Source organism: Heteronotia binoei, chromosome 6 (genome assembly GCF_032191835.1).
Source record: "Heteronotia binoei isolate CCM8104 ecotype False Entrance Well chromosome 6, APGP_CSIRO_Hbin_v1, whole genome shotgun sequence".
Taxonomy (NCBI): Eukaryota; Metazoa; Chordata; class Lepidosauria; order Squamata; family Gekkonidae; genus Heteronotia; species Heteronotia binoei.
This window is the reverse complement of record NC_083228.1, coordinates 88,269,323-88,413,501: the sequence shown is the minus strand read 5'-3', so window position 1 is coordinate 88,413,501 and position 144,179 is coordinate 88,269,323. Positions and strand designations below refer to the sequence as shown.

The window sequence follows — 144,179 nt, the reverse complement described above, 5'->3', positions numbered from 1 at the left end:
TATCCATCCATTGTCTTTTGCATTAGTTTCGTTATTTTCATTTTTACATGCATTCATATTCATACTCTAATCAGCATATAACTAATGCAGCTTTTCACAAGGGCTGTTTCCACATGGATGTTTTGACTTCCTCACTGCAGCACTGATTTGGGAAGCATCCACATGATGTCATCCTGCATTTTCCCTGGCTTTTCTAAATCTTTCCCAAACCTCTCAGTACTATCTGTCAAAAAAGATTGCAGTCACAGCACTTTTGGATGCCATGTGGATGGGAAGATGAGCAGGTCCCCCACACTGGCACAGTTACCCTTACCTCAGTCCCTGTGGTTACCATTTCTATCCCTTTAAAGGGCTTTTCTAGACTTTTAACAATTAACACTTTTGGCTGCCTGGTTATAAGGGGAAAACTGCACATTGCAAATTCCCTTTATACCTCTGCCATGAAAATGTGAATGGTACATTGTTGCAATAGATCATTATGACATTGTAATGCTATAATGATTTAGCTATTTCTTTTTAAGTCTGGAAAAAGTCTGTGGTGGTGATGATCACAGAAAGCTGAGCCAAGGAAGAAGCAGGGAAACTACTGTATGGATGCCCTCTTGATGCTCCAAAGACCTCTGCATTCCCCAATAGAAAGAGTTATGCAGATAACTGACTGAGGCTGCAATCACATACATGTACTTTCAATGCACTTAACTGGATTATACTGTGTGAACGGGCAAAATCCCATTGGAAAGTGCATTATTTAGTATATGTGATTACAGTCCAAGTGTGGAAATAACCTTAATTTTCATTCATTTGAAATGAACACACATCCAGATACAGTTTTGTTGCTCCATTAGGAAGTGCTCTTACATTGATTACTGGTTCCAGTAAAGACTGGGGTGGGTTGAGGAGGGAGGCAGCTGTTTTTCCTAGCTCTCCTTCATGTTGCTTTTATGGCTGAAAAGTTTGGAAGGGACTCCTCTGTTCTCAGTTTACTACTCTTTTGTATTTTCAGAACTCTGAAGCAGATGCTATCACCCTAGATGGTGGCCTTGTTTATGAAGCAGGCTTGGCTCCCTATAATTTGATTCCAGTTGCAGCGGAGGTATATGGAACAGGTAAACTTTGAAGAAGGACGTCTCTGAGAATTTGTAAAACACAGCAATTGTCTTGTATTGCACACTAGTAGCTGCTCTCTTTACCAGATCTTTTTGGCTGAGAACTGAAGTTGGGATCTTGTTGAGCCTGACACATGGAATAAGTTGTGATCTGAATCTTGGACCTATGGGATGCAAGGAGAGCTGGCTCTACCATGTGGTCAATTGTAGTGGTTTCCTTAGATGGCAGGTTTTGGTGGGAATGGCTGTATGGTGTCAACTCTGGGTTGGGAAGTTCCTGCAGATTTGGCGACGGAGCCCAGGGAAGGCAGGACTTGGGAGGGGAGGAACCTCAATGAAGAAGAGTGCCTCAAAGCCTACCCATCAAAGCAGCAGTTTTCTTCAAAGGAACTGATCTCTGTAGTCTGAAGATCAGTTGCAATTCTGAGAGGTCTCTAGGTCCCAGCTTGAGAATGGTAAACCTGCAAAGCTGCTCTTCTCCCCCTCCCCCAATTGCAGACCAGCAAAAATTTCTTGCATCTTCTCCCAAGCCCCCTAAACAGTACAGCAAACCACACATAACTTATAGGACAGGGCTTCCCAAATCCTCACAAGATTCCCTTGTCTTAAAAGATTTCACCCATCATTTTATTTGCTCTACAAGACCTATTTGACTTGCTGACTTTGTCAAGCATGCGGTTTTCAATGACGAGTCAAGTTTGATACAAAACTACGTTTATTGATAGGCCAATACTTTCTCCTAGAACAGGTTCTTGAGAGTGATGCTAAAGATACATTGATACAATACTTTTAAGGCATACTTCAAAGGATTCCAAAAGGTGGGGGCGAGGGATGCACGCTAAAACATAAACTATCATAAATGTCTACATTCGCACAATGTTTTCAGTACTCCGTCCTTGCTTTCCTCAGATGTTTCACACTTCGAGACAGGAATGTATGGGAAGGTGCTGATTACTCTTTCTCAAGTTAGTTTTGTTTCTCTCTACTCTGTTCCACAAGCAGTAAAGCAAGGAGGGGGAGGGGGGAAGAATAACAGAGTTAACAGGTTTTGATCCTCCATGATATTTCACAGACCAGCTAATGGAGGACCCTAAAACAATTAATTACCAGTGGAATGCTTGACAGACTTGATTTTAAAGAGTGCTGGAAGAGAGAGGGTATGGATGCTGCTCTGGTTTCAAGACTGCAGCACAGAATAGCAGTGGAGGCACTTTGAGTGGCTTGAGGGGTAAGGCATGTTTTGCTGGCATCGGGTGCAAATTGATAGGAATTACTGTAACTAAAACACTGCAGTACAATTAGTAGGAAACACTGAACAACAGCTGAAATTCAATTTTACATTATGAGGAATGAAAACTGATCTGCAACTGGAGGACCATATGGGTGCAATGCCCCCTTTGGAATATGCCATGCCCCTCCAAGAATTCCCAGACTTAGTTGGGAAGATATAAGGGGAAATGAGCAAGAACTTTTTGTCCAAATATTCCTTATACAGGATAGAAGTGGGGAATCTGGAGCTGAGTTGGTCAACCTTTTAGTGACCACATTAAAATCTGTCATTTGATGCAGTTTAGGAGAGCTCTTTGCTGCTAATCATTTGTAAATTTCTGTCCTTCAGAATGTGCTACCAGTTACTATGCTGTGGCTGTCGTGAAGGCAGGATCAGGTTTTTCTTCACTTTGTGATCTCAAAGGGAAGAGATCTTGCCACACTGGCCTTGGCAGATCAGCTGGATGGAACATACCAGTAGGAAGACTGCTCGAACAAAACTGTACAACATGGGCTGGAGCAGAAACAGAGCCCATAGAGCAAGGTAAGAAGCATAGTGAATATAGCAGTGGAGAGTGCAAGCGGTTGTCTGGGTCACATTCATAAGGCCTTCACAAAAATTCCAGAAGAGTAGCTAGAGACAAAATGTGATATAACACCCTAAGACTACAGGGCTATTTGCGTATATGCATAATATGCATGTTTTATATATCAGTTGCAAAAGTGGAATGAGAAAATGATGGGTACAGATAGGTTGATGGCACTCCCTTTAGTGGAGGGTACAGATGGCAGGCATTCACCCTGAAACAGAGCAGTGCCACCTGGTATAGTATAGTGTAGCAGCTAAGAGAATGGTAGCTAAGAGAATAGTGATGGGAGGCCTCTGGCTCCAATGTGGCCTCTACAATAACCTCCCTAACTGGCTTTATGCAAAGCACCCCTTTTTTGTCTCAGTTGCCCATCTGCAATTTGGAGATTTTGCATTAAAAAAAAAGAGATTAAAATTGTAGTAGAATGAACAGCCCAGGAAGACACCTTTATAATGGAATATTCCACAGCAATGACTATTGTAGATATAACCTGCTTTTACTGCATTGTCTTCAACATGATCCAGTTTCTGTATTATTATTTCTGTATTATATAAATCAGTGTACCTGATTTAGGTAGCTTGTTGTTCACAAGGTTCCCTAAGTCTGCAATCGTAGTCCTTTTGTACTGTTCACTTATTTTGTATTGTTTGATTGCACAGTTGACGTTCTGTAATCCACCTTGAATCTCAGTGCAAATGACAGACTATAAATGAAGGACTGTTGAAAGGACTGCAACAAAACAATTTGTGTTAACTTCTTTGCACACTGAAAGCATTACATAAAAGCTCAATATTGTTCCACATTGTTCAAATAAAAACTGAGGATAACCCAAGTGGCTACAAAGCATGATCTGAGAAGTGCGTCTGGATTACTTGCAACTTCACAAAGGCTGCTTAACTTGCATGAAGCTGCCTTCAATGGAGCTGCATGTGATCTGATACTTGTACCATGGCATGTTCTTTGACCTAGAGAATCCTGGGGAGAACCCCTTTTTTACAGTATCTGCTTTCTGCTGAAGTGCCAGCTCTAAAAATGGGAGATTTGGGGGCTGAGCCATTCCTAACAATTAATATGAGAGTGCAGTTTAAAAGGGGTCCTGTCAGTGACTCACCTGTATGTGTTTCCTTTACAGTGATGGCTAGATTTTTCTCTGCCAGCTGTGTCCCTGAGGTTCAAACAGAACAAGCAATTCTGTGCCGTGCGTGTAAAAGGCCAGAGGAATGTCTCTCCTCTGATCCCCATGCTGGCTATGCTGGAGCTCTTAAGTGAGTATCAGATGCTTTTGTACAGTTTTTTTTTTTAACTAAAGCTTTAATAATGTTGGGTATTTTGTAAGTAAAATGAAGAAGTATAAAAAAGGCTGTGGACTTAATACTGATGCCACGGCAAGGTTTCTGTGGTCTTGGAGCCCAATTTGCTTATTCCCATTTTAAAAAAAAGAAAAAAAAGGTAAAGGTAGTCCCCTGTGCAAGCATCAGTCATTTCTGACTCTGGAGTGACATCGCATCAGGATGTTTTCACAGCAGACTTTTTATGAGTCTGCGGTTTGTCATTGCCTTCCCCAGTCATCTACACTTTCCCCCCAGCAAGCTGGGTACTCATTGTACCAACCTTGGAAGGATGGAACACTGAATTAACCTTGAGTCAGCTACCTGAACCCAGCTTCTGCAGGGATTGAACTCAGGTCGTGAGCAGAGAGTTTGGACTGCAGTACTGCAGCTTTACCACTCTGCGCCAAGGGGTTGCTTATTCCCACTACTGTCATTAAAAAAATGTCATGCTTTCAATGGTTTGGGGGACTGTGTCTTGATAGGGCATGCTGCAGCCACTTTAAAACCATGCTGCTATTTGCCTCTTTTTAAAAAGTCTGGATAGATGTACATGTTAGCACAGAAGAGAAGGAGCCCATGCATTCTCCTAAGAGTAAACAAAACAAAACATTTCCAACATGTTTGGTCATTGTTGTGGAATAGCAATAACCTTATAGCACAATCCTAAGCAGTTATATCAAGATATCTGAAGAAGTGAGCAGTAACTCATGAAAGTTCATACTTTGCCACATATTTGGTTCATCTTTAAGGTGCTTCTAGGCTCTTGATTTTTCTACTAAGCAGCTATATCCTTCTAAACCCATTGATTTCAGTAGACTTTAAAAGGCATAATGCTGTTTGGAATTTTGTTCTGGGGAGAGGATACTTTTGTATGTCACTGATTTCCCACTCACCTTATGCCACTCTCATGTTCCTTTTCTCAGCGGGGCTTCCTTCTGATTTCACACTATCTGCCTGGGGCTGCAGCTAGCGTCGGCTTTTTTGTGCTTCAAACAGAAACTGGTTTTTAGAGGTTTCTGTTTGTGGCATGAAAAAGCCAATGCTAGCTGCAGCCCTGGGGCAGATAGTATGAAATCGGAAGGAAGCCCCGCTGAGAAGAGGAACGTGAGAGCAGCATAAGGTGAGTGGGAAATCGGTCAGAGTGTGTCTGTACCTGGAAGTCATAGTGACCTCTGGTGACTGATCCCTGGAGGATATTAGAGATGTGGCTGAATAAAGGCTGCCATTGTTCTCTTGACTGCTGGTATTGTTCTCTTGACTGCTGGAGAGCCAGTTTGGTGTAGTGGTTAAGTGTGCGGACTCTTATCTGGGAGAACCGGGTTTGATTCCCCACTTCTCCACTTGCACCTGCTGGAATGGCCTTGGGTCAGCCATAGCTCTGGCAGAGGTTGTCCTTGAAAGGGCAGCTGCTATGAGAGCCCTCTCCAGCCCCACCCACCTCACAGGGTGTCTGTTGTGGGGGAGGAAGATAAAGGAGATTGTGAGCCGCTCTGAGACTCTTCGGAGTGGAGGGCAGGATATAAATCCAATATCTTCTTCTTCATCTATTTCAAGGAGATCTCCCATCTAAGTACATGCCAGAGTTGGCCCTGCTCATCTTCTGAGATCTGATTAGATCATGCTGTTTGGAATTTTGGATTTATTTTATTTACTTATCTAACAGAATTCTTCTCCACATTTCTCCTCAAACAAGGTCTCTATTGGCCTATAAAAATTAGCAGAGTGACTGCAAATTTTTAAAAATAATACATCAATCAAATAAACAATAAAATATATTAAAAGAATATTCAATTTTTTTGAAAATACACAGCAGGAATTAAACCAGCCTCAATATATTTCAATGATCCTTAAAAGCCCTTCTGAGTAGTTTGGTATTGCAACTTGTTTTTGAAGTCAGTAAGGCTGGTGCCTTCTTAACTACTTCCAGCAGGCAGTTCCAAAGTGCAGGGACAGCTATAGTGAGCATAGAATGGGCAGAGGCAGAACCAACAAGTTTATGGGAAGGAAAAAGTAAAAGCCCTTGTTGGGAAGAGTGGAACATGTTATTGCAGGTAAAGATGGTCCTTCAGATCTGAGGATCCTGGAGCCTTTAAGGAAGGAAATAGCACCTTGATTTGGACCTAGAAATCAACATACATCAAACAGAAGGTTTCAGAATAGGTATAGTATATACAAAATGGCTAGTTCTTTTTTATAAATGTGCTACATTTCAAACTAATGGTAGCTTCCAAGTGATTTTCAGTAGCAGCCCTGTAAAGAGCACATCACAACAATCTGGTCTTGAAATTACTGTAGCGTGATCAGTCTGCCCTGGTTAGCTGAATCCAAAAGGAAAGATTACATATGTACTAGATGAAATTGAAAAGGGGGGGGGGGGACTATTTTTAGCCATGTGGTTAACTTGTTTTTATATTGGATGGTTGGATCCACTATAACTGCCAAGAGTTTAACTGAATTTGTCAAAGAAAGACTTACTCCATCCAAAACAGACAGCACAGTTCTCAGTTCATAACAGCCAAGCCAACAAGCATCACCTCTATGTTGTTCAGATTCAGCCTGTTATTCCATTTGGCTCTGGCTTCTAGGCAGTGGCCTAGCACAGAGACAGCAGCTTCTGGAGGCTTATTCAAAGAGCAGTATAGATGGGTGTCAGCAGCATATTGATGACCATCCACTCCAAAGGTTACGTTATTTCAAAAGCCTTGCATAACTATTCCACAGCACAAGCAATAATAAGGAACCCTGCAGGATAAATCCCATGCAATACATTCTTAGTCTGCAATGACAACCTTTACCATCTGAATGCAATTCCTCTAATCCCTGTTATGTTTTCCACACACTGTAATAGCTAATACTGGTCATATATGCTGAAGGCAGTCGAAAGGAAAGCATCCTTTTAATCCATCTCTAAGTGATGACTATCTACAAGAACAACCAAAGTACTCCCCATCCTGTAGCCAGGACTGAAGCCACACTGAAAAGAGATGATGGCAAATGTATCACCCAGGAATTCCTGGAGTTACTTTGCCACCAGTTATTCAGTCAGTTTTCCTAGAAAGAAAGATCAGAAACCAGCCTATAGTTGGTCAAGAGCCTAGTGCAGGTCTGGGTGGCAATGCTGCTGGTCATACACAATATTCAGCAGGAAATTACTTAATTAAGAGAGCCAGTTTGGTGTACTGGTTAAGTGTGGCAGATTCTAATCTGAAAAAACAGGTTCTGTTCCCCATTTCTCCACTTGTAGCCAGCTTTGTGACCTTGGGGTCAGTCACAGTTCTCTCAGACCCCCCCCCCCCCCCCCATAAACCTAGCTTGCCACAAAAAGAGTGAGCGTTTCAGGCTGCCAGACAATCTTTGGATTTCCTGGCTATAGGACACCCACTGCCATACAATAATTAATTACTGGCATCCAAGTTGCAGCCTCTATGTATTCTTGTTGAGTTCCCTTCCCTTTGGGAGAGCTCCTCATCTAGCTCAGTATTATTGTCTCCTTTTGACTGACAGAAGCTCTTCAGGGTCTCAGGCAGTCAGGATCAGCCCAAGGGTTTTTGGCACCCTGGATGGAGGTATGACTTAGGCCTCTTCTCATTCAACATACATACCTGAAACAGCAGCTGGCATATTCCAAGGACTGTAATCCTAGACATTAGGGCTGCCAATCCCTAGGTGGGGGCAGGGGATCCCCTGGTTTGGAGGCCCTCCTCCTGCTTCAGGGTCATCAGAAAGAGGGGGGAGGGAAAGAAATGTCTGCCAGGCACTCCATTATTCCCTGTGGAGATCAATTCCCATAGGGTATAATGGTGAATTGATCTGTGGGTCTCTGGGGCTCAGTGGGGGGCTGTTTTTTTGAGGTAGAGGCACCAAATTTGCAGCATTGTATTCAGTGCCTCTCCTCAAAACACCTTCCAAGTTTCAAAAAGATTGGACCAGGGGGTCCAGTTCTATGAGCCCCCCAAAAAGGTGCCCCATCCTTCATTATTTCCAGTGGAGGGAAGGCATTTAAAAGGTGTGTGCGCCCTTTCAATGTGATGGCCAGAACTCCCTTCAGAGTTCAGTCATGCTTGTCACAACCTTGCTCCTGGCTGGCTCCACTCCCAAAGTCTCCTGGCTGCATCCCAAACTCCCCAGATATTTCTTGAATTGGACTTGGCAACCCTACTAGACATGCTTACCTGGGAGTAAATCCCATTGAACACAGTAGGAATTATTTCTGAGTAGACATGCATAGGAGGAATGCTGGTTTGGCTCCCCCTCTGTCTTGTGTCCTGGACCCTGGGGGCTGCCTGTGGCTCTGTAACTCTTTTCCCACTCCCTGCAGCTTTGGGGCCCTAAGCAATCAACCAGGTTTGCCTAGTGGATGGGCTGGCCCTGCAGGCAATGAAAAATCTTTCCTAACATGTGCTACTTGACTGAACCTGGGGTTTTGTTAGGGTTGCCAGCCTCCAGGTGGGGCCTGGAGATCTCCTGCTTTTACAACTGATTTCCTGCTGTCAGAAATCAGCTCCCCTGGAGAAATGGTTGCTTTGAAGGGTGGACTCTATGGCATTGTGCCATGCAGAGGCCCCTCCCTTCCACAAACCCCACCCTCTCCCAGATGCACCCCCAAAGTCTCCAGGTATTTTCCAACTCAAACCTGGCAATCCTATGCATATGCAATGCCTTGTGCTCTTATACTGATTTATAGCCCTTTCCTGAGCAATGGCCATGTGTGAGTATGTGGTTATGTATGTACCCATGCACAATGGAGAGGGTGTATTCTAATACCCCACAGAAGAAATGCAAACTTATCAGTTGTGCAAAACATAGATTAACATTTAGTGCACAAAAAGGGGATGTTGTATGTAAGGCCCTTGATACTCCATGTGGGATTAGGCTGTTATTACATGCAGTACTTTGTATGACTTCAATTTTGTACACTTTTACTAACATTCCATTCCAAGGGGAAAATTACTGCACTCTGACTAATATGAGTTGAAAGAAACTGGTCAGCCATTGACATATGTCGGAGTAAAGTTCTACCAATGGGCTGCTGCAAAATTATCTTTCACATAAGTGTTACTTTTGATGTTTATGTTGAAATGTTGAAACATCTTGTGTCTCTGCTTCCCCTTAGATAGCTCACTGAACCCACCTCCCCTTCTAGGGTTGCCAAGTCCAATTCAATAAATATCTGGGGACTTTGGGGGTGGAGCCAGGAGACATTGGGGGCAGAGCCAGGAACAAGGGTGTGACAAGCATAATTGAACTACAAGGGAGTTCTGGCCATCACATTTAAAGGGACAGCACACCTTTTTAAATGTCTTTCTTCCATAGGAAATAATGAAGGATAGGGGCACCTTCTTTTGGGGCTCATAGAATTGGACCCCCTGGTCCAATCGTTTTGAAACTTGGTGGGTACTTTGAGGAGAGGCACTAGATACTATACTGAAAATTGGGTGCCTCTACCTCAAAAAACAGCTCCCCCAGAGTCCCCGAAACCTCCAGATCAATTCCCCATTATACCCTATGAGAATCGATCTCTACATAAGGAATAATGAAGTGCTCAGCAGACGGTTCCCTCCCCCCCCCTTTCTGGTGACTCTGAAGTGAGGGATTGATCTCTCTACTCATGAGTTGCTGCCAACTTCTTCAAAGTAACACAGACACACCATCCCAAGAGGAAGCCTTTCAATTGGAGACTGAAGCCTCCGGAGGTGGAAAGGCACATGGTCCTCTGGGGGCGGGGCTTCCCCCTGGGAAAGCAGAAGAACCCCCCGCTGTGACCTGAGGATTGGCAAGCCTACCCCCTTCAGATATGCCTTTCCTGGATATCCTAGCCTCACTCGTTCCTCAGAATCTCCACTACTAATTTGCTAGCCTGTCATCACTTTTGAGTTCATCCATGTCTTGCATGTGTTAATAGAATATGTAAATCCTCTGGGAAGAGCTGAGCCAATATAACTTCTTTAATCTATACAGTATTGGCACTGAGCAACATTAAACAGACAGCATGTATTAGGCATGGTTGGTAGAGAGCAGGAAAAAATGTAATTTTTTTCACTTTTCCCTATTCTAGATGTCTGAAAGATGACTATGGAGATGTGGCCTTTGTGAAAGAGAAAACTGTACTGGGTATATCTAATTTCATTGTCCCCCCTCCTCATTATTTCTTTTTTTCCTTCCTTGAAAGCCTCCATAGCCTCTCTCCCTTTCCTGCCTTCTTCTCTCCTTATATAAAAACCAGTTCCCTGCATTCTAGAATTCTCTAACACTATCAACAAACAGAATCCTCTGTGTGTGTGTGTGCGCATGCACAAAGTGCTGTCAATTTGCAGCTTTCAAGGCAAGTGGGAAACAGAGGTAGTCTGCCATTGTTTTCTTCTGCGAAGTCTTCCTTGGTGGTCTTCCATCCAAGTACTGACCCTGCTTAGCTTCTGAGATCTGGCTATACTATACTATTCCACATCCCTACAGAATCCACTATAGCAGCCTAAATAGCTCAAGCTAGCCAATCTCTTCAGAGCTCAGAAGCTAAGAATGTTGGCCATGGTTAGTACTTGGATGGAAGACCACCAAGGAAGACTGAGGTTACTATGCAGAGGAAGGCAATGACACCTCTGTTCATCTCTTGCCTTGAAAGCCCAGGGTAGGAATGCCTTAAATCAGTTGCAACTGATGGCATACTTTACCTTTATTATAATATATACATAAAGTGAAATCGAATATTCTAATCTACTATGTGACAGATACCACTCATGCAAGCCACCATTTTTTAAGTGTGCAAGGTAAGGCATTTGTTAGGAAAAGCTGAAGGCAGCAGGAAAAGAGGAAGATCCAACACGAGATGGATACACTCCATTGAGGAGCCCATGGCCTTCAGTTACGAGGACTCAGAAAGACTGTTGTGGATAGGACATTTTGGAGATAATTAATTCATAGGGTTACTGTAATTTGAAAGTGACTTGACAGCACATAACACACACAAGGCATTTGAGTATATAATTATATGAGGCAATTATATTATTTTGTGACATATTAATTTTTTTTTCAAGACAAGTTCTTCAGAGCAGCAATGGATTTATTTCCTGATCCAACCACATCCCTCCTGTACACTCTTGGAGGAAGCATGTTTTTAGTATCTGTGTGCCACATTTTTTCAAAAAGTTAAACAAGAATGATAAACTTCTCTTTCTAGCTCCATGGTTGCCTTCTTTTAAAAAGGCAATGTGGTAATTGAGTGCAGTACTGTGTGCAAGTATCTCATTGCTCAACTGAAGGACATCACAATGTTTGCCATCAGGGATGGATTGTCTTTACAGCCTTGTTTAGCTTGCTTTAAGTCATGACTGCGAATGTTTTAGCTCTGTCTTCAGATGCTCCCAGTGGAGCAAATCTTAGTTTCCAGTTCTCCATGGAGCAGATGCATGGAGCAGGTGTCACTGGGTGTGTGTCTGGGGGAGGTATTTGTGAGTTTCCTGCATTGTGCAGGGAGTTGTCTAGATGTCCCTGGAAGTCTCTTCCAACTCTATGATTCTATGATTCCATCTCACTTAGTCCTTCTTCCCTGTAGACCTTCCTGAAGAAGAAAGGAAGAAATATGAGCTGCTTTGTGATGATGGCACTAGAAAGCCAGTGGATCAGTATGTCTCATGTAACCTTGCTAGAGTTCCTGCTCATGCTGTGGTGGCACGAAGTGTTGATGGTCAGATTGACGAGATCTGGAAACTGCTCTCTAGATTACAGGTATTCCCCCCCCCCCCACACACATCCAGTTTTGTTAACTAGAGATAAAGGACTCAACTTCAAAATTGATGGATTAAAAAATGGGAAAATTCATTCAGGAAAAATATATATTTAAAAATATATACTGCATGAATCATTCATTATTGATTCAAGTAGTGTTAGGAAAAAACAGCTGTAAAAAGAAGCAATTGCCTTTTCTCTTTTTCCCTAGTCCAATTTGGTAAATTAGTTTCTCTACAACCAGGCAGGGTCCAGTTGAAGTGACTTTATTTCCAACATAATATGTTGTTGATCATTTCCAACATCATACGTAATTGGTCATTAGTAATCAGAACAGAAGCTGACCTCTGGCATTATTCCAACAAAACTGTCAAGGAATAAAGGTTAAATACTTACATGTATAAATTACAGAGCAAAGCAGTAGACAAGTTGTACCTTTAAGACCAACTAAGTTTTATTCAGAATGTAAGCTTTCGTATGCTTAGAGCATACAAAAGCTTACATTCTGAAAAAAACTTAGTTGGTCTTAAAGGTACAACTTGTCTACTGCTTTGCTCTATTGCTTCAGACCAATATGGCTGCCCACTTGGATCTATGTATAAATTATGTGCAAGCGTGTAAAATGGTGATATATAAATCTAATTCTAGCCCATACTTGCAGTCCACAAGCTTATAAACTTATTTAAAACAATATACCATCATGTAAGCAGTACAGCTATAGAAAGCATTTTAATTTAAAAATTAATATCAAGACAATTAAAATTAAACAATTAAAATATTTTAATATAATTTTAATCTGCTGACGTTTTCAAATAAAAATTTATACTGCTGCTGTTGGTTTAAGCATGCTGCTAATTTTTTGATGTAACAGCAGCAATAAAACATAACACAGAGGCAATAGCAGCAATTAAATAGCATTCAAATAACAGCACGCTTAAACCGATCAGTAAGAGCAGAGCTCAGAAGAATAAACAGCAGCAGTCTAAATTTTTATTTGAAAGTGTCAACAGATTAAAATTATATTAAAAAGATAAGACAACAAACACCACAAAAGCTAGTTTTGAGTTAATTGGTCTCAAGCTGGTGAAGATAGCTTAATAAATTTGATGCCTGCTATAGGGGAAAAGTTCTATTCCTCGAGGAGGGGGGAACCATGGGGAAACGTCTGTGTCTCATGACTATTCAGCTTCTGTTGGACAATGGCTGCACAAGAAGATGATCTCTGCAATTGAGCAAGCTTTTAAACAAACAGGCTATCCTTTGGAAGTTTTTAAACAGAAGCTAGATGGCCATCTGACAGCAATGCTGATTCTGTGAACTTAGGCAGATCATGAGAAGGAGGGCAGAAAGAGTTGCATCAGTGCTTCGTTCTCAGGGCCTCTTCTTATACACCCAGGGAAATGCTGTTTGTCACTTTGGGGGTCAGGCAGCAGTTTTTCCCAGGCCAGTTTTGCCAGTGATCCTGGAGCTTTCTCTCCTCACCACATTTTCTGGGCTTGGAGCAGAAGTCACTAGGTGTGTGTGTGTTGGACTAGATGACCCTGGAGATCCCTTCCAACTCAATTATTCAGATAATTTAGACCATGTTGGGTATTAAAATAATGCCCTGTGATACCCAGAAGCATATTGGCAACCAGAGCAGATCTTGCAACAATGGCACAAAAGAACATCTGTGCTTCTACAGGATTTGTTACCTTTCCATAGGGCCTGCAAGGCAGAGATGTTCCCCCAGGCATTTGGTTGAGGACAGCAATGATCTGACACTCTCATATCTCACCTTCTCACCCTTTCCCTATATTCAATCTACCCAGGGGGGCTTGGAGACGTAATATTTTCTGATAAAGTGTTTTTACTTTTAATTGTATGTATTATGGTGATGTAAGCCACCCTGAGCTCTATTTGCAGGGAAGAGCAGCCTAGCAGGGAAGTAATAAATAAATAAATAAAATGTGTACCCTATAGTTTGAGCTGGTTAGCAATCTTGCTGGTTCATTATGGAGCAGATGAATGATTTGAACACCTTTCAAAGGCAGCCATATTTAGAGTATTGCCATAGGCTAAGCTTGATTTAATCAGAGCAGATCCTGTCACAAATCAACTAAAGCTGGTTAAGCTGAGGAGAAGATTTGATCCTTCATCTATAGAAACAGATTGAGTGGTGCCACCCACCCCCAAGATGTGATCTTGCCTTTTTCAGGGGAGGTTCCCTCCAGAATAGTTTATTTAACTAAACAATATTTCCATCCACCTTTCATCATAGCTCAAAGTGGCCTGAAGTGGATTTCTTAGCATCCATGAACGGCACCTCAGTCTCTTTTGTGGACTGAACGGTTCAGCCTGAACCTCATTTGATTAGCTCTCATCCAACCTATTGCCAACTGCAGGCATTTGTGCAGATCATCCACCATTTTACCTTACACTGTGTGTCATCAGTATATTGATAATGATGACATTTCATTCTGAAATTCCAGATAAGCACTCTTAGTGGTTCATAGAAATATTAAGCAGCCTAGGAGACAGGATAAATACTGGGAATACTGTGGTATAAGTGTTATGAGGTATCTCCCAGCACCACCTTCTTGGTATCTATTCATCAGCCTGACAGAAACAGAACCTCCAGAGGATGATATCCAACTGGTGCAGAAGGATACCATGGCTGATAGTGTCAAAACCCATTTCATAATTACCCCATTTCATTGTCTGATGAAGTGTGCATGCACACAAAAGCTTACATTCTGAATAAAACCTTGTTGGTCTTAATGGTGCTACTGGACTCCAGCTTTGTTCTATCTCCTGATAAATAAAATCCCATTAGAAACTCTACTAAAGAGACAGGAAATCTCTTCTCTAGGTAAATGGCAAATGTGTGTACATACAAAAGACAATTTATGAACAGTGCAAGAAATAGAAATCCCCAAATCATACTGAATAGGATAGCACAAAGGTGCCAGTTCTAGTGTGAAGAGGTATTCATAATCTTGTATTAATTCCAAACCTGGTTTCCAGCATTTAGATAAAAATAACTGTACATTAGAGTCAGGTGAGGACTGCAGAGATATTTCTGTAAATGCCCAGATTTGTAGAAAAGCTCGAAACTTGACAAATGGGAGGAAGAGACAGAAAACAAACATTTTAAAAGTGCCAGCATTTTGCCAAATGTGCCAAATATTTTTCAACATTTGAAATATTGTGCAGTGGGCAAGCATGAAAATGGGGTGGTAACAGAGCCAGTAGGAGAGGAAAACTGAGCAAAAGGAGTCACTATATGGAAGCAGCATAGATGCGAAGGTTGCTGAAAACTCTGTAACCTCTTATTTACATCCTCATGGAGCAGGCAAAGTCAACTGTGTTGACAGGAATGGAGCAGGAAGAGGTCTTCATACCAGAAGTGTGAGGAAGGAGCAGAGACAGGGCAAAAGCAACGTTGCGCTTCCTCATTGCTTTTTGTCCCTTTTCTAATAACCAAATTCCATCTAGTTATCTCCATGTTCTCCTTTTATACTTGCTATCTCTTCAGTAAATCATGTTTCTCTTATCCTAGGACCGGTTTCCCAAGGGTACTTCAGGACAATGTCAATTTTTTGGCTCCACTCATGGGAAAGACCTCCTAATTAAGGACTCTGCTGATAAACTTATTCCTGTTCCTTCAAAACTAGATAGTCATCTCTACTTGGGCTCCAAATATTATGCTGCTATGCAGAATATCAGAAGAGGTAATCAAGGAATTTGCTATAATGGATAATCAAGCTATGTGTGGAAACCCAGAGTCAGTTTCTGGAGGCAGTTTTGAAATGGAGGGGTGATACTGGACCTGGGGCTCCTTTTGGTTATATATGAGGCAGTGATAGCCTGGAGCAATTTTCATCAGTTTTGGCTGGTGAGCCAGCTGCAACTTTTCCTGTATAAGAAAGATCTTGCCACTATGGTGCATGCTCTGGTAACATCTAGATTAGATTACTTCATTTTACTCTATAAGACACTGCCCTTGAAGATTGTCTGGAAAGGGGTGGCGGGGGGTGGGGTGGGAAAGAAGTTTTAAATAAAACCAGCAATGAGCATAAGGGAAGAAGAAATTCAGAATCATGAAACTAAGCCTTCAGTCAGCAACAGTAGTACAAAATTTAAGATATTCCTTTGACTTCACTCTCCAGAAGCTATATAGAGCCAAAAATTGCAAAACCCAGCTGACTTTTTCTCCCTTTGGGCTGTGTAGATGTAATTGTGTGATAGATTCCATTTCATTACTTTCTTGAAGGCGAGATGTGTGCTCCAGTGTTTGGTTGGTACTTTGGGGGCACACGCAACTCATTTTAAACAGTCTCAAACAACCACATTCTGTACAGAACATGGAATAGCAAGGCTACCTTGGGTAATATGATATGTGTGGGAGATACTGAACACATATAATTGACTGAGTCAGAGTAGCATTGTCTACTCAGATTGGCAATGGCTCTCTAGGATCTCCGGTAAAGGTCTTTCATGGGTTCCCAACCTATGGTCAGCTTGGGAATCTTCAGCAATCAGAATGACCAGCAGCAAAAACTGACTGCCATGGGAGGCAAGACTAGCTACCTAAAGGCTGCCATGGGAGGCAATTACAAAATATTCAGAGGCTCCAAGCCAAACATCTTCCTGTTATCGGGGCACCTATTTCTGAATGTGCACTCTTGCAGACCCAAAGGCGATCCCTCTTTGGGTCTTCTAGATAGGGTACTCCTGTTCCTATTAGATGGAGGAAAACCAGCATTGGCTGCTTGCTTTGGGAAGAGATACTTTGGGAAAGAAGGAAGGTGCTACAAAGAAATAATCTGTGGGCACCACATTGGAGATGATATTTTAAATTTTTTTGCCATCAAGTCACAGCTGATTTATGGAGAACTCTGGTGAGGTTTTCAAGGCAACAGACATTCAGAGATGATTTGCCATTGCCTCCCTCTACATCAAAACCTTGGTAATCCTTGGTGGTCTCCCATCCAAATACTGACCAAGGTTGACCCTGCTTCTGAGATCTGACAAGAACATGCTTGCCTGAAATGTCCAGGTTAGGCTTCAAGTTACTGACATATGCTTTTAAAATGAAGATGTCAGCAATTGACTTTTGGTCCTTCTACATGCAAAGCAGATGCTCTACCACTGAACCACCGTTTCTCCCCAGCAGAAATGTAGGCTGATTTTACATTGGGCAAAAGATCCAGTAATGCTGTGCTTTCAAAAGTGATCATCTACATTACAATGTGCCTTGACTTTTGTCATGCTCTGGTGTTTTGACTGTCATTTACATTTAAATTCCTGAATTGGCTCTGACACAGTTTTCAGCAGGGAGTTGCCCCTGTTTTTCCAAGGCTACTTTTGAATGAGGATTTTCCAGGAAGTGCATTCCACAGGACCATAAAGATGATATATTTCCTGGGAAACAGGGCAATAAACTCGTTTCTCAAGAAAGAACAAAGGAACTCTTAAACCTGCCCCCTTCCCCCCCTCCAGTAAAGCAAGCAAACATGGAGGGGAAGTCCAGGAGCAAAATTTTGAGTGTAGATGAAAAAATATACTCTGGATTTCTAGAAGGCGATTTCAGTGCTCAGAAAATCAGACCCAAACATGAATGTAGAATCACCGTAGTCTGCCTTGAGCACTAGGCAAATAAATTTCCTTACAACCAAAGTGCTAACTTGAGGGGAAACATTTGAAATAAAAAGCAGGAATTTATTGTGCTATAAATTGATCTTGTGGAAAGATTCCCAGTAATGAAAGCAAAATGGGAATATTCCCATTCTGCCTGCTTGTATATACTATTCAGAATTAATATAGGTTTAAATAGGTCTATTTGTTTTACTTGTGTAAAACGTATTTATTTTACTTGTGTACGAATGCACACAATGTTACTGCCACAAGTCTGATTTTTTTTTTACTATTTCCAGAACAAAAGTGATGCAAGTGGACCAAACTATAAATGGCTAGTCATTATTTTATCTCCTCCCTCTGTTGATACCACACTTTGCTGGCCTTGCATGTGCTTGACAGGCAATTTTGATATACTTAGGGGCTAGTCTACACCTCACTCTGCTTTTAGTTGGTTTGCAGCTGTGCAGGAAAGCTGAACTCCTGGTTTACTGATGTTTTTCCTTTCTGGTCCTGCAGTGACACCTGCTGATCCAGTAAACAAGGTCCGGTGGTGCACCGTGGGCAGGGATGAGAAGGCAAAGTGTGACACCTGGAGTGTAGTGAGTGGAGGTGCCATCGAGTGTGCTGTGGCTGACAGTCCAGAAGACGCCATTGTCAAGATTCTAGTAAGCTATAACAGTTGTGTTCTGTCTCCTGCTTCTCTGATAGGGTTGCCAGCCTCCAGGTGGGGCCTGGAGATCTCCCACTTTTACAACTGATCTCCAGCTGGCAGAGATCAGCTCCCCTGGAGAAAATGGCTGCTTTGAAGGGTGGACTCTATGGTATTGTACCATGCTGAGGCCCCTCCCCTCCCCAAAGCCTGCCCTGTCCCAGCTATCCCCCCCCCCCAAAGTCTCCAGGTATTTTCCAACATAGACCCGGAAACCCTAGTCTCTGTTTCCACTGAAAGTAGTGACTGAGGCCATGTCTGTCCCTCAACTTTCTTTGTTTCGATTCTGATGTGGTTTGGATCACAGTGCTTTTAGCACAGCTGTGTCTAATTGTCTGTTCATTCTTTTTCTTTATGTTTCAAACACTGAGGAATGTATATTTGTGTGTTTGTTTGCTCAAAATACAGCCCTCCATTCTTCCAAGGTTGGCAAAATGATTACCCAGTTTGCTGGGGTTAAAGTGTAGATGACTGGGGAAGGCAATGGTAAACCACCCTGTAAAAAGTCTGAAATGAAAACGTCATGATGCGATGTCACCCCAGAGTCAGAAATGACTGGTGCTTGCACAAGGGACTACCTTACATTTACCTTTTTGTTCAAAATATTCACACCTTGGCTTTCAACTAAAGGTTCCAAAATGTCTTACAGCTAAGCTAAACATCCAACTAGATAAATAAAACACCAGACTTTTTTTTTAAAGCAAAATAGATCAACCAAGAAAACTGAAACCAGGTTCAGACAAATATATTAAAAGCTGTTCAAAAACCACTAGGAGCTTTTAATAACTTGGAAATCTATTTACCTGGCACATAAAAGTGATCATTGTCAGCACAAACCTATGGACAAGGGAAGATGAGATGCCACCACTGCAAAGTCCATGGCCTTGGTATCTACCAATCTCACTTGTGAAGGTGAGGTCACCTGGAAACCAGAATTTTAAACTGCAATATTTTAATTGCCCAGAATTATGACTCTTGAACTGTGATAGTTGTCATACATCACAGAGGAACATTTCATACGAAGAAGAAGAAGAAGAAGATATTGGATTTATATCCCGCCCTCCACTCCGAAGAGTCTCAGAGCAGCTCACAATCTCCTTTACCTTCTTCCCCCACAACAAACACCCTGTGAGGTGGGTGGGGCTGGAGAGGGCTCTCACAGCAACTGCCCTTTCAAGGACAACCTCTGCCAGAGCTCTGGCTGACCCAAGGCCATTTCAGCAGGTGCAAGTGGAGGAGTGGGGAATCAAACCTGGTTCTCCCAGATAAGAGTCCACACACTTAACCACTACACCAAACTGGCTCTCATACAAAATTTCTCTCATATCTTGGTTAAGTGCTGATTATTTCTCAGGTTTGTACTGACCTAATGGTTTGGCTGGCAAAGTGAAGTTTTTCTTCAGCTGCGTGATTCACATGACTTACTGTACTGAACTTACAGAACCCTTACACAACTTACAGAACTTATCTTTCTAGGGCACAGCCTTGCTGCCCTACCAGGGAGAGTACCAGGAAATGTTTATTTAGATGACATAGTCATTCCAGAGATTAGAAAAATGAAGGAAATATTTTCAGGCATGCCCTCCCATCCACAACCCTTAAACATTAGGTTGCCATTAGGGTTTCCAATAGATGTAGTGGCCCTACCACTAGGCAAACTAGGCCATTGCCTAGGGTGCCAGCCTTCTGGGGGTGCTGAATTGGGCGCCCCCATGGGACTCGGTGATATTATCGTGGGGGGAACACCAGAAGTTAGCCTTGCCTAGGGTGCCAGAGTCTAGGGCCAGCCCTGAATAGATGAACATGATGTGATAGGAGAGGTGCTAGAAACATCTGGAGAATCAAAGCTCAGTTCATGCAGAAATTCTTGCATGAAAGCCCCATGGAAACAAACATTTGTAATCTTATCAGGTCAAATTCATTTCAATTGAAAAATTTCCTGTGGGTTGTGCCAATGCTGTGGCTTTGTGATCTAGCATTTTTTCTTAAAAAACCCACAAAACCTCAACATAAACTTTTTTTCATTGCAGAAAAATGAAGCTGATGCTGTGAGTTTAGATGGAGGCCTCATCTTTGTTGCAGGAAAATGTGGCTTGGTGCCAGTGGTGCGAGAGATCACCAGAGACAGTAAGTACAAACTCTGGCAGCCTCACATGCACACTGTTGGAATCAACCCCTTGTGAATGGTGGACATTCAACCATTAGTTTTAACCATCAGATTTAAGCTTAGAGCTCCATGTGGTAGGAAGTTTTACATACTCTGAATTTTCAACGGACTGGTGCCCAGAAAGGGCAATCCTGCACAGTTACTTCTGTTGAAAGGGGTTGGTGTAGACTGTGCACAGGATTATCCTGAGAGTGTATCAGTTATTATCTTACAGCTAAAATGCTCAGAGGAACTTATCTGTACCATGTCCTGTAGACAACTGGGTTGACCATCCTCAGTGCAATCCCAGATCTTTTCAGCTGTAGTGCCTATATTATGCTATGATCTGCCTGAGGATGTGCATAGAGCCCCTTCTTTGATTGAATTTGATAACATCTTGTTTTATCTCAGGGGGTATTTGGTAGAGAGTTTTCCCCTGCGGTTGTTGAATTGGGATTCTGTGTTCTGTGATGAGAATTTATGGTTGGGTTTTTAGATTGGTTATTCTACTATATGGCAGTTGTTCTTGTATTTTGTGTAAGCCACTTTTATTTTTAAAAGAAATTTGGAATATAATTGTTTAAAATCTATAGACATAAAACCTGTTTTATGTTGGCAAATCCCACTTCCCTCCTGGAGCTTACAATAAGCCTTATACTAAGAGCCCTGTAAGCTCTTGGAGGATTGGCTACATCAGGGAGGTGTGGCCTAATATGCAAAGGAGTTTCTGCTACAAAAAAGCCCTGGAAATAAGATTCTACTGAAATCTTTGTAGCTGAGATTGACTCTTTCCCTGCTTTTTAAAAATGTCAATCTGTTTATCAAATATTTACATTTTATGACCCATTCTTCCATTGGTGGGATATTATCTGACTTCCAATATCTCATAAATGCACTTCTAGCTGCTGTTATCATATGAAAGGTCATATTCTGAAATTCAGCTTAAGAAGATGACGTCAGAGTAACAGGGAAAATTCATATCTAATACACATTTCATAATGTCTACAACTGATAAACAGAATTTTAATCCATCTGCATATCTACCACATATGCAAATTGTTTATATTTAGTGTTTCACAATACCAGAGTGTTATATAATTTTAATAATTGTTGCTATTTTGTGTAATGTCAACTGCCATTATAGCAACTTTATTAAATTTTCACAAAATCTAAGTAAAAAGGATAAACTACGTGTAAAAAAAATTTCCATCTTTCCTCTGGAATTTTATATTTCAGATCTTTTTTCCCATTTATACTGACATTAATTAAAAGAAATACTACCTTGGACTTTCAGGAAATTAAACAACTAAGGAATGACAATATAGGATAGTTTGATTGCTTACAACTAAAAAAACTTGTTGAATAAAGGTTCATTTAGAGATTTAGGAACAAGGAAATAAAAATTTGAACAAATTGTGTCAAAACCAAGAGTGACTATTTTCTAAATTTGTAAAATTCTACATAAAGAAGGTAGCAACTCAAAACAACCATTTCAGTCTAAATTGGGGTATTTCTTATCTTCACTGCAGCGGACATTGAAGCCTGCCGTACTGAAGGAACACCAGTCCATGGTAAGTGATTATGTGGAACACAGCACTAGATGTTTGAACTTTTACTTGAGAATTGAAAACATGGGGCACACTTCAGGGAAAAATAATGAGACTAATACTATCTTCTTAAAGACAGAGCTTTACCCATTGACAGAGTGCTTGTTGAATATGATTTAGAAGTTTGTCTGTGAACCAACTATTCTGATTTTCCCATCTGCAGTATTTAGTTTTGCTTTTCATTTGAAAGATTTTGCTGTTTCTTTGTCTCTTGATGAAGGCGCCTATGTTGCTGTAGCAGTTGTCAAGAAAAGTGATCCTGACATCACATGGAATACCTTGCGAGGAAAGAAGTCCTGCCATACTGCCAAGGGTAGAACTGCTGGTTGGGTTATACCCATGGGCTTGATCATCAATCAGACTGGAACTTCTAATGTTGGTAGGTGACCTTATATTTACTTTAGTACATGTCTATCCCATATTTTTCCCAGGAGCTCCAGGCAGCCTACATGCCTCTTTTTAACCTTACAACATCACTGTGAACTTAATTAGGGTGAGAGACCAAGAATGGCCTAAAGTCATGTAAAAAAATGAAGCCAGTTTTTCCTGGTTTAAGTATGGCACTCTGACTATTATACCAGATTGGTTCTCTCACATGTAAGGTTGCCAAGTCCAATTAAAAAAATATCTGGGAACTTTGGGGATGGAGCCAGGAGACTTTGGGGAGTGGAGCCAGGAGCAAGATTGTGACAAGCATGACTGAACTTCAAGGAATTCTGGCCATTTCATTTAAAGGGACCACACACCTTTTAAATGCCTTCCCTCTATTGGAAATAATGCAGGATAGGGGCACTTTCTTTTGGGGCTCATAGAATTGGACACCCTGGTTCAATCTCTTTAAAATGTGTGAGGTCTTTTGAAGAGAGCCACTGGATACTATGCTGCAGATTTGGTGATTCTACCTCAAACCCCAGTCCCAGATACCCACAGATCAATTTATCATTATACCCTATGGGAATTGGTCCCCATAGGGAATAATGGAGAGCCCAGCAGACATTCCCCCTCCCCTGCTTTCTGATGACCCTGAAGTGGGGGGAGGGCCTCCAAACTAGGGGATCCCATGCCCCCACCAGGAGATTGGCAACCCTACTTACATGTAGTATTCTCCTCTGTATCCTCAAACCATTAAAGACTCAAGCGGAAAATTAAGCACACCCCACCTTTCTGAGCAGTAAGAAGTTTGTGGCAGCACTATAGTTGTTGATTCCTCTTGGAGAAGAGAACACTGGGATGTTGTGGTGTTTTTGCTCTATTTGCCTTCTCTACAAAGACAGATGTAGGTGAAAGCAATCCTACAGAGCAACGGATTGGCTGTTTCATAGCATACACCCAGTCCTAAGCCTTCACAGGCTTCAGCTAGCTCACAGCAGTCTCTGTCTGCTTCTCTACTATCTCAGGCTGGCTATTTCTTCACACACACAAAATCTCTCCTTCTCTTAATTGGGAATGGTCACCATCTTCAGGATCTCATGGCTACATAACAGAGCTATCAGGGACTCATAGGAATTAGCACCCATTGAGGAAATTATCAGTCAACTATTCTGTGTCAAGGAACAGTCCCCTACCATCTGCTGGATAGAAAATCTCCAATAAAGTGTATGTGCATCAACACAGAGTTATCTAGTGCTATGGTTTCTTGTGGTACATAAGGACAAATATGTAGGCAATTCTATAGGAAATCTATAGAATATCAACTGGCTGTAACATGAAATGATCTATACTGCCATATTAAATTCTCTGCACAGAATAGGTTAGAAAAGTGTGACGTCTGGGCTGAACATTGCACATTATAATACTGGAAAGTAGCCAGTCTACTTGGCCACCTGACATGGTTGAGTGCAATGATAGGCCTTTTGTCCTACCTCTTGGAGACCACCAGAGTAGTCAACTCAGGTTTGGAAATTCTTGGAAACTTGGGAGCAGAGCCTGAGGTCTATGCTCAGGAAGGATTTGATGCTATAGTCTGTTCTGCAAAGCTGTCATTTTCTCCAGAACTGATCAATGTAGTCACTGCACCTGGAGGATGACAATCCTGGAAACCACTGATGTATTGCCAATGGCCCCACAGGTTATGTCGGGAAACTACTGCAAAGAGGCAATATTTCTGAGGTGATAACTTTCATTTAGATCTCTTGATTGCACTTGTCCATAAGAGTTGTTCAAAAGGAGGAGAATGGGTATGAAATATTCCCAAAGTCTTCTAAGTTTCTATTGATCTCATTTCATTGTACATATGGTTTTTAGGTAAGCTTACAAGAATGGAATTGGAGAACTTCAAGATTTCTGTTCTCTGTTCCCATGTTAGATACCTTCTTCAATGAAGGCTGTGCCCCAGGGTCACCTGCTGAATCTCCACTCTGCAACCTATGTGTGGGCAGTGGCACCACCCCACCTGTACAGAAGTGTGCAGCTAACAGTCAGGAGCTGTACTATGGTTATACTGGTGCTTTTAGGTATGTAGTTTCATTATTCAAACCTAACTTTGCTTGGCAATTCTTCTTCTTCTTATTATTATTATTTATTGAATTTATATCCCGCCCTCCCTGCCGAAGCAGGCTCAGGGTGACTAAAATTCTTCTATCCTGCAGAAACAATTCATACCATTTTCCATTCCCCACATTATATTTTGGTCTCCTTCCGAACCACAGTTCTGTATATTATGCTACAGATCTACCATATCACACCAGAACTCTGTACTTTGGCCCCTTGCCCTGCTCCATCCTCCATGATAAATCTATACAATCCAGACCAAATACCACCAGTACAGAGCAGGCAGAGTGCTGAAACATACCCTCATAGCAAATAGCTTGAGGTGATGAATGCAAATTAGCTAATCAGCAACTTCTTTTCCCTAAGTTGCTGAATATTCTGAAAATAAAAGAAAATGCGTATAAATTTAACAATCTGACAATGAATCTGAATTAAACCATCAGTTGAATCTTCCTAAGGGAACTTTTATCCAAGCCACTCGACCATATTTTTAAGTATCTTATACAGGGCACAAGCAACAATTGGAAGTAAATTAAATGAGCACTGGTTAATTTAGAAACAATTATATCTGGGCTGAATTCTGTCTGGCAGCCCTTTCCCTCTTATCTCAAGTGTGTGTGCGTGCATGTGTGAGAGTCTGGTTCAGAGGCGTCTAATAATGATAATATCATCAACACATTTTCCAAGGCAAAACATTGACACTGAAAACAGGTTTCAGCCCCTGTGAGTCCCATCAAAAAAGGAGCCAAGATTTTCTTTGTCCATCTACTAGCAGAAATAACATTTACTCTACTGCAAGTATCTGACAAAAAGAGCATTAACTTTAAAAAATGTTTAAAAATCTTGCTTGCCTCTAAGGTGCTGCTGAACTGAAATCTAGCCGCAGAAAAGCACATGTGTGTTCCATATGTCTATCAAAATATATATCCAGTCATTTGGGAAAAAAATTAATCACCAGAAAATTACAGCAATATCAACAACGCATAGGGTTACCAGGTTCAACTCAGGAAATATTTGGGGCTTTAGGGGTAGAGCCTGGAGACTTTCCCAATTCAAAATAAATAAATAAATAAATAAAAATACAGCCATGCAGTCCCCCTGAATACAGCCTTTATTTCCTTCTCCTCCTCCTCTTTTTTGCCTTTTCTTGTTCCCCAGCAGCTGCACTTCCGATAAATGAGAGTGAACACAAACACACTCACAAAACAGCCAAAATAAATAGTTTGCATGTCCATACTTTTGTGATCTCCCTGGGGCTATGGCATAGATAGCTTTACTCACCAGAGTTGCTGAATGTAACAATCTGCTGTATTTCACCCAATTTAAGGAGAGCGAGGTCTAGGGGATAGAGTTTTCCTCCCATAATCATGCTCTAGTTAACTGTTCACTATCCCTTTTACTATACAGACAGCTTCTGAAAGGAATGCAAAATGAACAGTGGGACTGAGCTCTCTCCCCTCCCCTCACGCACATGACTCTGCCTCCTTACCCCCCATGCAGCTCCAGTCTTGCTGAGATTTAAAGGCACACACACACTGACCTTTCAAATAAGCCATTTGCAAACTTCTAAAGCTGCCTGAGATCTAAAGGCATATGGTGGCTGTTGGGGCAGGGCTTCCCTGCTCACTGGCCAGCTGGCTGATGATGGGGAAAAGCCTGCAAAACAGGGGGATCTTTGCCCAGACCTGGGGACTGGTAAGCCTAAATTGGACAGAAGATGCTTCAACTGACAGCTTGTCAGGCTCTGACTCCCAAGGGATGGAGATTGGGGCTGACATGTCCTCCAGCACCCTTTCTCATTTGGCTGAAGACAACACCTTAGTTGCTGGAGGAGGAGAAAATTCTATCTTACCCAGGCTTGGTTCTGCTCTGCCTCCTGCAAGGTAGAGGCATATCCCTTGGGTACCCTAGGTTTCCCTTGGGTACCCTACTTCTTGCCTTTTAAAGGATTTCCATGGTGCAGAGTGGTAAAGCTGCAGTACTGCAGTCGGAGCCCTCTGCTCATGACCTGAGTTTGATCCCTGCGGAAGCTGGTTCAGGTAACTGGCTTCAGGTTGACTCAGCTTTCCATCCTTCCGAGGTTGGTAAAATGAGTACCCAGCTTGCTGGGGGGAAAGTGTAGATGACTGGGGAAGGCAATGGCAAACCACTCCGTAGAAAGTCTGCCGTGAAAATGTTGTGAGAGCAACGTCACCCCAGAGTTGAAAATGACTGGTGCTTGCACAGGGGACTAACTTTACCTTTTTATGGCTGGGGCAGCCCTGGGTTCCTTGGTGTTAGGACTATAGATATGGAGTGAAGAAGAGTACAAGCTGTTTAAATAGTCAGTTTATTAAGAGGAGAACAAATGAGGAGAGAGAAGTCTAACTGTCTAACTATCTAGGAAGGAGCCAGTAAACTAACAGCTCTCAGCAAGAGCCGGAAAAACCCTAACTGAGTCAATCAGTAGACAGGAAGGCTATTTGAAAATAGTAGGTAGTCCCTAATCTCACTATATTAACTAGTTCCCTCTGCTGTCCCCTGCAGCATGTTCTTGTCATTTTCTTTATCTATGAAGGATAGACCTCGCATATTTCAACACTTGGAAGCCCCATGAAAAAGGGTATGGCCCTGCTGGGTATAAGTAACAGAATCTGTTGGGTTACGGGGCCTGCCTTTCATGTACTACTTCCTCCTCTGCAACCTTAGAAGAGGGTATCTCCTTTGGCTTGTGCTGGCCTGAGAAAGGTAGGGATGCTGCCAGTGTCATCTGTGAGATTGTCTGCAGTCGTGGCTTGGTGGCAAAGTCTTGTCTTCTCTCTGTGGTGCATGGATCCACTCCACATTTCCTTGGGTAGGACTTCCCCCAGAGACTCGCTGTAGTTGCTCCAGCTGCCACTGGGGTCTATGTCACCCACATGGAAACCTCCACTGGTCCAGGTAAGTTTGGAGTCAGGGCTCTTGTCCTTGGACACAGCTTTTCACTTCTCCTACCCATAAAGTATCATTTCAAAGATATGGCTGGAGTATACAAACGAGTAGTGCCAAGAATACTAGTGTTTTTCTGTGTAAATTTTGCACCAGTTTCAATGTAGTTGGAAATTCTCCAAGGACAGCAAGCAATTTACAGTCTTTTGCTGTGTTTTCTAGGTGTTTGGTAGAGAAAGGAGATGTATGCTTCGTCAAAATGACTACAATATTTGAAAACACAGATGGTATGTACTTGTTTCACAGTGAAGGCTCTGAATAATAATTGAAGCAAGTGGGACTAATAATTGAAGGAAGGTCTTCTCACTTCCTGCTCCTTCACTATTTCTTCTTTTCCTTTTCTGAAAGCTGCATAGCCTCTCCTCCTTTCCTGCTTCCTTCTCTCCCCTTAAGGTTGCTAACCTGGAGATCTCTTGGAGTCACAGTGGATCTCCCAGCTACAGATACCAGTTTCTCTGAGGGTTGCCAGCTCCATGTGGAGAAATTCCTGGAGATTTGAGAGGGTGAGGTTTGGGCAGTGTATAATGCAATAGAGTCCACTCTCCAAAGCAGCCATTTTCTCCAGGAGAACTGATCTCTGTTATCTAATTCCAGGTGATCTCCATCCCACACCTGAAGGTTAGCAACCCTAGTTCCCCTGAGCCTGTTTCAGGAAAGGCAGGATAGAAATGCAAAATAATAAATAAATAAATAAACTTATATCCTTCTGAGGTATAATTTGCAAATAATTTTTAGGAAGCAAACTGTAAATGTATAATTTTTGATTGCAGTAAATGCAAGGAAACAGATGAGAAAGAACACAATACCCATCCAAGGCAATATGCTTGGGATAACTGGTCCTAACTGGTCCTTAGGGCATAAACTGGCAAGCACTGGTACAGGAAACTATCATTCTGAGGCAGCTTCATTAGGACACTTTGGCCCTACTTGGTACTTCTTTTCTGCAATCAGTTGAAGTATGTTGAGGTTCCACATGTTATTTAATATGGCACTACATTCTTATCCCCATGCCAATACGTTTACTTAAAAGACACTCCCATTCAGCAGAGGTTCTACTTCTCCCTCCAATTTTCCTTTTATGTCCTAGTTTACAGCCTAATTATTTACTTCCTGTAGCCAGGGCATTATTGACTCAACAGTTAATTATCACATTTCATGCCTTAGTAGGGAAAGTTTAACTCTTTCAATCTTGCAGTCAAATTGATTGCCCATTTTTAATTTTGTTTTTAATTTAGTAATAGTGCAATAAAAATAATAACAAAGAAAACAAAAAACCCAAACATGCCTGTATAATTCACAAGTGATCATGCAGATTATGCATGATGCTATCTAGGCTCAGGCACCTTTGATACACGTGTTCAGGATCTAAAGCATCTGTTGGCTCTAAAAGGTTACAGCCTTTTAAGCAATGGTAGCTAGCCTGCCACACTCTCATGTTTTAGTGTATAGCTGGTCCAATGTCATAATGCATACTAAAATACAAAATAGAAACAGATACAATATCAGGATAGCCCTTTTCTTACAGCACTTGAGTTGATTGTGATGACATGCCAACAGCCAACTTCAGCAGAAAAGAAAAACCTGCTAACATGAGTGGTCTGCTTCATGGCACAGTTCTGTATGTTAGAGAAAGGATTGCCAAATAGCTGCTCATGATGAGATGTGACCCTGAAGAATTTCATCTGCATACCTATAGGCTATTAATACTAGAAGTTTCATATTTGAATTTTACCTCTGTTTCTGAATGTTGTGTATAATATCCAGTCATACACATATGCAAGTAATACTGTCGTTGAACCCATATTCTCTGTAACTGTGAAGCTAGATGGTACCAACTTTATAGCAGAGATAACATCCCCCAACTATAGACCTCATCCACACAATAAAATAGCCTCTTAGCTGCCTGTCTAAATAATGCATTCAACAAGGGGAAACAGCTGTAAGTTCTCTGCACATGCAGACTGAACCTTTTTTTTCTTGTCATAAGCCTCCTCTTCTTGTAAATGCCTTCTTTCCAGGAAACAACCAAGCTGAGTGGGCGCGCAATCTGAAGAGTGAAGACTTTGAGCTGCTGTGCCTCAATGGTGAACGTCGGCCAGTTTCTGCATATGCTGAGTGCAATTTGGGTGAAGCTCCTCCTCATGGAGTAGTAACACGCTCTGACAAAGCAGACCTAGTCCGCCGTGTGCTAGCTAACCAAGAGGTGAGATTGCAGTGGGGGGACTTCAGAATATATTCTGAACTACAGCAGGTCAAGCAGGTGGCCCCAGAGTTCGCCAAAGGCAAACATGACTTATTTTGCATGAGAAGTGAGAAGCAATTAAATCATTTTAAAAAGGGGCCAATGAAAAGAGTTTTTGAGTAAACAAAGGCATTGAATGTGATTGTTTGATGTTTACGAAGTCCAAACTTCAGCATGCTAGCTAACTGAATCCTGATTTAATTCAATTATTGTAGGCTCTTTACGGAAGCAACGGATCAAATAAAAATATGTTTCAGCTATTTGAGTCTTCTGATCCCAAAAAGAAAGACCTTCTGTTCAAGGAGGGGACTATCTGTCTTGGCAAAATCAAAAAGGAAACAACCTACACGGAGTTTCTTGGCAGTAACTATGTGGCTGCTATTAGGTCAATCAACAAGATCTCACCTTCAGGTACCAATCTATTGTTCTTAAATGAATTGTCAGGAAGCATCATGTGCATGAATTATACTGCAAACTGGATAGATTCAGGTGGGTAGCTGTGTTGGTCTGAAGTAGCAGAACAAAGCTGGAGTCCAATGGCATCTTTAAGACCAACAAAGTTTTATTCAATATAAGCTTTCATGTGCAAGCACACTTCTTCAGGTAAACAGAATTTCCTCAGCCTTTACATATAAAAAGAGAGAGAGTGTGCGGGGTGGGTAGTTGCCAGGAAGGGCCAATTAGAGTCAAGACAGAGACAAAGAAACTGATGTAGAGGCACTTCTGCCTATTATAATGTCCAGAGGGTATAAAAGGAAACCATTTGCTTCCTGGTTTCTTCATCTTTGTTTAAATATCTTATGTGATGGGCAGAAAATTCATATTATCAAGGGCCGATAAAAGTGATATTTTTCTGTGTATGTTGTGGTTGCACAACTTCCATACATTGGTTTTTAGAAACCAGTTGTGTGTTCCAACATATCCTATATCACTTTTGCAAAGTGGAATGACAAAAGAGGTGGCAATTTGCAATCCTGGGCTGTTTTCTGGAACCCTTCCAAAACCACTAATTCTGCAGTTCTATTGAAAGATATTTAGAGCATTAAATGTGCTGCCTTCCTCATTCCACCACAATAACAGCCCTCTTTCAAATACTGGTGTGCCAAATGCCTGTTTTCTCTCGACTCCATTCTGTTCTTGGGTGCCCTTTTGGGTTCTTCAAAGAGAAAGCAAACAAAATCCGATTGGAACAGTAATTCTTATTAATGGAATGTGCATTATGAATGGAATATAAACTAAGGAAGTATAATGAAACACATTCACTTCTGCAGAATCACAGAATGGCAACAATGTTTTTACTGGCCCAGTATAGATGAGTGTCTCTTAAATCCACAGACCTTAGAATAGATGTAATTTCCCCTCACCCCTGTAATTTGAAGATGTCTGGAATGCTATATAACATCACCTAGTTATAGAAACACTGCCCCTACCTTGTTACTTTGCTTAGTCAAGAGTCCTTTGGGAGAGAAGATATTGTCATGCTCAACTCACACTAGGCTTCTGTGTCCCACTTGCATGCCATCGAGGTCATGCTGTATAAAATTGGATCCCAATCAATGTTCTCTCTAAATGGCAGAGTTTTGTGAGCAAAAATTCTACTTTGTGAACTACTGGCATTAAAGTCATGAGCTACTGGCATTGAAGTTGTGAGCTGCTGCATAAATTATTGTGCTCTGGGGTCTTCCTTCGTGAGCTAAGACAAAAATGTGTGAGCTGGAGGCTAAAAATCTGTGAGCTAGCTCACACTAACTCAGCTTAGAGGGAACACTGATCCCAATGTAGATGGCTTACTGGTGTGATCCAGCATGACTGCTGTTGCATTTCTTAACTCAAAGACATTATCCTAGATGAGGTTTGAGGTGCCATTGTACAAAAATCCTTCATGACCACAAGGTAAACATTTCCATGGCACTGGCTTCTCTTAAAGAACAGATAGACCTTATACATACATTTCTTTCCTTCGGTCTTCTGATCCTAAACTTTTTTTGTTGCTGTTTTTTTTTCCATTTCAGCCCTTGTTGAGGCCTGCAGCTTCCATCAGCATGGCTGCCAGTCATGAAAGAACAGAACAGGCCAACAATTGAGAAGCTTCATTCCTTTGACTTTGAACTTGGGGATCTGTCCAGCTCTCCCCCCACCTTAAGATTGCAAAAGAAAAAAAAAAGCATTCAAGCTTCAGGCTTTATAACTCCCTGGTGTTGTAGTGAAAGAAAAATAAATAACTTTAAACTTTCACCACTGTATTATTTTTGTTTGCTGCGATCAATGTTCATTACTATTGCCTTCTTGTAGTAGCACTTTCCAATACTACCAAAGCAGAAAATAATCACCAAGACCCAAAGAACTACTTGAAGGCTTGGGAACCCTTGTGCAACTTTTAACTTTTCCTTGAACAACAAACCTGTGTGCCCTTATCACCAATTACTTCAGAAACACTGCCTTTGTTTCAGAAGAGGTTTGCTGTGCACCTTGGGCTGGTGGGTAGCATCATAAAAACTCTGAACCCTCCTTTGGTTTGTGGAACTAGTTTCTCATTATTTGAATCCAAGTCACTGTGGTAAATCCTAAGCATCACTTTATTTCCATTAAAAAATATTTTCTTACTTCATCTATACGTTGCCTTTCTCCCCAATTGATACCTAGAACAGCTTACATCATTTTCCTCTTTTCCGTTTTATCCTTACAACAACCCTGTGAGGTAAGCTAGGCTGAAAGTATGTGACTAGCCTAAGGTCACCCAGCAAAGTTTCATGGCTGAGTGGGGATTTGAACCTGCAACTCCCAGACCTAGTTGGACACTTTAACCACTATAGCATGTCAGTTAACACTTTTGTTAAAACAACTGCAGGGTTGGCTCTGCCACTAGGCAAACTAGGTGATTGCCTAGGGCGCCGGCCCTCTGGGGATGCAGAATTTGGTGCCCCCATGTGACTCGGTGATGGTATCAGTGCGGAGGGGGTGGGATATGTTAGCCCTGCCTAGGATGCCAGACAGCCCAGGGCTGGCCCTCATATAGCCTAACTGTATGTAAAGTTTGCAATTCTACAAAGAGTAGAACTGTCTCTGGGTTCAATAAATTGAGTTTGCAGGCCACAAATATTTTAAGTAAACTAAGTGAACATTTCAGATGTCACACTGCTTTTAATTCGTAAAGCATCTAGGTTAATGATAAACACACTCAATTTAGGAACTGTGTTGGATTTAAGACCTAATGTAAACATACAGCAGAATATATATAATATTTTATATAATAATGAGTTACCTGAATATTTTATAACTTTTGCATAGCTTTGAAATAACAAAACACATTTAAAATTTTTGGTATACATAAGCTTTGTTATTTCTTAATGATATATGGTGTGGTGCCTTTAATTTTGATCTTTTCACCATGGTCTCCTGTTGCATATTTAGTATACCCTCCAGGTGGGGCCTGGAGATCTCTTGGAGTTAACAACTGATCTCCAGACTACAGAGATCAATTCCCCTATGGCCTAGTGGAAATGGCTGCTTTGGAGGACAAAACTTGAGGGCTGCCCACCTCCAGGTAGGACCTGGAGTACTCCAGAATACAGAGAGAGATCAGTTTCTGTGGAGAAAATGGCAGCTTTGGAAAATGAAATGGCAGGGGTAGGGGTCCCAATCCTCCCGCTCTAGCGGGGGACGCCAGGTTTCCGAGCCTCTTCCCCCGCCCCCCCAAAAAACGGAAGCGGGGGGAGAAGCGGCGTCCTCCTGCTGCTGCTGGCGGCGTCGGGGGCTGCCGGGGAGGCTCGCCGCTCAGTTCAGGTCCCCGGGCATTAGGGCTGATGCCAGGCTCCTCCTCCCCTGACGGCTTCTCTTCCCTCTGGGCCCGGGCTGGAGAGGCGGCAGCAGCAGCAGGAGGCGCTCTTGCTCCGAAGCCTCTGCCCTTCTGGAAGAGGGAAAACAGCGGCGGGGGGCTGAGACTCTTGACCGGCTCGTCCTCTCAGTTGCTGCCCTCCGGGGACGCGGAAAGGCGCATTTTCTTCTTGCAGGGCTACTGCGGGCCCGTCGGACAGCCGCTGTTTCCCCCACTTCTCTCGCCGCCCCCTTTCCGCTGCAAACATCTGTCCAGATGCAAGTTAATGCTTGGGGCCGGGAGCGCGCAGGAACAAACGGGGCAACTCACGAGGGGGTCTTTGCAAGCCGCCGCCCCTTCCATTTCCCGGCCCAAAAGAGAAATCCCACTTGCATTCACACCGGGAGGCAGCCGTTCCTTCCCTCCTTTGGGAAAGGCTTTCCAGCAAGAGATCGCCCGCTAAGCGAAAGAAACTCCAAAGTTCCAACCAGGGCGCGAACTAGCAAAAAGAGATTTGCCCGGGCAGGAAGCGCAGGGAAGGAACACCTACTTTTTCCTATGGGCGCTTTCGACGTGCGGGCTGTTGGGAGTTGTAGTTCTTCGGGGCTGGAGGAAAAGTGAAAGTGGGCTTTGGGTCGGGTTTTTGAAGCTGCAGCGCTGCTTTAGGGGAAAAGGGCTTGCTGAAAGTTGCCTCGGATCCCACGGGCATTGAGAACTGGTAACGTAAAAGGTTAATACGCAAATTAAGGGCCGTTTCCCCCCCTCCCCCCTAGCTCCACCCCAGTGTCTCCTGGCTCCACCCCCAAAGTCTCCTGGCTCCACCCCCAAAGTCCCCAGATATTTCTGGGGTTGGACTTGGGAACCCTAGGCAGGGGTGGGCCTCAGGGATTGCTGGACAGATACATAGATTGCCATGTAGGACCTGGAGTACTCCAGAATACAGAGAGAGATCAGTTTCTGTGGAGAAAATGGCAGCTTTGGAAAATGAACTCTTATGGCAGGGGTGGGCCTCAGGGATTGCTGGACAGATACATAGATTGCTCCCTGTGGCTTGGCTGGCTAGCAAGGATCGTGGGGTCTGGCCGTGCTGTGCAGCAGCCTCCCCAGGGCCAGGCAGGGAACACAGGGCCCAGCCTCCCCGGGGCCTGGCTGGCCGGCCAGAATTGCCACAGGGCCTGGAAGTTACTGTCACAGTTCAGTTGCACTTGATTATCCCAGATGGTGTGGCCTAATATGCTAATGAGTGTGTGACCTAATATGCTAATATTAGGGGATGTGGTCTAATATGCTGAGTTCCTATGCATTTGCCTAGGACGGTGGGCCGTGTGTGTGCGCGCGTGCATGCCAGATTATGCTCTCCCCACATGACTTCAAATAGAAAAACAATTATTTGCATTAATTTTGCTGGCCTGAATCATTCTCCCTCGGTGGAGCACTGTTTTTTAAGTTGATGTTTTATGGCCTGCAAATGATGTTATAAATGTCCATATGGCCCTTGGCAGAAAAAAGGTTCCCTACCCCTGTCTTATGGCATCACATCCCTGCTGAGCTCCTTCTCAAGGCACTACCTCCAAATCTGTAGGAATTTCCCAAACTGATAATGTTCCACAAATGGTGGACCGCATGCCTTTGGCCCAATAAGAAACACATGGGTGAAGTCCAAGTGAGGAAGAAGAAACTGACGTTTATTACAATAAACAGAGAGAACCAGCACAAAGCAACAAATTCCCTGAAAACTGGGTAGTTCTCTGCCACAAACAGGAAGGGCCGAGAACTTTATACCCCAAATGACATATACCCCAAACTTTATACCCCAAATGTTCTTTACACTATTTTGCCATTGGATTTTAACTTTGTACTATTTTGCATTCTAAACCACTGCCCACCAGTTATATGTAGCTCTGCTCACTGTACCTCATTCCTTGTCTGACAAAGTATGTATGCATATAAAAGTTTACATTCTGAATAAAACTTTGTTGGTCTTAAAGGTGCTACTGGACTCCTACTTTGACACAGATGCAGTTAGAAACACAAAACTTACATTATTCATCAACAGGGTTAACAGGTATCAACTGGCACCTACCTTTCCATTGGTTGCCCCTAACTGAGGTGGTCTTACATTCATTTGTAATTGTTTAGGTGATAGGGAACACAGAGCTCTTCTTACAGAAGTTATCAAGGACAATAAAAATACTATAAATATAAACATGAGGAAAGACCAATACAAAAAAGTGTGAAACGTTCCAAGGCTATAGGCCTCATACTAGACATTCTGGTGCCAAGAGTAGAGACATCAAAAGTAAGTATATCAACTCTCCCTCTAAAAGAGAGCCAGTTTGGTGTAGTAGTTAAGTGTGTGGACTCTTATCTGGGAGAACTGGGTTGATTCCCCACTCCCCCACTTACAGCTGCTGGAATGGCCTTGAGTTAGCCATAGCTCTCGCAGGAGCTATCCTTGAAAGGGCAGCTGCTGTGTCTGTTGCGGGGGGGGGGGGGAGGAGGGAAGATATAGGAGATTGTAAGCTGCTCTGAGTCTCTGATTCAGAGAGAAGGGCAGGGTATACATCTGCAGTCTGCTTCTTCTTTAATCAGGTAATTTCATAAATCTCCTAAATGCAGCAAATGTGTGCATCAAAAGGATGGCATCCTCCCTTATTCTTATGATGAAAGTCCTCCTTTCTCCTAGCCAGAAGACCTTGGGAGTTCCATTATCTTAACATTGATGCTACTTGGAGCTTTTCTCCAGCAGAGCCAGCCAGGCGAAGAGCTCAGAGGGGGAGAGAGAGTGTGTGTATGTGTAATTATGTTTATAAAAAATATCAGTATAAAGAAAACTAAAAGCTAAATATAACCATCCTCTTATTCTATAAGGCCAGTATCATGCTCCCATGTCCAGCTGTCCCACAATAACCCTAGACTAGTGTGGAACACCCCTTAGCCTTAAAGATACTGAAAGTGTCTCTCTTATGCTCTCCTGTGTCCAGCTGTCCCACAATAACCCTAGACTAGTGTGTGGAACACAGCCTTAAAGATATAGAAAATGTTTCTTAGTTTTGCACAAGTCTTATCAAGCTGCTCCTATTGCAATCACGCAGAACTGCAGTATTCCCTTTTTTAACTTATTGGTTAGGACTAGGGTACTACTCAGGTTCCTGCAACGAAGACGGGTGCGCTTAAAACATCTAGGCTAGTCTGATCTTGCCAGATTTCTGAAGCTAAGCGGGGCTGGCCCTGTTAGTATTTGGATAGAAGACCAACAAATAAGTCAAGGGTTTCTACACAGAGAGCAGGCAATGGCAAAACACCTCATCCTCTCGCCTTGAAAGCCCTCCGGGGTCGCCATAAATCTACTGGGACTTCAGTGGCACACCACACACACACGGATAGAAGCCACTGGTTTCAGAACAAGAGAGCTTAAACAGAACTACTAGGGAGGGACTCCCAACTCACAAAACACGGGACGGACGGGTACACCATTCCACTGCAATTCATGCAGGACCATGCACTATATATATACCACAAGAATATATCCATGTTTCTTCCTACACTACTGCTTTCCCCCCCATGCCACTGCACAACCGGCGTAAAGGATGAAATCGGGAACTACAATCCCCATGGCGCACGTGGGAGAAGAAGCGAATCCCAGCAGCCACTGCGCCTGATTTCCGGAAAGGACACGTCGCCTGCGTGTGGCTGTGGCGTCACGCGTCGCAGCGGTAAGCGAAAGGTTTGCGATGGAAGCACCCGAAGTGAGCGCCGCGCGAGAATCGTCGCCGCGTCCGTTGGAGGCGCCGCTGCCGGTGCCGGACTTGGTGTCGCTCTCGGTGTTGGTGGCGTTGGTGGTCGTGGCCATCACTCTGTGTGAGTCTCATCGCTCTCCCGCTCGGAGGGCTTGGTCAGGCCGGAGAAGAGGCGAGAAGGGGGCGCGGGGGGAAGAGACGCAGCTGAGGGGAGAATCCTCAGTAGGCTCCATTATGACCGGCATGACAGGCAGGCATCCTGCTGGTGCAGATTCTCCCACTGTCCCTACTAAAAGTTTCTACGCCCCATTAATCGCTCAGGGAACAAAAGAGTAGCCGTGATAGATCAGGGCAGTGGTCTGCTTACTTCAGCGCCTCCTGCCCGAGTCACATGCTGCGGCGAAGCCCACAGGTCGGGTCTGCAGCTAACAGCCTTGACCTGCTGGCTGCTCTCCTGCATCTGACACTCACAGCCACACTCTCATCCAACTTCCCGATATTCTTCCCTCCCAACCCTTCACCCCAGCTGCCCAGTCTTTTATTTGTGTGGTGCACAACCTTCTGCTTTTAGCCTTCTGGCAGCCCTGGGGCTTCTCCTCTCCTTACGCCTATACTCTTCCTGCGCTTGTTTGCCCCCAGCCTATTTATGGAGGTGTGCCAAAAAAGCTTAGTTCTTTGTACAAAGCTTGAAGCGGATTTAGCAGAGATTGTATATGTAAAACAGCTATTCTTGTGTGTGGCAAATTTTTAGTTATCTTGAATATGAGCAAGTAATAAGCTCTTAGCTTTTTAATCTCTTTCTTTGTAGTGATTTTTAAATTTATCCAGACCAGGAAGAGCAGCCGGAGAGCGGTGCTTCTGGTGGGCCTCTGTGACTCAGGAAAAACTCTTCTGTTTGTTAGGGTATGTAAGTTACTTTCTCAATATTTAATCTGTTAGGCTTTTATCCAGTTCAGCATTTTGTTGTTTCTTTCCCTTTTTTTGTTAGAAGACTGCTTATTTTAATTTAATCGTTTGTAAAGCACTCTGAGATAAAGTGTGATCATATGTTATTAACTATCTTTGTGCTGTATTTTAAAATATTGTTGCTGTTAATGCAAGTGACTGTCTTATTTTCAAATAGCTTTGTTTACTCAGTTGTTAAAATAACCAGTTTAAAGATAGCTGTATGATGCCCAGTGAATTAAATGTAAATATGATAGGTTTGTATTTGCAAAAATGTTCACGAAAGAAGTGATTGAGATTCAGTGGCAAATATTTGAAATCAAAATGGCTTTAACTTTTTTGCTATCATCATTAATACTTCTGGAACATTTCATTTATCTGTGTTCTTTTAATTTTAATAGCTGTTAACAGCCAATTTCCGAAATACCCAGACTTCCATAACAGATTGTTCTGCCTCGTACAGAGTTAAGAATGACAAGGTAAGAGAACTTCATGTTTTGTTGTCTATAGTATTCTGACTCTCTAGGTTGCAATTAGCATCTTCAACCAGATGAATAAGAGCTGCTAGTCTCTATGAAAGTTTTTGATAGGATTTGTTTTCTGCTTTTTTTGTAAAAATGAAAACCAGAGTTCCCCTCCCCCAAGTGCAGAGGTGCACATTGTAGTAGAGCTATTTTGAGCTATTCTTGCTCTTATTTCCGGCTCTAGTAATGTGCTAGGCTCTTATTTTGAGTGGCAGGTGTGTTCACCACTCTAGTTCTTTGTCAGGGCCCCTGCGTGCGAACTTCTTATGCTCCATGGCAGACAAGTCTTGGACCACGAATATTAATTGCCCTTGTATTCATATTTCTTTTGAATGAGATATGCAGCCTTTTCAGAAAAAGTTATCCTGATCACTACACTTCAAAAATTATATCCATTGAGAATGAAAATGTATGAAATAAATGGATGACTCATATTTTCTCTTTAGACTTGAATTTATGGTAGCGACCAATACTTAGGTTGGTTTATACTTGTCTGTAGCCTCCACATGAATACCTCAGGAACTCACAGAGGCCAGCTGTTGAATTGGTACCTGAATAGGGGTGGGGGGTTGTGAGTCCCTACAGTTGTTCAAATAGCTGTGACTGTATATACAACATGCATACAGTTATGGAAGCAGCAGTTCATATAAATAGCATATCTACATGAAGGGAGCTCATCTGTGATCTCATCAGTGGTCCCAAATATACTCAAAGTGCTCATTTGTGGGGCAACTGGCAAACGTGAACCTATCTTATAGTGTTGCATCTCAAGAGACTGGCTGTTTGGGGTTCAGTTATGGAGAAATATGCTCTTTAATTCTATAGTGATGAGATTTCAAGGTATTAATCTCTGTCTTTAGCAAGGCAGTAACTTTCAGTGATATGTTCTCTGCTGAACTAAAAGCAACTGCATAATGAATTTAATCTGATTTGAAATTCTGTGAAAGTCAATGACTCTGCAATTAGTTGTTCATTTCTCTCTCAGTACTGATTTCTACTCCCTGTCTGCTCAGATAAGTATCAAAGTATTGTATTTCCTTTGAAAGATTCATGTCCTAGCATTCTGTAACATGCTATAGTGCTTCTACAAAGATCATAACTAGTCTTTTCCTTCATATGTGTACATCTGTTGGATGGAGCCATGCAGCTGATTGGGAATGTACAATCTGGCACCTCCAAGAGTAGTTATATCAGTGTTTTTCATTTTTTAAAAAATATTCATTTATATAAAACACTTCTGTGTTGCCTTTCTTCCCAAACAAGGTTCTCTGGATGGCAGACATCCAAATGTTAAAACACTTAAAGCATTAAAACTGCATTTAAAACATTAATGTAAATCAGTAAAACATGTAAACGTATAAACACAACACAACCAGGGATGAGGATCATTAAAAGTTACTTGGGAGAACACCAGATGAAACAAAAAAGTCTTCAGCTGCTGATGGAAGACAATGACAGAGGGAAACAGACAAATCTCCCCGGAGAGGAAGTCCCAGAGTTTTGACAACATGATTAAAAAGACACTTTCTTGTTTTGTTTTGCGGTTCAGTTTGTGGGGTTTTTTTTCTGAACAAATTGTGGGTTGTTGGTTTGTTTGATTCAGGAGGGCTAGAAAGCGCTGGCACACCACAACCATGCCCAGTGTGATGACGTCACCTGGAAGTGACATCATGCCAGGCATGTTTGCAGGGGCAGCATGCCTGCCATGAAAGCATCACTTCCATGTGATGCCATCATGTTGGGTATGTTGTGGCACATGAGGAGAATCCCTGTGGGCAGGAGCACCTGAAGCAGGGCCTTAGAAGTGGACTGGAGTAGATGAGTTGGTTCATATATGAGAAGACAGTCATTTAGGTATACTGATCCTAAACTTTATAGGACTTTACAGGTCAATACCAACACCTTGTTGGGTCCAGAAGCAAATTGGGAGTCATTGTAGAAGGAACATGTCTAAAACGATATATTCCCTACTGTGCTCTCCAGTCAGTGCTCTGGCTGCAGCATTCTGTACAAGCTGAAGCTTCCAGACAGTCTTCAAGGGCAGCCCTATGTACATATATTGTAGTAATCTAATAGAGATTATACCAAGGCATGCACCAGAATGTCAAGATCTTCCCCAGGAAGGGTCAAAGATGGCTCACCAGCTGAAGATTGTGAAATCTCTGGTGACAGCTGCCACCTGTTTATCTAAGAGGAAGCCTGGGTCCAGGAGCTTGCCCAGACTATGACTCTCTTTAGGTGGAGTAAAATCACATCTAGAATAGGGGATATCCCATTTCCTGGATCAAATTTTCTTATCACCAGTAGTGACTCCATTTTGTCAGGATTAAGTTTCAGTATGTTAGTCCTCATCCATTCCAAAACTGCCTCTCACAACCTCCCTGGGATCTGCCAGAAGTGCAAGATAATGCTGAGTGTCATCTGCATACTACTGGCAGCTCAGCCCAAATCTCCAGATGACCTTTCCTAGTTGTATTGTCATTTTCAATTTTTTACTAGTCTTTTGAGGTCAGTTATATGGAATACAAAATTACATGAATTAGCTTGTAACAATTTATCACCTTCCCTACGTCTGTATTAACGTAGATATAAAATGGTGCAGTCTGTTTGTAACAAACTGAATCTGAACCTTTTTGCAAGAGTTATGGTAATTTATCAGTTTAGGCAGGTTACAGGTGCAAATTAAGGCCTTCAATACAAAACGGCCACAGCTGTCTTATTAAATGTTTATCGGGATGTTACTGCTTCTTCTGCAGAACTCAAGTGTGACTTTAATTGACCTTCCAGGACACGAGAGCTTGCGGCATCAGTTCTTGGACAGATTCAAGGCTGCAGCTAGGTAATTATCAGGCGAATTGTGGGGTTTTTGGGGTTTTTTCCCCTTTCAGATTGTAACCAGAGTGGTTTTGGATGATGAAGCTGAAGAGGCATGTAAAATCTAGGCATCCCACAAATATAAAGCAACTTCTGGACCAGGGGTGTCAAACATGCAGCCCAAGGAGGGCTCCTATCAGACCCACAAGCAACTCACTGTCATCTGCTTCCTTCTCTCTCTCTTGCTTCTTTCTGCATCACAGCTTGCTTTGCCAGGCTTGCTCAATTGTACAGGAGCTACAGAGCAAAGCCTCTATTTTCTCCACTGGCTGACCAGCACATGAAGCAACTTATGTACGAAAGCTTGCAATGCCCAGCCATTTCATGTTTTCCCCTGGGTCTTAGGCTCAAAGTATTCACCATGAGATTTCTGTAATAAATGTCAATAAATCACAAGTAGGTTTGCAACTTACAAGTACACACCTGAACACAGTTCAAGGTTGCTACAGTGCAGATGCTGTCTCCAGATTTTGATGTAATAATTCAGTTATCAGAAACGGTTAAATAAAATATTGCAAGAGTGCTAATCTTTTTAGCATCTTTTAAAGTTTTTTTTAAAAAAATCTTTGTTTGTCTGTGTCCTTTATAACATTTATATCTCCCGGCCCAACAAGATCTCATTTATGTTAGATCTGTCCCTCATAAGAAACAAGTTCAACACCCTGTTCTAGACCTTTTGCTTTAAACTTTTCTTTTTCTTTCCCCCCCCTATTAAATGTGTTTACTAACAAATCCAAACAACTGCTATTTCACCATTCTTTGTAGTTACAATAAAATAATACAGTGAGAAAACCATCCACTACACACGATGGAACTACTGTCTGTATGTGACTGGATGTCCAAATTAAATGTGATTTCCTTATCAAAATCCAATGACAGGAGAACCAGTCCAATATCATTTCAGATTAAACAATCCTCCTTCCAGTCATCTTCTATAATGAAACGTCCAGTAGTCTTGTAGTGCCACTAATTTCTACAATTCACTGTATTTCTTTTTCCATGGCTTTCTTTAATATTTATTCATTTGCTTGTAGAACGCCACTGCCAATTTACCTTCATGTCAGCTTTTAGAAGTCCCAATATCTTGTGGTGTTTCAGCGGCTGGCGGGCAGTGGCTCTTCAGGGTCTCAGGTGCAGGTCTTTCTAGTGCAGGTCAGGAAAATGGTGAGGACATCATTTATCTTGATTTCAGGAAGCCTTCCTGAGTCTGTCTGAACTCTCAAACTGAACTGCCCACTGCCAACTTTAACTTTCTGTCAGCTTTCCCTGACAACTTTTAACTCCTTTAAACTTTTCTGTCTGTCCAGTTAGATGAGGGAAGAAAGGCAACAGGGTGTGCTTGTAACTTGCGAGAGCTTTTTTGGAGAGGGTTAAGTGTGGGAAGGACAAGAGATCTCTTCAAGAAAATTGGAGAAATCAAGGGTACGTTTCGTGCAAAGATGGTCATGATAAAGGACAAAAATGGTAGGGACCTAACAGAAGCAGAAGAGATCAGGAAGAGGTGGCAAGAATACACAGAGAATTATACAAGAATGATCTCAATGTCCTGGACAACCATGACAGTGAAATTGCTGTCCTTGAGCCAGACATCCTGGAATGTGAAGTCAAATGGGCCTTAGAAAGCATTACCAACAACAAAGCGAGCAGAGATGATGGTATCCCAGTTGAGGTATTCAGGGTCCTAAAAGATGATGCTGTTAAAGTGATGCACACATTATGTCAACAAATTTGGAAAACACAATAGTGGCCACAGGATTGGAAAAGGTCAGTTTATATTCCAATCTCAAAGAAGGGTAATGCCAAGGAATGTTCAAACTATCGCACCATTGCACTCATTTGCATGCCAGCAAGGTCATGTTAAAGATCCTACAAGCTAGGCTTCAGCAGTATATAGATCGAGAACTACCAGAAGTTCAAGCTGGGTTTCGGAGAGGAAGAGGAACTAGAGATCAAATTGCCAATATTCGCTGGATTATGGAGAAAGCACGGGAGTATCAGAAAAACGTCTAGTTCTGCTTCATTGACTATGCTTTGATTGTGTGGACCACAACAAACTGTAGCAAGTCCTTAAAGAGATGGGAGTACCAGACCACCTCACATGTCTCCTGAGAAACCTGTATAAGGGTCAAGAAGCAACTGTCAGAATGGGATATGGAACAACTGATTGGTTTAGAATAGGAAAAGGAGTTCAACAAGGATGTATATTGTCACCCTGCTTATTTAATTTATATGCAGAGGACATAATAATAATAATAATAAAATTTTATTTATATCCCGCCCTCCCCGCCTAGGCAGGCTCAGGGCGGCTAACAACATTTATAAACATACTGTACAATAAATATAAGACTTTAAAATTAACATTATTTAAAAACCAGTCAGTATACAATTAAAATTTAACTTAATCTGACAGTGATGGTGGTATTTCCGACGCTAATTTCTGTCAGTTTACATAGTAACACAGGTCTTTAAACAGAACCATATTGGCGGGTCCCTTTATTAAACAACCATAATTCAGCAGTCCGTATACGCTAGCTTGAAGAGGGTGGTCTTGCAGGCCCTGCGGAACTGATCAAGGCTCCGCAGGGCCCGCATCTCCTCCGGGAGCTGATTCCATAGCGAAGGGGCCGCGATTGAAAAGGCCCGTGCACGAGTGTTCTGAAGTTTAGCCTCTTTCGGCCCAGGGATAGTCAGTTTATTTTTCCCGGCTGACCTCAGTGCTCTCTGGGGCTCATATGGGGAAAGACGGTCCCTCAGGTAGGCCGGTCCTCGGCCATATAGGGCTTTAAAGGTAATGACCAGCACTTTGTACTGGACCCGGTATGTAATCGGCAGCCAGTGCAGTTCACGTAGTCCCGGCTTATATGCTCCCACCTCGGGAGTCCTAACAACAGCCTGGCCGCCGCGTTCTGCACTAGCTGCAGCCTCCAGGTTCAGCACAAAGGCAGCCCCAAGTAGAGGGCATTACAGTAGTCCAATCTTGAGGTGACAGTCGCGTGGATCACTGTTGCAAGGTCCCGACGCTCTAGGAAAGGGGCCAACTGCCTCGCCCGCCTTAGATGGAAAAATGCTGACTTGGCAGTGGCTGCTATCTGGGCCTCCATTGTTAATGAAGGCTCCAGTAAAACACCCAAGCTCTTTACCTGGCGCGCTGCTTTCAATGGCGCGCCGTCGAAGGCCGGGAGAGATATTTTCTTTCCCAGAGCGCCGCAACCCACACAAAGGACCTCTGTCTTCGTCGGATTCAGCTTCAGCCCACTCAGCCTAAGCCACGTTGCAACAGCCTGCAAAGCCTGATTCAGATTCCCTGGGACGGAGTCGGGCCGTCCGTCCATTAGTAGATCTGCATATTGATGGCAACCCAGCCCAAACCTCCGGGCAATCTGGGCAAGGGGGCGCATATAGATGTTGAACAACATCAGGGAGAGATGTTGCGCCTAGTGTGCGCCTCTGTTGCACCTAGTGTGCGCTTCTGGGACCGCTTGCCCCCAATCGCCACTCTTTGTCCCCGACCCAAGAGGAAGGAGGAAAGCCATTGTAAGGCCAACCCCCTAACCCCTATGTCGGCGAGGCGGCGGGTCAGTAGCTGATGGTCGACTGTATCAAATGCCGCCGACAGGTCTAACAGCATCAGCACCGCAATGCCGTTTCGATCCAGTTGCCGCTGGAGGTCATCCACCAAGGCGACCAGCACCGTCTCCGTCCCATGGCCCGGCCGGAAACCGGACTGGCACGGGTCCAGGACGGAAACGTCATCCAGAAACCTCTGTAGCTGCAATGCCACTGCCCTCTCAATAATTTTACCTAAAAACGGTAAATTAGACACCGGACGGTAATTTGCCAATTCCGCCGGGTCTGCTATACATTTTTTCAGGAGGGGGCGGACCAAAGCCTCTTTCAGAGGTGTTGGAAAACGCCCCTCTAAGAGGGATCTATTTATGATGTCCCGTAAAGGACATCTAAGCTCCCACTGGCAAGATTTAATCAGCTAAGAGGGGCAAGGGTCCAAATCACATGTTGTTGGGCGAGCAGCAGAGAGGATTCCGTCGACTTCCTCCAGGCTGAGTGGGTTGAAGTGGTCCAGCACTAAGCCCGAAGACAGGCACGGAGCCTCAATTTCACTTACTGTATCCAATGTGGTAGGCAGGTCTTGGCGGAGCGACGAGATTTTATCTGCAAAATGTTTCGCAAATGCCTCACAGCCAATCTCTAATTCTCTGACGTTTGGTTTGCCTTGTGGCAGTGTTATGAGGTCTCCAATTATTCTAAACAATTGTGCTGGGCGCGAATTTGCAGATGCAATCTTGTTTGCAAAGTAGTCTTTTTTTGCAGCCTTGACTGCCATCTCATAAGACTTCATAAACGTTCTATAGGATGTTCTCGTCGCTTCGTCCCGAGTATGCCTCCACTGCCTCTCTAGTCGTCTGAGCCCTTGTTTCAGCTGGCGCAGCTCCAAGGCATTCCATGGAGCCAGCCTCACACGAGGGCGCAGAGGGCATCGAGGTGCAATTTCATCGATAGCCCTGGATAGCCGGCCTTGCCAGGCTTCCACCAGGTCATCGAGGGAATTGCCAGTGGGCCAGGGATCCCTCAGGGCCATTTGGAACTGTTCCGGGTCCATCAGGCCCCGAGGGCGAGCCAAAATAGGCTCTCCGCCCATACAGGGTTGGGGCGGCGTCCCCACACGGGCCTTAAGGGCTAGGTGATCCGACCATGGAACCACTTCTACAGCGATATCGTTCACCAAAATCCCAGATGCAAAGATCAGGTCTAATGTGTGCCCAGCCTGATGCGTGGGAGTCGTAACAAATTGAGAGAGTCCCAGTGTCGCCATGGAAGACACTAGGTCCATCGCCTGAGTGGAGGCCGTGTCGTCAGCATGGACATTGAAGTCACCCAGGACCATAAGCCCTGGGTACTCCAACGCCCAGCCCGCCACTGCCTCCAATAGTGATGGTAAGGCGCTAGCTGGTGCGTTAGGCGGACGATACACCAGCCAGACTGCCAACCCCTCATCATGCGGAATGCTGGCCTGGATGAAGCACAAACCGGAATTAAGATTGCTGGAAAAAACATCAACAACCTCAGATATGCAGATGACACTACTCTAATGGCAGAAAGTGAGGAGGACCTAAAGAACCTCTTGTTGAGGGTGGAAGAGGAGAGCACAAAAGTAGGCTTGAAACTCAATATCAAAAAAACTAAGATCATGGCATCTGGTCCCATCACACCTTGGCAAATAGAAGGGGAAGACATGGAAGTAGTGACAGACTTCACATTTCTGAGACCCAAGATCACTGCAGATGGTGACTGTAGTCATGAAATTAAAAGACATTTGCTCCTTGGGAGGACAGCTATTGCGAACCTGGGCAGTATAATAAAAAGTAGAGACATCACCCTGCCAACAAAAGTCCAAATAGTCAAAGCGATGGTATTCCCTGTAGTAATGTATGGCTGTGAGAGCTGGACAATAAGAAAGGCTGAGCGCAGAAGAATAGATGCTTTTGAGATGTGGTGCTCAAGAAGACTCTTGAGAGTGCCTCGGACTTCAAGAAGATCAAATCAGTCAGTCCTAAGGGAAACCAACCCAGACTATTCACTGGAAGGTCAGATGCTGAAGCTGAACCTCAAATACTTTGGCCACCAAATGAGAAGGGAGCACTCCCTGGAGAAGATCCTGATGCTAGGAAAGACAGAAGGCAAAAGAAGAAGGGGACGGCAAAAGATGAGATGGCTGGACAGTGTTACTGATGTAACAAACATGAATTTGAGCAGACTTCGGAGGATGGTGGAGGAGGGCCTGATGTGACTTTGTCCATGGGGTTGCAAAGAGTGGGACTCGACTGTGCGACTGAACAACAACAACAACAAAAGAATGCAATGGTGTGCCAAGAGTGAAGGAGGAGTGGCTGAGGAATGTGCCGGCAGTGGTGGCTGTATATGAGAAAGGAGAAACAAGAGGATAATGTAAAAATGGGACTGTGGTGTGGCGAGAAAAAGGGGAAGGGTTAAAAGGCTTTGAGAGAGATGTGTAGTTGTGTAGAGTTAACACTTCATAGAAAGAAAATATTAGATCAGCGAAACAGTTTACATTAATACATTGAATCAAAATTTTAATAGTGCTTTTTAGCTGGTAATGTAGCAGTGTGTCTCTCTTTAACTTAGAAGAAATATGAAAGTGAGCATTAAAGAGATTTGAATTGTACACCCTGCTCCTCTCACAGTTGTATATGCCATGAAGTTCTGATAATTGAAAACAATGCAGCTATACTCTGCCAGTCATCTTGTAGTAATTCAGGCCCTTGTAGAATTGAGACTGTTAAACTGTTGGTTTGGTGGCTTCTGTGAAACTGTTGGTTTGGGAACCTCCCATAAATTTTAAATTCATTTTCTTCAAACTGCACAATTTTTGAGTCCAGTGGCACCTTTAAGACCAACAAAAGTTTATTCAAGGTATGAGTTTTCATGTGACAGATCCCACCTGGATTTGTCTTTAAAGCAACATTATAGCTGCCATTTTTGTTGATTCCAGAGACCTTCAGTACAGATAGTGTGACAGTAGTGAAATAATCCATTCATATGCTAAAGGAGAATCATCATGTGGAGCAGCATTAAAACTCTTGGTGAACTGTGCATTCTTAACATGACATGGACACATCAGACCTTACTGAGTTGGTGATAAGAAATTTCTGTTTCAAAGTGTAATGCTGCTGGACTCCTTTGATAGACACTGTTTATGCAATGTCAGGTTTTTTTCCTGCAGTCATTTAATGTCATGCTTCTTTGTTTTTGCAGGGCGATTGTGTTTGTTGTGGATAGTGTAGCATTCCAGCGTGAAATGAAGGATGTGGCAGAGTTCCTGTACCAGGTCCTGACTGACAGTGTGGTGCTGAAAAATGCACCTCCCCTACTAATAGCCTGCAACAAGCAAGGTACTGGATGGAGTATTTGCAGATTCACAACTCACAATTTCACTTATTTGTGATCAGAACACATAACGGAGTCTTCGGCCAATTTTCAATTCCATCATGCCATCATTGAGTTGTTACATTTTGTGGGGAATGGGATTGTTTTGCTGCCGTGAGGTGGCAGAGTCCCTACATTCCAGGATTCACAGATTTTGCCATTCATGGTGATCCCAGGAATGGATCCCCTGCAAACAGCGAGAGTCTGCTTCAGTGACTTGGAAACAAAATAACAGCCATTTGCAGGATGGGTGGAAATTATTGAATGTATGTCATGTCCCATAACCTCTCTTTTGCCTGGAGACTGTATATGTCTCATCCAAATCAAGGTATAATTTATCCAGCCTCCCAACAAAACAGGAGATGGCAGAAAGTCTTAACAAGGACAGTGGCAACATCATGCATAAAGTGTGCCTCCTTTAGCATCTAAGAGCCTAATTTCTTGTATGCATCTTGTTCACTCTTGCCATTACAGCTGAAGTACAATCCTACATGTGAGAAGTAGGGTAAAGCCCAAATGCTGTAAGAAGTGGTTGCTGCACATTTTTGCAGGTGTTGTTGTGGGCCATAAAAACACATAGGATTCTTTGCAGGCGGTAATGAAGGCTCTCTTCCCAAATTTCAGAGCAGTGCAGAGGCCGTTGGCAATTATAGCCATAACATGAAGGTGAATGCTAGCATGGCAGCTGCTGCTCTTTCAGCACTAGGGTTATACAGTTGGGTTGGAATGCTTATCTGTTTTCATTGATCTTTAAACCTTAGTCTGTCTGCTCTGGAAACAGAGCATTGAAATATGACATCAGAGTATAAAATAATGAAAGTGGCTTATGATTTCTGTTTAGTGTAGGAGGAGGTTATGGGTGCTGTAATCTGTTCTCTTGCCTGGTCCTTTGACCTTGTTTACAAGGATAAAAAATAGTTTTATCCTCTTTGTCGGAGCCTTAAGTTGTGTCTCTACCAATTTGCTTTTATAAAGATATCCAATGTGTCTTTGTCTGAACAAATTGCAGTGTAAGTAGGAGTACCCTGTAACAGAAAAATACAAGAAATTGTAGATTCCTTGTCTCTGAAAATTTCAGTCCCAAAATGAATCACAGATGTGTTTGCTCTGTTAATCATACTATGTTGTTAATATGAAAATATTTTCCTTTTTTCCTCAGATGTCACAATGGCAAAATCCTCCAAACTTATACAGCAGCAGCTGGAAAAAGAACTGTAAGTTGAAGCAATTGATTTGTCCTTCATGTACCTTTCCCAGTGTCAAAATTGGAAGAGGCCTTATAGATTATGTAGTCCAAACTAATACTGCCTCTAAGCTGTGGAGTTTTGTGAGCAAAAATTCCACTTTGTGAGCTACTCTGGTATTAATAATGTGAGCTACTGCATAAATTATTTTGCTCTGGGGCCATTTTTCCTGAGATAAGACAAATATGTGAGCTGGAGGCTAAAAAACTGTGAAAGCTAGCTCACACTCTACTTAGTGGGAACATCTGGTTAATCAGGAGATTCAAAGATAATGCTATTCAAACACATCCCTGACTAACCTCTGTTCAAAGATATCCAGTGAGGGAGAGTCCGTCACACCCAAGGGAATCGATTCTATCATCCACCTTTTCTTGCTATTATGATCTTCCTCCTAATGCTCAGCTGAACGGTGAGCTGTAGTCCACATCTGCTGGCTCTACCATGTTATTTTTATTCCATATTCATTAGATTTGGATGGTAGAAAGGGCAGAATTAGGTTTTTCGCCATGAGAAGTACTGTGGGCAGTAGAGTAGTGCCGGGTGGCAATTTCCTGACGTTGCATACAATGATGAAAAGGGTTGTTATGAATGTTGTCACAGAAATTGTGTTTCATACATTGAAAATATTACAGTGATTAAGGCTAAACTTGGTTACTGTGAGGTCAAGAATATAGTTTCAGATACATCAGTTAATAGCAGTTTCAGGTACATCAGTTAGTTTTTAATTAGGGAAAGAATTCATCTTATTTCCTTTCATGTCCAGCAGATGGCAGTAATGTAACTGCAGTTCAGCATGTAGAAATTTGCAGAAGGCCAGCCACTGAAAACCTCACCATAGCTCATTCTTAGAACTGCATTTTGGCTTTCAGAAGTGTAGACTTTGAATGCTGACTTAAATGGATGTGCCCCTGTTGTTCCAACCTTAGTCACCTCCCTCGTCAAACCATTAATTGTTCCACAGATACCAAATTTTACAAACTCTTATAAGTTACTCTTTTTATTTATGTGTTGCAATTATACCCCACATTTTATCCATTATGGAACTCAAAGGGGGTTATGTAGAATTCTTTAGATGTCTCCCATCCAGGTAGTAACTAGACCTGCTTAGTGAAGCAAATTTACTGAATCATGTGTTCCAAACATATCTGAGCCCTACTTTTATGGTATAACATTATGCAGATTTATTATTGCATGATTTGCTTTCAGTACAAATAACTTTTATTACTGACCTCTAGTTTACTGACACATACTTTTCATCAGTTATGAATTTAAGAAAAACATCAGGGAATGCTATATTTTGTTCACACAAGGGGTTTAAGCTTCAAAAATGTGCTTAGATGATCATCACAAAATACTTCCATACCTTCAGTGAACTTACACATTTACATTTTGAGGTATATTAGATCATAGGCAGAGGATAAAACTGGTACTTTTAGAAAACTAATGCATGCATTATCATTGCTCTATGTTAATCACTAGAACTTCCAACCTAGTACAAAAAAGAAGCCGGTGAAACATATGTTTTCCATCCCGTTTCCTATCCTCCTCCCATGAAAACCCCCTGGTTGCACTGATGAATACAGACTGTTGGGCAAAGAATATCTGAAGTTGTTAAGAACGTTTTACATAACAAGTGGGGCCTTCAAGACTCACTGGGAGGAAATCCCATCTCCCCCCCCCCCCAAACCTGTGTGGAGTCCTGTCCTTTCTGTGGCTTGCCGTAGTGGGGGGAGACTGCTGACTCACTCAGAGCTGCTCCAGGCAAACTGTAGAGAGCAGCCGGGAAAGTCTCTGCTGGCTCACTGGAGCAGCTTTGAGCAAGCCAGCAGAGACTCCCCCCACCTCCCGCTACCAGGCACAGTGTGGCTTCCAGCTTGCCATACTGCTATGAGGCCCAGCCAGATATAGGTGTGCAAGTGCAGAGAATATTGTTTTTACTTTTTTTGGGGGGGGGGATTTAAGCCCCCCTGTGCATTTTTAAAAAATATTTAATATTTTTCTGCACACCTGGGAAGTTCCCCAAATGTGTACAAAGATCTGTTTAGTGGTTCCAATTTATATATCTGCAGATTGCAGTCATGAGTGGCTAATAGTATATAGATAAAATTATAGATGGACATTGTCGTGATTGATTATATGGCCTTTTAAAAAAGTTATAGCTGGTTCTAGATTGGCTACTTTTGATAATTAATCTCTAAGTTTGGCACGTACTTTTGTGAGCTAGAAGGTAAACTCTTCTGAACTGAAAGCATCTGTAAAAGTTTAGCAATTGATGTGAATTGTATGCTGAAGTGTTAAAAGTATGCTAAAAATGCAAGTCTCAAACCTGTGCAAGTAATTTATTCTCTTTTTTCCAACAGCAATACCTTACGGGTGACCCGCTCAGCTGCTCCCAGCACATTGGATAGTGCAAATTCCGGATCTGCCTCTCAGCTTGGGAAGAAGGGCAAGGAATTTGACTTCTCCCAGCTACCTATGAAATTGGACTTTATGGAATGCAGTGCCCGAGGAAGCAAGGGAGAGGAGGGTAGTGCTGACATTGAGGGCTTGGAAAAATGGATAGCCAAAACTGCCTGAGCCACATGGAAGCATCAAAGGCAGCCACTAGAAAAAATGTGCATTTGAGTAGTATGTGAAATCTAACACAGGAAGCATGAGTCAACAGCCTAAGTAGAATGGTGGGAGCCTTTGGAAGAACAATTATGGCAAGCTCATTCTGCTGTACTTTGGGAAGCTTTTCTGCTTGCTGGTGTTCTGGCTGTGATATACTGAAGAATCCCTTCATATGTACACACAAGCTGCAGGTCCTTTTCTCTTTCTCTTTCTCTTTCTCATTCTCATTCCTTCATCATTTTTTCTATATCTTATCTATATAGGCTTTACACGAGGATTCTATGCCAGGTGAAAGTTATAAGGGATTTCTAAGCATTATTTCAGAATTTAAATTTCATTCTTGCTTGCTTTCCACTGGTAACCTTATCTGAAATGTTCCTGGTATTACCCGCTTGTTTATGAGCGTCTGTGAAAGTCACAGATTGCCAGATATTCAGATACCTCAGTGGGGGTTGACAGTGTGTGCTATGCCTATTAACATACTTTTCTGCTGCTAGGTTTGTGGTTTGATCCTTCTGCAGACTGTGCTTGAATAACTGCTCTCGAGAGCTAGTAAATTCAAGCTGTTAAGCATGTTTTGGCTTCTTTTTCCAGTCGGAGAAGGTATGTATCACTGAGTTGATATTACAGTATTTGAAATATACTTCTGGCAAATACTTCTGTATTAATTGGCTGATATATTCATGGTTGGGGACACTTTTTGGTTAAGAACTAATGTACCACTCTCTCCAAACTATGGTAATGAATGACTCTTCTCCATTCTGTCTGTTTCATTTCTTGGTGGACATGGGTCTTAATATTCTGAGGTGAGATTTATTTATGCCCAGGATCCTAAAGGTGTTTCTGATGTAAGAATTTGTGTTGTACTGTTAGAAAAGACAAATGTTGGGACTATGTATCCATTCTTGGCCACCAAGCCAGAGAATGCTACTCTAGGTGACATTCATCTATTTTGCAGGAAATTCCTTACCAACAGAAGACATTATTTACAATTACTGTACTATGTCACAATTGGGCCTGCTTCATATAATATGAAAGAGATATTTGCCTAATGTCCTAGCAATGAATATTTAATACTTGGGAGCTAAGCACGTGCAAACATTTGGTAAACAGATCCCTGCAAGCCTTACCCAGCTGTTATTCTTGGATGCATGTTTCCTCTGTGTCTACAGATGCTCATCACCCTTTCAACCATTAGTGCTCACTGCCTATTCCAGCAGTGATGCATATGATCATCTTTTTCATATTATGTAAAACATACCCAAAGTTTTATCCGCACTCAGTATAATTAGTGTATGTTGCAGTTAGTAGCGTGCCCTGTTACCAGTTGTTGATTGGTTGAAGACCGACAGCTCCTGCTTTGGATTGTGGTTTGCCTTATTAGCTTCTTGTCATATCTGTACCATGATAGCAAGATATGGGGGCTCAGACCAAGAAAAATATGCATCTCATGATGTCCATGGCTCAAGATGCAGGAAGCTTTGTATGTACTGCATTTGCAGACTCACAGATGTAAGCATCAAACCTTTTAAAATATTCTTTGAAAATATATGTGAATAAGTCTTTTGGCTAACTGGTTGTTTGGCTTTTCTCTAGCGCTCCTTTGATATCCCTTGTCAATATAAATACTACTTGCTTCAAATCAAGGTGACACAGTGAAGTTTTATGCAATTCTGGGTCATTGAGTTGAATACATCTTGTGGGGGGGGAGGTCAGTGGGAGAATCTTACAGTTATTGTTCCAAGATATTTATGTAGCTGAAATATACTTGGAACTTTGAATAGCACACTTTGCAATCTTTGCAGCAAAAGTCCCATGGCATAGATGATGTGTAACATACTAAACCAAGGAACTAGCTGTCCAAAAAACTTATGGTTAACTCTCATGATTCTTATTGTTTAGCACTAAATCCAATTCATCTTATTTCAGTTCTCTGTTGTAGCCATTAGCCTGTTCCTCAAGTACTGGTTTGTCTATACATTCACTGGCAGCTATAGCAGAACTTTCTGGCTTCTACCTTGAGATATTTAATATGACTCTTAGTATCCAGCTACCCATTCTTCTTTGTGTTTCTTTTGGTTGAATAACTTGGTATTTTGAAGTATTTGGGGACACGGTGTGGCCAAAGCCATTTGAGCTCGCTCTTGTTCTTAAATTTTAAAACTGATGGTGATGGTATGTATACGGGCCCCCATGGTTGATACTATAAATTTGTCCGAGTTCTGGAACTTTCCCAGGGACTTCAAAGGAAGCAGTGGTGAGGCTGCACTTAAATAAACCTCCTCTGGATCCCACTATTCCAGCCAACTGCTTGCTGCCCAGTCTTAAATCTTATTTCAGGGTAAGATAGTTGAGAGAGCTGTGATGGAGCAGCCTCCGGCTTTCCTGGAATATTCCTTTGTCTTGGACCTAATCTGGCTTCTGTTATGGCTATGGGATGGTGATGGTGTTGGTTGCCCTCACCATCTCTTGGACACCTGGATCAAAGTGGGTTAGTGCTGCTATTGCTTGATCTGATAGTGGTTGACATAGCTGACTACAATCTTTTGACCCATCATCTCACCAACATGAGGGTAGTTGGGACAGCCTTAGATTGGTTCATTTCATTCCTCCATGGTCTGGGACAGAGGGTGGCATTTGGGGAGAGGATTTTACCATGATAACGGGGACACCACATACCAAGAGGTATCTCTCCCCAATGCTAGTCAACATTTGTATGCACCCCTTGTCCAGTTGGTCTGGAGTATTGGGCTGCATTGTCACCAGTACATTGATGACACTCAGCTATATCTGTTGACATATGGATACTGCTTCAGGTGTTTTAGTGGGGGGTCTGGAGGCTGTGGTTGGTTGGCTGAAGCAGAGCTGACTGAAATTGCATCCATCAAAGATGGAAGTCCTGTACCTGAGCTGGGAGAATGTGGGGCTAGGGATCCAACTCCCAGTTCTTGGTAATGCGTTACTGACACCAATGCCAACAGTGAGGAGTCTGGGCATGATCTTGGATACCTCCCTTACTATGGAGGCCCAAATCACAAATGTTGCCCAGCTGGCATATTTTCATCTATGCCAGGTGAGGCAATTGATTCCCTTCTTCTCCACACACCCCCCCCCCCCGACTTAGCTACAATAATCCATGCAACGGTCACCTCCAGGCTAGATTACTGTAACTCATTCTTCACAGGGGTACCCTTGAGACTGACCCCAAAACTCCAGCTGGTTCAGAATGCAATGGCTCGTGTTGCGCCTATATTATACCAGTGCTCTGCCAGCTGCAGTGGCTCCAGGTGAAGTACCAGATCAAGTTCAAGGTATTGTTTTTGACTGTTAAAAGCCCTACACAGTCTGGGACCAACATATCTAAGGAACTGTCTCTCCTGGTATGTCCCCCAGAGAGCGCTATGCTCAACAGATCAAAATGTTCTGGTGATCCCAGCCCCAAAGATGTCTGCTTTAGCCTCAGCTCTGGCACCAGCCTGGTGGAATGCTCTCCCAAGCAAGATCCAGGCCAAGCGGGACTTAAACCAACTCCACTGGGCCTGTAATTTTTTTCATATTCTGTTCTAATCACTGTTGGCTGATGTGTTGTTGGTGGTGATGGTCAGAAGGAACTGTTTGAGAGGCTGAGGAAATTGTGTTGCTATAAAGCACTGTGACTGAGTTCAATTACAGCACAAATTCCACTGGAAAATACTCCAGTGGACTGTGGGGCCCTTATTTTGTCCTTCTCTAGAGTCTGCAGCTGCTGCTTGTTCTCTCAATCACCAATTAGCTCAGTGGAGAGCCCTCCCTCTCATTGGTGATCTATGCATATTGCTCAGAATGCAGTGGTAGCTGACAGCCCTCATCCTAGCCATCCATTACTTCTGCTTTTGATTTAATCTCTTCAGTTGTTGCAACTGAGCCAGACAAAGGAGTCATAACAGTTCTAGTATATACCAGTGTTGTTTTTCTGTAACTTTTAGGGTAAAATGCAACAATTTAGACATCTAAAGGACTGTCATACCTATCACATTTCTGTCTACTGTTCCAGAGTGTCCATGTTTGTCCCTTGTTTTCTGCTCCCAGCAACACTGCTTAAGGCAGATTCAGAGTAACCAGCTTCATTTCCCGCTCTAATTATTATACTGAGACCCAGCTTGGTGAACTCTAATCTGGAGAAGCAGGTTTGATTCCCCACTCCTCCATATGATGCCAGCTGGGTGACCTTGGGTCAGTCCCATTTCTCTCAGCCCCACCTACCTCACAGGGAGTATGTTGTGGGGAGAGGAAAGGAAGATGATTGTAAGCCACTCCAAGACTCCTTCAGGTAGTGAAGGGCAGGGTATAAACCCAACTCTTCTCTGAGCGTATGACAGAACGCGCTTGTAACTGAATTCTGCAACCCAGATTGTGAGAAGCTGTTGGCAGGAAGCAGCCTAAGATGAGTTTTACTGATTGCCACACTGTATATCCACATGTAGTAGTAGGTGCTGTAAATTTGTGTATGAAGGGGAATTAGTTCATTGCAGCTAAAGTAGCTTTGTTTAATATCTACTGGCTTAAATGAACAGATCTTGGGGTCCAGATTCCAAGGTACTCTTTGTCCCTTAGATTCTTATGTCTGGCTCACTAGCCGAGGGCCCATAATAATGTCTGGTTTACTCTGGTGCATCTATGTCTTTAAAAATAATGCTTACGCTGGGCTTATGAAGTCCCAATAGAGAAAGCAGTAGCAAAGTATTTACTGGATGTTAAAATGCTACAGTGCACACAGGAGCACAGCCACAAGACTTTGCTTTCTTGGCCTCAAATATACTGTTGCTCATAAAGCCCACACACTATATTGCGTTTCTTTGGCTTCAAAGATGTCTTAGCACAGGGGTCCTCAAACTTTTTAAATAGAGGGCCAGTTCACTGTCCCTCAGACTGTTGGAGGGCCAGACTGCCATTACTGTACAAGGCCGCGGGCCGTCAGTTCTCCGTCTTCTGCATCTCTCTCCCTTCCCCACACCACACACCCCGGCCTGGGAACTCACCTCACCTCGGTATCACCTCACACTCTGTCTCCGCCGCCTCAGCCCAGTGCCGGAAGTGTGCGTTGCTAACACGAGTTTAGGTCGAACATCACTTCCAGTCTGATTTTGCCATAACCCGGCGGGCCGCATAAAGATCCTCAGTGGGCCGTATCTGGCCCGCGGGCCGTAGTTTGAGGACCCCTGTCTTAGCAATTTATGGTTTCTAAACATTGTTACACTGATATATCAAAGTGGTTCATAGTGACCAATTTCCCACTAGCTTTATGCTGCTCTCATTCTCCTCTTCTCAGTGGGGCTTCCATCGGATTTCACACAAGTTGCCGTGACTGCAACTTGCTCCACCTCTTTCACACAGCAAATAAGATCCTCTAAAAACCAGTTTCTGTTTGCTGTGCAAAAAAGGTGAAGCTAGTTGCAGCCCTGGGGCAGATAGTGTGAAATCCAACAGAAGCCCCGCGGAGGAGTGTAAGATTGGCATAAGGCTAGTGGGAAATCAGTGTGTGTAGATCAATAGATCTACAAATGGAGCCTGGGACAGATAGGGGGATTTCTCTGCAAATCTGAAGACCCAAGTTTGCAGAAAAATCTGAAATCTAACAAAACTATGTTGAGGAATTAAAACTCCACAAAATGGTAGAAACAATGCCTGTAGTTTTAATTTAGAGTTTTGCTGTTTGTACTTGGCATCCTTGTTTTAACCCTCTCTTCAAACCCCCACACTGTATGTCATATTTCTGCTTCCTCTTGGTTACTAAATGCAAGTGCTTCAGATCATTTATCTCATATGCTAAATTTTATTAGCATTGATTTTTTTACAGGGCATTTTCTATTCATCTGGTTTGATCTTTTGAAGAATGCTTTCTTGTGGTCTCCTGATGGACCCTTCTTAGCAGTCCTTCACATGAAGCTGCCTTATACTGCATGAAGCCCTTGGTGCATCAAAGTCAGTATTTGCTCAGACCACCAATGACTCTCCAGGATCTTAGGCTGAGGTCCTTTCACATCACCTACCTGATCCTTTTGAGTGAAGATGCCGGAGAGTGAACCTATGACCTTCCGCATGCCAACACAGCCCCTCCCAAATAAAATCTGCCCCTGGAAAACTATATTCCAATGAGACTTCTCAGCATATTTGTGCTTTAGCAAGGTTGCTTATGATTTAACTCTGAAATATGCAAAGTCTGTCACTTTAATCCAAAATCTTGAATTATTTTTTGCAGAAAAAAGAAGGAAATGTGGGGTAATGATGGAGGAAGAGGCGCTACATGCCAGTGAAAATATTCATCTGCTTCCATGATGAATGAGGGAAAAACCACAAGATAGGAGGGTCATGGAAGTTCTTCAAGGATGATGTGAAAGGTGGGGGAGAAGGGAGGAGAAAACAGCAGCAAAGCTGAGCTGGGTCAAAGGATTGATTTCAGACAAGTATGAAAGATTCAGACATTTGATCACTAGTTCTGGATGCAGGCTACAATTAGACAAGCAACGCTATGGCTCCTAATGAGCAAAAGAAACCAAAATGTGTGCTGGTAGGTGGTGTGTGTGTTGCTGTACAGTATGCAAAAATGGTATTACTCTATAATGAAGAAAAGAAAAATCAGCATATTAGTTGTAGCATTGTGGTAATCACTGTGACATTTCCAAACTCGGGCCAAGAGTTTTGCTGACCAACATGTGGGAATTGTTACGATGCTATAGTGACTGATATGACAAAGTGAGGTAACATGTCAGCTCATAATCGCTATTCCTTCAGTAGTGCTCCCAGAATGTGACTACATGCTGCTATCACACACTGAACAACAACTGGAGATACATCTCTATGCACTTTTTTCCAGTTACACATGAATCTGAGTTTAATTTATTGAAGACATGACAAGTCACACTTTTCCTCAACAATAACAAAAACCTTCTAGACCCACACACTGCAGCAATTGTAATTTTCCACAACTGTTTCTTGTTTGCAATTCAAGTCATAACAGTGGGAGAAACCAAGCATGTATATTGTGTGTGAGTGTGTAATGTATGTTTTATGTCAATATAAAACATGCACACACGTATACAAAAATTAAATACATTATCTATCGCATCTTTGTTGCCAAAGCATTCTTCTCTTCTTAAGCAACAGGGCCTTCTTCCTCTCTTTGTCCACTCATGCAAAAGTTATTATCACTCATAATAATGATCAACCACCATGAATAGTACATTCGGCTAAAAGTGAGCTGGTCCCAATGGACTATGATTGAAATGACTAACTGACAGTTCTGGTTAAATCTTGGCCACCATTTTGAGTTGCTTCCTTGAAGGAATCTGCTTCTAACCATAAGCTTAGAGATTAATCCATCTGGACACAATGGAGTAATGCCCCCCCCCCCCAACAATTTTGAGTGCTTTCTTCAACACAATTTTAAAGTTAAACTGGCAGCCATATTTGGCTGTGATGTGCTGGCAGAGAACAAAGATGATCAGAACCCCATGGGACAACTGTACATTTAAAGTGACAGCAATGCCATTGGTTTCACAAATACACCCCTAGTGTATGTGCGTGGTGGCTTCTGCTAGCTAGTGTGATTTTTTTTCAAATGGATTTAAGACTATGTGACAAGTGACAATCTTAAAACATGTACCTGCCCTAGCAGTGCTACAAAGAAACTGCTCTCGTAGTATAATAAAATGCAGTATGAAACATGATAGCAAGATGTGCATGCACTATAGGCCCTGTGAAGCCATTTGGGAGCTATGGAGGTGCACTGCCTGTATCATGAACAAAGTGTCTCTAGTTGTAGCTTTCTCGTCCACCTCTACATGGCTATATAGTCAGAGGCCTTTTGCATATTGGCGACTGCAGCACACATTGCTAGCCTGTCATTGGACTGTGAATTTGGGACTAGTCTCCTACAAGGTGTGTCTACTATTTATGCCAAACACTGAAATTAGCCAGCCTGTATAATCTTGGGGTTGTCTCTGTAAGTTTACAAATTTACAATTAAAAAAAGTGCCCAAAAAAGATACAAGTCCCCATGGCCGAGAGCTGTATTCACACAATTAAAGTGTCTTATTTAAAATTCTGAATTGTTTTGGCATTTTTAATAAAGTACAATATATTACAGCCAAACCCAACAAAATAAAATAGAACCAGCTGTTGAATAATGTATTCTGATCCCTGCCACCCCCTCCCCTCCCTTCCCTGGAGAGACAGAGAGAGAAAAGAGATTCTCCCCATTTAATAACTCAAGTCGTAGTATTAGGAAGCTAACCAATAGGAAGCAACACAACAAGCGTGTGGTGTCAAATGGAGCTGACGAATCCTGCGCTTTGCATTAACAAGAACACCCTCCTTCACTGGCTGGTGGTTCCTGTGGTTTGTCCAACTTTATGTCAATCACTGAAGAAAAAAAGTTAAGGTAGAAAACTAAAGGGGTAAAGGTAGCTTCCCATACATCATAGTGGTGGCTTTTGATAGGCTAGTCATTAACCTGGCTTAAGCCTGCTCTGCAGGGCTGGTAGGCTAGAAATCTAATAACAAATAAAGACTGCATATCATCCTATAAACTGTCTGCTTACATGCCGGTTGCTACCTATTTGCAGGTATTTATGTGGAAATCGGCTGTCATGGTTCACTTTGCAAATGCTATTCACAAAATACCAGATGCTTTCTGAATCCAGATTCTAGGGGGCAAATAATGAAAATAATATTGTCACATTTCTAAGAATTCTGTTACAACCAGCAAATGATAGAGAAGCTGTAGCACTGGCTTTGGATGCTCCAAATCTCCTGTTTACCCCTAAAGCTCACTGGGGCAAATTATTTCTTGCAATAAATCTGAAAGAAAGGTTAGGTGAAGCATTAGGGAACAGAGTTGTGAAACCTTTTGCTAGTTGAAAAGCGCTGAAAAAATTACAATACAGGTAATCTTTAAGGTGGCTCACTGCAATATAAGCTTTTGTGAGGCACATTTTGTCAGAAGCACTAAGTGGGCCTTGGCTTACAAATGATTATGCCAAGTCAATATGTTACTCTTTAAGGTGCCCCAACACTTAGTTGCAGTAGACTAAGTACTCTCTAGAATTTATCAGAGACAGAAACTGCCTAGGTCTTGGCTATGACTTATCATGACTAAGCAAATGTGATGGAGTAGGTCAGCAAAGGCCCATGTACTCCCTTCCTCTCACATTATATTGGAGGCGGCAGCAGCAGCAGCTTGAGTGTTCTGGGTTTCTCCACTGTTCTCCTCCTGCTGAAGCCCTCCCTTCAAGCAGCAACAGGTGGGTCTTGAAGTGAGCAAGTCTTCAGCCCAGAATTCTCCAAACCACCAATGCTTGTTGCTGCAATTCAGGCTTGAATCGGCAAGCAGGAGCGGGACATGGAGTTGTCTGCGCCCATTTGGCATCTCCTCCATCCAAGAGCAGTTGAAGTATTTATGTGTGAGAGAAGATAAATCTTAGAAAGTGGGGAGAATGAAGGAATGTTATTGGGCCTCCCAAGATGGGGGCACATTCGGCCGGGTCTTCGGACTCTGCACTGGCTTCCAGTAATATACCGAGTTTGGTACAAGGTGCTGGTCATCACCTTTAAAGCCCTATATGGCCTGGGACCTGCCTACCTGAAGGACCGTCTCTCCCCACATGTTCCCCAGAGAGTACTGAGATCGGGAACCCAAAATCTTCTCACTATCTCTGGGCCAAAAGAAGCCCGCCTAAAATCTTCTAGGGACAGGGCCTTCTCTGTTATGGCCCCTACATGGTGGAATCAGCGGCCAGAGGAGGTGAGGGCCCTGCGGGACCTTGTTCAGTTCCGCAGGGCCTATAAGACAACCCTCTTCCGGCTAGCTTACACCTAACTGATATGAGAAACTAAATGTAGCTTTACCAGACTCCTGTTATACATACTGTTGTAATGTTTAATGTTTTTAATGCTTATATATTTAAATGCTAGTTTAATTTTATGTTTGACTATCTGTTGTGAGCCGCCCTGAGCCACTTCATGGGAAGGGCGGGATATAAATGATAAAATAAATAAATAAATTTAGCAAACCAGCTACTCCCATCCCACCCCAGAGCTGCTTCAGCACCAACAGACTTGTGCTTGGCTCTTGGGTGACTTCATAGCCAAGCAAGGGATCTATTGGTTTAACTAGACAAGGAGGGTAAACTGTGTACTCCCCACCTACCTTTTTCCCTTTTGCAACTAATGAGACATCAGCAAAATTCCAATGAAAATGAAGACTGACATGACTGAACTGCCAATTAGAACCCCTCTTCACCTTCATTCTGCAGGGACAAATTTCCTCGGTCTGTGAGCTAAATTAATGATTTACAGATTTTTTTTTGCAAAAGAAAGGAGTAGGCAGAGAGATCTTTTGAAGCAGCCAGCTGACTCAGTAGACATCTGGCAATGGAGGAGTCTTGTGCAGACTTGTGCCTAGCTCAGCACTATCTGCTTCTACCCGGCAGTGGCTTTCCAGGGACTCCTTTTAAGTGGAAGCTTCCCAAGGACTGAACCTGGCATCTTCTACATGAAAGCATAAACTCTATCACTGAGCCACAGACCGTCACTTAAAACACACCCATCAATGTATGTAAAGATATCTAGCTGTTTCATCCTGCCATTCTCAGGTGTACAGAAAAGTATCCTTCGACTGAGGCCGAACCAGGGAATTCATCCTCCAGGGCATGACAACACAGCCATGTCTGTTTTAACCAGTCACAAACAAATCTCCTCTTTCTTGCACAGCCCAGGCTGTGTTCTCTACAAGTGATGCCAACATATGGAATATATACTAAACGCAGCTGAGACCCCTCACACCCCCTCAGGAGCTGACCTTCCCTAGCAATTAGGCTGGAAGAGTTGCAGTCATTCAGTGAGACTTCTTCTCTGTCTTCCACCACAGTGGGTTGGAGCTGACATGCTGGTTTTTTAGATGATACTCAATGTCCTACTGCTGCATGTTGCCTCTGGGGCAATCTGAGAGAAATTAAAGCCAGGCTCAGCAGTTCTCTTGCTGCACATAACACCAGAGGCCGGTTTTCACAGCAGAATCAAGTGATACAAGCTCTGTTCTGTCCTTCAGACAGTGCTAGTGTTTGAATGTTGGCCCAAGCAACAAACCAACCAACCCCCTCAATATAGAAAAGCAGCAAGGCATGGAAAACCACCCTTGTTTCTGGCATGCTGGTTTTCTAGGTGAAGTAAAATGTTGAAATATTTTTTTTTGGGGGGGGGGGGGAGGTATGTTGCTTTACCACTTTCTTCCCCTGCCCTTCACTAATTAGATTGGCCAAGGAGAGGACATAAGAGCAGCCTTGCTGGATCAGACTAGTGATTCATCTAGTCCAGCATCCTGTTTCACATAGCACCCTACAGGGTCCAAAGCCTAATGTTGCCTTCTAGAGGATAACTGGGACACTAATTTTTGGCTCCTTTTGTTTTCATTCAGGGAGGCCTCATTATGGCAACCAAAGAGGAATAAAATGGCAAGTTTTGCAGAAATTAGGTAGCAGAAAGAAAAGCACAAGCAGGGAAGGAAGATCCAAGTGAAAATCAACATGCTTGACTCTATCACAAAAATCATCCTTGCATAGGTTTCAAATTTCCTCGGTCTGTGCGCTAAACTAATGATTTACAGATTTTTTTTCTTTCTTTCCAAAGAGTATTTCTAAAAATCATGGTTCATTCTCCATATCTCATTTAAAAAAAAGAGGCCTAACCCTGGAGCAAAAGTCTGAGTAACTCCAAATAAATATGCACTCCCCCTGCCTCCTCCCCCCCAAAAAATTAAGGCTGAGAATCTAACTATCTAGGAAAGAAAAATCCCCCCACATCAGAAGCTCAAACTGCCAGACAATATCCAAGAAGAAGGATTTTATAATGTACCCCAAAACATGTACAAAATTTGGTGATGCTGATGGGTACATTTGTCAGTAGCTATATCAAAGTGAGACACTGAGCAAAGATTAAGGGAGGAAGAATAATTCAAAGGCACTAGGAATGGAAATAAGATTCTAGAAGCCAAGAGGAAACATGGGACAATGTACTAAATCTAAAGTAAAGATGCTGGAAGTCCTTTAAGATAAATTTGGTGTCATTTCGCATCAGTTTCCAGAACTCCCTTGAGCTCAGAGCCAAGCAAGTCAATAGGGAATTCTAAACCAAGCTAATTTCTAAATCATACTAAAGAATAGCTATTAAAACTAGAAGAGACAATTATACGGATCATCTCTGGCCCTCCACAAGGAAATGTCAGGCACTCCCTTTGTAATAATTCCTCTCTATTTCTGCCAGCTTCAGAGACAGAAAGTGGCAGTGGGGTGTGTACGTGTGCCATTACTGCTATGTTTAATTTGGAAACCATGAACTTCTCTGTAATAAATAACATTTAATTGGACCATATTCATTAGTACTGCTCTAGTCTGATGCATTTCTTTTTGTGTTGATTCCATAACTGGGAAAAGGGGGATTCTGGGTTCAGTCTAATGAGACCATTTATGTCTGCAAGGGAATAGCTGATGGGTGCTTAGAAATACCCAAGGATGTTATTCCAGCAACTGGCTAAGCAGTAATTTCAGACACAATAAAATCAAGGACAGCACATGGCTTATGGAATCTCAGCTTTTCCTTACAAGAGAAAACCAAACAAAGTTGAACAGTTTTTATGAATCAATGCAAGATTTTCTAGAGACAAACAACTCCCCAGACCAGCTCCAGTATGGCTGGGTTGTGACTGTTTTCTAAACAGATGCCTTTCTAAGTCTATTTAAGTCATTACAAGAAGACCTTAGTCAAATCATATGAAATAAAAGCACTTGGCTATCTGTGGGATACCCAAATTGTTAGGTGACAAACCAAAATCCTTAACATGGATAACATCTGCCATTATCTAGCAGTGAGGAAGCTTCTGTTGCTTGATATTAGAGAATAGTGGTAAGCATTCTGTGTGTTAGAAAATCAAAAGTTCCACAATGAGAAAAGCCAAGTTCTGTGTTTGGTATGACTTATGCTGGATATATTTGCATGCGCTTGTGTACATGTGTGCATGCACACACAAATGTATCTAGCATGAATCATACTGAACACAGAACCTGGCAAGGGGCAAGGAATTATGTTAGGTACTGGACCCACAGTTCAGCCTAGCTTAAGACACCGGACTAGACATAAAAAATGGTAACTGATACGGTGTCCCGTTATGTCAGTGGTGATCGAGATCAAATTCACACTCTGCCACTAAACTAACTGGATGATGTTGGGCTAGGTGTGCTCCCAACCTAATACACCCCACAGGGTTCCTGTGGAAATAAAATGTGGGAAGGAGCCATGTATATCAATCTGGCCTCCTTGGAGCAGGGGAAAGAAATAAGTAAATACACACTTCAATATATACTATAACAAGTATTTGCAACTGGATTGGGCTGTCTAATCAGGAAAATCAAGTTGCAAATTATCACTACAGTGCAATGACAGCACAATATCCAGTGATGTATGGATGCAGAAGCATGAGCAGAAGCAGAATATATTATGGTGATACGAGTGTATGATAAAGCTGGAGAATTCAGTGACCCTTAATGTAGAATTCTGATTTTCTTTTTTTAAAAAAGAGCAGCAAATACACTTGCCCTGGCCTATTAATAATTATGCTCACATTAGCTTATATTTGCAATGACCTACTGCCTCATTGTTCCCCTCCCTAGTTTTCCATTTTCACCCATTTCTAGAGATACATTTATTGAGCTAGGGGGAGATAAGTTGTTCTCTGCTCTGACAATTTCTGATGACAGGGTGACATAGGATAAATCATGTTACTTCCTGTAGTCTTTGCCATGTGAGTTTTCACTTGATTTTGAACCTCTCTCTGAAGGACATGCAGAAGAGAAAGCATTCTGGGTGGTGATAGTTTCACATTTGCAGAACAAACCCAACTGAAACATTAAGCCTTGTGTGTGAAAACAGTTCCATCGCATCTAAGAGTGACAGAGTCCTGAACTAAAAGGATCTTATGGAAGAAGCCACTGTTATTACCAAAGGATACTTCCTTCTTTGCTCTTCTCTTGAACACTCTCCATTCCTGGCAAAGCTGAAGCAACACGTCGGAAGAGCTAAAGAAATGTGTGGTGCGGGATAAAAAAGGCAGACCAGAGGGAAAAATCAAGAAGCAAAACAATTATGAATAGTACTTCTGAGTTGCATTCCAGATGCAAAATGTAAGCAGCAAAATCAAAGTGTTTGAGAAATTGGTTAAACAGGCAGTAGGGGACCCAGACTATTTGCCCCCTGAAAACAAGAGTTGGGGATGTTTATACATGTCACAAGAGGAAATGGTTCACTGGGCCCATGAAAATAATGATAATAGTTGCTGATGCTCAAAATGTGGCTTATTCCTGAGAATTATAGAGTTTCAAAGGACCCAAAGGCCATTGAGTTCCCACATATGCACATGGAGTGTAGAACCATATACCCTTCCCTCCCAGACAGCAGAATGCCACATGCTAAGAGCAAGTGTACTACAAAAATATTTACAGACCAAATAACTTGACCATCAGCAAGCAATCCATGCCACAGCCTGTCAGGGAGAACAACCTAGGCTTGGAAGTGGGGCATGACCAGTTAATGTTCATGAACAGCTCTTCTTTCAAAACAAATAGGTTTATCTTCCTGCAAGGGCTCCTGGGGATTGGAAGAAGTAAACTCTGACTCATGAAAACTTAGGCTGAAATAAGTTTTGTTCATCTTTAAAGTTCAAGCAAACTCCTGTTTTTGTTTTGGGTTATTCAACTAGGATACCCCAAACATGACTGCCACCAGAACTGTACAAGTCCCATTAGCAAGCAACACAACAGTGTATTTAAAATTAAAAAATCGTTTTGACTACAAGGTTCTCAGAAGGATGGCAGTTGTTCTGGATTCTGGCCAGTTTAAGACAGCTATTGCCAATGTTGGGAAAAAATATCAGCTTGTCATATAGTAGGGATCTATCTGTACGCTAGAAACTATCTGTTACAGCAGGAAGGACAGAATATGTAAGTAAAGGTTCAGCATGCAAGATTGCATAATTTGAATCAATATTCATTAGATTGGGAAATGGGAATCTGATCTTAGAATAAGTTTTCCTTCTTGGTTTATTGTAGCTGTACTTCAGGTGCTTGCAAACTACTGATTGATGCATGAGACAAGGGATAAATGGTCACTTTTCTGCCAAGTTCTAACAATTTTTTCTCTATTTAAGGGCAAGGATCTATTTTTGTGACAGAATCAGTTTAAATTTCCTTCTGGAGAGCCTGTGGCTATGTAGCAAATTCCTGTTCCAGCTTCTTTTGTTCTCCAGCAACATGTGCTTGAGGGACAGTAGTGGGGACTAGTCTGTCTCCCAATCCTTTAGATGCAGTCCTAGAAAGCAGACTGATTCTTAGAAGCCAGAGTTCAAAGAATATATATTGTAACCATTGCTCTCTCATAAAAAGGGATTTCAATATTCTTTTCACTGTTCTGCATCCCAAGTGATCTGATTTCTAATACTAAACCTATTTTTCTCTATTGCATACATTTCTTTCCAATTTTTATTTCCTCTCTGTGCAGTTATGTATCCCACTACTAGTGGCTGGATATTTTGGCTTCTTAAAAATCTCTTCATTATCATTTTAACGAATTTTCCCAAGGAAGAATAGGAATGTCCAAGGTTAGAAGCCTATTACCTATACTTGACCTCTGGTCTCTCATATTCCACACTGTTCTCTGCCTGATACCAAACAAGCTTCATATCATGATGACTTTCCTGCATGGGGATAATCTGCCATGAGTAGTTTGCTATGTTACATTTCCAATAACCTTTATTGGCATAGCTGTTTGCTATGTACTCATGGCAAATCAGATATATTTTTCAAATGATAGGGTACACATAATTTTCTTAATCATCATGCAAGGGAAAACAAACATCATGTGGTATCCAAAGTGGACCAAGCTGTCAGTTGAAGTTCTTGCCTACTCATTGTCACCCCAAAAGTAGGTTTCCTTTCTTACCTGTTTTACATTGTATCCTGTTTTTGCACTTGTCTCAATAAACATGACATTCAGCTCTTTAGCTCTCTGTTCCCCTTCTTCAATTGTTATCTGCCTGGGATGGACACACAGAGCAAAGAAATGATAACTGTTTCTTGGCAACTAGGATAGGGAGTTTATCTGGGAATAGGAGTGGGCCTATGGTGAGAAACTGTGATAATTCTACCAAAGTCCTCTAATTTAACAATGCAGTAGGGGATTCAACAATGGTCAAGACAGGAGTTGTCACCCTAGGGAGCTGTTCCTATGACAAGAGGCAACACAGCTCCTTTATAATAAATGGCTTAATGCCATTCTGTGAGTTTCTTGTGATTCAAAGATTTTTAACCTTCATCTTTTCCAAAAGGAGTTGTCTCCATTCCATTTTATCATTTTCTATTTACCTCTTATCTGCAAGATCTGTTTTGTTGCCTACTAACATAATAATGACATCACTTCCTCTTTCTGTTCTAACATCATCAATCCATTTGGATGTCTGCTGGAAGGAGTTGAGATCTGTGAGAGAAAAGAGAAATAAGGAAGATGGATATCAGGAAAAGGCCAGTTTTCCAGTAGTGACAGGTTTGGTTTTTAAAGGACTAATACTTCTGTGGGACACTTGGAAGTGAAAGCAAGAAACACTCACTGGCCGCAGTCGGACGCACCATTTAACCCATCAGCGAGGTGCTCCTGTTTTTGTCCATCCTTACTTGAAACACAGTTGCCCAATCACACATCCTGACCATAATCCACCTCACTGAGTGCCTGTCCTATCATTTACCTATCAGACAGCCCGGCCTTTGCACATGTGCATAAACAATGCAGCTGATTGGCTCATCCACGTAGGGACTATTTTCTAGGAGCATGGACTAAACAATGATTGTGTTACAAATCTTAAACCCTCAAAAATTTTGCAGTTGCTTAGAATGTGTCTCTTGCTGTGCTTAAGGTACCCACAGGGTCTTGCCACTTTTTGTCAATTATGCACATATCGCTAAGATTTTTTTAAAATGGTGTCAAACCAGGATTGATGAGGATGGAAGTTGTGACGGCTTGATGATGCTGGAGCTATCAGGCAGGTAAAATTTGTTCATAGTCTGTCATCAAGACTTTAGGGTCAGACTTTTATGCTCTGTCAAATAAGTCTGGAACTGAGTCAGGGCAGGATGGTTTGCCCATGACTCAGAGACCATTCCCAGATGCTGCTATCTGGATGTTCACTTTAAATCTGACAGGTATCCATGGCTATGTCAGATATACATGTATGTCTGACCACAGCCACTATGAAGCTTTCAAATGTGTTGAAAAAGGGCTTAGTGAGGCTCAGAGCTTTTGGACTCTACTCTCTTTACAACTTACACAGGCAGAACTGACATAATGTACATGAAAAACTTTTGAGTACTTAAAAAGATGCTAAACAAATAATATTTGCAAGATTGGAGTGAAAAGGGAATCAGAAGGTATCAGATGAATAAAAGTTCAAGTATGTTTGACATCTACTAATTTGTGGGGTCAGGAAGAAGATGCCAAGATGAGAATGCAACAGAAGTACTACATTGCAGAAGGTGATGAAGATGGGAATAGTCTGGGAAAACACAGAAGAGAGAAGGTCAGCTGCGGGTCTAAAAGTGCTTCTTATTGAAACTGAGATATTCATGTCAACTATGCTTTCTGTACATAATCAAGTTATGTCTACAACTCAGATTACCATCTTTCCAGCACACCCCACACAAAGAACAGTAGTTACCACTGGTCTTCTCCACAGATGTTTCTCTGCATATGCTTTAATAGTAATAGTTTTAACTTGGGATTTAACAAAGTTTGAGTCCAGCGACACCTCTTAAGACATACAAAGTTTAATAAGCTTCCATGTGCATGCGTACTTCTTCAGATACATTGAAACAGAATTCCTCAAGCCTTACACATAGGTGGGGGGTTAGTTGCAAGGAAGGGCTAGCTAGAGTCAAGATGCATAAGCAGGGGTCATTTTGTAGAAAAATAGGTGGAGGAGCTCATTTGCATAACTCATTAGCATGTGCTGCCGCCCCCCTCCAGCCAAAAGCAACCTGATGCAAGAAAGGAGACCCAGCTAGCCCAAGCAGGCCTCGCTCAACTGGGGCTCTCCTGGGTCACCCCCCCCCACAGTCAAAAGGCCAGCATGCCACCCGCTGCCCAAAATCACAAAAGAAATGGAGAAAGGGTGGCGTGGGCTTTTCCAGGGGTTAATGAGGGCTGCTGGGGGCGTGGCAAAGCCCTGGGTGGCTGCCTGGTCTCCTAATCCAGGGATTGTTATGCAGCTGCACCTATTATTCAATGGGCAAGGCAGGTGGAGAGGAAGAGGGGGAACCCTCAGAAAGGTTCAGGAGCTGTGAGCTCCTGCTGAATCTGAGGCTTGTGTATAAGTAATTGAATGATAAGAATAGCTAAGATTGAATTAAAACAGTTGATAAGACCTTTGAATAGCAGCAAATTAGCATACAAATAAAAGAGTTAACAAACATATATGAGAACTGAGTTAAAGTCCAGTGGCACCTTTAAGATCAACAAAATTTAGTTCTAGGCATAAGCAAAACTGAGTGACTTAACGTGTTGAGAAACCTGTAGGAAAACATTTCAACCTCCCAGGGCACTCATTGAGGGAACTCAAAATAGCTGTTTATTGCAAAGGAATTTCAGAAACAGACTGGAATGGGAGACTGCTGAATTATAAGTTAATACAAATTTCAGGATAATCAACCCCCCCAGAATTTAAGACCTATTGCGTTCTTCTCTTACTACACATACTAAGTCACTCGGTTGTCGCTTATACGCAGAATTAAATTTTGTTGGTCTTAAAGGTGCCACCAGACTCAAACTTTGTTCTGTTGTTTCAGATCAACATGGCTACCCACCTGAATCTAACTTGGAATTTAGCTCAAATGAAAGGACTAAAAGCATGCTCCTTCCACATGCATCTCCTTGTATTTTCCAAGGAAAATCTTCTGTCAATTACTGGAGAGAGGATTTAGTGCAACTATAGCAACCAAAGCACTGGGCTTCAGAGCTGCCACAGCAATCCATTCAAAGGAACATTTTTAATAAGCCACTTCATTACCAGTCACCTGCCTAGCCCTGACCCCTTTTGTGATTGCCTCAGCTAACCAGGGTCAGCAGAGGAAGCAAACCTGCTTTTCTGCCACTTTTTCTTTCCTCTTGAATCAATTGCAACAAGGAACACATTGAAGTTAAAGCAAAAGGTAGCAATGGGTACAAGAAAAAGTCAAAGTCCAGCTTCAAGGCTGGCAGCTGCAGAAAACTCTTACGATTTGACATCTTTTACTGGGTAGTTCATTCAATGTGAAGACTACCAGATTTCTCATAAGAGGGAATTTAGTGTAGGAATTAGGAGGTCTGGGTTCAAATCCCTGTTCAGCCAGTAACCTCACTAGATAATTTTTGACAAGTCACTTTCAGCCCAATCTACCTCATGGAGTTGTTGTATAAATACAAAGTAAGAGTGGAGAATCATATATAATGTCCAAAGCTCAATGGAGGAAGGGCAGGATAAAAATGAAAGGCAGAGAATACTGGATGGTGCAAGGAGGTCAATGTGGTACAGAGGCCAGAAAGTTGGATTTGTGTCTGGTAGATTTGGGTTTGAATCCTGGCTCTGTCAGAGACTTATTGTGTGGTCCTGACAAGTCAGTGGTTGTGTTTTTGCCTCAGTTTCTCAGCAATTATCTGCCTTAAAGGCTTTCAAGCACTTTACAAGAGCCAAATGTGTTATATAACTAATATACACATAAAATAATATGAGCCTAGGGAACAAAGAATTTTGGAAGAGAGGTCAAGATTTATCCCTCAAATATGTGCTGGGCTTAACTAATGGTTTCAGATATTGTTGAGAACTCTATTACAACTGTAAAGGATATTTTCCCCAGTGCCACTTTGGTGCCAACTCAGAGAAGGTCCTCCACAAGAGTCCATGTAGCTTGAGCTGATTTTACACCAGCATCACACCTCTGAACTCACAAACTCATGCCACTTTATTGCCTCTTAAGCACAATTTAAATTGTATCTGTCTAGCAAGTTACTACTTGTAGGAGCCAGGCCTTAGAAATTATTGTTGGCAGTATGTCCCAATGCAAATCTAAATGAGCTCAGGTATTACTGGTAGAATGCATGGTAAGATATGACCAGGACCACTTTCAGGTAACCATATTGGAAGACACAGGGGAATTTCTCATCTTGTAGCTGATTAAAGCAAAGCCAATTTGTGTAACAATGTCTATCACTACCCACAGAAATTGGTGTGAACATTATATTGCTGTCATATGACAGTTGTAAATACAGTTGTAAATACATTAAGAATCAAGACTGGAGATTTATAGGAAAAATAAATACCATTGCATGCAATTGTGACTCAAATGGTCAGAGGTCAAAGCCTCTTCTGGACATAAGGAATATGGAAGACAGAGACGCAAGTATTAGAAAGAAATACAAGAATTCAAGCAAAGCCACATCAAGGTAAAAAATGTTTGACTTTGGGAAGTGACAGGGCTTTTTTTGAGCAGGAACGCACATGAATGCAGTTCCAGCTGGCTTGGAATCAAGGGGTGTGGCCTAATATGCAAATGAGTTCCAGCTGGGCTTTTTCTAAAAAAAAAAAGCCATGGGAAGTGATGTAAACTAATCTGTCATTTTAGAAGTATATATAAAACTATCCTTCCTTTTTTTGCAGACAGCTTCCACATGGGAGTTTTACTTCAGGGACTGTGTTTTTCTTAATTTAGCTGTGGTCTTTCCCAAACCTGGTTTTTCTTAATTTAGCTGTGGTCTTTCCCAAACCTGGTTTGATACCATCCTTTTGGGAGGACCATGCGTGTTTGTATGACATCAGGACAGGAAGGTACATACTTTTAGGCAGGTCCTGTCTAAATCAGCACCATTTCCCTTGCTTCAGCCACCCTCACCTCCTCCCTGGCTGCTGGCACCATCCCCACCCCACCCCCAGCATGGCTTTCTCAAGCTTTTTTTCAAAAATAAAACAGCAATTGAATATCACTATAGAATTATAACATTATAAGAATCTAACTGCTTATTAATTCCCACTTTTCATTTTTTTAAAGTAAGTCTCTATCTCTTTTTGTTGCCTTTCCCCCTTTTGTCTCTGTAGCTTTCATAGGAGTTGTCCTTGAAAGGGCAGCTGCTGTGAGAGCTCTCTCAGCCCCACCCACCTCAGAAGGTGTCTGTTGTGGGGGAGGAAGATAAAGGAGATTGTGAGCCACTCTGAGACTCTGAGATTTGGAGTGGAGGGTGGGATATAAATCCAATATCTTCTGTATCTAAAGGAGCGACTTTTTTTTTTATAACAACAAAAGCTGGGGATTCAGAGGCTTAGGTATTTAGGGATTAGGTAGGACTGGTATAATGTTACAACTATGTCAATGGCTAACTGAATACATAAAAAGCTCAAAAATTCTTCCGGCAGCATGAGGGGGTATAAATGGTGGCAGTAAATGACCAAGGCAAGGAAAGCACAGGAAAAACTGCCATGTGGATGCTCTTTTGCTGCCATGAATAGTTCTGCTTTTGCAGTGATGTTGCTTTACAGAGAACTTTCACTATGTGGCAAAAAGCCTTACAGTTAAAAAAAATTAAAGATACATAAAGGGAAAGGCATATGTCCCACTGCAGAGGCATTGGTTGTGGCCATGAAAGCTATACAGAATCATCACTATGTTGAAGCAGCCTTTGCATTAAACACAATGGGCTCTTTAGATATTCCAGTGTATTCCCTGTCTACTGTTTTCAGCCTAATCCCGAAATGAATTGTCACACAGTTTGGAGAATGGTATGTATGACAGGAAGAAGTGTTTTCTGTTCTCAACAAGATGAAGGAAATATGTCAAATTCTTAGATGGGAACAGCACAGAAAGCTAAGGGATGTAATACACCTATAATAAATTTCCAAAGTCATCCACTTGGCCACTACAGGAAAGACTTTCAGGCATAACCCATAAGAGTTACTTGGCTGGTGCAGAACAATGTCCATATAGTCTAGTATTATTTGGACCTTGTTCTGCCCCAGCAAAGTAGTTCTTAAGAGATATGCCTTGAGGTCTTTGGACTAGGAAGCAATCTTTGCTCTTTCATATTCCATTGCAGTGCAAATATATATTTCAGTCAATGCCCCTAATAGAAATCACTAACATCTAAAGCAGTTGTTAATTCAAACTGTGAAAATACAGTTCATCAAATTGTTAGGAACACAACTGATATTTGGTATAAGAGGCTCTAAAGACCAAAGTAGGTCTCCAAGATAAAAGATGTTACCATGGCATAGAATGGAAAGAGGATGAAGTGCTGCTCTCTCCAATTCTAGCCCTCATATATCATTCCAGAAGACAGCATAATCTACTGTGTTGCTTCTTAGAGTCCTGTATCTAGGATTTTTTTTTTACAGGCCCATATCTAGGGTTTTTTTCTGGAGGGGGCATTGGGGGATGCTAATGTAATTAACAAAGTATAAACAAGAAGCAAGGGGGGGTTGGGGGACCAGGAGAGAGTGTGTCTGGCAGATTTGGGAGTGGATGTCACCCCATGGCTCCCGTCTAGTTACGGCCCTGCAGTCCACCCTGCAGTGTACTATACTTTGAATGGTCCATTATGGTTCATCATTCAGCAAAGCTTGCCTCAGTGGGGAGGGTGGGATACAAATCTAATAAAATAAATAAATAAAGGGCAGTTACAGCATGTTCCCACATTTTGTTCTGCAGACAACCACATGGAAACTTAACTCACTTGTGATGTCATAGACCACCACAGCTACTGTGGAGTCTCGAATGTAACTGGGGATCAAGCTTCGGAATCTCTCCTGGCCTGCTGTGTCCCAAAGCTGCAACCGTACCTGTTGGGGGGGGGGGGAACCAAACAAAATACATGAGAAGACACATACGATTAGGAAGAGAAACAGCTCTGGAAGATGGGAAGAAAGGAGAACAAAAGAGACAAAGAACACGTGGAGGAAGCATCCATCATTTTATTTGAGATGCCCTCCTGAGAAGGTCCCCCACACCCATTTTCTTCTTGTTTCAAGGCAACCATGTTCTCTGCTGCAGACACAGGTGTTTATAGACTGGAGTGATACACACAGTTTAAAAAGCTGTTTGACAGCCTTGTGAATAAAATGTGTGATACAAGAACAGGAAGCAAAAAGTCTTTGCAACACAATTGAAGAGCAGCTGAAAGGTGTTATGGGATGGTTTTTACCAGATCAGGGCAATTGGCCATACCAGTATCATTTATTGCTGCGAACTCTCTTTCACTAATAGGGGGAAAATGGACACTGGATGCTATCTGCCATATGTTTCCAAGCAAGGCAGTACTCCAGCAATAGAGTTTTGAAAATACAGGTTTGAAAAGTGCAGCCTAGATCTCCTCTTGCCCTGACCTGGATAACCCAGGCTAGCCTGATCTTATCAGATCTTGGAAGCTAAGTAGGGACAGCCCTGGTTAGTATTTGGATGGGAGACCTCCAAGGAATACCAGGGTAGTAACACAAAAGCAGATAATAGAAAACTACTTCTGGATGTCTCTTGCACTGAAAACCTTATGGGGGGGGGGCGGTCACAATAAATCAGCTGTGACTTGATGGCACTTTCCACCTCCTGCAGTCCCAGGTCTCCCCATGGGAGGGAGGGCAGAACTGAACACTGCTGATGTAGTCCAGATTGTCTGTGGATGTTTCAGGCCCATCTTTAGCTCTATTGCTCATCTACTGATCTAAGTCACATTAATCTCTGGGATCTGCAATATGCTTACTCACCACTGCACAGCCAGCAGGATGATTTCATGTGGATGCCAAAGGAGAGCTCAAGAGCATCAACACCACAGGACACAGTTTGGCATAAATGTTATAGGCCAAAAAGATGTGTACTTAAAACTAAGGAGGTTTGCCTGAGGAATACTTGCTCACAGCTAATCTGAATGCTGGGATTTGACATCACGACACACTTGGCCTAAGCCCTCAATCCAACACAATAGATTTGGGGTATAATTTGGAGGGAAGGATGATGGAAATGAGAAGACCCTCTCAAGTTTCTGCCATTGGATCAGAAACAACCCCTTGGGAAGGACAAGGAAATATACCGATGCTTTTTTCTTTCCTATGCTCCTACATCACTCAGCCTGTGGTTTTCATTAGAGCAACTGGAAAGCCCTGGAAACAACCCATTAGGTCTGAGATGGATGTCTGAGAGCGCATTAACACTGCACGAGATAGTTAGCTGCTACTTATTAATGCAACAGCTGCTGTTTTCCTCTCATTAGAGATAACTCCATTCCTTGTTGACATTGGGTTATCCTTGTGCAAAGTTTTCCCAAATCTATAAATCAAGACATTTTAACAGTGCGCTTTTTCCCCACCCCCACTCCCAATCATCTATTGCTGTTTACAAGGAATATGTTGAAGTGCAGGCACTTAGGAAGGGAATTGCTACCCATCTTTGCAGTCTGCTGGTCCACAGACTTCCAGGTCATAAGACAGACAAAATTGTCCCACTGGGACTGCACATTCTGGGCTTCTAAGGCACGAATTGCTTCCTGACATTCTCATCCCTTCCGGTGTAACCCCTTCCTTTCCATACCCATTATGAACAAAAGGGTTCAGCATGCCTACAAAGATGTATGCCACAAGGAGAACATCCCCAAATTCTTCCTGAAGGGCTATATTTGTGATACAGATATATATAAAATCATTACATAAGGTGCCTTTGGGACCTGAAGGGTCACTCCCATTCAGTACTCATGGATGTGCACAATCTACACCATTCTACAACTTAGTGGGTAGAATTGGCCTGCATGGCCCAGCTAACTCCTGGCTTCTCTGTTTTCATAATCCACTAAATGCCACTGTAGAGGAAGACCTTTTCCATCAGCATGTCTAACCCAGGTGCTTTCCAACAACAGCCAATCACTGCAAGGCCCTTTCTATGGGCCAACTTACATCCATTTGTATATATTATTTCTTTGCTAGAGTTTTTCTGTTGATAATAAATTTGAGGTCTGAATAACTAAACATTTAACTCTCCCAGTGCTTTCAATGCATGCCCCAAATCAAAGCAGGCACCAGGACTTTTTTATTTTTAGCAGAAACTCCTATGCATATTAGGCCACACCCTTTGATGTAGCCAATCCTCCAAGAGCTCACAGTAGATCTTGTAAGAAGAGCCCTGTAAGCTCTTGGAGGATTGGCTACATAAGGGAGGTGTGGAAAAGGAGTTCCTGCTACAAAAAAAGCCCTGTCCTCCAAACCCCTGACATAGCAGACAGCTGGGGCTGGAGGGTGGAGATCACTCAGGTCAGCACTAACAGAGACTGCTGGACTCTGTGGGCAAGAATCAAACAAGGTTAGTATTTTATAGGAACCCATTCCTCAATGTGAAGCATTCTGTGCCTTAAAGAGTAAACAGGTATTGATCTGAAAATTGTTTCATTAAATTTCATGTGTCTCAGTTCAGATTTAGTTGAAATCCCAAGAAAAATTCATTCATAGTTTCAGTTCATAGAGCTTGTGGCCAAATTGTTTGAAATACATATATATATGTATTCACAGGAAATGATGACTGTTCATTTCAGTTCTATCTCACAAAGGCTGAGAGCAAGTAATCTGTGAAAGAGCACAGAGGACAAGAAGGGACCATGTGGAAACCTAAGGGTGGAAAGAGCTGCTTTAATGCATCCTTGGCCATAAAGATAAGAGACTTCTAACAGCAAAAGCCTCTGTCAAAAGCAAGCCAACAAAATATGAAAGCACATAAGAAGATTATGTGCTTGCCAATTTGGACTGTTTGGAACATGGGGTTAGCCTGGAAAATATCTCCTGTCTTTGCGTGTTACTTCTGTCTCAATACACAGCTCAAGAACGTCAGCTTTTCAGCAATGCCTGCCACTTACTGTCCGGTCTTCCAAGTACATGGTTTTAGATAAGAAGTCGATTCCAATTGTAGCCTGCAAGAGAGGAAATGGAATAATGGTCAGCACTCATTCTGGGGCAAATCATTTTAAATTACACAACACAGCTGGGATTGAAAGAGCTGCTTTATGGGCACCCAAGGGCTTTTTAGGCATATCTAGTTGGTAGTTTGTTGGGTTATTTCTTCTTGGAATGGCAGCTCCCACCCAGGTCAAATAATATACTGTTGTAGAAAGTCCCTTCAGTTTCAAAAGCAGTTGCCGGTGGTCTGGAGGAGGCTACTGATCAATATTCACAGGTTCAACCCCCCCTTGCGGAACAAGAGGAATGTCACTTAAGATTGTTTCACTTTAGATCATGTCCCTGATATGGATTTTAGTAATCAAAGCTTATTTATGGCATTGATAAACATCATGGAGTAAATATAACACCTGCACAGCTTTGCCGCCATTTCCTTATCCTCACCATGAGCATCTGGAGTGTTTCTTTGCTCATTCCTGCATAGTAAAAGTCAATGATGTCCAAACATTCTTCTTTTGCACACTTGTAAGACAGATACTGATATGTGACCATTCACAGTCCTCCAAGAGTTGACAGAGATTCAAGAAGACTCACCCAAATTGTAGATGAAAACATGAACACATGAAGTTGCCTTATACTGAGTCAGACCTTTAGTCTATCAAGCTCAGTATTGTCTACTCTGACTGGCAATAGCTCCCCAGGCAGTGGTCTTTCACTGAACATCACCTACCATCTGAATTTTTTTAAACTCAGGAGCTCGGGGATTGAATGAACCCGGGACCTACCCAGGGGTAGAATTCTAGTAGGAACTCCTTTGCATATTAGGCCACATACCCCTGATGTAGCCAATCCTCCAAGAGTTTACAAAAAAGACCCTTGTAAGCTCTTGGAGGATTGGCTACATCAGGGGTATGTGGCCTAATATGCAAAGGAGCTCCTGCTAGAATTCCACCCCTGGACCTAGCACTGATCCACATTTCCTCCTCCTTAGATGCTTTTCATTTTTTTCTTCATTGTTCCACAAATTGTAAAGAATTTGCTAGGAAGTCACCCAGGAATTCATCAACATCAGTTACTCAAGCTCTATCATTTAATTACGAGCTACAAGTAAAAGTACAAGTTAGGCAAATTGCCCTAAAATAGGGTTTTGGGGAATTTAGAGTGGTGGGCAATCAGCCTTTCAGAGAGATCTAAAACCTGTTTATACAGAAGGCGTCTTCTTTGGAAGTTACCCAATAACGAGGCAATATGATCTAATAATCGGGTTTTACTATAGAATACAGGCAAACATACAAGAGTATAAAATCACACCACACGCATACAGTCCTAATAAAAATAGGGTTGAAATAGACAGGGGTAAACACAAGAGTTGACAAATAGCGTAATAATTACCTATCATAGACTTTGAGGAAGGCTCCAATGGTGATGAAAAAGGAGATGGGGGATGGACCAACTGATCAGGTATCGGGGGCATATCTAACAGCAGTGTATGTGGTATTATCAGATGCACACTTGTGGGGTGTAGGGTCAGAGCTTATAAGGTCTCCCTTAAGCCCTTAGGGGGTAGGAGGGCAGAGGATTATGACACAGGGTCAGATTGGGCATGATGAGGTGTCACATGGTGTATTACCTCTGGAAAAGGGGAGGCTCCAGAATGACAGGGCATGGCATGGGTGGAGGTATGGGTAGAGGTGATTAAACAATCTATCCAAACTTATCTAAAAGTGACAACAGAGGGTCAAATTGGTACCTAAGGTGACACCCGATTTACATAAAGAACTCTGGCTCTGGGTGAAGCTGGTCTTCCTCTTCTTGTTCTTCTGGCTAAGTTCTGTTTGACAAAGATTTGGGCGGTCTGGAAGGATCCATGCCTAAGCTAAGCTTGATTGCCTTATGCAGATGTTTGAAACAGCTGTTGAGTACATGAGCCTCTTGCTTCTTTGTCATGGAGTCTGGCACTGCAGGAAGATGGTCGCTGACACCTAAATATTAATGCCAACATGGCTTTCATGGACAAGGCTGGAAACCGCTTGCCCGGACAGTTCCTGGCGGTGCGACTTCTTCCACTGCAACGGCTGAGATGGTGCACACATGGAACGGCTGGAAACCCATCTGTACTTCTGGCTAGCACTCTTCCAGAGATATAGAGTGCTGTTATAACGCTGAGGCTGTTAGTATTCACATAAGTCTCTTAGAAAATGGTAGATAAAAACCACGTTTCACAGCAGATGTGTATGAGTTAAAGCTCCAGGCACCCTGGCAACCAAACGGGTGATTACAATGTCCGTACATAACTGAAATTAGGAGTCTCTTGCTCACAATTATGGCTAAATGGACGATGCCACCAGTATAGCATGTAATACTTTCCATGAAATGTACTATGGTTTGGCAATCTGGGTGAAAATCTTACTGGAAGTGCAGATGGTGGATGAGTTTCCAACCATGGAAGCATATTTCAGCAGAATTCATGGCAGATGAGCCCTAGTATGTTTTATGGCTGCAGAACTGACCAAGGTAATTAAAAGAAGCAGCCTCCAGAGTTCAGGCAGTGAAGCACTCCAGCTCAGGGAGCTTCGATTTCAAGTCACATCTGCTGCTGGAGTTTAGCTGATTAATCAAAGAGGATGTGCTACAGTCTGCTTGGGGGATACTCTCCAGAGGCAGCTGGCCAGTGTTTAAAAAGCAAGAGAGCACCAGCTCTTTGTAGCCTGTTCTGCACAACGAATTGAATTCATTCAAGTGTTTGGGAACAGGAAGCTAAGAGAATCTATCCATCTTTTACTGTCATAACCATATGGCTACTGTATGCTGTTGTAATCTTGGATATCTGGGAACACCGCCTCAACTGCAAATGTGAACAGGGTAAAGGGAGGGGGAAAACCCTACATTCAAAGCACCCACAGCAATCTAAGTTATCTCTCACAGACACTTAGCTCTATCATTTCCAACTACATGTTGTTATGAATAATGGCACTTTGACACAGAAGGTTACAGAAGAGACACAAGGCAGGAAAGCAACAGCTAAAAGTCAAGGTCAGACAGGTTAGATTCATGCTTATTTAGCCTGATCCTCTCTCCACTGTTACAAATAGAGCCAGCATACGATTTTTCAAGGTCTAGCTAAGCCTGCTGCGCTGCAAGGGGCTCTGTGATTGTCTAATCCTGTTTTCCCAAGCTTCTATGGCAAGTTAGTCGGGTCAGCATGCTTACCAGATAGATGCACATTCTCTCACCTAAATATTAATGCTCCTCTTATTTACAAGTCCCTCTAGCTCTCCATAATAACTGAACACAAATAATGAAGTTTGGTTTGGGCTTCACGCAATAGCAAAGACAAGGGACAAATGAGACAAGCAATGTGATGAGTCCATGAATCTCAGTAAGAAGTGCTGTGCAGGTGAGATAACCATCCCCCTTGAAGGAAATCTGGAACCTTAAAGGGAGAACACTTTTACACCCTTAAGCCTTTATTATCCAGTCACCTCCCAATAACACTTCAACCCAGGGCTTTTTTTGTAAAAAAAGCCCAGTAGGAATTCATTTGCACATTAGGCCACACCCCCTGATGTCAAACCAGCTGGAACTGCATTCCTGTGCGTTCCTACTAAACAAAAAAAAGCCCTGCTTCTACTCCTGCATCAGGGGAACTAAAATTTAATAGAAGATCTAGTGCTGAATCTGGATTCTTGAGGATGCCACGTGGAGATTTAAAAGGCAAGTTTCTGAATCTCATGATCACAAAAGAGAAACAAACTTTAAAAGTGCCTAGGGTTAGTAGGCTCAGAAACTGCGGACCATAAGCCAAGCTTACAGTGATCAACGGGTCACTGGGATAGGCTGCTTGTCACACATGCCAACCCATGCCCAAGGCTCTGTTTTTCATCATCCTATTCCAACCCTAACAGTGCCATCTTAATACCGAGTGATAGCCTTCTAAATTCATTGAAGATAATAGGCTACTCTGTTCAGGATTGCAATGTAATTGCTGCAGCCAGAATACATTATCACAATTGAAGTGAATGGATACATTCCATTCACTTGGTCAATGTGTGACCTACACAGAATGCAGGATGATCTTCTTTGTCTCACTCCACTTTCCATGGGAATATACATTCCCACATGGGCTTGACACTGAGATGATAGCAAAAATGGTCTCCAGTAGCCCACAACTGCAGACAGCAAGAAAAGGGCTTCTGGGTCCTTTTACTTATTTATCTTGCAGTAGTCAAGAGGTGGGATTGAGTAAGATTTAAGAATGAAAAGCAATGGTGCCAGGAAAAGTCGTGAAGCTCATAAATTCAGTATCCTGCACCACAAACTCATACACCTCATCATAGAGGTAAATAACCTTTTGAGTTTCAGGGTTTTGAATATATGGTTGCTAACCATCCCCCTTGAAGGGTAAGAGCCCCGTGGCGCAGAGTGTTAAAGCTCCAGCACTGCAGTCCTAAGCTCTGCTCACATGACCTGAGTTCGATCCCCGGCGGAAGTTGGGTTTTTAGGTAGCAGGCTCGAAGCTGACTCAGACTTCCATCCTTCCAAGGTCAGTAAAATGAGTACCCAGCTTGCTGGGGGGAAAGTGTAGATGACTGGGGAAGGCAATGGCAAACCACCCCGTAAAAAAGTTTGCCGTGAAAACGTTGTGGAAGCAACGTCACCCGAGTTGGAAACGACTGGTGCTTGCATAGGGGACCTTTCCTTTTCCTTTCCTTGCTAACTTCCAGGTAGGGGCTAGGGATTTCCCAGGATTGCAACTGATCTCCAGATGACAGAGATCAGTTTTGCCCAATTGCTCTGGAGGGGGGGACTCTATGACATTGTACCCTGATGAGGTCTCTCTGCTCTCCAAACCCTGCTTTCTCCAGGCTCCACCCCCAAATCTCCAAATACTTCCCAAGTGGGAATTAGCCCCAACGGAAGTTACTGTCACTTGAAAAAAGTGGCATATAACACAACAAAAGGGCCAAGGAAGGCCATGAGAGACGGATAAGAACATTAATTTCACCACACTGTTCAAGTGGGAGATGAGTCAAGGGAAAGAGGATGACAGAAAAGGGACCCAGAGCAGCTTTGCTAGCCATCACTTGAATCAGATGGGGTTTCAAGAAATACTTAGAGCAAGCAGTGTACTCAGATCTCCCAGGGTTACATCTGTTGTGACCGTGAGGTGTGGTTGTTTTGAAGACACAGTCTGAGATCTCAGCCTTCCTTCAGTGTCTGCAATTTCACATGAATCTTAAAGCAGTTCCTCCTTCAATCAGTTTGTACCCCAAATGTCAAACCTATGTTAGTCAGAATGTTAATTTACATTACAAATTACAGTTGCCAGGTCTCCCTGATGTGCTGGTGTGGGGTGGGAGGGAGCTTTCTGAGAGAGCGGTGGGGAAGAGCCAAACAGCTATGTCACATGACGATGTCCCCAATGCAATAATGTCACGTAGAAGTGATGTCACTGTGCCAGGTTTGCTCTGGTTTGAGGGGAAAACTCTTTGGTAAAATTGCTCTCAAACCATAGAGTTTTGTCCCAAAGCGAGATCACTGCAGCACAATGTCCATGATGTCATTGTGTCAGGACACTGCTAAGCAACATTGCTGTTTGGGGTGGGGTTTCCCCAATGGTCAGCAGCCGGAAGAAGCCCCCAGAAGCAGGCAATCCCCTGCTCCCACCTGGGGAATTTACAAATTATAAAGAGGATATTGGATTTATATCCTGCCTTTGAATCTCAGAGTCACAGAGTGGCTCATAATCTTCTTCCCCCACACCCTGTGAGGTAGGTGGGGCTGAGAGACCTCTCCCAGAAGCTGCCCTTTCAAGGACAAGCTCTGCGAGAGCTATGGCTGACCCAAGGCCATTCCAGCAGCTGCAAGTGGAGGTGTGGGGAATCAAACCCGGTTCTCCCAGATAAGAATCTGTGCATTTGACCACTACACCAAAAGCTCCTTTTCTGTATTAACAATGATCAGGCATTCACTTAAATTGTATAAAAAGGTTGAATTAACCCTATTGTGCGGAAATGCCCTAAGTGATGCTTTCAAGGGAGAGGATGGAAGTGACAGGTCACTCTTAAAATATAGATGGTATGCACTGTTTACAATGGTACTTCATAATTAGAGAGAATGAAAAAACCCAGCAAAGATCATAATGACAGATGTGCCAGTATAAGCTACAACAGAAGCAGCTGCTACAGCTATGATCAAGTTTTGTACTAGCCCAAGGCAACAAAAAATGAATATCGGGAAAAATACCTTAAATGGGAAGATTAGCAGAGCAATCCTAAACAGTTACACTTTCTAAGACCCTTGACTTCAACAGAAGCATGTAACTTAACTTTAGGATTTTTAGGGTGCATCTACTTCATTGACCTTTAGGAAAATACATAATCAGATAACCTACAAAGACTTGTGGGGGGCATCTCATTTCCCTCCACCCCACTATTTCCTCTTTCCCTCCTCTAAAAGCCCCTATAACCTCTCCCTTTTTCCTGCTCCCTTCTCTCTTTCCCACCCACCAGCCAACTTACATTTATTTGACTCACATTTAACTTACATTTATTTGACTACAGCTTTCCCTCATTTCCTTCTCCTGGGCTAACCTCTAGCCAGGTTGCATGGTGCCATTCACTAAGTTGGTCCAATTGTATGGTACTGGCTGGGTCCAGTTCACAATGAGGAACATGCAAGGACTTCTGTCTGCCCGTGGCCCCAGTATCTAGATTTAAGTATCCACAGATGGAACTACACTGAGAATCAGATATATTGATATTGGGTTGGATCCAGAAGAAAACATTTACTGCAAGAAAGAGAGGATGGTTTTTACTGATTCTCTACTTCCACAGCAAACCAACTCTCCTCCCATGATGATTCCTGCAGGGTCCCTGTCCCAGAGATGCCGTATATTCTGGGCTGAAGTGGGAGAAATCCTTCTCCACTGATTAATTTTTTTTTTTGTCAGCAGTGGTTTTTTGCACAGAATCTAGCTAATTCAAATCCCATGTCTTGCTTTTTGGCCAGCCATCTGCTGCCATGAATACAGAGTGCTGAATACATCTCAGACTCTCATAGCCTCAGTTATTCAAAGGGCCCCAAATAATGAGGCTTATAGATAGGGCTTTTTTTTTTTAGAAAAAGCCCAGCAGGAACTCATTTGCTTATTAGACCACACCCCCTGACATCACCATTGGTTCACACAGGGTTTTTTTTCAGGAGCTCATTTGCATATTAGGCCACACACTCTGATGCCAAGCCAGCTGGAACTGCATTCCTGCTTTTTTAAAAAAGCCCTGTTTATAGATAGTCAGTTACCGATCATGAGGATAAGGTTTTTTTTTTTAAATGCAGGTAATTCAGCAAGAAAAACTTTATGACATACACAAGCTGATTGTTTGTTTCTCTTTTTAAAAAAGCCATTTACAAAGGGTTAATAGTACTTGGATGGGAAATCACCAAGGAAGTCCAGGGCAGAGGCAAGCAATGACAAACCACCTCTGAATGTCTCTTGCCTTGAAAACCTTGTATGGTTGCCATAAATTAGCTGCAACTTGATGGCAAAATTGATGGCAACTTGATGGCAAAATAATAATAATAATAAATAATGCAGGTATATGAGGGCAGATAGGAAGTCATGTTTTTATGTGCTGTGGCGCTATCTCAAGGACTTATTTGCACGTGGGGTCACCACTGGAAAAGCTCCAAAATAAAGAACAGATTGTGGTATCACAGGAAAATGACATATTATGTGGGTCAGAAGAACCAGTGCTTTTAATAGAATTGCCTTCTTTTTGGCTTTCTGTGGGCAGGATAGCTCCCACCTTGGCATTTGGTCTCAAAAATCTATTCCTTCGGTGCAAAATTGGACAGGCCAAACACAGGCTTACTCTTTCAGCAAGGACTTGGTCTTAATGTGCTGCCTCTCAGTTAACACTTTACTCCCTCAGGAGAATGGAAGAATTGAGAGCCATGTTATCGCTTAGATTCTGTAAGGCCCAAGGAAGCCATCATGGGAATGAGGTAGTTCAACAAGGGAATCAATTGAGTTTGCTCACACTGGACTCACTCCTGCGATGCATTTTAAAGTGCTTGTCAAAAGGTGAAAGGTGGTTTGTTTACTCCACTAATCTGAAACACTGATTGAATCAGGTGGCTTTTTAAGCCTAGCATGACAGAGGAAGCAATTGCAGAAAGCTGACTGAAAAACACCAGTAAAGCACACTACCACTGGAATGCCTCGCTATCCTTGTGGAAGAGGATGGGGAAGCATCTCTAGTTTAATGGTGATAAAGGAAGAGACAAACTAAGCCTGGGCTTCTTTCCAAGATAATCTCTAAATAAAGCTGAATTTATCCACACTAGCAAGGTTCACAGTACAAAGAAAAACATACTGTAACAGATGCAAAATTAATACAGTAATGTTTCTTAATGGACCAGGTTTTTGGCAATACACAAACAAACAAGCTTTCAGCTTATGCACAAGTCATCACCCAGGAAGCCAAAAAATATAGGTAGTAATCAGGTATAGAAAAAGTGAAGTTTATTCTAGGCAGGGGAGCTTAAATTTATTAGGTAAGAATATCTGATCATATGGAGAGGGTTTACGCTTGTAACTTATTCACCTAGAACGGCTGTGTACACAGAGGTGATCAGTGCATCCAAGTGAAAGATGAGATCTGGAAATATACTCCTGAGCTCTAATCCTCCACAGTGTATTGAATCTACAGAATATCTCTGGATATGGCTCATCCCGCTGCACATAAACAAAACCAAGGTATTATGTTTTAATTGTTTCTTGCCTTGACTTGGATGGCCAGACTAGCCCAGTCTTGTAGAATCTCAGAAGGGAAGCAGGGTCAGGCCTGGCTAGTATTTGAATGGGAGACCACCAAGGAAGTCTTAAGGTAGATTCAGAGGATAAAAGAGAGTAGGGCAATAATAAAGTGAAAGGATATGAAGGAATGTATTGTGGTTTTTGGCTGGGGGTAATCAGCATGAGGTGTAGTGGTTAAGTGTGTGGTCTCTCATCTGGAAGAACCGGGTTTGATTCCCCACTCCTCCACTTGCAGCTGCTGGAATGGTCTTGGGTCAGCCAGAGCTATCACAGGAGTTGTCCTTGAAAGGGCAGCTGCTGTAAAAGCCCTCTCAGCCCCACCTACCTCACAGGGTGTCTGTTGTGGGGGGAGAAGATATAGGAGATTGTAAGCCGCTCTGAGTCTCTGATTCAGAGAGAAGGGTGGCGTATAAATCTGCAGTCATCATCTTCTTCTCCTCCTCCTCCTCATGGCAAACTTCCAAGCCAACTGCCTAATATCAGATTGTAGCTAGAAAACTCTGTGAACTGTCTGTATGTAGTTATTTGCAGTTCACATTACATCAAAGGGCTGTATGTAGCATTGCAGTTCACATTACATCAAAGGGCTATCTATTTAGTGCCAAAATTTGCAAGCAAATTTTACTGTTTGAGGTTTTTTTTTATTTTAGCATCTTCTTGAAGATAAACTCTTTTGGGGTGGGGGCAGTGCATGGTGAACTCATAGAAAAAGCACAGGGAAAGTCTACTGAACATGGCTGAGCTGAACTTTGCTCTCAATATTTTCTGCTCTTCAGTATTCATTCTCCATAAGAAAATAGGCACCGGATTTCTGCTCCCCTTGACAGCCTTGATTGTGACATTGCTATCAAATAAAATTTGAAAATGCAAAAATTTTTACATTAGCAAGTGACACTCACTCAGAGGAATGCTTCGGGACCAGTCAAACTCACCTGGTATGTGTTGTCAAAACTGTCATACATGAACCTTGTGATCAGGGATGTCTTCCCAACTGGAAAAGAAAAAGCAAGGATTAAAATGAAAACCATTAGCAATTCTGGTCTCTCCATTCAGCCTCAGGGCTGTCATTCTTTGCAGCACTCTCAATTCACAAGAGGCAATGGAGAGGCCCATCAAGTTCTGCTGGCACCATACACAAACAGAGAATGTGCCTAAGAACAAAGAATGCACGGAGGCTTTGCAGCAGATGCACAGGCAGATGGATTGACGTTGAAAGCATTTCCAGAGAGGAGGAAGATTCGGTTCCACTGGCTTAAACATATATATAAGCCATCTCTCTAGATACCTACACATATGTGCAGTAAGATAGTTCAGGGATCTCAGCTACTACATCTTTAAACCTCTCATAAGAAGCAATATTTTAAAGGATGCTTTAAGAACAGCACGGTTCGCCACAGGACACAGTACAGGAAACAAGCCCAGGTTCCCTTCCACATGTCAGAATAGAATTCTAAGAACCATTTCATGCAATGTGGAAATAGCAGGCAGGTTGCAAGTACCTGCAGTGTTCTTCTCACACTGGATACAAATGTCACAGTGATTTACAATTGCACTGGACTGAACAGTAACGCGCACAAAAATTAAAGATGTCCAAATATCCAATGGCTCATGTCCTATTTGCCACTTACAATGATGGATGGAGCAGTTTTTTTTTTTTTTGACAGACCACTCAGTTTGTCTAAGGTGTCTTCAGCAATGTTAATGCCCACTGATCTATTTGGATTTGCAGTGATTTCATGGGTGCACAATTTTGGAAAAACGTGATGCACATCTGTTCGGTGGGTGTTGGGAGTCATTCTGTGTTGAGCCAAACAGACCTGGTGATCAGTTTATGTCTGGACACCACATTCAAGCACAATATGTTTGACTGCCAGATGTGTTTGCCTCATAATTTGCAGCATCTGTAAGGCAGTATGATGCTCACACTGTGGGTCATCCCCATAATACCTGAAGCAGCCCTAAGAATCTCCTAGTTCCCATGCCACCATAGCCTTCCCTTGCGAAATTAACTCCTAAATCAACAATTATGCTATTATATGGTGAAAGCCTAAGGCAAGGAGACAAGCAAGATTAGGGTACAGTACAATAAGAAACAGATCTTTAGGAAGCAGAAACCCACAAGATACAAATAAATGAAAGTGAATGGAAGATGAAAAAATAACTTCATGGTGCACACAAAATCAGATTAACTTAACTTTGTTTCTCTACTTTTATTTAACATTCCCTGCTCTCACCAACCAGGAATTCATTCTAAGCAGTGCCCTGTCTAAGTATCAGCTAATGTCCAGATCTGTTCAGAGAAAGATTATTTATTTATTCCATTTATTATCTATGTTTCTCCTTGACACTCAAGGTGAATCACAGTGTTATAAAAACAAGGCAATAAAGACAACTATAGTATATACGATGTACAACACAATAAAACTGAATGACACAATTAAAGAGCAATGGAATACAGGCAGTATAATGTATCCAATAAACAATTCACCGTAAATGGGAGTGGGGGTGGGGATTGCCTATAATTTTCACAGGCAGCTAAGAACCTTATAACTTTTCAGAAGGTGTCCTTTCCCCAGAATTTTGTTTTCCTAAATCACCATTCCCTTTATAAAAACGTCCTGTCAAACAATTCCATTTTACACATTCTGCAGAATGATGGCGGGGCGGGGGGGGGGGGGGAGTGCACTCTTGCTGATCAACATCAGATGCCTTTAAAACATTCTCTGGGAACATTTTCAAAGGCTTCATACATGCTCCTGCTTTATTTCCTATGACAAAATAATAAAAGCATTTGCAAAAAAATTATCTCAATTAAATTATTATTTATTTGTCCTAACTTTGGATCATCTGTATTTCATAGCTTACATTACTTTTGCTTAACAAACAATCTGCAAGAGGTGTTTATTGTTGCTACAGTTTAGAGCAGTCACACACAAGGACTTGAAATAAGCTGAAAAGATCAGCTCCTCAGTTATGGCCATAAGTGGCTTAAAAGCAGAGAACAGATTTTGGTGTTTAGTCCATAGAAAAGATGGAGTTTTCTCTGTACTGTTCATGGCAGGGTTGTGGGGGAGGACATTGAATATATTATTCTAATAAAGCTCCAATTCAGATCCAGATTCCAAAGATGCGCCCATTAGAAGATGGGCAGGAAGGAACCAGGCAATCATGCACTGACCCTCAGTCCAGCTCAGCTAAGAATCCCCATCCCAAAGTACATTCGTATTGAATGTTAATCATTATGCACGTTTGATTGCAATTCTGGTCATCTTGTGTGGGAGATTTTTGAATACAAAGTGGAATGGAAATGCAACAAACAGAGCCCTGTGTATGACCATGAAGGAGGAGAAAGATCAACATTGTTGATGGTAGCTGTGTGGAACATTCTTTCAAATCAATATAGTTCCAAGCTAGCTAGTTCAAATGAATAAACAAATCAAAATGCAATTATTTCCAGGCTCTTCATTTAGATCCTGTGCTAGAAGCCAGAGACTGGTGCATTGTGTACAGATTCCTTTAACAGGATTTCTAAGAGAGAGACCTGCAGTGAGGAAGGCTGAAAATTTGAGAATAATTATAGCCTGAAAAGTTATAATTTTGTTGCTATCCACAATCTTCCCAATATGTGCACCTTTTATTTACTATATTTCAGTTCAAAGTGGGTTGAAATAAAACAAGTAAATTAAAATTGTCCAGAAACCTGAAATAGTAAAAAAAAAGAACAAGAAAAAGAACAATAATCAAAAATTAAACAACATTAAAACCAGAACAAAGTTTGAGTCTAGTGGCACCTTTAAGACCAACAAAGCTGAATTCTGGGTATCAGCTTTTGTGCAGCCCCGTGGCACAGGGTGGTAAAGCTGCAGTATTGCGGTCTGAACTCTCTGCTCACAACCTGAACTTGATTCCGGCAGAAGCTGGATTCAGGTAACCAGCTCAAGGTTGACTCAACCTTCCATCCTTCTGAGGTCGGTAAAATGAGTACCCAGCTTGCTGGGGGGGGGAAGTGTAGATGACTGGGGAAGGCAATGGCAAACCACCCTGTAAAAAGTCTGCCATGAAAACGTCATGATGTGACATCACCCCAGAGTCGGAAATGACTGGTGCTTGCACAGAGGACCTTTCCTTTCCCTGTCTAAACAATACAGCCTTTGCTATCTGGTTGCCATTGTCCAGGTGGGGCCTGACATTCTCCTGGAATTACAACTATAGGTGGCCAAACTTGTTTAACGTAAGGGCCACATAGAATAAATGTCAGATGTTTGAGAGCTGCAAGACATGAACACCAGATGTGGGAGGAAGGAAGATAAATAGATGGGGAAGAGAGAGGTGGAAAGAAAGCAACTCTAAATGCATTCTCCAAGCCATCGGCTGTTTTAGCTTGTAGAACTGATTTAAGGAAACAAATGCCTTCTCCAAACTGCCAACGGGGTGGTGAGGTCTTCAAGAGCCACACAATATATACGAAAGAGCCACATGTGGCTCCCAAGCCACAGTTTGGCCACCTCTGCTCTAGAAATAGAAACCCTTTATCCTGGATGGAACAGCAGTTTTGACATTTAGACTCTACAGAATCACATTTTCACTGAGGTTCCTTCCCTCCCCAAACTCCACCCTTTCCAGGCTTCATCCCCAAATCTCAAGGCATTTTCCAAGCCTGAGTTGTAACCCTAACAAAATAAGAGAAAAGGCATCCCTAATCCAAAATAAGAGGAAAGGATCTCCATTCCAGGCAGCCACACAAAACAATCCTGCCTTGGCAGTCACAGATCTCAGCCTTCTGTATGGCAGGAAAAGAGCAAACGTTGACTTTCCTGATGACTAGCAGAGAAGCAGAACTATGCAAAATAATAATATTTGCATATGCTTAATTTACATGATTTGTACAAGTCACACAATTCAAGTTTCACGTAGTTTTGATTTATGGTTCAGTATATGCAATCCAGAGAATTATCCTCTCAGCAAGAATGAGAATATACCTGGAAATATCGGACAAAGGCAAAGAAATATCGGACAAAGAAAGGCTTAGAGTGTAGTCACAATCCATAGCCCATCCAGTTCCTTTCACAAAGTAGCATGGGCCCTCACAGTTTATGAATAATCCATTTGGTAGTGGTGTCATCTCTGAGAATTTAGTCACCCCATCAAAAAAAGAAAAAAACAAACCCAAATGCACTGATTTAACTATTCAGGCTGATGCTTCTGACTACCTATTTGGTAAGCATGTGCCTTGTCTAGCAAGGCCTTGGAGCATCATGTGCAAGGAGAACACCAAGTTTTTGAGAGTCTTGGGCAAAACACCCCCTGGTGATCCTTCCATGTGTTCTGCCATTGCCCGTCTTCCTTTGTCCTTACTGTTGTGAAAAGAAGGTATAATTTAAACACGTTCCCTTACATTTAATAGTAGTAAAGAATTGGCGAAGAGCCCTATGGCACAGAGTGGTAAAGCTGCAATACTGCAGTCTTAAGGTCTGCTCACAACCTGAGTTCGATCCCGGTGGAAGCTGAGTTCAGGTATCTGGCTCCAGGTTGAGTCAGCCTTCAATCCTTCCGAGGTCAGTAAAATGAATACCCAGCTTGCTGGGGAAGGCAATGGCAAACCACACGGGTAAAAAAGTCTGCTGTGAAAACGTGAAAGCAACGTCACCCCAGAGTCAGAAACGACCGGTGCTTGCACAGGGGACTACCTTAACCTTTTAAGGTATTGGTAGTTTGAGGACTAGCTCTAAGATCCCATGACCTTGGTTTGTTCAAGAACAAGGTTTATAGATTGCTGAACAAGATGCTTAGTTGCTCTACATAATAAAGGTGCCATTCCTCATTCTGGTAGCTCTTATTGATGGATCTGGAAATATAACACCCTCATAATTCAAATAGGAGAGGGCAGAAGGCAGCACCAACCAGGTTTTCCAACTCCAGGTTGGAAAACTTTTGCAGATTTGGAGCCTGGGGAGGGCAGGATTTGGAGAGGGGAGGAATCTCAGCAAGCTATAATGTCATAGAGTTCACCCTCCAAAGTAGCCATTTCATCCAGGGGGACTGTAGTATGGAGATCACTTGTAATTTTGGGATAGCTCCAGGCCCCACCTGAAGTTTGACAACTAACAGAACACTTGGCAATGAAAACAACAGATTCCCTGATTACACTAAGTGCACAATAAAGAAGGAAGCATTTAAAGCAAACTTCTCAGTTTAAGACCATCTCCCCTGAGGACATGTTTGTTAATTAAGAAACTTCATAATACCATTCATCAGAAGCCTTAATTAAGTATGTTAATTCCCTCCGTGTTGTGCCTTCTGAAGAGATGGATCTGTTGTTCGGTTTAATGAGCACCCCGGTGTTCATCTTCCTTGCTGGTGGATGGCCTGGCTTTGCTGCTTGCGGAGCTGGTATGGGATGGGGGAGCCTCTTTAGGGTTGCCATCTTCCAGGTGGATGCTGGACATCTAGGATTTCAACTGTCCTCCAGGTGATAGAGATCAGTTCACCTGGACAAATGGCTGCTTTGGAAGGTGGACTCTATTGGCATTATACCCTGTTAAAGTCCCTCTGCTCCCCAAACCCCACTCTTCTCAGACTCCACCCTCAAAATTTTTCAAAGGTTAGGTGGTAACTGTGAAGAATCCTGTCTCTTCTTTCTTGAAGCCTATACAAGGAGCAGGAACTTGTGTGCATATGCTCCCTTATGAAAAGCAAGATGTGAAGGCCCTGCCATTACAAAAGGTGAGGCAGTCTGCCTCAAGTGACAGATTTGGGAGTACATCAAAATGCAGCAAATTGTTAGTCATTTAATTTATGGCAATATTTTAGATTTTCAGCCCCAGGCACTCAAATGTCTTGAGCCATCTCTGACAAAGAGGATATTGGAATGAATGGCGGCAGATTCCTAGAAGGGTCTCTTATTTAAGCTCGCATTAACCAATACCAGATACATGTCCTGTACAGCTGCTTTTTGGAGACACTAAATCAGTAATTGTACTACTGGAAGCAAGACACTTCAGTCTGTACTTATTTTATTTACAGTATTTACTCAACTGCAAGACTACGCTTTTTTTATAGATGTGCCATTAAAAAAGAGAGAGGTTGTCTTACATTCAGGGTTGTCTTCCTTTAGAGTAAATGTAGTAAAATATTTATACTCCACTTTTACTTGAGGCAGTTTATACCTGTAGAAGAGGTTTGTGGTATCAAGGCTGTGTGAGTGGTAGGGAAATGGTATGCTTTTGCAAGATAGATGAATGCACAAACCTCTGCTAAAAAGACCTAACTGAACATACAGCCAGACCACAGGCTTACTTTAAACAGGAGTGAATTATGGCTGCCAGCTCCAGGTTGGGAAGTTCCTGGAAATTTGTGGGCGAGTCCTTGTTTGGGGATGGACCTCAGTGGGGTATGCCATAACGTCTACCTTCCATGGTGCCCATTTTCTCCAGGTGAACTGATCTATTAGAACAGATAAAAGGAAGTACTTCTTCACCCAAAGGGTGATTAACACATGGAATTAACTGCCGCAGGAGGTGGTGACAGCTACAAGCATAGACAGCTTCAAGAGGGGATTGGATAAACAAATGGAGCAGAGGTCCATCAGTGCTTCGGCGGGGAGGGCGGGATAGAAATAAAAATTATTATTATTATTATTATAAAGCCCTATATGGCAGAGGATCTGCCTACCTTAGGGACCGTCTCTCCCCATACGTTCCCCAGAGGGTACTGCGATCTAGTTCTCAAAATCTTTTGGTAGTCCTCGGGCCATGGGAGGTCAAACTGAAAGTCACCAGGGAAAAGGCCTTCTCAATTATAGCTCCCCACTGGTGGAACCAACTACCGGAGGAGGTGCAGGCCTTGTGAAGCGATACCCAGTTCCGCAAGGCCTGCAAGACCACCCTCTTCCAGCCGGCTTTTGTCTAATATGGAAGTTATTGTAGAAGAAATACCGTTGCCACGGAAAAACTGCAAGATGGATAACACCGAGATTTTAGCACCAAATTAACTGATGGTTTTAATTAGATGATTTTAATGTAGGATAATAATATATATATAGGATTTGTAATATGTTTTGTAATCACCTTGTTTCAACTGTTGTAATGTAGCATATTATATTATGCCATGTGAGCTGCCCTGAGCCTGCTTTGGCGGGGAGGGCGGGATACAAATTAAAGATTATTATTATTATTACTTTTGATTTATTGACATTCATTACAGAAATCTCATGGCCAATGCTTTGAGCCAAAGAGCCCAAGTTAGTTCGTGTACTGGTCAAGAACATGTGAAGGCAACATTACGCAGTCTGAGGATTGTTATATTTGTCTATAAAATGATAAGTCTTCCCAGAGAAATAACTGCAACTCCTATGAAGCAATACAAGAACAGAGAGACAGAAATATATAGCGGTTAACATCAGCCTACTATCTGGGAAGTCTAGGTTCAAACCCCACAGTCTACAAAGGAAATGTCCCAGGTGAACTTGGTCTGGACACACATTCTCAGCCTAACTGACCTCACTGACTTATTATTCCTCATCTAAATAGTTCACATTGCTTTCCTACTGAGAAACACTGGATCATGAGGGCATCAATATAGTGAAAAAGAAGAGGGGAAGCCAGTTGCATCCAGGAGAGTCCTGGCATAACAAGCCCAATAAATCTCTCTCTCTAGGCAAAAAGCTCATACCTTGAATAAAACTTCATTGGTCTTAAAGGTGCTTTCTTTGTATATCTACCATGTGAATGAGGGAACTTGGCAAAGTAAGCTCTCAGGCTTTCCCTCCCTCCCCACCTCTTTCTCCCCTGGGGATGAGGAGAAGAGTCTCATCCAATGAAGGGAAGAGAGGCTTGGATCAGTAGCTCTGCTGTGTGACTGAGAGAGCCTGGCAAAGCAAGCTCTTGCTCTTTCCTTCCCTCCTCCTCTCTTCCTCCACAAGGGAGGAGCCTCAGCCAATGGAGGGAAGAGATGTTTTGCTTTGTAGCTCTCCTGTGAGATTGAAAATGCCTGGCAAAGCAAGCTGTGATGCAGAAGAAAGCAAGTGAGCGGGAGAAGGAAGCAGATGACAGCCAGTTGCTCGTGGGGTGTATAGAAGTCCTGTGGGGGTCAGATCTGGCCTGCAGGCTGCATGCTTGATACCCCTGGTCTACACAGTATTTATTAACAAAAGAGGCTATCTACAGGAAAGAAAGTGAAACAAACTTATCTACCAATGTCTTGACTTGGGGCAGCTCAGCTCCTGGCTCTGACAGAATTATAAGAAACCTAAAAGTGGACTCTAAAGCTACCACACGGCAGCAAGACAAAAGTAGTACTACTGCAATATTAAGTTACATAGATATCCACAAATGACTTTAGTAAACAGGAACAACATTAGGAAAAATTGGAAGGGGCAATGCAGTGTGATGATTAGAGTGGTGGTCTGGGACTCAGGAAGTCTCACTCTACTTTGAAGCTTGCTGGGTGACCCGGGGACAGCCACCCTCACTCAGCACAACCCACCTCACAGGAGTGCTGTGAGGATAAAATGGCAGAAGGGAGAATAATGCACATCACCCTGAGATTCTTGAGCATGAACAGAATAAATAAATAAATAAATAAATACATTATAGGAAACAGATATTCTTCCACCTAAAGGTATGTGAATAATAGTGAAGTAAGGCTAGTGTGGTTACAGTCAAAACAGATACCACTGATAGGCAAGCTTAGTATTAGCTATAAATTTAGCCTGTATTCAGATACGTTGGCCCTCACTTCCTGGTTCTGTGTGTATTCTCTAAAGTATGAAACAGAAGTTCACAGTTCATCTGCAGTAAGATGAATAAACTGATCCCATATTTTCAGTTCACACACTTCAAACCCTATGGAAGATTAACACTCATTCTGGAAGTTGCAGAAATGTAAAAATAGTGAGCTTCTCTCACTTTGACATACCACTGCTAAGATAGATAGTCATTGCACACCATCAACATACTGAGAAAACAATTACTATTCCTGTTCAACGCAGAGGGGGGCATACTTATTTGTTACAGGCTCCCCACTACCTTGAGAAATTCCAGGGGCAGCTCAACCTATTTTTTGATTCCCTCTGGAGGAAAATGCACAGGAGACTAATAGAGACTTAATTCCAGCATTAGCTTTCCGTTAAGTCTTTAAGGTCCTGTTTTATTTTTGTTGCTTCAGACTTTCACAGCTACCTATCTGAAATTATAGCATCTTTGTCACTTTTGATTTACAAACATACAAACAGAGCATCAGAGCAAATAAGACAGCATCCTCAGACACTGGCTCAAAAGGTGCTTCACTTTCAGCCAAGTCAACCTTTTGCTTCTGTGTCCAAAATACTGGGGCTTTAGAAAGATGGATGAAAAACTCCCAACATGAATGAGCAGCACATTTCTTTTATATTTACTTATTTTACACCCCAACTTTCTCTTCAATGGGGACTCACTTTTCTCCTCAATGGAGACCCAATGCAGTTTACAAGAGCATTCTCCCCTCCTCTGCTATATTTATCCTCATGGCAACAATCCTGTGAGTTGGTTAGGTTGAAAGAGTCAGTAGCCCAAGGTCATCCAGAGAGCTTCCATGGAAGAATGGGGATTTGAACTCAGCACCTGTGAGGAGAGGCACTGTAGGCTCCTTTGACAGACTAAAACAAAAGGGTGATTTTGCAAAACAGCAGAATCGTTTGAAGAGGGGCAGAAAGAAAAGAGTGGCTATGTTTGACGGCTCTTTTCCTAGCTCTCCCATTGGTTGGAACACGGCCACAAAGTTCTGAAGGGGGAGTTAGGTTTTGACAGTTGTGGTGGTTAAAAAGAAAAAAAGATATTCCAGAGAGGGAGAGACACTTGGGAGGTGTCTCGAGGGGAGTGCCAGAGAGTGTGGTGCCAAAAACGCAATATTCTCCTGAATGTCCAAAAATAGAATTTGCTTATTCCCACCCAGCTATTTCCAATAAATTTTGTTATTTTATCTAATTTTCTGATCAACGTCTCCAGTGCCTTTTCTGCTATTCCTGGAGAAAGTGACGAGAAAACTCTTCCTGAACAGAGGTAATTAATAGCGGTCCATCATATTTGGTGGCAGCATCGTGATACGAGGAAACAGCCCACAAATTTGTAGTCCCACAAGAAAATCAAATCAAAACCCCTGGTAGAAATAGCACCATCTCCTAGGCCAGTGAAGACACAGGGAAGTGGAGAAGCCGAAGGAACATCTGCTGAGAAAAATCCTAATCAGGAAATAGAAATGATGAGAACGCAATTAGAAATACCCAAAATACAAGCAGAACAGCAATTACAATTGGCCAGAATTCAGGTAGAACAGGATAAAACGGCACAACAAGAGAAGGAAGCAGAAAGGGAGCATGAGAAAGAAATGTACCATCTTAAAATGCAAGAGATGCAGATGAGGGCAGAGACAGAAGTTCAGTGAAACAAAAACAATTTCCCCATTATCAGAAAGGAGACGATGTAGAAGCATTCCTATTTAGCTTTGAGAGAACATGCCAGGATTTAGGAGTCCCTGATGAGGAAAGGATGCTTTATTTACGTCTTCAGATATGTGGGGGTCTGAGTTAAATTTATGCTGAGATGCGAGAGGAGGAAACCTCAGACTATATACTGTTTAGAGTGTGTCAGAATTCATTATGGTCTGACAGTAGAACAAAGCAGGAAGGCTTTCAGAGATATTAAATGAAAGCCAGGTGAAACTTACAGTTGGGCTGTCGTTTAGACAGAGTTCTAAATAGGTGGGTAGAAGGAAGCAAGGCCACCACGTTTGAAGGCTTGAAACAGCTAGTAGGCTTGGAACAATTTTATAAACAAGTCCCCTCACAGTTGAGATGGTTCCTGAAGGGCAAGAAGTTGAAAACCATAGACGAGGCTGTCACTCTGTTAGATGAGATTGAGGGAGATATCGAAGGATCTATTTTACCACCCCCCATCAAGAAAACTAAAGATTGGGGCCCCTCTGCAAAAACAGTACCATCTACCATCAATCCAGCGAGGTAGGCCAGTCCCACACTAACCAGAAGGAGAAGTATTAGATGTTTTCACTGCCAGGAAGAGGGACACTTCAGAGCCAGTTGTCCCAAACTGGAACAAGACAACTGGCTTATACAAAAAACAGACCCAGAATTCACAGGCATCTCAACATCCATGCCAATGGTTGAGACCCAAGAAGAAGAATCAGCTAGGGTATTACATATTTGGATGGTCCTAGAAGATTTGAATGGGGATTACTTGGAATCTGTGGCCGTTAATGAAGAGGAAACAGTGGGCTTAAGAGACACAGGGCATAGGTCACCTTTATACAGTCCAAACTGGTACAGAAAAACCAGTACTTACCAGGACAGTCCTTCAAGATAAAAGGTATAAACTGAAAAAATCCAGACAGTTACCAGAAATCTCTGGCTACAACACAGCAGGCAGTGCTAAACGAACAAGACAATATTCAGCAGACAGCACTAGAGGAAGCTAATATCCGTGGTTCAGTAACAATGTTACCAAATGCGCAGGCCTCAGAGCTGCTAACAGAGCAGAAACAAGATCCAAGCTTAAAAGATCTTTGGCAACAGGCAGAGACTACTGAGCAAATGATAGCAGAAAATCCTTGCCAATTCCTAATCCAAGACCAAAGACTATATAGGGTGGCCATGAGAAGAATATGCAGTATTGTCTGGGAAAAAAGGAAACAGGTTGTCGTACCTCACAAATACAGACTACAGGTACTGCAGCTGGCACATGAGACACCGATGTCAGGACATCTTGGCATCAATAAGACCAGGGACAGGGTGAAGGAGAGATTCTACTGGCCAAATATAGGAAAGGACATAAGGGCCTTTTGTAGATCCTGTCAGGCATGCCAACTGGTGGGCAAAGCCAAAGATAAGACCAAGGGGTTTTTGCAACCTATACCCATGGTCACTGAGGCCTTTGCTAAAGTAGGGGTGGATATTTTGCAACCTATACCCATTTCAAGAGCAACCTGGCGAGGGAACAAATATATACCCACTATTGTGGACTTTGTCACCAAGTTCCCTGAGGCAATTTCACTGAGAAACATTGAGGCCAAGACTGTAGCTGAAGCCTTACTGATGGTATTTACAAGACTGGGCTTTCCAAAGGAGATGGTCATGAACTTGGGCACCACCTTTATGTCCCAAGTCATGAGACACTTGCTACAAGCGTGTGGGATCCACCATCTTACAACCACAGCATACCACCCTCAAGTCAATGGCCCCAACGAGAGATTTAATGGCACCCTAAACCACATGTTAAGGACATATGCCGGGATGGCCAACGGTAGCTCTCCAGATGTTTTTTGCCTACAACTCCCATCAGCCCCAGCCATTGGCCATGCTGGCTGGGGCTGATGGGAGTTGTAGGCAAAAAAATCTGGAGAGCTACCGTTGGCCACCCCTGACATATGCAGTCAAGCACCCCAATGACTGGGACCAATGCTTACAATATCTTTTATTTGGTTACAGAGAAGTGCCACAAGAAAGTACTGGATTTAGTCCCTTTTAAGTGCTCTATGAACGACCAGCTAGAGGGCCTATGGACATCTTGAAAGAGGCATGGTCCGGAAGGGAGAACATCCAGAGTAAAGACATCATCACCTACCTGCAGGAACTTCAAGTGAATCTTCAGAATCTGAGAGCAGCTGCTGCAGCAGACAAGATGCACCAAGCCCAACAGAAACAGAAATCATGGTATGACCCCAAGGCTCGAGACAGGGACTTCAAGCCAGGAGACCAAGTTCTGGTGCTAAAGCCCTGACGGAGATGCAAGCTTGAGGTTGTTTGGGAAGGACCTTTTCAGGTAGTCCACAAGGTTTCAGATGTTAACTCTTTGGTAGATGTGAGTGGGGAAGAGGGGCAAACCAAAATGTTCCATGTAAATATGCTAAAGCCTTACTTTGATAGAAGTAATCTGATCCTAATGGCCAGAAGTGGAGAGGAGGAGGAGGAAATGAGCTTGACAGGTTGGGGAAAGGTATCAAAAGAGAGTACTATACACGAAGTACATTTGGTCCCCTACCTTAACAAAGACTGAGAAAACCAAGTTAAGGTACTCTTAACCAGGTTTCAAACCCTCTTCTCCAACTTCCCAGGAAGAACCAATCTTGCCCAATACAGAATTGATACAGGTGACGCAAGACCAGTGGCTCTTCTGCCATATAGAGTAATGGGTCCAAATTCCAACAGCATAGCCAAGGAGGTTAAAGAAATGCTAGACCTAGGGTTAATAGTGCCCTCTGAAAGTCCTTGGGCCTCACCTGTCATCCTAGTTCCTAAACCTGATAATACCTTAAGGTTCTGTGTGGATTATAGAAGACTATATAAAGTCACTATACCTGATGTCCTATGCCTCAGGTGGATGAGCTAGTTAGAAACAATCGGGGCAGCCCATTTCATCTCCACCCTAGATCTTACCAAAGGGTACTGGCAAGTGGCCATGGACCCAAAAGACTAGGCAAAGACTGCATTCACCACCAGAGGGGGACTCTTTGAGTTCACTGTCTTAGCCTTTGGTCTTAGAAATGCCCCTGCCACCTTCCAAAGACTGATAGACAAGATGTTGTCAGGGCTGAAGGATTTTGCCCTGGCCTACATTGATGATATAGCCATATTCAGCCAGACATGGAAAGAACACCTTCACCATCTTACCATTGTGTTCCAGAGGATAAAAGAGGATGGACTGACTATCAAAGTCTCTAAGTGTCAGATAGCCATGGGAAAGGTGAAATATCTGGGACACATTCTGGGAGGTGGAGAAATAACTCCTGACTGGAGCAAAGTACAAGTCATATAGAAGTGGCTTAGACCCTCCACAAAGAAACAAATAAGAGCTTTTATTGGGGTCGTGGGCTACTAGAGAAGATTCATTCCAGAATTTAGTACCATTGCGGCCCCCCTGTATGAGTGTACAAAGAAAAAGTACCAGGATCCAGTTTTGTGGACCCTGGAATGTCAACAAGCATTTGACAAACTAAAATCCATACTTACCACAGAACCAGTAATAAAGGCTCCAGATTTTATGAAGCCCTTTACCTTATATACCAATGCTTCCAATATAGGTATTGGGGCTATGCTGAGCCAAAGTGGGGAGGATGGTCAGCCACATCCCATCCTATATCTAAGCAGAAAATTGTTGGAATGTGAATAACATCTCTCGGTGATAGAGAGTGTCTAGCCATTGTGTGGGCCATAGGTAAATTGAAAACATACCTCTGGGGAAGAAAGTTCACACTATGTACCGATCATTCTCCTTTATGCTGGCTGAACTAGGTAAAGAGCACAAACAGTAAATTGGTCAGGCGGAGTCTGCAACTCCAAGATTACAATTTTGACATACAGCATGTAAAAGGTAAAGAGAATGTGATTGCAGAAGCACTCTCCAGGTACCCTTAAAGAAGTAAAAGTTTTAATATATATAAATGTTTTTTTTAAATCCTACAATTCAGAAATTGAATTTAAAATGGTGATTGATTATTGTAATATGTGTAAAAGTAACTGACTTGCTGAAAGTGTTTTAATGTATGTAACAGTAAGCAAACATAGTGTTTATATGAATATGGTGTGAAGGTAAAATGTGAACACTTGATCCCATTGCTCAGGTGTGGCTTGGAGCACCATCCCCTTGTGCAATGTTTTCAAAAGGGTGGGACATGTGACAGACTAAAACAAAAGGGTGATTTTGCAAAACGGCAGAATCGTTTGAAGAGGGGCAGAAAGAAAAGAGTGGCTATGATTGACAGCTCTTTTCCTAGCTCTCCCATTGGTTGGAACATGGCCACAAAGTTCTGAAGGGGGAGTTGGGTTTTGACAGTTGTGGTGGTTAAAAAGAAAAAAGGATATTCTGAAGAGGGAGAGACACTTGGGAGGTGTCTCGAGGGGAGTGCCAAAGAGTGTGGTGCCAAAAACGCAATATTCACCTGAATGTCCAAAAAAAGTATTTGCTTATTCCCACCTAGCTATTTCCAATAAATTTTGTTATTTTATCAAATTTTCTGATCAATGTCTCTGTGACGGAACCGGCCCGATTCTGCCTTCAGACCCGGTCCCGTCAGCTCCCTATTGAGTCGCCAACTCCTGGAGGGAGCTATTTCTCCTCCTGCCTCTTGGGCTCGCTGCCACCACCTGCTCAGTCTAGGGGTTCAGATTGAGAGGAACAGGACTCCCAATCCCCCTCTCCAGCTATGAGGCCCGGCCTCAAGGTCCTCTGCCACCCTGTACTTGGGTATCACAGAGACCTCAGCACTTCTTTGGGGAACCCCTGGAGGATTGGCACCTTATCCAACTGCATGCCTTCCCCGGGGCCCCCTTCTTAAAACAGTGTGGTCTAAGCGGTTGGGGATCTATGTGGTACAGAGATGGACTGCCAGCATTTAAAACAGTAAAAATATTTAATTAAAAGAGAAAAAGAAAAGAAAAGAAGAACAGAACAAAAACAGTTGCTTGTAAATGGTTAGCACAGCACAGCACACGCACAGCAAACAGCATAACAAAGAAAAGTTGATTATAAACGCATCCTATTGTCCCTGGTCTAAACTGGTCCTGTCTTGTGGACGACTTACTTGGTCTGACTACCTGGGGGCCTTGTCCTGCGTAAATAGGCCTCTTTCCCAGGCAGGAGCTCCCAGGCTCACATCCTTCTCCATTGAGCGCTAGCTGAGAACTTACTTCTCTTCCTGCCTAACTCACATGCAGAGAACAAAAGAACTTCCTGCCTCTCTAGGAGACTTTCCCCCTAGAGTTGTTGGTTTGGCTCTGGAAGGGAGGGGGGAGTGAGGGGAAGGCTAGGCCAAAGCCTGCTTAGGAGTTTCATGTTTTCCCTCCCAATGAAGCACCAACATTGACTAAAATGGCGTTTCTCCACAGTCTCCAGTGCCTTTTCTGCTATTCCTGGAGAAAGTGACGGGAAAACCCTTCCTGAACAGAAGTAATTAATAGAGATCCGTTATAGCTCCATACACATTCATGCAATACAGCTGTAAAAACAGGTTTCCTACCTGTAACTGATGATCTTCGAGTGGTCACCTGTGCATTCACACTCATGGGATGAAGCGCCAGCACCAATCCCCGATTGGTAACTCCAAAGTCTGGGATTTTTCGCTGCCCGACCCTGGTAGGCATGCTCAACAGCCCCAGTGTGCATGCCCACCTGGTGGGCATGAATATCCCGCAAGTTCCTTTCTGCCATCACCTATCAAGAGTACCATGACCGGCTGCAGAGGGGAAGGAGGGCAGGTAGTGTGAATGCACAGATGACCACTCAAAGATCATCAGTTACAGGTAGGAAACTTGTTTATCTTCTTCGTGGTCTCTGTGCTTCACACTCATGGGAGATTAGCAAGCTAGGCTTACCTGGAGGAGGGAGCTGGCAGGTATGCCAATGTAGCGGCTTGAAGGACCAGGGTACCCAGCTGTGCTCTGCGACGCTTCCGGACATCCAGGGCATAATGTCACATGAAGACATGAGGAGATGCCAAGGTTGCAGCCAAGCAGGCGTCCACCAAGGAAGCACCCTTCAGAAACGCTGTGGACATAGCCATAGCCCTAGTGGAATGTGCACGGAGTGGCCCTAGCAAGGGACGCATAGCCAACAGGTAGCAAAGTTTAATGGCTTCTGTGATCCACTTAGAAAGTCTCTGTGCAGATATCTTGAAACCCAACCTAGGGGCCGCGTAGGAGACAAATAGATTGGGATCCCTCCTAAATTGCTTGGTGCGATGCACAAAAAACAACAATGCCCTCTTAACATCCAAGGCGTGCAGACGCCTTTCTTCTGCAGAAGGAGGAGAAGGGTAAAAAGTAGGCAAAAACACTTCCAAATCAAGGTGGAAACTAGACACCACCTTAGGCAGGAACAATATGTCCAGGGCCACGGACACCCCATCATCCTGAAAAGAGATGTATGGAGCATCACACCGTAGAGCCACTAGCTCACCTGCCCTCCTGGCCGTAGTGACGGCCACTAAGAAGGCAGTCTTCCTGGCTAGAAGATGCAATGGGCAGATAGCCAAGAGTTCAAAAGGCTTCCTCGAGAGCCGTTCCAGGACCAGTGGCAGATCCCAAGCAGGAGGAGGAACCTTAGATGGCGGGTGAAACCGCAGAAGACCCTTCAAAAAACGTTTTGTATGCTGGTGTGTAAAAACCGATGCGCCATCCATAGGGTCGTGATGAGCCGAGATGGCAGCCAGATATACTCAAATTGAGGAATGATTAAGTCCAGCATCAACAAGAGATAGTAAAAACTCAAACACAAACTCAAGACCAGCAGAACATGCACTGATACCTTTGTCCCGCAAAACCCCCCAGGAACTTAGCCCACTTTCCCGCATAGGAGCAGCGAGTTGACAACTTTCTACTGTTCAACGTCACATGTTGCACTTTGTTGGAGAATTCTAGAAGCCTACCCTCCGAGCCGTCAATTTGAGGTGAGGGATGTCGTGGTGAAACAGGTGGCCTCCTTGAGCCAAAAAAAGGTCCGGTTCCGACGGAAACTTGTGATGACACCCCCCTGCCATGGCTAGGAGGACAGGAAACCAAGTCTGTCGAGGCCACCACAGAGCAACTAGGATGCACTCTGGACACTCTTGGGCCAATTTGTGAAACACTCTGGTGAGAAGAGGCAAGGGTGGAAACAGGTAAAGGAACTTGTCCGCCCACGGAAGTAGAAGACCATCCCCTAGGGACCTTGGGTCCGTCCCTCCTCTGGAGCAGAACTGTTTGCACTTTCGATTGTTTACCGTGGCAAATATGTCTATTCTGGGATGACCCCACTCTTGGAACAGAGGTTCAAAGTACCTTCAGTTCATCTCCCATTCATGATGGGAGACGTCTCCCCTGTTCAGGGAGTCTGCTTGAACATTGAGTTCCCTGGGCAGGTGGGTGGCTACAATGAAGGTCTGAGAAGCTATGCAGGTCTCCCAAAGCTGCATCACCAACGCACACAGCTTTCTGGACGCTGTCCCCCCCTGATGATTTATATAACTGACAGCCTTCGTGTTGTCCGACATCACAGCTACGGTCTGACCGATGATTAGGGATAGAAATGACCGCAAGGCCAGATGAACTGCCATGAGCTCTAAGAAATTGATGTGATGGTGAGCCATTGATGGGGGCCATGGGATGCCTATGCAAAGAGCTCCGAGCTGCACTCCCCATCCCCACAGTGAGGCATCCATTGTTACTGTGAGCGAGGGGAGGGAGAGATGAAATGGAGCTCCTCTGCAAAGACTGGACTTCATCCTCCACCAATCCAGAGAGTGTAGCACCAGCGATGGAACTTGCAGAATCTTGGATGGGAGATCTCTCGCCGGATTGTAAGTCCTGATGAACCAGAGCTGGAGGATTCGCATCCTCAGCCTCGCGAAGCGCAGAACATTGGTATTAGCTGCTATGAGGCCCAAGTGACGTTGGATCTGCAGAACAGAAGCGCATCTCACTGCCTGAAGGAGTTGAACCAGGGAGATGATATCCAACGCTTGGGAATCTGGAAGAAACGCTAGGTGTTGGGTGGTGTCCAAAATCGCTCCTATAAATTGAACTCTTTGTGCTGGGATCAAGTGAGACTTCTCGTTCACCAGAAGTCCTAGTGCACTCAAAAGGCTGAGAATCACTTGTAGATGCTCTCTGAGAGAAGCTTCAGACGCAGCAACCACCAACCAATTGTCTATGTAGGGGGAAAGGATGATACCCTGGAGATGAAGGTAAGCCACCACAACAACCATGGTCTTTGTAAAGACCCTGGGGGCCGTAGAGAGCCCAAAAGGAAGCACCTGGTATTGAAAATGGTGCGTTCCAATGGCAAACAGAAGAAACCTCCTGTGACCAGGAAGGATGCTGATGTGGAAATAGGCATCCTTCAAGTCCAGGATGGCCATCCAATCTCTCTTGTTGATGAGTGGAAGGATGCTTTGTAGAGTCAGCATTCTGAACTTCTGATAAGCAATGAATTCGTTCAGGGCCCTCAGATCCATGATCGGACGAAGTTGACCATCCCGCTTGGGAACCGTGAAGTAACTGGAGTAGAACCCCTGACCCTTGAGATGATTGGGAACAGGTTCTATAGCTTGCTTGCTGAGCAGATCTTGAACTTCCTCCAGTAGAACCTCTGTAGGGTGTGTGATCATCAATCTGGGATAAGAAGGGGGCTGAACAAATTCTATTGCATAACCTTCCTGTATGATGGACAAGACCCACTTGTCGGTGGTAATCTGCTGCCATGCTTGCAGAAATCAGTGGAGATGGGTGGGCCCAGAGGAGGAAGGGGGCGAAGAAGGGGGGATGCCAAAGTCAAAGTCCCTGCTTGGGATTCCTGCCAGTCTTAGACTTTCCCATGTGAGAGAAAAAAGAAGAAAACTTGGTTCCCCCCCCCCCCCCCTGCAGCAAAGGAACTTTTGGCCTCATGCTGTCCCGTATGCAGCTTCCATGAACTCTCAGGGGATTTGGTGTGGTAGGGCTTCTTAGGCCACTGTTTGGACCATGGATGAAACTTGCCAGGGCGAGGAGAAGATGAAGGTACCCCTAGATTACGAGATGTCTTAATGCTCTTGTCCATTTCTTGTAGAACCGCATCCGTAGTGGAGCTGAATAGACCCTCACCTTCAAAGGGGAGGTCCTCTACCCAGGATCTGGTGTCTAACTGGAGGGCAGTGGCTCAAAGCCAAGAATGACGACACAATGTAATGGCCGAGGTAAGCATCTTAGCTGCAGTGTCCATCATGTTTTGAAGCCTGCAGCTGTTGTTTTGCCAGGAGCATTCCCTCCCTTTGGGCCTTTTTGGCCAAAGTGCGCTTATCCTCACGCAGAGAAGCTAAGAGCAGTGAAAGTTGCTCCCAGGGGGAATACTGGTATCTCGACTTGCAGACAGAATAATTAGAAATTTTAATTCCAAGAGTGCCCACAGAATAAAAATGCCTACCAAAAGTATCAATCCTCTTCCCTTCTTTATCTGGAGGTGAGGAGTGGGTCTTCTTAGCCTTGGACGAGGATGACACAACTACAGAGTTGGGGCATGGAAGGTTAAAGAGAAACTCTGCAGCCTGTTCCTGGATCCTGTACATGTGATCCATGGAAGAGATAGGGGTGGAGGCAGGCTTGGACCAAGGATCTTTGATGGCTTGCAAGATGACCTTAGTAATGGAAAGGGCTACCACTGTCAAGGTGTCCTTCTGCATAATGTCAAAGATTGTGTCGTCAATGACTGGTTGAGGCTGCACCACTGGCAAAGACAAGGAATGTGCCATTCTTTTAATGAGCTCCCTATAGGATTTCAAATCCTCAGAAGGGGAGATTGGAAGATCCTCTGCTATCCTGGATTCTGAGGACGATACCTCCTGGTGATGGCCTGACTGCTCCTCCCCCTCGTCACTGGAGGTCGATGGCAATGAAGATGCGCTCTCAGCCGATGGTAAACCTGGGGCGTCAACGGCAATACTAGTCAAGGTTTTCTCGACGTTGGGACCACTGGAACGTGCCGGCTTCCTGACCAACTTCAGGGTCAAAGTCGGCATCGATGAATCTCGGCGACGTGGTGGAGAATGCGCCGAGACCCTGGAGTGGTGCGAGGCTTCCAGTCTGGGTTCTGAGGAGGGTACCAAGGGTATGGTGAATGATAGGGATAGCCCCCAAACGGATAAGCCCACAGTCGCGGGTCCCAGTTGGGCAGAGGACGAGGACGTCTAAAAGGGTCCAAAGGCTCCCCAAATCTTTCAGGCTGGATCAAGGGCATCTTCGGTGTTGAGCGGTCCCTCGGCTGCGAAACTTCTAAGTCCGATGCCGAACTTGGATCGCTGACCTTCTTCGAGTCTGCTGACCATTCTGTAGGGTCAACCTCCTGGTCAGAGCTGGAAAGGGAGGTCTGCGGAACATCCGTCAGACCTGAGGGGCTCTTCAGTCGAATCGGTGAAGCAAGGATTTTTTCCGGAGGCTCCCCTGAGACGATTGCCGGGTCCTTCGGCGGCGGAGAAGGGGTCTGCCTGTCTTGGCGCCTCTTTTTCTCCTTATGTTTCCTGGGCTCAGCAGAATGAGAGTCCCGGGCCCCTTTGGCCTTCTTGGCCAGGGTTGATAGTTCCAACTGGGATGCTGAGCCCGCATGCTTGTGGGGGCGGTCGGCTCCTTGGAATGGTTGGGTCGGTTGGCTCAATAATGAGACCGGAACTGATGTCGATGCCGGGGTGGCCATCGAAGTGCTGGTTGATGCCGGTGTCAACATCTGCAGTGGAAGAGCCAATTTCACCAGCACTGCCAAAAGCCTTGCAGCTCGTTTTTTTCTCGTCTGCTTGGAAAATTTCGAGCAGTGATGACAGGATTCCACCTGATGAGCTTCCCCAAGGCAAAGAGAATGTCCATCTGGAGGAGGGATCTTACTCTCATACTTGAGGCACCACTTAAGAAAACCCCAACGCTTTTGCATAGACAGGGATGGTGGGAGAAGAGCGGAGGGGGGGGGGGGAAGCCCCGAAGGGTAAAAACAACTAACTAAATAGTCTCTCTCTCTCTTTTTTTTTACAACAGGAATGAAGAAAAACAAAGAGAAAACAAAGAGAAAACCCGGAGAAGGAAAAGGTGAATAACTACCGACTGGAGAAACGAAGAACAAGTCTATCCGACGAAGCGGTAAAGAAGGAACTGGCAGGATATTTGCGTCCACTGGATGGGCATGTGCAGTGGGGCTGTTACGCATGCCTACCGGGGTTGGGCAGCAAAAAATCCCGGATTTCTGAGTTACCGATCGGGGATTGGCACTGGCGCTTCATCCCATGAGTGTGAAGCACAGAGACCATGAAGAAGATCTGCAATAAGTCTAACACATATAGCTCCTTTCCAAAACTATTTAGCCAGCCAGATGTGTTTTTGCCCTGTGAACAAGGTCTTGTGCCTGTAGCTAAGGCAAAGTCAAGGCAACCAAGGCAAAAACAGCTTAGATCTGAGTTAACAGAAAGTTACAGATATCCCTGTAGCTTCCATTTATCCCTCCCTTTTAAAAAACTAAACAAAAACACTTTTGTTTCCTATCCTTTCTGTGTGACATATGTATGTGCAAACTTGTTCTAATCTGTAGGCCTAAATGTGTGCAAAAAGATCATGACTTTGCTCGGGAAGCCACAATGCCACAGCTCCTCATGCATTCTCATTAACGTTTGCCTATTGTGGGAAAAGATGAACAAAAGCAGCAAACCAAACCATGGATATTTATAGAGCAGCTCTAGCCAGTTCAGTAGAGGACATGGGGCTGGTGCAGATTGCAGAATCCTAATTGGCTGCCGAGATCTACAAGGCCTAGCCTGATGCTGGCTCCCCAGAGATGCTCCAGAGATTCAGAGCTTTGTGAAGCTGCCAAGGACCATCCACTCTGTCAAAAAATTAGCTGTCATTTTTTTCAGATGCTGACAGGTGGCTGGGACAAACAAGAGGGAAAACGAAGAGAGGAAAAGAAGGAAAGATATTTTGATTTTCTTCCATTATTAAATAGTGAGGTTTTTTCCTAGTCAACGATGTCTATGTTTAGACAGAACCTTCATGCTGACCCTACTTCATCTGTATTCATAGAGGATGGGTTACTCAGAACGTTGCTGTACCAAGCCTTTGAATTGCTCACTTTCCAGTTGCAACAGGGATCTGTCTAACAGTACTGCTGGATGACTTCATCCTTCCTCTCCTGTCTGAAATTCTCCAGTGTGTTGGCAGCCTGTTGGGGCTTTGTGCCAAAAGACAAGTAGTTGCCTTTCTAGAGAAGATGCATCCCTGTACATAAGCCTCTGGATAATATTGCTGTTACTGAGGTTGGGTGCAGAGAGCAGCTGCAGAGGCAGTGAAGGGTTGACTTCAAGGCATAGGCACACTGAGAAACCCTTTGTCTGCCAGTCAAGGCACTGCACCATTGGCTCCCACTACCTGTGCCAAGTGTGCTTAGTGCAAGTTGGCCAATGGCCATCCATTACGGTCTCTGCTTGAATAGCAGATAAGAGTAGCTGCAATATTTTTCATGCTGGATTGTCCCCGAAACCTGTGCACCTTCTGCTGCTTTAAGGTGAGAAGTTTCACATGCCGAAGAGCATTCACATGTTACTTTTTGCAGGTTTTATGGACAAAATGCTTCAAGATGTTAGCAGGCCAGTAGCAATCTTGGAAAGGGGAACTGCTAAGGATGGGGGTAGATTTTTCAACACAGGTAGACCTGTGTTGATTTTTCTGGACCTTCCTTGGGATTAGCCAGGCTAGAATTTGCTGCTTTGTGTCAACAGGACAAAGACAATTAAACCCCATCAGGTGAGAAGGCAGAGTTTAGCCCTCCTGCAATGTGTTGACATGTTCTGCTGCAATTCCTGACCATGGGGAGGGGCGGTGGCTCAGTGGTAGAGCATCTGCTTGGGAAGCAGAAGGTCCCAGGTTCAATCCCTGGCATCTCCAAAAAAGGATCCAGGCAAATAGGTATGAAAAACCTCAGCTGGAGACCCTGGAGAGCCGCTGCCAGTCTGAGAAGACAATACTGACTTTGATGGACCAAGGGTCTGATTCAGTAGAAGGCAGCTTCATATGTTCATATGTTCATTTGACTTCTAAGCTGTCATAGACACCTATCTCCCTTGATCTCGGATGTAAATCTCCTCCAAGGCTCTTCCTCAAGCAATAAACTTTCAGTTCTCCTGTTTCCCCACTTTTCTGTCAAGTACCAATCTTTTAATGTTCAAAGGATCTCATGTTATCCAAAGTGGGATGGAAATTGGATAGCTGGCCTGGCTTTAAAGTCAGCTTTAGATTTCACAGAAAGCTGGTATTTAGTTTCTCTATGCTAGTTTGGACAGACCTGTTCATTTCTGCTTCAAGAGACTGTTCTGTTCTCCACGTTTCTCATATCTGCATCTAAAGGTAACTTCTGCTCCACATTGGAGTAGTTTCTGTTAATTTCCACTAAACTGTTGCTTTGATTTGTGATTAGTCTGATTTGGGTTTGCTTAGCAATATGCTATGTAATTGCACAAAAACAAATAAAATGAATTTTAACAGGGATGAATGTAAAGTTCTGCATTTAGGTAGAAAAAAAATCGAATGCATAATTATAGTATTGGGGAGACTTATCTCTGCAGTAGTATGTGCAAAAAAGATCTAAATTTAACACTCCTGCCATACACTGAACATTAGTTAGCAGTAGGGTTGCCCCTTGCCAGCCCTGGGTTTATTTGGCTTATATTCCGCCCTCCCTGCCAAATGCCCACACTGCAATTCTCCCCAGCTGGGATTTAAATTGTTCTTCACTCCATCTTCTTGCAACAACCACCTGTGGGGCTGGTCAGGTTCAAAGTCTGTGACAGGTCCAAGGTCACCCAGTGAGCTTCCATGACAGAAGTGTAGATATTGGACCAAGGTCTTTCAGGATCCTAATCGGACACTCTAGTCTACCCATGACACTATGCTGACTCCAAGTAGCTGAATGTCAGTTTGCAGTGTCTTGCACAGAACATATCTTTTATCCAGACATGTAGTATTATCATTATGCAGGGCTTTTTTTGAGCAGGAACACACAGGAACGCAGTTCTGGCTGGCTTGGCATCAAGGGGAGTGGCCTAATATGCAAATGAGTTCCTGCTGAACTTTTTCTACCAAAAAACCCTGTGTTAAACAATGGTGACATCAAGGGATGTGGCCTAACATGCAAATGAGATCCTGCTGGGTTTTTTCTACAAAAAAGCCCTGTCGTTATGTATTAGGCACATGTACTATAAAAGTCTAAAATTAGCTGTTCTTCAGCCATCATATGGGGTTCATTCAGTCCAACATGCGAAAAATGTTCAGAAATGAAAGTAAATATCTCTCTCTCTCTGCCCTCTAGCAAGGAACAATTCCATGAAGATGCTGAGCACAAAATGGAAATCCACAGGTGCCAATGCAGTGTTAACATGATTTACAGAAATCAAATTATTGGCAAGGAAGGTCAAAGAGAACATTATCCAGACTGCTTCCCAGAACTGAAGTCTGCATCCTTCCCCTTGCCCAGCAGTACACTCTTATCAGATATCTTTAAAAGGGATTGAACATGGAACACCACTGTGCTTATTGCTCAGCCAACTTTCAGTGAACATACCTCGGCAGTGAGTGTCAGTCATGAGCACAACAGGACTTATAACTGCCCTGCTTAAGACCAAGGTCCGCAGAGCTGAGTCTGAACCCAACACAGCAAGAAACTAAAACCCTGTTCCAGCAAAGGCTGAATGTAAACTGAGGCCTTGGCAAGAATGTGGGGGATGGAAGTCACACCTCCCTAGAAGAAGCTACTGGGTCTTAAAGGCCTAGTAAGGAATATGGAAGTGCTGAAACAAATGGGATTATATTCTTATTATTAATTGGATTTGCTTGATCACCTATCTTGCCCTTTGTGCCTCTTGAATGGTTACTTCCTTTTTATTACATAATATGTGTCTTCTGTTTACACCTTTTATTTTATCCTACCTCCCAAATGACAAACACTAAGACATGTGTTATGTTACACAGCAGTTTTCAGCTCTTTAGCACTGGGTATATTTTAGGGTTGTCAACCTCCATGTAGTGGCTGGAGATCTCCTGGGATTACAACTAGAGAAAATGGGTGCTTTATGGCATTATTGCCCACTGAAGTCCCTCCCCTCTCCAAACCCTGCCCTCCAGAAGCTCCACCCCCAAAATAGGTATTTCCCAACACACAACCAAGGGCTGGCGACCCTAGTATATTTGCAATTTTGCTTGTAGAAAAAAAACACTTTCAAGATAAGTTTTAAAATATTTTTTAAAATACTTTAAAATAACATAAATATGCCAAACACTAAAATTATATATGCTAAGATATAAATGATACATTTTATGTTATTAAATCAATAAAATAACTAGGCTTGAAACAAAATTTAGTAGTACTGCACATACAATTTCTCAATTTGCATTTCCCCCCACAGAAGAATAAACAAACAACATTGCTTTTTCCAAGGCTTTAGCACTTCTGGAAATTTTATATCTCTGTCATCACACTGGCGCACTTTCTCAACATGCCTCTTGGTACAACCTGTAACCTTTTACATTAATCACAATTGAATCCATTGACCAGGGGCAGGGTCTTGGAGAAGAGGAGCAGACACCCAACCCATGCTGAACTGCCAAGCAGGAGCCAGCATCACTAGCCAGTCCACAGTTCAGCACTGAAGAAGCAGAAATGAAGGCTGTGCCAAATTATTGGGAAGCAGCAAAGGTCACAGGAAAAGCCAGAAGTCCTAGATCAAGACAGCAGGAAGTAGGAAGAGGAAGTAGGATGCTTCTGTACAGGGATTTTTCACCACATGAAAAGCAGGAAGCACTCAGATTAAAGGGGAGTATTCACGTGATAATGTGCTTCCTTGGACATCACGTTTTTTTCTGGGTGGAAGGGAAATCATCAGAGTGGCTGCAGAGAAGAGTCTGTGTGTAGACACTTCCTCCATCATTAGTACAGCTGGTGGAGTGGAGCTCAAAACGAGGCAGATCATTGCTGTGCACCCTTTTCCTTTCCCCTTCTACCCTTTAAAGGGCTTTCTCCCCTTTCCAGGCTGAACCAGAAGTTTACAACACAGCTTCATAGGGAAAGTGAGGGAGAAAGGTGAGTTCTGGGCTATGGGAGGGAGCCTCAGCAAGGTAGTCAATTGTGCCTGATCTTTAGCACAAGTGTGATGAGAGGAAAGGGAGAGGAACAGGTAGTGGGGTTGACAGCAGTGGTGATCAAAGGTGTGGATGTTATTTCTACCTGTTCCCATAATGCCTGCTGCTATTGACAAGATGAAGGTGTGATTCTGCACCTTGTGTGGAAGCAGCAGTTGAGAGATCAATGACATCAACTGGGGACTAAATATGACTCCCCAAATCTAACTTGGAGCTTTCATTATGCTCCCTGCACCAGAGCCAATGGAAGGGGGAGGGGGTGCAGGCTGAGGATTCAAGTTCTTATATACGGCGCGCCGCTGACAGTGTCGGGCAGGGTCAAGAGCCTGGGGGTGCTATTGGAGCCTTCTCTGACGATGGAGGCTCAGATAGCAGCCACTGCCAAGTCCGCTTTCTTTCATCTTAGGCGGGCGAGGCAGTTGGCCCCCTTCCTGGAACGCGACGACCTAGCAACAGTGATTCATGCTACGGTCACCTCGAGGTTGGACTACTGTAATGCCCTCTACATGGGGCTACCCTTGTGCCGGACCCAGAAGCTGCAGTTGGTGCAGAATGCTGCTGCCCGGCTGTTATTAGGGCTCCCAAGATGGGAGCACATTCGGCCGGGGCTTCAGGGTCTGCACTGGCTGCCAGTAGTATTCCGAGTCCACTACAAGGTGTTGGTCATTACCTTTAAAGCCCTATATGGCTTAGGACCTGCCTACCTTAGGGACCGTCTCTCCCCACACGTTCCCCAGAGAGTACTACGCTCGGGTTCACAAAACCTGTTGGTAGTCCCCGGGCCAAAGGAGGCCCGTCTAAAATCCACCAGGGATCGGGCCTTCTCAATAGCGGCACCTTACTGGTGGAACCAGCTGCCGGAGGAGGTGCGGGCCCTGCGGGACCTAGGGCAGTTCCGCAGGGCCTGTAAGACAGCCCTCTTCCGGCAGGCCTACAACACCTAACTGAAGAGGAGAACATCTTGGATGGAACAAAATGCTTTTATAGACCGCTGGTTTTATTTTATCTTGTTTTATCAATTGTGGTTTTAACTGTACTTGTAAATGTTTTAAACTGAATTATGTGAATTATTGTGTTGTGAGCCGCCCTGAGACACTTCGGTGAGAAGGGCGGGATATAAGTCCATTAAATAAATAAATAAATAAATAGGGCTTGTTCATTTACCATGTCTGCAGATTTCATGATTCACCAAATGGGATAGGTGAGCTCAACCTAATTCATCTGCAAAGGACTCTCTGAGTCCTTTTTTAAAATGGTAATGTAATTGCAGATTGGTCATCCACCATGCCCTCTACTGCAGTTAGAGCCATCTTGTTCCCCAGCATGTAGTTCAAAAGATCATGTCTTTTTTGTTGGCCCTAATAAAGGACCATTCAATCCCATTCAGCTATGAAGCTCTTACAAGCCTTAATAAAGTGAGTGATACTGTCCGATAAGCACTGTAATTATCTTTCTCTCATTTCTTAAGTCACAGCCTTCCTAACACATTTATTTTATTTTATTTCAGCCTTCCTAACACATTTTATTTTATTTTAACCAATGTACAACTGCCTGATGTTAGCATGTCTCATGAACAGTAGGAGGAATGATGATGGCAAGGAAAAGAGTGGGCATCAACTGTCTGCACCTCTGGCATCAAGACTGCACAGGGCAACATCTAAAGATAATTTTGTCTTCACAAAACCCCCCAGTTGGCCAGGAATTTGAATAGTAACATTAGAACAAGGCCCCATTAGTCGCACTGCAACTGTCACGGTGATGATCCCGACTCATAGGGGAGGGGTGTGTTCCAAACATATTTTGATAAATGGCATTAGAACAGATTCCTTTCTCCAGTTTAACTCACAGGTGCAGAATGATCCTTATTTTCAGGTTCACAGCTTCAAATTAATTAAAATACAGGCATATAAGTTTTTTCTAGTGTACTCCATTTTCCAAATGTTGGCCAAGCAGCCTTTCTAAGCCCTAAATAAGGCCATGTGAATTTTGTAGAAAATAGCCATGAAGGGTCAGCTGGTGGGAGTGGGGGGGGGGGGGTACCCTGGTTACATTCCCATGCTATATAGACAGGCCAGAGATCAGCATGCAGAGCAAGATTCTCTTCCATCCACTGAACTCTGGAAGAGATGAATATACATTGGTGACGGCTTTGGTAACATTTGCTTCCACAACACCCTGTTACAATAGAGGGAGGGAGAACCCGCACAGACACTGCCTGAGAAACTGAGCAGTTCCTCTGCAAACATGAAGCAGGCAGGCTATTTGTATTCTAAGCCCATGCACTGCCAGCATCTTGCTCAACATTTCTGAAGGGAAATGCAAACCCTTAGAAGAACACTTTGAAACGTGTCTTGGAAAAATAAATTGAGCTAGTGCAGCTTTCATTATGTCTTTTTTTTTTTTTAAAGGGCGGGATGTGATTCTGGAGCTCAAACAGAGATCTAATGAAGCAAAATATGTAAAGAAACATGAGGATATCTGTACATTAAATAAGATTATTTTGCTCTTGATGATGCTTCTTCTACATATCAGCACGGTAGAGCGGCCCTGAGCCTGTTAGGGGAGGGCGGGATATAAATCCGATAAAATAAATAATAAATAAATAAAGATGACACTGCAGTCAGACATTCTTTCTGGTGTTCAAGTTCCTGGTCAGCTACAATACCCCTGAAATCAAGATAAAACTTCCACCGTCTCTCCCTTGAGATTCAGTGCTCAAATATCCCCAGCTGTCCTGTTCTGACTTGGATAGCCCAGGCAAGTCCAGTCTCATCACATCTTGGAAACTAAGCAGACTCGACTCTGATTAGTATTTGAATGGGAGACTTCCTAGAAATACCAAGTCAGGAAGACAGGGGCAGCAACCTCTCTGAATATCCTCCAGGCTCCCATAGGAGTCAGTCACCAGAGGTCAACATGACTTTCAGATGCAGACACACGCAAAATACAAAAAATTTAAAAAATACTGAGATTCCAATATGGATCTTAAAAGCTTGGCTCTAAATTCTTTGAGGACCGAGAAAAACCATAATCCTAAAACCTTTCTGGATGGATAACAGATTAGAATACTGCTTCTGGGTGCCAAAATCAGTCTGGTCATTTCAGTCTCCTATCCAAAGGTCATTCATGTCAAATTCTCACTCCTTCTAATAGTGAACTCAGTGATTAGGTCTCTATTTCTAGGGCAGTGAAATGAGACCAACCAAAACAAAGTAGGGATATATGCATATTTGGATGACTCCCCCAAACATGTGGAAAAGTATTACACTGTAAAAAGAAGCCCTTCCCCAACACACAAACACACATGCACAAAAATAGCCTGACAAGCACTTGGCATGTTCATTTCCCTTCAGGAATCACAGAACAATGCAGGCCATTATTGTAGTGGTAGAAGTAAAAAAGAGTGAGAGAAATGAGCTTAATTGTGCCCCTAGTACCTTATAATGTTCTGGAGAGGAAATCAGGGTCAGGGATGGGCACTCAGGTATGCATCCTCTGACTCTAATTTACATTCCTACCAATCCAAGATATTATACATCTTTGAAGGCTCTGACCATCTTGATGCCAAGAGTATGCTGGGGGGAGAATTTATTAAGATGAGAAGAAAGGTGCTTCTTCTGATTCAAATTACTCAAACATACACACATACACAAACACCAAAGACTCTAAATTACAGTGGGACCAGAACCCTTGACCTGCTGATTGTATTCTGGAATGGAAAAGTATTGAATTGGTATTTAGGAAAGATGTGCATGTTCCCCAGCTTCAAATTCATTACCCCAAATTCACTGCCTTTCCTATTAAATACAGTGTTCAAAAGGTAATCATCCTGCCCCTCTGTGCACATAGGCTGTTCAGGCTGAGATATGTAACTTCTTGCTCACTCAGCAATCAGGGCACTAGCATGTTGTAGTTCAGGGCTAACTGAGTGGGAAGCCATTATTACTGCAGAAGGAAGAGGAAGAATGTGCCACCAAGTTGTAACCAACACATGACAACCATGGGACATTCCAAACATGAGATGAGCAGAGATGCCTTCCTCCACATAGCAACCACAGTCTTCCAAGCACTGACTATGGCCAATCCTGTTTAGCTCCCAAGCTGAGCTAATCAGACTGCTACTATCCTAGGAGTGGGAGGAGATTTGCTATTTGATTATTCCTCCTATATGTATGATTCTTAATGAGTGCCCAACTTCCAAAAACAACAATAGAATGGGAATAATGAAACCAAGGGTTTTTTATGGAGGGGGGGGGGGTTAAGGAATTGTGTATGCCAATTTCCTCGTACCTTTCCCTGTTTTGTATTTACTTGATACTCAGCTGTCCTTAACATTCCAGTGCACATTTTTCTAATTTACAAAAGAATATCTTTCGGCATACCCAGGAAGTCACATGAATCTACAGAAACCCTAATCTTTTTTATGGATAGCCTGGTCTCACTACCCTACTGATAAAAGCATAACTAGCAACTTCACTATTAGAAAGAACAAGAAGTCCTATGAGAAATTGCAGTGTTGCCACCACTGCTACAAACTCCTAGGGACTTGATTATTCTTTATCAGGATTCCTTCTATCCAGTTCTTCCCCAATATTCTTTCTGCCCACATTTAATGACAAATAACCTTCAGCATTCTATGGGCTCCTGGGAACTCATCAGGCCACTCTGGGTTTATTTATTTTTGTTTAATGCACAAAGCACTTTTATTTTGCCTAGCTGAGGAATACCAATGTACAAAAGTTCCATGTGCCATAACTCTATGCCCCAATACAGAAATGCAGGCCTGAAGACTGCACATGGCTTCTTTACAGACTGTACTGCTCATTGAGAGGTTGAGCTTGGAGCACAGATGAAGACATTGCACCTATCAGTAGACAATTGAGCTTTCCAACTCATTGGAGCCAATGAGTATAAATCTCATCCCTGCTAAAAGTTCTTATCCTGTGTCCCCAGCAACCTGTTCCCGCCCTGCCAGACCTTAAGCAACCACATGCACCCTGCTTTTCTCACAGAGGGCTTCACCCAGTTTCTTTGTGGTTGAACCAGCCACAACAGGACATTAATACATATAAACACACAGCAATTTCAAGGTGTTGCCAATATGGCCAGTGGTTCAGTAAAGCCATAGTTAATTTCATACAATCACATCTTATTATTTTGGTTAGGAAAAGTCCATGATAGGTCAGCTTAGTGACTGAATATAAAGTTCAATTCAAGAACCATTTCAGTAGCTATCCACAGAGAAATAAGTTAGACACGCCGTCTCAGCATGTGTTGGAAAAACTGGATCCCTGTTGGGGAGCCAGTATCCTGGGGCAAACCAGAGAGAACTGCTACCCAGGGCTTCCATTGGGAGGTGGTGAAGATGCTGAAGCAGGGGAAAAAAGCTCCACCGTTTTTATCCATTAGCTCGGCAGCCCAGCCAGATCGATACTAGATCAAAGGTGTCTAGCAGAAGACAGTCCCTGTAATTCATCATGGAGCTCTGAGGCCTCTTCTGCATTATCCGTACAGCACATAACTGAGGGGGAGGGGACCTGAGAGGGGAAAGGAGGATTGTCCCTTGGACAAATAGCTGCTTTGTAGTCTGTCTACAGACAATTGTATGCTCATAATAGGCTCCACATTTTGAACAGAGAATACTGATGTTTGTGCTCATAAATGTTACACTCTCTGGGAGTCGCCACTGATGAAAACAAACACTGCTCATATGAAGAACACAGTCCAATATGGCACTTTACTAATTTAGAGGTGGATTTGCTCGAAAGGTTTTTCAAATGCCCTCTATTGCAAGGGTCTGCAAAAGTCTAGCCCATGAACACTTACTATATTTGAGCCTGAGCCTTGGGATGCCAAAGATTTGTGTTCTGGACCTGTTGTGTCCAGGGTTCTAAGCACTCTGGCGCTCCTACAGTGGCTCAGTGGAGCCAAAAGACTTAGCTTGGGACTCGCCTAACAATGGGAGCAGGATCCTAGTTCCTGCGCTCCCCTGACTAATTACAGTTTCCCCTGCTGGTCTGAACAGGCCAATGGCTTGCCGGTGGGGGAACCAGATGTATATATAGTTGGCCAGTTGGCCCCATGTTGCAGCTCAGTTCAGTTACCACCATGTTATACCTATAATAAAAGATGCTGATCACTACATTAAGCGTCCTTCTCTATATCGAACCCAGTATTTAACAGAACCCCACTTGTGCTAACAGGCATCTTCACTGGAACCTCTAGGCTGGATCTCACAGATCTGTTCAGCCAGCAGTGGTGCTTTCCTCCATCTATGATGCAAGAATCTTCAGTCTTCTACTGGAGGACAGCAGATTCACCAGCAGAACTGATCCACCAGATCCAGCCCCTTATTTGTATGGGGAAATGGCACCATCTCAGTTTTCCCTCAATGCCAATGTTGCCCCTAACACTGTTCATTTTATTTATTTATTTATTTATTTATTACATTAAGCTTATATCCCGCCCTCTTCACAAGCGGACTTTGGAACTTAAAATGGTTCTCTGAAGAAAAAAACCCAAGCAATTTCAAAGAATGGATATTTAAGATCTGTGCCTACAGTGTACCTTGGAAGAGAATCTCTGTCTTCTAACAATTGGACCTGACTAAGATAAGCAGCAGTACAAAGGAAAAAGGAACCCGGAGGTGGCAGTGGATGATTCCAGATTGCATGTCAAGGATAACTGTGCCAGTGGCACAAGAAGGAAGGCTTCTGATGCAATATTTATGACTGAATAATTCTCTGAATGCATAGCCTGTCATGTTTTGTCTATATGCCAACTAACATTATGCAGAGATGAGCTGACATCCTTTCCCCCTCCCACTGCTGTTGCTCCAGTCAGAGGCCTGAAGTGCTACAAAAGGTCATTGGTCAGTTGCTTCCAAATTATAAGGTGGTACTGCCAGCAGTTGCTAGTCTAGATTGCCTGAAAACAGAGAGGCTTCATTCCAAGTTAAATGTTGGAAGACAGACCAACACCTATCTCATTCTTTAAAAAAAAAAAAACTGACATTTATCTGTATCCTACCTACATGAGTGCTGGGGATATAATGATTTTGGATAGGAGACAGAGGAAGCAGGAATGGAATTACTTAAAAGAACCTGGAAAGAGCAAAATAAACAGATTGTATCCCTTGTGGTGCCCAGTCCAGATCACATAGTACAAATGAAAGTTCACTAAATGTTTAAGCCACCTTTTTGTACACAGATCCAGGTTGGCTACAGAGTAGTTTCACTGTGCTGTTCTGGGAAGAGTGGCACTTCCAGTCTGAATTCATGATTGCCAGTATGAGATCAGAAAATAGCAATTCAGAGTAAACGCTGTAATATAGTAGGTTGAAATGATGCTGATGCAAGCTCTAGAACCATTATCTCTATGGTCATGCAGTTCAACTTCAAATATTTGTTTCAAACATTTTCATCAGCTAAAGGCTTTTGAGCTGGGTTCCAATAAACTCATAAAAACATAACTAAGTGAAAATCACTCAGTAGAATAGAATGCAATAACATGAACAACAAAACATTTTAAAGGTCAGGACCATCAAAAACAGTATAAACAAATCTATCAAACACATCCCCCAACCTAGACAAAGTCTTGGAAGAACAGTAAACTCTTTACCTAGTATGCAAAACCAAACAAGACTAGGTACCATGCATGCAGCAGTGGGGAGTCCATTCAAAAGATGGGGTGCCAACACAGGAAAGGCTTTGTCTTGCGAGCCAACCACCTCACTCCTGATGGTGTTACAACCTGGACCAAGTGTCAAGGTTTTACTGTTCTCAGGCTAGGGGTGCAAGGCATCTGTTCAGCTGCTTGGTTCCCAAGCCTGTCTGGGTATGCACATACCCAGCGGACAATTGGGACTGTTATAGTGCAATCCTATGCAGAGTTAACTTCATCATATTTTGAGAGACTTAAACTAGAATAATTCTGCATAGGGCTGCAATGCTGGTTTTACTCAACCCAACTCGTGTTTAACGTATTTTCTAATCAAACCTACAGAAGGGAACAGGGGGCTGGAATGGAGGTAGAGGAGAACCACTTAACTGCAGGGACACTTTGATAGTTATTTTTAAGTGCTTAAAACCAGCAAAGTCACCCTCTTTATCCTACCCCATCCCACCCATGCTCCATTTGGCATAGCACTGTAAAGTTGAAATGGAGAGTAGGCAAGAATCACTAGAGCTCTTGGGATTGGAGATAAAGAGAAAGGGTAAGTATTAAACCATAACCACACTACTGAGAGAATGGCCGTCAACTGGAGATAACAAAGGAGAGAGAACTAAAAGATACAATGAACCTCAGAAGGAAAGGGGAAAGTGGGGCTACTGAACATCCTGATGTATAATTAAAAACCACCCAGTTCTCCCACAGAGTGAAAAATGCTCTGCCTCTGTTGGCCCTGCAGAATGAGCCATGCTTGGGCAGCTGAAACACACTGTCACTCTTAACAACCGTCTCTAAAGAGAAGACAATCCTGGCAGAGGGACAGTCATACAGTCCAGTGCTGGCAAGGTAGGGACTCCAGATGATTCCCTTGCCAAGGCAACACAGAATCTGGAGAAAGAAGCTGGCACCCATTATGGAAGGGGGAGCCACCCTGTGCTGCTAACGGGTGCTCTCTTTGCAGTAGGGTGGAGTTAACAACTCACAAGTACAGACTTCACACATTGCAAACTGGGCTAATCTCCACATTGTGCCAGCTGGCGACACAGCCTCTTGAGCAGTGCTTCCGCTTCATCACAGCAGGAGAGAGCATCCAATTTGCCTTGTGTGTGCCGTTGGCCTTTAAAAAATGTGATCCTGACAGCAGGTACCCAAATACAGAGCACTGCTATTCACAGTTGCCAAGCAACAGATGACAAAGTGAGCAAACCAGCCGAAAGGGTCAGGTGGAGCTCACAAAACTATGGAGCTTGGGGTCTGTGGGACACACCGTGGATCTGTGGGCACCGGCACCCAATTAAGGTGCAACCTGACCCTATGCATGCTCACTCAGAAGTATGTCTCACTGACTTACCCCAAATAGAGACACTTTACAGACAGCGAGGTTCAAATCAAGCCCTTTCTCCTCCTTGAAACATTCAGTGAGAATACTGTACAAAAATATTCAAGGTCAGGGCAGGATTGAAAATGTTTATGGGAAATGCCACTCTTCTGAAATCCTGTAGGAAAGTGAGGGTTTGTCAGACCAACATAGGAAAATTCCAGAGATGTTGGTATGCAGGCTGCAGCCCAATAGAGAAAAGCATATTCTTATGGCCTTGTGCCCTTAATTCTGTGATGGTTGTGGCTATGGTGATTTGTTATGCGGTTTTGAATTAAACTATTGGCCTCCAATGAAAATCCTCTGCATGTTTTAAATATGTCAGCTTTTCTTGTTGGCTGGCCAGGAAGTTATTTTCTATACTTGCTATAACATTAAATGATAACATTGGGTTGGATCCTCTTGAAAAGATTCCCAGATGCAAGGGGTGATTTTCACCAATTCTTCCCCACTCCCAGATCAGCCCTCCCTCTTCATGCTGCTCCTGGATTGGGGGGGGGGGGTCCCCCATCACCCAGGAGCAGCATTTCAGTGGACATTTGAGGCTGCAGGAGTAGGAGTCCTTCCACACACAAAAGTTCTTTCACGTATGAAAATTAACCCCTTGTCTTGATTCATTGTGACTTTTCAAATACAGCAACACGGCAGAGGGTTCCAAACAAGTTGATAATTTTTATGGCCCACAAATGATGTTATAAATATCCATATGGCCCTTAGCAGAAAAAAAGTTCCCCACCCCTGTCCTAGTCCAACACTCTGACCACTAAAGCATAGTGGCTACTTGAGAGTAGTGCCTGGGGATGGTGGAGTTTAAGAAGCAGAGGGGAAGGAGCTCAGCAAGGATGTGACATTATATAATTCACTCTCCAGAGTTACTATTTTTTTCAGAGATAATGATCTCTGTAGCCTAGAGATCAACTGTAATTCCAGGAGAACAACAGCCCCCACCTAGTGCCAAAGTGCCAGTAACCTAAAGGTTAGACATAAAAGATGCAATTTGCCACATCAACATAAACTTCCTTGAGGTCAGACCAATAGCCTGGCATGCACAACCAGAGGAAATGCGAGCAAGTAGGGTAATAAACAAAAAGGGAAATAAGTACCACCTGGCCAGAAAGATGAAAAGTCTATCTAATCCAACATCTCTTTCCATCCTTTGAGAAGCTCAGAAGCAGGGCACAAAGGCAACAGACCTCCCATCTGCTCCCAGCATCTGGTATACTTCTCCAGAATGTGGAAGTTCCATCATGGCTTTTGGAGCCCCAATCACCACCCCATGGACTGTTCACTGATATCAATTTGTAGCGTGTGATTTTAAATGTTAGGTCATTTTATCTGTTTCATGCACTATGTTGGGAGAGGCACCTGAGAAGCACTTTAGAAATGTCCTAAATAAATAATTATAAAAGCTCTTCCTCCCAGAATTCATATAAAGCTTTTAAAAAGCCATCTAGGCCATGTACCATCTTGCAGCAATTAACCCATTTTAACTAGGAGTTACATGAAGAAGTAGTTCCTGTTTGGGGCTAACCTATTTCCAGTCAATGAAACTGGATGATTCCAAGTTCTACTGTTTTGAAACAGGCTCATCTATTATTAAGTTAAAAGTAATTCCCACAAAAAACCCCTTGTTTTCCTATAAACAGAACCAGTTAACATACAAAAATGTAGAAATATAAATGTAGAAATATATTGCTACATACAAAAATGGAGTCCACCTCCCACTGAGTATGAATGGAAAAAGCTGGGATGCATTTCCTGAATGTCTCTTCTTTTTTGTCATTTATGGCAGGATAAATCATTTGGGATTGATGATTCAAAAGTCTAAATTGTGTTGCCTTACACCCACCTCTTTATGGCCTCGTTCTCAATATTCATAACTATTGTGCCTGAGTGAAGGGCTTATGTTTCTGATTTAGCAGAATGACATACTAACAATTAATCAACAATAGATGAAGGCTACTGTCCTGTGCACAAAAAAACTATTTGACTATTTCTGTTATCTGTTTTCCAGTTATTTAGAAATAATACTATGATGTTACTTCTCCCCCACTTCGTTTTTACATTTTATTTGTAACATCCAGTTCTAGTAAACTCAAAAGCGTGCTACATAATGTTCTATGTCAATCCAGCTGGTTCTAATAAAAGATTACAATGATTGTAGGTTGTTTTTGGATTTGGATCAGTACAGCTGCAAACAACTATGTTAATGTAAACCAGCCAAAAGGGGAGATTGATTTCTTAACACTTTAATGGGCTTATTCTGGGAAACTTCACACAATGAGCCAATATAAGGAGCACCTTTCTGAACCAGATTTGCTTAATGCAGCAGTGGCCAATTAGAGAATTCCAGCAGGTCATGAAGACAATAGCCCTGTGTCCTGTTTGTTCCCAGCATCTGGTGCTCAGAGGTATGCTGCCTCAGTACATGGAGGTTCCACTTAGCTATCACAGATTAGTCAGTCTGATGATTCTGAATACAAATACACCTTTCCAGGGTTTCTAAGGAAACCCAAAGCACCATTTAAAAATCTCAAGTGCCTTTGCTATTCACATCATTAGATAATAGTGCTGGGGAAGATAATTGTGCCATCATTCAGGTCAGAGATTAGTCTATTGTGACCAGTTCATTACAGACAGCAAGAAACAACTGAAAGTAGCAGTCTTCATTTTATCTACCTTTTGATTTGTTTATTTTATTAGATGTTTGGAATGTTAGTTCTTGATGGTATTTATATAGATTATTATTGTGGTAAGCAGTACTGAGAGCCTTATGAAGCTAAATGGTAAGATCGAAGTTTAAGTAAATAAAAACAAAATTGGAGTTCATTTTGCATTACAATCTATAAACAACATTGCTCAAGCCTTCTTTCTTTTGCATGCTTGCATTGCTCTGTTTTAAATGTGATACACAGCAAACTGTACTAGTACATAAGAACATAAGAGAAGTCAATGGCCCATCCAACCCCAACACTCTGTGTCACACAGTGGCCAGAACACACACACACTGTGGCTAATAGTGATGGACCTCTGCTCCATATTTTTTATCTAACCCCCTCTTGAAGCTGCTCCATATTTTTATCTAACCTCCTGTGGCAGTGAATTCCACATGTTAATCACCCTTTGGGTGAAGAAGTACTTCCTTTTATCCATTTTAACCTGACAGCTCAGCAATTTCATTGAATGCCCATGAGTTCTTGTATTGTGAGAAAGGGAGAAAAGTACTTCTTTCTATTCTTTCTCCATCCCATGCATAATCTTGTAAACCTTTATCATGTCACCCTGCAGTCGACGTTTCTCCAAGGTAAAGAGCCCCAAGAGTTTTAACCTTTCTTCATAGGGAAGGTGTTCCAAACCTTTAATCATTCTAGTTGCCCTTTTCTGCACTTTTTCCAATGCTATAATATCTTTTTTGAGGTGCGGTGACCAGAATTGCACACAGTATTCCAAATGAGACCGCACCATCGAATTATACAGGGGCATTATGATACTGGCTGATTTGTTTTCAATTCCCTTCCTAATAATTCCCAGCACGGCGTTGGCCTTTTTTATTGCAATCGCACACTGTCTTGACATTTTCAGTGAGTTATCTACCACGACCCCAAGATCTCTCTCTTGGTCAGTCTCTGCCAGTTCACACCCCATCAACCTGTATTTGTAGCTGAGATTCTTGGCTCCAATGTGCATTACTTTGCACTTGGCCACACTGAACCTCCTCTGCCACGCTGACGCCCACTCACCCAGCCTCAACAGATCCCTTTGGAGTGCCTCACGATCCTCTCTGGTTCTCACCACCCTGAACAATTTAGTGTCATCTGCAAACTTGGCCACTTCACTGCTTACTCCCAACTCCAAATCATTTATGAACAAGTTAAAGAGCATGGGACCCAGTACTGAGCCCTGCGGCACCCTACTGCTTACTCCACTGCGAAGACTGCCCATTTATACTCTGCTTCTTAATTAGCCAGTTTTTGATCCACAAGAGGACCTGTCCTTTTACTCCATGATTTTCGAGCTTACTAAGGAGCCTTTGATGAGGTAAAATGAAACGAGGTTCTTCATTGTGGGAATTAGTTCAGTCATACTTTACTTATATTAACTATATCCAGGGGTCATGTTGTAGAAAAATAGGTGGTGGAGCTCATCCAGGGATTTTTATGCAGCTGCACATATTATTCAATGGACAAGGAGGTGGAACTCTCAGAAAGGTTCAGGAGCTGTGCTCCTGTGAGCTCCCACTGAATCTGAGCCTGACTATATCCATTTCCTAGCTTTGAAGGTATTTCTCCCCTATTAGAACACACTAAGCAGATGCTTTTAGTGACTCTCTGGGACACCCCTAATATCTGTGTCCTGAGTAGCCAAAGCCATATTTAACTTCACCAGCATATGTAGCAGGAAGGAGGGAGAGAAGGAAATCTTTGCTAAGGATTATTTTTCCCTTTCCTGTTTCAAGCACCTTATGGAACTTGGGTGTGGCTTGAAGTGTGAGTGCTTGGGCACAAGCTGAAGGGCAACAGCTAAAAGATTGCTGGCTCTTAGCCCATGGCTCAAGAGTCTGTGTCTTTGAGCATGCCAGCCAATGAGTTCTGCAACAGTCCAAGGGTTAGTTACCGTACTTGTTTTGTTTGCTGTTTACTGATTTATTTATATCATTTCTGTTGTAAACTTTCTTTGGTGAGTTGAATTTCAGAACCCTTCATGCCTCCCCCACCAAGAAAAAAAAGCCACAGAATAACTCACAGCTCAGTAGGAAGCATGTAAGGCTATTTTTAAGTTTATTTACCCTTGGTTTATTTCTATACTATTTATTTCTATTATCTGTTTTCCAGTTATTTAGAAATCCAGAACTGACAACAGTGTAACTATGCCAGAAGTGTCCCCAGTCACCCATGCAGCTGCTTTCCTTTGTATTCATAGCAATACCGAATTCTTGCGAAACAAATGCTATTAAAAATGTGCCAGCAGGAATAAATCATTCTACTCGCCCCCAGGCCAACCTCAGTTTTTATACCCTTTATTACTTAGCCTTCACCCCCCCCCTTTTCCCCCCAACCACTTCAGCCTTATCAACACCTGCTATTGTGATGTCCTGCTAGTAGCTACTTAGTAAGCAATGATTTCTGCATTAAGGGTCATTTTTAGTCCCTGCTTAATGCACAGCCAACACAGATATGCCCACCCTCCCATTCAAGAGGCTGGCTGATTTATCAGTCTTCTAAATAATCCCTTGTTCAGAGGGTGGGAGAGCCATGGCCCAAGGCAAGGAGGGGTCAGAGGTACACTGCCCACCCAAGCACTTATTTGTCAATCCTAAATGGTTTTGAAAGGCCGTTTTTTAAAAATAAATTTATAGGATTATAGTTTGTGGGCTGAAGTGAAAGATACATGAGTGGAGCCACTATTAACACAGCTCTGCTTGGACAACCATTAACACTAGATATACTGCAACCTGCTCATTACACACAGAGTATCTCACACAAACATAAATGCAAACTGGGCTACAGTAAATTTAATTCAGTGCAAGCTGGCAGCATAGCTTCTTCCATACCTGTCTGCTTGTACAAGGGTTCTAAGCCTGAGCGTTCTCCATTAGGTGTAACCCTATCCCTGAAGAAAGATCAGTGGCAGCTCTTGCCCAGTGAAATGATAGTGCTATAAAATCCTTCCTCACCCAACCTATCAGGTCTGTCCACATTGCAGTCCTCTACCTGCTTTGGTAGATTTTTTCCAGGATCGCTATTATGCTTCCTGGGCAAGGTAAAGGCTCCTGTGCAGTCTCTTCCTATTTGGAAAGGCTGGGGGGGACTGGCAAGGGGCTCTTGGACTGTGGAAGGGACAAGTGGGGATTAGACATCCTCATCCTGAAATCACTGTTTGGTTACTGTATTTCATTACGTTTTTGCTTTCTGTAATTCCTAACTGAAATCTTTGAATTGCTTATTATAATGTTATTGCTTTGCTTATGGAATTGTATTACTGTTCCCCTTCCCTGTGTACTCATGTGTCTTGTAGTAGAAAGGACAGATGAAATATGACATAGGACTTCCACATACCTCCCAGAAATGGGAGAGTGTAGAGAAAATGGACCTCTAGGCTATTTTCTTGTTCTTTCATTAGATACAGAATTAAACTTTGGTTCAGGCTTTGTATCAAAACTTAGGTTGGGAACATGGGGAACAGATCAAAGGGAAACATCTGGTATCTGTCATAAGCGAGTAGCAAGTCGCCTTTGTACCTTTGGATAAGCACTTCAGAGACCAGAACATCATTTCTTTCAGAATGGCACTGAGGTGCCAATGCCTTCCTGTTCCACAACAGCCCTGCAATTCATGCTGTGATTTATACTCTATTCAGGGATGAGAGACGTTCTAGGTAACTCTCCATCCCTCATTAAATGGGCATTCCCTGAGCAATTTGTTATAACACAGTCATATTAACAAAATGTCAAGGATCTGAATTTTGTATTGGCTTAAAGTGCCCCAAGCCTATGCAAATTCCTAACCTTTAAGAAGCTAGCATTTCTGTTGTTGCCTGCCAGTTGGAACAGCCTGCTTCAGCTCTCTAGAGGCCTGGGTTAATCCTACCATGGGTCAAGCCACACCTGGCTTACAATGAAGACTTGAAATGATTGCCTGAGTTCAGTCTAGAAGCATAACCCAGTAACTGTGTCTTAGGCTATAACTGTGTAGTTAAGAACCTTAACTGGTAGCTCCTTTGTTTTCTTTATCACTGCTAAATTGCTTTGAAATTCAAACATTCTTTAACAAATAAATACTTTTACTATATCTGGTTGTTCTGTACTTCTGAGGTTGCAATCTGGTACCTGGTTCGTAGAAACTCATTCTGCAAGAGTCCTATCTTGCAGGATTGACATTCTGGTTTAACCCCAGAGAGATCAGGAGTTTGCCCACTGGCTTTTGATCATATGGATGCTGTCATAAGCTGGTAACATGGTAATTTGTGAGGATTCACACTCCAGGTTGGTTATGTAATTTTGAACTCTGCCCTTCACACCAAGGATCTCCTGGATTGCGAATTCTTGACACGGTGTCTCCATTAACTTCCCATAATTAGAAAGGATTCTGTCTATAGTTTTGAATGGCTATCATCCATTTCTATCTATCTGAGGAAGTATGAGTGCATACAAAAGCTCATACCTTGAATAAAACTTTGTTGGACTTAAAGACACCACTGGACTCTTAACTTTGTTCTGTTGCTTCAGACCAACATGGCTACCCACCTGGATTTGTTATGCTTCCTATGGGAGGGTGGAATCTCCTAACTAATCAAAAGTGTATGTTGAATAAGACTATACCTTTAATAACAGTTCATAGACTCTAAAAATGCATGTAGACTCTTAGGCTTGGTGATGAGGTTATAGAACATTGAGAAAATCACTAGTTTTCAACTTATTTGAAGCCTTGCCTGGAAATATGACCCCAAGCCAGGGAAGAAGACTGGCTACAGTCTGGTGTAGAACTCATAGCTCCAGTTGACTTGAACTGGAAAACAAAGGTGAAAAAACCCTTTTCACTATAGTTTGCAGAAGGTTGACAACATTTTTTTAAAAAGCAATCTAACCGGGCTCTCATGTTTTTTAACAGTTGCATGATACAAAAAGATTTGCTGTGTAACAATATGCTATAAGTTTTGAAACCACATAGGGTTTTACGGAAATCTATTATGTTAACTGTTATTCAGAGGTACCACCAGTAACTTTTGTATCCTGGGTATGGTGGCCAACTCAGACTGGGAGATGCCTGAAAATTTTGGGTGTGGAGCAACCACAGTGGGTTATATTGCCATTCAGACCTTGTCCAATGTGGCCATTTTCTCCAGGGGAACTGATCTCTATAGTCGAGATCAGTTGTAATTCTGGGAGATTTCCTGGAGGCTGGCAACTCATTCCTGTGATATCCACAGTCAGGAACCTCTTCAATTCAAGGGGTCAGAACCTTCTGGAAAGTGATATCTGCAGTATATAGAAGGTGCAGTTTCATTTACACTACTACATAGAGGCTTTTTTCTTGCAGGAAGAGGAGAGCCAGAATCAGCTAGCTGGCCTTTGAAGGTCCCAATCTATTCTCAATGCTCATTTAATGTGCATGTAAAACCTTTGGCTGAGATCACAGGGAACTATGGAGTAGCTTATCTCCAATATGCAGATGGTACCTAGCTTTATATATCATTATCCAAGCCTCCTAGGGTTGCCTGGTCTTACCTGGCTGATGGTCAGGGACTCTGTTCCTTTCATTAGTTGCCTTTGACATGCACACAAAGTGCGCATGCTGAGATAACATCACCCAGAAGTGATGTCATTGCGCCTGGCATGTCACATGAGGGAGCTCTAGCATTTGAGGGGGGGCTCTATGATGACCAAATACTAGACCATCCCCCTTGTGATGCACCCTGCATAATGAGGTCACTTCCAGGCAACAGCATCATGGCAGGCGCATCTGGTATGCCAGCACTCTTTGGGGAAGCAGGGCTCCCCTGCTGGCCAGTTCTGTGGTGGCATGTTGGAGGCCCCAAAAATCAGGGGAACCCCCACGTGCAGTGGGAAAATGGGAACCCTAAAGCCTCCAGAAGCAGCTGTGAAAGTCCTTGGTCAATGTCTTCAGGATGTTGTCATATGGCTGAGGTATAATGCAATATATAGGAATAGTAATGTAATGCAATGTATTCTATAGTGATGTATAGTATTGTATAGTAACAAATAATAATGCAACGCAACGCATTGTAATGCAATGCAATATATAGGAATAGATTTCTCTGACATAATACCTCTAAGGAACAATATAATGGTATAGTACTTAGAATAACATATAGTGATTGTATTGTAATGCAATGAAAATTGAAATATATTTCCCCACATAACACTGCACCCCACCCCAAGAAACAAACAAAATGTTGTTTGTTACCTTAATGCTTGAGAGGAGACAAATGTAGCATAGCAACGGAGTCTCAGTTAACTTCTCACAATTAGAAAGAATTCTCTTACATATTTTGACATATTTATTGCTTCACGGTTGTTCCACCTTCATTAAATCCATACAACTGTTGACCCTATAAACTTAACTTGTTATTCCTGTTTTGATTCCGCATATCTTAAAATATCTTCATCATGTTGTATGATAATTTGCTGTTCAGCCTAAGTTTGAATGGTTAGCTTCCATTCCATTGTATCTGAAGAAGTGTGCATGCACACAAAAGCTCATACCTTAAATAAAACTTTGTTGGTCTTAAAGGTGCCACTGGACTCTTAACTTTGTTTTACCATAATTTTTTTGCAAAATGCTAGAACAGCTACCATGCCACTTCCAGTTTTCACTGGAAGCAATGTCAGCATGCTGGCACATACTCCACCCCTTCATGAAATGGATGCTAGGAGATAGTGCACTATAGTGAAAAGTCTGCTATCCCTGCTTTACATGTATAATCCCAACTCCACATTATAGGTTTACCAGGCCATGGCAACTGGTGAGAACTTTGGGGGTGGGAACTGGGGGGCACAGTGTCAAGTAAAATCATGGTCTCTAGCAATTCCAGGAGCTACTCCATATCACTTCCCTGAAAGTTTCTTCTGGAAGTGACATAGCAGCACACATACCACCAATGTTAAATTTCCTCCCCTCCTGCCATAGTGAAAGGCATGGATAGCAAGCCTCTTGAGTCCTACTATAGTAAAACTACCTGTCATCCTTGCTTTTTGCCTACCAGCACCTGTGATCCTGATAGGAGGAAATGGGGATGGTGGTAGTGGATGCTTTATAAAACCAGAGTTTTTACCAAAGGATCTAAAGATGTCACTTCTGATTTTTATTGTAAATGACATCATTGTGTCCCTGCTCCTAAATTTCTCCCATGGGTTACTGGCCCAGGCCTGGCAAGCCTAGTCGCAGCAATATCAGACTGGGAACCTCAGCACAATTTTGGGAGAGAAGTTTCATTAAAATCAACATGTAAATATCCTGAGGCAGATTTAAGTGTTAATGTCATATTGAAGTTCCAATTATAGATATCAAAGTTAGATCTAAGGAACTTTCAGTACAGGCCAGCCATTGCCAGCAGCTACCTTATGATGCCAGTTCTTCCTCAGTACTCCCACAACAGAATAATCCCCATCATGGGTAAATATAATTCAGGCTGAATACAACTATATCACAGATGCAACAGAAGTTACTTTTGGGTTTTTTCCCTTCTGGAGGGCAAGTCAGGCTTTCTGCCCACTGTCTTTGCAACACAGTTGTCAGCAGGCCTCAGATTCAGCGGGAGCTCACAGGAGCATAGCTCCTGAACCTTTCTGAGAGTACCACCTCCTCCTTCTGAGAGTTCCACATCCTTTTCCATTGAATAGTATGTGCAGCTGCATAACAATCCCTGGATGAGCTCCACCACCTATTTTTCTACAAAACGACCCCTTCTTGTCAGGCATATTTACCAGTGATTTAAATATCATTTCCGTCATGCTTCAGGTAGGTTGCAATTTTTAAAATTTAAACAATTCCTTAGTCAATCAAAAATTCATTCATGACCTTAAGGACACATGCCATTTTTTAAAAATTACAAAACAGTTTTTATAGGAGGGTAGTGGTAGATTGATGACATCACAGGCACTAATCAATTAGCACTGCACACAGACAGCTTCTACAGCAAACTTGTGGAATCAATTTGCCTGGAGCAAAACTGCTGCCTGGCTATTTAAGGTTCCTGCTTAAATAGCTCTCTGCAGGGCTTTTTTTGTAGAAAAAGTCCAGCAGGTACTCATTTGCATATTAGGCTACACCCCCCCCCGACAGCACCATTGTTTCAGTTTTTTATATAAAAAGCCCAGCAAGAACTCATTTGCATATTAGGCCATACCTCTTGAAGCCAAGCCAGCCGGAACTGTATTCCTGTGCACTCCTGCTAAAAAAAAAGCCCTGGCTATGACGGTCCAAGTTACATTCTTTGTGCTATATGAGACTAACTTCATTGGTGGTGGTTCTAAAGATCCTAATATGAATGAAACTAAAAGAAGCTTGGGACTCTTTAGCTTGGAGAAACATCGACTGCGGGGTGACATGATAAGAGGTTTACAAGATAATGCATGGGATGGAGAAAATAGAGAAAGAAGTACTTTTCTCCCTTTCTCACAATACAAGAACTCGTGGGCATTCGATGAAATTGCTGAGCAGACAGGTTAAAACGGATAAAAGGAAGTACTTCTTCACCCAAAGGGTGATTAACATGTGGAATTCACTGCCACAGGAGGTGGTGGCAGCCACAAGTATAGCTACCTTCAAGAGGGGTTTAGATAAAAATATGGAGCAGAGGTCCATCAGTGGCTATTAGCCACAGTGTGTGTGTGTGTGTATATATAAATTTTTTTGCCACTGTGTGACACAGTGTTGGACTGGATGGGCCATTGGCCTGATCTAACATGGCTTCTCTTATGTTCTTATCAGTCCTTAAGCTTTTAAGAATTGGAAATTCTGCAGAATTATAGGCATATTATCAAACTATAGGATGTAATAACCAGAAACTTAACATGGCATGGCAGAGATAGAGGATGTAGTGTTTTTAATGTAGTGTTTTAAATTTGATCTGTAGGTTTTTTATTGTTATTACTGTATGTTGTGATCTGCCCTGAGCCCATTTACAGGAAAGGGCGGAATATAAGCCTACTAAATAAATAATAAAATAAGACCAGTGGCATCTAGAATTTTGGTCTAAAAATAAGCCTTTCACATTCTTCCTAGAAATATGCACAGCAGAGAAGCGCCACAAATTAGCTTGATTGGCAATACTTATTCTGCTCGTAAAGCTAGAATCGATTTGTAAACACTGCTATCAGGAGGTGGGAGTAAAATATAATTGTAGAGGCAGGAGTGAGTAGCCTAATGGTCAACAGGGATCAATCTTCCCCTAGCAACCTTTCAGAGTAGCACTAGGCAGCCTTCTCTAGGATGCTACACAGCAGCTCTGACCTGCTGTATAAGTTATATATCTGGGTCCTATTATACATCATTTTCTGATTATGCAAAGGCTGGGATCCCATTATTTCCTGGCCATCCGATGGGCTTTTGCTAGGAAACTGATACCTCAAGTCCCTGTTTTGTTATCGTTGGCTCCTGATTCTTGCTAAGCACTCTCCCTGACCCAGCCCAGAAACAGAGGCTGCATTCCTTGTAGGGAATGGCCCAGATCCTGGGTTGTCACAGCTATGCTGAACATATCTTCATTATCTGAGTCCCAATACTGCTGGTGGAACTGATATAGAGTCATACAAGACTTTAGCACTTCATTTAGTATATTTTGATATTAATCCTCCAATGAACCACACAGAGATTAAAACAGGTACTTGAATAGGCATATTACTGTTAATAAGAATGGGTGGGAAGAAACAGGAGAGTGATATCAGATTGAAAGTAGCTTTAACATTCACTTACTGAGGAAGGGGAGCAACAACAGAAGGGAGGGCTTTAGTCTCCATTGCTCCGCCTGTAGGCTTTCTAGAGACATTTGTCCAGCCACTGTGTGGAATAAGTTGCTGGACTTAAAAGTAGGGTTGCCAACATCCAAGAAGTACAACTGATGTCCAGACTGCAGCAACCAATTCTCCTGGAGGGTGATCTCCATGGCATCACATCCCTGCTGAGCTCCCTTCCCTAACTCCACCCTCCCCTCTTCAGGCGCCATCCTCAAATACCCAGGAATACCCAAACCCAACAGTCAACTCTAACTCAACAGATCATTGGATCAAACCTCCATTCCCTCCAGGGAACTATTATGATTTGTCAAACAACTGTTCAAAGCATTTGGCAGAATTCACACAAGCAAGCAGTCTGGGTAATCCCATGAAGCTGTTTTATACTGAAACAGACCATCCGTCCACCAAGGTCAACATTGTCTACTCGCACTGGGAGAAGCTCTCCAGGGTCTCAGGCAGAGGTCTTTCGCATCACCTATAACCTGATTTTAATTGGAGGTGCTGGGGAGGGGCCTTTTGCATGCCAAGCAGATGCTCTACTTAGAGGATACAAGTGTTCCCTCTAAGCTGAACAGCCACTCATTAACACAGGAAGTCCCACTCAGCAGCAATCTGGAGCCACGTAGGGTCCTGGACTGCTTATTGCCCATTTAAAGATGACAGCAGTTATATTCTATTCAGGATGTGAACTGCTCTATTCAGTAGGATGGGGGGAATTACAAGGAACAACCTTTCCCTGACTGTGTCACTGGCACAACTGTTTATCGAATAAGCTAGAACTGCCTTGCGTAAATGAAAGGTCCAAAACAAAGACCAGAGCTCCTTGGAAGAGATCAGTTTCTCTGCAAATTAATTTAAAATTTGGTAAGGAGATGATCAGCAGGAAATCCACTTGAAAGTGACAAGACTATGCCAAAAGCTAGCCTATCTGAAGCTCCCTCTGAAATGCAAAGCAGGAGCAGACAGAGGCCAATACCATACTCAGAGAGTTCTCTTATCATCCCAATTAAAGACGCCCTTTCCAGAACCCAAGATCACTAGCCTACACCAAATTTACAGGTCCATCTTTCCATACACAAAATTCTAAGCCACCAACAATTTAAACAAATTATTGGTGCTTCTGGCGCCATGGAAACACTCCAGTGACTTGAGGTGGCCTCTGGCAATTTCGGTAGACTTCAGGGCATAGGTCAGTAGAGTGCAGCAGATCTAGTAATGGAGCCCAGCACAAAAGTTGTCTAATTACATAAGGCTTAGGGCTCAGAAAAACAGCCAAGAGGGAAAGAAAAAAATAAATTTAGCCAGTCAGGGTTTTTTCTTCTGGTCAGTGGGTATGTAGCTATGTAGCTAAATGTGTGGTATTTAAGGGAGGGGGAAGCCACATATTCCAGTTTACTAAAAATCCTCTGCCTGTTTCAGATTATTCTTATTTGTCACAGTTGACCAAGTCAGCATCCCTCCCAAATATACACTGTGGAGTCTGAGGCCCCAAATATTTATTATCCCTTTGGCTATTTCAGTCTGCATCACTGCAGCTTCTCACTCAGGAATACATGCTTATTGCAAGATATTTTCTGTTAGTCAGATACCTAACCCAACCCATAGACAAGGCTGGGTTCATAACTAAGCATATTCTGTTCAGTAACAAACATGCTAAGCAAATGTAGTAGATATAACAGAATAGCAAATTCAGCATAACCAGCTACCAAGTGAAACATCAACACATTCCCTTAGATCCATTCAAATATATAACAATTGTGAAAAACAGAAATCCCACATTCATTGCAGGTAGTACTTTAAATACAAGACACATTTAAATGACTCTTTCAAAGGCTATTTTTTGGCATTCTATGAGCACCAAAACACAGGCTTTTCTGACCACACAGGTGGTTGCAACAGTCAGAAGCAAAGAATAAGGGGGAAAAGAAAAACAAAGCTGATTGCTTTGGCCTTCTTTGCCCCCAGGATGCTTTGGTGATATGCAGCACCGGACAGAGAAGGGGAAAGAAATAATCATGGACGGAAAAAATTGACCAGCTGAATGGTAGTTTTTGATCAATAATATAAACGCAGGGTAATTGCCTGGAACGCAGCTGCCTGTAGGATGCCCAGGCGGAGACAGTCAAGGTCATCTGGCCTCTTTTTCCTCTGACAGTTTTCATTCTAAATGTAATTAAAATTCCATAGCTCTGTGTGACACATCAGCAAAGGGCAACCCAGGAGGGGAAGTGCTTGCTGCCCCCACAGATGGGCATGAAATGGTCAGGAGGAGCAGAGGGAACAGGTAGATCTAACAGAATCTCTTGCTTGAAGCTTAAGGCACACAATTCCAATTAACGGATGGCATTTCCCCCCTGCAATTAGTGACATACGCCTTTTTCATCACCCACACTACTGAGATTTGTAATAGGGGAGTAAGACTTCCACCTCTGCCACCATCAGTGGGGGGGTGAGATGTTATTGATTACATGAATAAACAAGTCAAAACAAGGAGGAAAAACAAAGCAAAAAACCCCCACAATGTTTGTCACTTTTCTGTTCTCTGTTCAGATAAGGGAGGAATATTTTAAACATGACTTTCCCTTTGTCTCAGTTCTTGTGTATCAGCCATATATTTGGAAAATAAAACACAAGGGAGTTTAGTGTCACTTTAAAGGTTAGCAGGATCAATGTGGCACAAATGGACATGGGCTAGAATCTCCTTCACTAGATGCTTTCAGTGTGCCACCTATGAAGCAGGCTTTAGCTACGAAAAAATCTACCATTTAAAAAATCTGTTAGCTGTCAAGGTACTATCAGTGTCATTTCTAGTTTTGCTGCAACTGTGAAACATGGCTCCCTCTCTGACATTGTTTTTTCCTTCAATGCTTAAGGCAACTTTTGCTGGCCATGTGTACAGAATAATTAAGTAAAACAAGAAATAGTGAATGTATGTGCATAAGTCCATGTGTGTAACTGGCATCTTAAGTGGGGTGGTGAAGGACCACTCAGTATCACCTAGTGTGGCTCATAAAGGTAAGAAACATGGCTCTTCAAAAAAGAAAATGAAATATTTAAATTATGGTATATGGAGTGATGTTAAAGTAGCCAAGTATGTGAAAGGAATCGCAAGCAAAGATTTGTATGGGGCTAAAGGACTTCTTAGAGATGTATTACAAAAAGGGAAATGATAAAGTGAACAGTTGCTAGTAATATGAACATGAACCATTTATTTATGCCAGTGCACTAAAACAACAGCATAGGGTTTTCCTGTGCACATATATTATTGCAAGAGCTCATGCATGCCACTTCCTAATAAAGGATTGTAAACACTTTATGGATTATTAATCAACATGCCATTTATCAGAAATGTTAATATACGTAATTCAGTTACACAGATTTGCTTTCTTACACTGGTTCTTCGTTGATCGCTACATTTTTATGTAGGTTGGACTCATCATTGTAAAAAGGTTGCAGATCCCTGATCTAATGTTTCTATCTTAGTGGATGGCACATGAGGGAGCATTTTATCTTCCTTAAGGAGTAAATCCAACTTTGCAGGGAATTATAAGGTACTCTTAGATAAGAACCAAGTAGTGATATATCATATTTTCCCGGGCCATTTTAGGAACAGGGCACATATAGATATTCCATGTTTCTTTTTCTCCAGCTAAGCAGCCTCATTCAATCAAGATCTGATGCTGTTGTTCTCATGGCACCTTCTTATTGTGGGTTCTGTTTGAAGGCATTGTTTGGGGTATATTCTTGTAGCTTCCTTCCTGTGAAGGTACGGAAGTCAGTTTTTGAAATTATTCTTTCATCTTTTAATTGTCTCTATATTTCCTTTGGGAACTTAGCTTAGCTAGAAACCAAGGCTGCTGACTTTTATTAGCTCTGTTGCTTGTGCCTCTAACAGGAGCCTGATACTACCAGCAATTTAACAGGTAGAGACAATGATAGGAAAGCTTCATCTGCTAGTTTTCTTTATATCAGCAGCTGCTAAGGAACAAGATCAGGGCCAGAAAAAACAAATTGCAACAATACTAGGATTTTAATCAACCAACTAAGTTAAAAACTGCTTGAAAGAGAAAGTAATATTCTGTTTCTGTCATGGCTATTAACAGAAAGAAGTAGAATTGGTATTGAGTCCATTTTAAAACCAGCCTGATCATTTATCTTTGATTTTTAAGTTCAAGCATAAAATTATTTGCTGAAGATGTTAAAATCTTATTGCAGAAGTCTGCATAGAAACAAACCATTTTCCCACTTGGGAGACTCCAACACAGAACAACCCTAACTATGTTTACTTGGAACTTAAGTCCCACTAAGTTCAATCAGTCTTATTTTTTTTAGTACAGTGCTTTTTAAATTATACATTAGGGACTCTCTTACAAATGGGTCACGAGGCAAGGAGTGGGAAGGTGAGGAAAGAAAAGGTTGAACTGGGCTTTGGAAAGCTTGGTGGTATATTTGTAAAATGGCCCCTGAAATATAGCTCGTTGTTCACTCATATGTTATGTATTTCTAAATGGTAAACTATCATCTAGTTGAGTGTTACACTTATGTGAGATTCCTGCATTTTATGTAAAAGAAGAAAAGTAGCATGAAGTCACTTAGCAAGCGGTCCCCTGAAGCACTGTAAACTTAGCAGTGGATCCCACTCCAGAAAGTCTGAGAATTGGTGAGGCTTCAATGGGAATTCATCTGCTTTGCACACCAGGGCCCAGGTTCAACTCTCAGGATCTCCAGTAGGTAGGCGATGTGAAAGACCTCCGCCTCAGATCCAGGAAAGCTGCTGCCAGTCAGAGTAGACAATACTACCCTTGACAGACCAATGACTTGACTCAGTATAAACAGTAGCAAAAACTGCAGAGATTCAGAAGCCAAAGTGGGAGGAGGGGAATCAACAGGGCTTTATATCTCTTGTAGCACAACTTTATGACTGTGGCCTTGGGCTTCACTGGAAAGAGCCATCTTACCTTAGGAGTCAGGGTCATTTTTGTACTGCAAGCATAAACCACCTCCTGAGCTAATTAATTTTTAAGGTTTTTAGAGTCGTTTTGGGGGCAGCCATCTCCCTAAGACAATTTAATGCACAATAAGATATATTCTATGGGGGAAAATCTTTTGAAACGTCATCTCTGAAATATGAACAGAAACAGCTCCTGCCAATGCCATGCATTTGTTTCTGCTGTTAGGTATAGGAATGGCTGGGGAAGGGTGCTGGATGCTGAGCATGAGGCCTGAGGGTGATAAACTGTAATGAACCAGCAACAGGCCTTTGTTGCCTCATTACACCCTTAGGGGCAGCAGCTTTAGAAACTGGCAGCTTAATGCTTAACAAGTCACAGCCTTTGGATTCAGGCTTATTTTTAAAAATGTTATGTTTTACTGCAAGCTTATGTTTCTGTCAATTATGCACCCCAGTGGTTCAAGCTTACTTGAAACCATTCCCTCTGGTGTGGAAGCTGATCCCTCCTCTCCAAAATATGGGGACTGCCTTGCAGTTATATAACAGCAGTTGGAAGGTAGGTCCTCTGCACATGTTCAGAACTTCAGAGGCATTTTGTCATGACTTCCCACATTACAGATTCTGATGAGTGAGGGGCAGGAAGGTTTGTTAGGGAATAGGTCTTTAATTATAGTGTGTCAAACAACAAAAGATGAAAAAAATAGAACAGGTTCTGGTAATTACAACAACGAAGCAGCTGCCCTTTCCTTGGTCCTGTAAACTGGACAAAACAGACTCATTACCCTTGCAGCAAGGCTTCTGGCCACCCTGTTGGACAGCAAGCGAAGGAGCCTGATGGAGGCAAAGAGAGCATCTCTGGTCTGCTCTTCCCGCTGGCTTGCCTTTGCTGACTCCAGAAGGAGGAAGGTATCTATCTGGTTGCTAGCCTTTCATAGGCAGCTGGGGGGCAGGGGAGGGAAGAGCGCTTGAAGACTTGGCCGACAGCAGGGTGTGTCTTCTCTTCAGTGTCTTCTGCCTTTATTTGCGCAAACCCTTCCTCAAGGCAGACGCTGTCCAGAAAAGCCGTCTACCTACACAGCATCTGCACACTGCCTTGTGAGGAGGGAGGAAGGGTGACCGGAGAGAGATTCCCACCCCACAATCGCATCTCCAAATGTGGGGTCCCCCAAATCCTCACCCCATCAGACCCCTCACACAATGGGAGCCCTAGCCAAAGAAGGCAGCAACGCCACCCGACGGCCAGCCTCCTCAGCCAAGCATCTTCCCCCCGCCCCCCACACCCAGACTTTCAGCTTTCTCCTTGCAACGGAACCTGCAATTCCTTGTCTGGAAGCCTCCCCCCCCCCCGCCTCCTCGGGTGAGCAACCGTGCCGACCCCAGCACCGACAGAGCAGAGAGCAAAGCAGGGATTCGGGACGTGGGAGTAGAAAAGGAGGAGGAAGAGGAGGGCAGCGAGCTGCAGGCAGAGCCCAGCAACGGGAGGGCTCAGCCAGAGGGGCAGAAGTTGCCGCACTAGAATAGGCAAGAACCTGAAATCCATCTTCTCTCCGGTCTTCCCGGAAAGGGGGGCGGGGGGAGAGCCTGGTCCGTTTCACCGCTCGCCCCTCCCCACCCGCCGGGAAGTGCGCAGGCAGAGGCGAGCCCGCCTGTCGGAGGAGCCGCTCCGGGCAAGAAAGGAGTTAGGGGCTTTGCAGGCACCTGCCGCAGCGAGCCAAGGGGCACTCGCGCGCGTCCAGCACACCCGTTGCAGCAGCAGCAGCAGCTGCTACTTGGTGGGGGGAGTGAGGGCGGCGGAGGAGGAAGGGGCCGCCCCCAGCTACTCACCGCTTTGCTCCCCCAGGAAGACCAGTTTGAATTTCCTTAGCGGGTTCCCAAAGTCTCCTCCCGTCGACATGGTGCTTGGCTCCGGCGAGGGGTGATCGGAGAGGAGGGCTTTCAGTCTCAGCAGCAGCAGGAGGAGGAAGGCGGAGGGCAGCAGTGGTTGACGGCGGGTCCCTTTGCTGAGGGCGGCCGGCCGGCAGCTCTCGCCCTCCCTGCCTTCCCGGCGGCGACGGCGGCTCTTGCTGTTGGCTGGGCGGAGCGGAGCTCTGCAGGGGGAGCCGCCCGAGCGGGGCGCAGCCTGCAGTTGCCGGGCAGGGAGGCGCGTCCACACCGGAGTGCTACTGCTGGCGGCGATGTTGGCGCGAGCTCCGATCTCTACTAGCTGCTCCTGGATCCCGCCCTCCCGCCAGCCTCCCCCGCCCCACCAGCGGCGCATGCGCTCTGGCCCCTTCCCGGCTACCCTGATGTCATGCTGGAGCGGAGAGCGGCCAGCAAACCAATGCGGTGCCGCAGGAGTGGGAGAGGAGTGTGTGTGTGAGAGAGGAATCAGGAGCCGCTGCTGGTGGCCGAGGGTGGGGCAGAACACCGCGGAGCCTCCCCGCCGCTGGTCGGCCAGGCAAGAGGAGCGAAGAGCGGCTCCTCCGCACCCAGCACGTGCCGGCGGGTGGAAACACCTGCGGCGGGGTGGGTGGGTGGCTGGGAGAGAAGCAGGTGGGAAGGAAGCGGCAAGTGCGTGCATGGGGTGGGGGAGATAGGCAGGCAAATTGCCTGACTGAGGAGCAGCCCCTTGGACTCCTGTTAATACGTCCAGAATAACCACCACCCCTTTGCCTTTATTGGTACAATCGCTTAATTATTCTTAAGCACCGCTC

The 144,179-nt window shown here is 43.1% G+C and overlaps 3 protein-coding genes across 3 annotated transcripts in view; 2 read left to right on the top strand and 1 right to left on the bottom strand.

Annotated features, from left to right (window-relative positions):
• The window catches only part of LOC132574035 (ovotransferrin-like), a 19,915-nt gene extending 4,155 nt beyond the window's left edge, over positions 1 to 15,760 (top strand). Inside the window, exons 3-8 of the mRNA XM_060242136.1 lie at positions 1,004 to 1,106; positions 2,725 to 2,919; positions 4,098 to 4,230; positions 10,352 to 10,407; positions 11,846 to 12,018; positions 15,560 to 15,760. Of these exons, the coding sequence (XP_060098119.1) occupies positions 1,004 to 1,106; positions 2,725 to 2,919; positions 4,098 to 4,230; positions 10,352 to 10,407; positions 11,846 to 12,018; positions 15,560 to 15,760 (861 nt within the window). The remainder of the gene's footprint in view (positions 1 to 1,003; positions 1,107 to 2,724; positions 2,920 to 4,097; positions 4,231 to 10,351; positions 10,408 to 11,845; positions 12,019 to 15,559) is intronic.
• Positions 15,761 to 18,116: 2,356 nt separating this feature from the next.
• LOC132574327 (ovotransferrin-like) lies at positions 18,117 to 54,160 on the top strand. The gene is made up of 16 exons (XM_060242689.1): positions 18,117 to 18,305; positions 20,380 to 20,476; positions 22,025 to 22,066; positions 22,323 to 22,481; positions 24,408 to 24,555; positions 27,722 to 27,786; positions 29,578 to 29,762; positions 30,017 to 30,212; positions 31,814 to 31,853; positions 37,277 to 37,476; positions 38,164 to 38,258; positions 38,702 to 38,779; positions 41,581 to 41,663; positions 48,491 to 48,627; positions 49,821 to 49,875; positions 52,266 to 54,160. Exons 1-16 carry the CDS (start codon positions 18,132 to 18,134, stop codon positions 52,480 to 52,482), a joined length of 1,971 nt encoding a protein of 656 aa, XP_060098672.1. The 5' UTR covers positions 18,117 to 18,131; the 3' UTR covers positions 52,483 to 54,160.
• A 5,201-nt stretch (positions 54,161 to 59,361) lies between these two features.
• RAB6B (RAB6B, member RAS oncogene family) lies at positions 59,362 to 143,702 on the bottom strand. Its single transcript, XM_060242143.1, has 8 exons — positions 143,311 to 143,702; positions 88,289 to 88,347; positions 78,496 to 78,549; positions 75,343 to 75,448; positions 68,964 to 69,075; positions 68,542 to 68,635; positions 66,557 to 66,623; positions 59,362 to 60,918 (listed from the first exon to the last, which is right to left on the bottom strand). The coding sequence occupies exons 1-8, from the start codon at positions 143,378 to 143,380 to the stop codon at positions 60,854 to 60,856; spliced, it is 627 nt and encodes a 208-aa protein (XP_060098126.1). The 5' UTR covers positions 143,381 to 143,702; the 3' UTR covers positions 59,362 to 60,853.
• Positions 143,703 to 144,179: the final 477 nt, after the last annotated feature.

Coding starts and splice junctions, on each gene's coding strand:
- LOC132574327 (XM_060242689.1), top strand. CDS start 18,132: ATGTTTTTCCTTTCTGGTCCTGCAGTGACACCTGCTGATCCAGTAAAC. Junction 22,067..22,322: donor TGAAGGAACACCAGTCCATG/GTAAGTGATTAT, acceptor CTCTTGATGAAG/GCGCCTATGTTGCTGTAGCA. Junction 29,763..30,016: donor GTGTGCTAGCTAACCAAGAG/GTGAGATTGCAG, acceptor CAATTATTGTAG/GCTCTTTACGGAAGCAACGG.
- RAB6B (XM_060242143.1), bottom strand. CDS start 143,380: ATGTCGACGGGAGGAGACTTTGGGAACCCGCTAAGGAAATTCAAACTG. Junction 69,076..75,342: donor GGTGGTCTATGACATCACAA/GTGAGTTAAGTT, acceptor TTTCTCTCACAG/ATCTCAACTCCTTCCAGCAG. Junction 68,636..68,963: donor ACAGATCTTGCAGATAAGAG/GTAAATAGAAAA, acceptor TGTCCATCCCAG/GCAGATAACAATTGAAGAAG.